At 41.1% G+C, this 144,179-nt stretch overlaps 1 protein-coding gene across 7 annotated transcripts; it reads right to left on the reverse strand.

Moving 5' to 3' along the window:
* Positions 1–15,454: 15,454 nt before the first annotated feature.
* qkia (QKI, KH domain containing, RNA binding a) lies at positions 15,455–111,612 on the reverse strand. Of its 7 annotated transcripts, none has more exons than XM_047345825.1 (8): positions 111,199–111,608; positions 78,716–78,858; positions 67,535–67,651; positions 57,466–57,609; positions 30,366–30,453; positions 27,546–27,986; positions 24,471–24,545; positions 15,455–22,281 (listed from the first exon to the last, which is right to left on the reverse strand). In XM_047345825.1, exons 1-8 carry the CDS (start codon positions 111,341–111,343, stop codon positions 22,265–22,267), a joined length of 1,170 nt encoding a protein of 389 aa, XP_047201781.1. In that variant the 5' UTR covers positions 111,344–111,608; the 3' UTR covers positions 15,455–22,264. The 7 variants fall into 7 exon arrangements, with proteins under 7 accessions (XP_047201781.1, XP_047201785.1, XP_047201783.1 ...); XM_047345829.1 differs by having other exon boundaries at positions 27,687–27,986; positions 111,199–111,600; XM_047345827.1 differs by lacking the exon at positions 15,455–22,281 and having other exon boundaries at positions 22,724–24,545; positions 27,546–27,956; positions 111,199–111,612.
* Between the last annotated feature and the right edge of the window lie 32,567 nt (positions 111,613–144,179).

Genomic DNA, 144,179 nt, shown 5'->3' on the forward strand with positions numbered 1-144,179 from the left:
TACATTTTATCTGCACAAAACTCAGCTATGGAGCATGTATAGCTTCCCCTTAAATCTTCAACACCAGGCACATAACCTTTTAAGCGAGTATTATTACACCCAAAATTCATCATACACCTGGCAGATTTTGTTTTTAAGTAATTTTTTTTTATCTTTACCAACATGTTTCTGCTGACTGAAAGCAAGATTAATGTTTTGCAGTGGTCCAGCCAGTGTCCCGACTTGAGTCTGATAGACAGTCTGTGGAGGGAGTAAAAGATTAGGCTACTGGCAAGCAGGCCTTACAACATCAAGAAGGGTTAATTTCTGTAAAGCCAATGAAATTTTACAAGTGATTTTTGGAAAGGACAATTTTATCTTACCATCTTAGAGATGCCAGCTTCATGTCCAATCAAAAACAAAATGTTCTGTTCTCCTTTTGGATGTGGGATCACCAGCTTTTCAATCGGCTGAGCGGTGACAGTGGAGCTGAGCTAGCAGGTGTTTCTCCCTGGGTTGTCGTTACAGTGGCGTTGATGTGATGTGTGTGTGTGGTTGCGGGGGCATGGTGGGGACCACCATTCCGGGTAAACGTTTTCAGTTCGAGTTTGGCATCAAGGGCCCATTCTCATCGCTCCATGCCCGTGCTGTTCAGCATGTCATGGAGGCATGAGCTCATCTCTCTCCATTGAACATGTCTTCTGCATGTCAGGAAGTGGCATGTTTGACCTCGGAGCCCAAGGGTGTTGTAGGGCCTACAGAGAACCAAGCGAAACTGGCGGCAGCAGAAGACAGGCAAGAGCAGGCCATAAATTGCAGCTGCAGATTTTGCAAATCATGAGGGCATGTTTGATATATTTTTCAGAGTGTGAGAGAATGTTTCATCATTTTTAAGATCTTTACCTCTTTAAAAGAGTTCATATTTTCCTCAGAAATTTGCTGTATCTAATAAATATGCTGTTACATATATTTTACAATTTCTTTATTAAAAATGCAAAATGCGTGGACAAAAGATCCTTTTGTGTGTGGTAATTACAAAAAACCTGAAAAAAGTTTTTTTCTTTAAAAGCATCCAAAAAACTGTTTTTTCTGACAAAAATATCTTGTATCATGGGTGAAATGGTCTTGACTCCTTTTTAGCGTTTTCTCTTTTTTATCTCCTAAACATTTGAATCACTGTCATCAGTGTGTCTGTATGTTACTGTTTCCCTTTACAGTGTGTCTTGTAAACACAGACAGCAGCTCTTAATAAAAGCCAGGCTTGCTTTTAAAATCTCCAAACCCCACGGCTTCTTTTTGCTGTTGGCTCCTGGGCTTCATCTTTCTCTGAGGGCATGCATTAAAATGCTGCTGATGAGGGTCTGATCCTAATTCTGGTCTGATAATGTGAAAAATAAATGGGCAGGTTTTTAAATTAAATTAAAACTCTCTCCTGCTCCCGTTTTCATTTTAAACTAAGATCACAATGTAAAAATAAACAATGTTATGTTAGTTTCTCACTTTTAAAGCAGCTTCTCTTATTTAAACACTTAATGACATATAAAGTTCATGTATGCATTAGTATTGTAATAATATTATAGATAAACAATAATGTCCTTTTTAGCCACATTATTAACCATGTTGCTCAACAAGTATTTTGTACATACTGCAGTATTTGCAGCACTTTTATTTACAACTCCAACTTTCCCTTAGAAAGATCATTCAAAATATGCAGAGTAAGAGCAGCTCACTTCAAGTTCATTGGTTAAAAAGAGCTTAATTCAGTTCAAATTCAATGACTAGCAGAGCTGGATTGAACCTGTGTCACAGCGAACATTTCACCTGTCGTGCAAAGACTGTATTCAAATAGAAAATGAGAACAGTGTTGGGCCAAATATTATCACGGCAAAGCTAAGAATTAAAAAGATGATTTTGTTTTTTTTACATATACAGTGAAACTACAAAACCCTGTAAAGGCACATGGAGCTAGATCAAAAAGAAGACAGTTGCTTAATCTATGCATGATGCAATATCTATACACAGAGGTTGCAAGACGGCCCAATAATGGTACTGAAGTTGAAGCTTTCAGTAAAATAATTCCAAAGATTTTTCCTTTTCCATTTTCTTGTTATGCAACCTTTAATAATAAATATAAAAGTGAATCATGTTTGAGGTTTTTCTGAGTTTAGTTATTGAAAGAAAACTGAAAAGCTAATGTTTAAATGCACAAGAACAGTTGAAGGAGAGCCGTAATCAGAGCAAAGAGTTCTATTAGTACTGACCATCTCTGTTAAATCTAATATCCTTACATTATTTTGACGTATAATTGTAGCTAAAAGGCCATGTAGCAATAAAGACAGACTGAGAAACAGTCAGTACAAAGATGAAACACTCCGTCTTTATTTTGTGAGTTAATGGCCTGCGTTCATGAATACCTGCTGGGCCGGAGCTTTGAGAGTTTGTGCTGATCCAGAACTGACGAGACAGATTAATCCCAGATAAAAAAAAAGCCTGCTTAATGTTTACAGCAGCTCCAGGCCTGCATTAATTACACAAATATGCAGGAAGCCCAAATCTAGGGACAAAGCTGTCATTTGTCTTAATGAAAACACAAAAAAAGAACAGACATGCAAGAAAACAGTAAAAACAGTGATATTGTGACATCCCCTCTTCACTTCAATTTATTATATTGGGTTTTCTGCGTAATTACTGACCTTTGAAGGTAATTAGTTGGATAAAATTTTATTTAGGGTTCTCAGTGTGAAAAAGGGAGTGTTTAGGGTCCTTCTCTGTTGCTCGTCTCATTTGCTTCCTATTGCCAAAACAGGCAAAGCCCGGATCCCCCAGGCGCCCCAGGGCCTGCACCAAACCCCGCAATAAGTCCACCCAGCACCAAGAGGGCAAGACCCCCTCAGAGCCCCCAACCCGCTAAGCAGGCACCAATCAACTGCGTCAGTCAGAACTTGGAAGGACCAAGGTGGGGAGGGCACATAACTCCCCACCTGCTGAGCTAGTCCCTGAGAGGTCAAGGGGAAGGTAAGGTAACCAGAGCCAAGCGTAGTCCCATTAGCACAGGGGCGGCTCGACACATCCCCGGGAGCCATAGGTGACCAGACTGGACCCCACCACTCCAGGATGAACAATGCGATGAATGCAGACTTGGAAATGTATATTTGTTTTGGACAATCACATTTTAAAATCCAATAAAATACAATGAAGTTTGTGGTTGTGATGTGACAAAATATTAAAGCATTATAAATGCATTTGCAGACCTCTGTATAGATGTGGTTATGTGAGAGAGGAGGGTCTATGGCAGGAGCCTCATTACCCCTCATTGTGAGGCTACTCGGCACTGAGCTTCTCACCAGGATCTCAACGGCATGCTGGGAGCTCAACCTGAGCGGGAAAATACTCAATATGGATTCACGGCATTTACACAAAAACAAATAACACAAAAGAATCTGAAACAAACAACCCTACGTAGGTCCTACAGTTCATCTACCTGCATTATTACAGCTTTAAAACTATCATTAAACATCACCACAGCTTCAACCTGCAGATGATTACATTCTCACAGGTTCTTTTACATAATTATTAGAGTGGGAATCTGACTCAGAGTCATGCAGCCTGACTCAAGTATCAGCTCTCACCTGCAATTGTACACAGACAGAGCTAAAGACATCTCTGCAGGACTCTGTGATCAGGATGAAGTTTTAGTATTCGATGCTTTTTGTGTCAGAAAATAAACGACTGTGTGTTTGAATCGTCACAGTTTATCTACAGAGCTGAGTCAGAGCAGCAGGATAATGTGGTTTCTAAGAGCTGTGCTCCACTGCAGCTGGGTTAAGGTGTGTATGTTTGTGTGTGTGTGAGATTGAGTGCTGGGCCAGAGTGCAGAGAGACACAGGTGTATTAAATTGGGTCAGCATTTTCATTTCCCAGGGTGAGCACACAAACACACATGCATCCACAGAGAAACACATTAACACCAGTGTGGGGCTTCACTGTGAACCTTGATGTAAACACACCTACACATACTTATACAATCCACAAACACACATCAGCTCACATACTCCGCTGATAAGTCGGATTAGAAGTTATTTTTTGCATCGAGACAAAGATTCCCTCTGACTAAGAGAGAAAACAAAGAAGGGAGGTTGCTCCTCGGCCCTGTTTGTGTCTGTGTTGATGCTAGAGTATGTGTGAGGAAGCTGTGTTTACATGGCTGTCGTGTTCACAGTTCAAACCACCAGAGAGCCAAAGTCAGAGAAAGGTCGCCTCCCATCAAACAGGCTTCAGCTTCCATCAAAAGCGAGCAAGATTTTCAGCCGTGTGCCCCTTTTTATGGTGACCGCCCTTCCTGATGTTTACCTTCGCATGACTGAACTCCATCATGAAAGGCGCTCCATGACGCCAGCAGCAACAATGGAGGAAAGCAGCGGGAATGTACAGTACGGCGAAGATGAACAGAAAGCAAAGCAGACAAAGAAAAATAGGTAAGAGAGAAATAAAGCAGCACAGAATTGGCTGCATGTTGCCAGACAGCCGACAGCCAGGTCTGTGTACACCGACGATGCTTCATCAGCTTACAGTTTGATTCTGTATGAGAGAAATAGCTTTGGAGTCTATTTTGAATAAGAGAAGCAGCACAGAAATGAGAATGAGGATCTAAGAGGACATAGAGCTGCAGCTGCTGACATGCACACAATACAGGCATAATTAGACTATTAGAAACATATAAACAGGGGCTAATTAGCTGAATTTATAATCATAATCTCTGTTTTTTTGTAGTAGATGGTTGCACAAGTATGATTTATGTTTATGCATGTAAAGCAGTCCTTCGAATTCAAATGATACATTTGTCAGTGAATAAAGAAAATGATGACATTTCCCTTTTTATTGCTGTTTTGGTTAGCTGCACAGAATCATAGGTATTCTGAATATGTAATGTAGGAAGGCAACAAATCTGACATTTCAGAAAATTAAATGTCCGACTGATCTCATCAACAACTGCCTTTAGAATACAAACTGATCCAAACGAAGATTGTGCTCTGCATACAAACTGGAAATTATTTGCTGTAAAAAGGAAGGAGTGGGTTTATTTCTTTATTTTTAACTTTTTTACAAAAAATCACCACAGAAAAAAATAAGAACATGATGTAAGAGCAGAATTGGAACTGAAATATGTGGGTACAGAGAAAAAGGCAGTCAGAGCAGAGAGTGTATGGAGGTGGCAGTCATTACAAAGCAAATATTGCAGCATTTCAGAGCTGTGAGAGTTACTGATGAAGAAAGGATGCGCTGAGACAAGAAACGGCAAAATAATAAACAGCTCGTTGTATAAGTTTTTTACTATTTAATAAAGAATGTGAGTATCGAGAGTTCACGCAGTCCGAAACCAGTTTGAATGTTCAGTTGGGATCAGTGTTTCTACAATCCAGTTAAAGGTTATCCAAAACTCTGCCAGGAGGCCCTGGAATGATTTTGTGTGACCCTCAACCACATTTCAAGAACGCACAGCGTCAGGCAGTGATGCATGTGGACACTTTTCAAATGTCTTTTAGGTCCAGATTTCAACTGACGAAGGAAAATCTTTTTAAAATAGATGGAAATGTTTGGTACAACATTTGTCTTTTATTTAGCGCTTTCCCAGTCATGCCAACCACTGAAAGCGCTGTACAGTAGAGCCACATTCACCTTATCGCACTAACACATTCATACACCAATACGGACATCGGTAGGCAACTTGAGGTTAAGTGTCTTGATGCATGATGCTACCAACACCATCCTTGACAGCAGGTACAGTATTCTCATTTCACTTTGGCCAAACAGCTCAACCCATGTCTTGTTGGACTTTAAAACTTTTCTCCAGGCAGATGTAGTGTAGATTTTCCAAATGGAAAGAAATTGGTAAGGTTCGATAGTAACAACCAAGGTTACCAAGTTATATGTATTGAAGTGGAAGATGCTCTTTCACCAGTGTTACTCACCACAGTTAAGCCAGGAAATGGTCAAATGAGACAAAGATTGAGCTGTTTGGCCACAATTAAAAGAAGTATGTTTGGAGGAGGCTTTCAGCTGCAACTGTACATGGTACGGATCGCTTCCTGTTGCAGTTGAGTACCATAACAATCATAGATCATTATAACAAGGCAGCTCAAAAAGTAACGTGATTTGTATGCGACAAACCTCCATCTGGCTCCCTCTGAATTTTTCTCATCAGCCATGAGGCACAAAAATGTCTGCACCTTGTCATTGGACCACTGTGTGGATTTCAGTGTTGCCATTTTCCTTAAAGTTCAGAAGACACTCAGTTGCTGTTGACAGTTTTTAAAATAGCGGTTTTGATCCTTAGAGTCACTCGCATGACTCAACCAGTGATGCCAGCCAATCAGTGACCGGCAGTCTTCTACCGTTGCACTTTTAGATCAATTCAGCCCTGTTGGAATCCCATCCTAGTAAACACTAGAAAAAGAGCCGTTAATGAATACCAGTACCAAACGGTAAACCCTAAAAACTGAGTCGAGTATGAACTGCTTGAAAAGTGGCTTTTGCTTAACAATTTGAATTGACTTTCCACCTCTCAACTGCCAAGAAGAGTGACCAAATATCCACCCAGAAGTCTGCCAAGGTATGTGGCTTCTGTGCTATTTGGGAAGGAATATTTGTGCTAATATTAACGTATGCGTGTTCAATAGTTATATGTATATGTTTGAGCCTGTTTGGACGAGAGAAAATTATACACCCATGTTTTATTTTTTATTAATTTTAGTCTCAGGTCTCTTGCAGACTCCAACAGGTTTTCTTCCAGAATGGTCCTGTATTTGGCCCCATCCATCTTCCCATCTATTTTGACCATCTTCCCTGTCCCTGCTGATGAAAAGCAGGCCCAAACCATAATGCTGCCACCACTATGTTTGACAGTGGGGATGGTGTGTTCAGGGTGATGAGCAGTGTTGCTTTTACGCCAAACTTATCGTTTGCATTGTGGCCAAACAGTTTGATTTTGGTCTCATCTGACCAGAGCACCTTCTTCCACATGTTTGGTGTGTCTCCCAGGTGGCTTGTGGCAAACTTTAAATTAGACTTTTTATGGATATCTTTGAGAAATGGCTTTCTTCTTGCCACTCTTCCATAAAGGCCAGATTTGTGCAGTGTACGACTGATTGTTGTCCTATGGACAGACTCTCCCACCTCAGCTGTAGATCTCTGCAGTTCATCCAGAGTGATCATGGGCCTCTTGGCTGCATCTCTGATCAGTCTTCTCCTTGTTCGAGATGAAAGTTTAGAAGGACGGCCGGGTCTTGGTAGATTTGCAGTTCAATAGGCTTGCTTGCACAGTGCTCCTTGGGATGTTTAAAGCTTGGAAAATCTTTTTGTATCCAAATCCAGCTTTAAACTTCTCCACAACAGTATCTCGGACCTGCCTGGTGTGTTCCTTGGTCTTCATGATGCTCTCTGTGCTTTGAACAGAACCCTGAGACTATCACAGAGCAGGTGCATTTATACGCAGACTTGATTACACACAGGTGGATTCTATTTATCTTCATCAGTCATTTGGGACAACATTGGATCATTCAGAGATCCTCACTGAACTTCTGGAGTGAGTTTGCTGCACTGAAAGTAAAGGGGTTGAATAATATTACACGCCCCACTTTTCAGTTTTTTATTTGTTAAAAACGTTTGACACATCCAATAAATTTCATTCCACTTCACGATTGTGTCCCACTTGTTGTTGATTCTTCACAAAAAATCTGAATTTTATATCTTTATGTTTGAAATCTGAAACGTGGCAAAAGGTTGAAAAGTATACACATCCTTCAGTGCTGCTATAGAGCCACTGGCAATTAGAGAGATCAACTGATCCTTTTGTTTTGGCTGTTGGAGGAAATAGTGAGAACACACATGCATGGGGAGAATATGCAACCTCCATGCAGAAAGAGCTCAGATTGGGATTCAAAACCAGAACCTTGTTGCTGCAAGACATCCAACTGTTCCACCGTGCAGCTCAATGAGAAAAACAGCAAAAATCAGCAAAAATCTGAGATCCATTTCTCAAAATGAGGTTTCTAATCTGTTTTTACCTCTAACACGTCATACGTACGTTGTTCATCCACTTATCTACAGCGGGGTCGCTTCATCCCGTTTGTTCTTTCTGGTTTGACATCAAATCTTCCTATTAGAGTAAATGTAACTCAACATGGAAGCAAAATGCTGTGCAGTTGTTGATGGGGAGGATGGGGGAGGGTGTAAACTCAGCAGCAACAGAGAGGCAGACCTGACACACACACACACACACACACACACACACACACACACACACACACACACAAACACACACACACACACACACACCTGTTAGATATTGTCTGTCCGCATTCGGTGACAGTGCAGGGATGCAGTATTCACACCTGTCTGGATCACTCAACACAGAAGCAGAGCAGAAGCTGCACTGGTGAGCAGGACTCATCATTTGACTAAACAGTTCAGCATTTGGCCTCAGTCTGTCTATATGGGAACTGTCAGCTGAGCAGTATGGGATTTTCTTCCTCCTCCACATTTGAGCCTGGAGATCCTGTGACACATCCGCCACCAACTCCTGTGTTTTCCAAGTTTTTCTTGTAAAGACAGGAAACAGTTACCTGTGCTCTTTGGTTTCACAAAGTGTCAGAAATGACTCCTACTGATTCCTAAAGCAGACACTCTCTCACCTGACTCCAAGTGAATAAAAGTCACAGGGTTTTTGTGCAATTGCAGTTTCTTGCTGCATATCCTAAAATAGAAAATCTAACAGCTTTGCTGTCACTTTCCACAGGTGTCAAAAAAATATAGAGATCCATTCATCAATGTGAGCCTGAGACCTGCAACAACTGTGCCCTCTGAAACACTTTTAACTCACACAGAGTGAGAGACAGAGAGAAACAGCTGCACGCTTATGAATGAATGAATTCTTTCCACAGGAAGCAGGTTCATCTGTCACTACTGATGCAACCCCTCCAGTCTCGCCATTCAAAACGCACACAGGCACCAACTCCTCTTCTCTTTCCACAATTATACTCCCAGCTGGTCTCTGCAACAAATGCTCCTTTGATGCATCTTCCCGGGGGCCAAAGCCAGCATCAGCGCCCTCCTCCTCCTCTGCCGCCTTTCCACTTCTCTGCTCTTTTTCACTATCCACTTCCTGCATGACATTAAAGTCACTTCCAGCAGCCCCTTCATAAACTGTTGCTCCCCACTGACCTTTTCAGAGGCAGCTCCATCCTCCAGCAATGAGAGGGGAAGATATCCTGTCGTTCCTGCAGATGAGCCAATGTGAGCCGGAATGAGACATCTATTTCAATCCCTTTTGTATTTTTGTCTTTACTAAATACAGACCCATTTAGGGGATATGCAAATATCTGCATCTCAAAAGAGACGAATACAGCAGTGGCAGTGCTTCATATGCATTTCATGGCTTTCTAAATGGGCGACAATGTCTACTGGGTGCCACAGAAGGAAATAAATTGTTATTTTAAAAGAAGGTTGACCTCAGCTGCCCCTTTAATGAGCTTGTGGTTGCTTATGTGCATGTTCAGTCAATGGGAATGACAATGCAGTACTGTGAGAATATATTGCTGTACACCCCAGGAAAGAACTCTATGACAGCTTGTGTCTTCTTATGCCACGTTAAGGCTGATTAATAATCAACATCAATTTAGGAACACTGGAAAAATTCAAGTAAATATAAATGAACAATAAGAACTGAAGAACATTCATTTTTAAGTAAGATGTCATTTGAAAGACTATTTGTGGTAAGGAGTAAATAAGGACAGTCAAAATGTCTAAAATCACACAAGGGCAGTTCATATCAGGTGCACATGTTGGTGCTCCTGACTGCTGAGGTGAGAATGAATAAAATGACCAATAAAAGAAAAGTGTTTTTAATACAAAAAACGTCAACCTTCAAATAATCATGTACAGTTATGCACTCAATACTTGGTCGGGAATCCTTTTGCAGAAATGACTGCTTCAATGCGGCGTGGCATGGAGGCAACCAGCCTGTGGCACTGCTGAGGTCTTATGGAGGCCCAGGATGCTTCGATAGCGGCCTTTAGCTCATCCAGAGTGTTGGGTCTTGAGTCTCTCAACGTTCTCTTCACAACATCCCACAGATTCTCTATGGGGTTCAGGTCAGGAGAGTTGGCAGGCCAATTGAGCACAGTGATACCATGGTCAGTAAACCATTTACCAGTGGTTTTGGCACTGTGAGCAGGTGCCAGGTCGTGGTGAAAAATGAAATCTTCATCTCCATAAAGCTTTTCAGCAGATGGAAGCATGAAGTGCTCCAAAATCTCCTGATAGCTAGCTGCATTGACCCTGCCCTTGATAAAACACAGTGGACCAACACCAGCAGCTGACACGGCACCCCAGACCATCACTGACTGTGGGTACTTGACACTGGACTTCTGGCATTTTGGCATTTCCTTCTCCCCAGTCTTCCTCCAGACTCTGGCACCTTGATTTCCGAATGACATGCAGAATTTGCTTTCATCCGAAAAAAGTACTTTGGACCACTGAGCAACAGTCCAGTGCTGCTTCTCTGTAGCCCAGGTCAGGCGCTTCTGCCGCTGTTTCTGGTTCAAAAGTGGCTTGACCTGGGGAATGCGGCACCTGTAGCCCATTTCCTGCACGGTGGCTCTGGATGTTTCTACTCCAGACTCAGTCCACTGCTTCCGTAGGTCCCCCAAGGTCTGGAATCGGCCCTTCTCCACAATCTTCCTCAGGGTCCGGTCACCTCTTCTCGTTGTGCAGCGTTTTCTGCCACACTTTTTCCTTCCCACAGACTTCCCACTGAGGTGCCTTGATACAGCACTCTGGGAACAGCCTATTCGTTCAGAAATTTCTTTCTGTGTCTTACCCTCTTGCTTGAGGGTGTCAATAGTGGCCTTCTGGACAGCAGTCAGGTCGGCAGTCTTACCCATGATTGGGGTTTTGAGTGATGAACCAGGCTGGGAGTTTTAAAGGCCTCAGGAATCTTTTGCAGGTGTTTAGAGTTAACTCGTTGATTCAGATGATTAGGTTCATAGCTCGTTTAGAGACCCTTTTAATGATATGCTAATTTTGTGAGATAGGAATTTTGGGTTTTCATGAGCTGTATGCCAAAATCATCCGTATTAAGACAATAAAAGACCTGAAATATTTCAGTTAGTGTGCAATGAATCTAAAATATATGAATGTTAAATTTTCATCATGACATTATGGAAAATAATGAACTTTATCACAATATGCTAATATTTTGAGAAGGACCTGTAAAAATTAAAACTGAAGTAGAACTGGACCCTGTAACAGGACAATGACCCAAAACATACAAGAAAATCCACCAAGCAAATTTAAGGAATGGGTCTTTTCAAAAGCCCTTAGAGAAAGACATAGGTAAAAAATGTCTGAATAAATTCACATGAAAATCAATATTTGCAGTTCTTTATGTTTCAAATATGTTACACAGTTAAAACTTGTTTTGCTGTGAATTTTGGTGATGGGGGTGTTTTACTATATGAGCAAGTGACTGTGTGTGTGTGTATTGGCAGTGGCAGAAAGTGGGTCTCGCCCAGGGTGCCATTTCTACAAGAACCACCACTGGGATCCGGCATCCAGCCTCTGATTAGCTTACATTCCTTTAACTTTGCACTAAATTCATCGTTTAGGATCTGTGCGAGTGAAGTGAAATTTAAAACTACCCCAAAAAAAATTTAGATGCACCAAATCTCATTAACCCATGGTGAAGATTATGTGTGTTTATCTGGGTAAATAAAATGTGTTTTATTTTTTGCTGACTCTACACAGAAACAGCTCCTTACATCCAGCTGGCGGATCCACAGGATGGAAATCCAGAGCCCAAATTAGGGGGTACATACATACCTGTACTCATATCCCAATGATAGGATTAAGCTTCTGTTTTCAGTCTTTAGTCCTCACATGTTATTTGGACAGCGGCAGCATCTGAGATTTTCAGGTTTACACGTCTGTTCTTACCATTCTCAAAGATAAGAGGCTTCTCCTGCATCTGACAGGATGCTATTTGGTACCAAACCATGAAATTTGGTCTTAATTGTGGATGTCAAATATTTGCTATTGACTGCCACCTTCCTTTGTAATTGTTTGGGTGCCACATACAGAAATGATTATATTAACATCTTCCGCCTTGTTTCTTTGGTGTTGACCTTTCCAGGCCTGACCAAGTGAACTCAAGCACAGAAGAAGTGTTTGATGAACAGGACAGCACAGATATGAGCTTCAAGAATCTTTATTTTAAACAAAGAGGCACTTTATTAGAGGAACAAGGCAAGGAGAGTAAATGATGGGATAGATCATCAAAACATAATTGAGAGGAATTTGAGTTTGTTTAAAATTTGATCAAGTGACAAACATTTGTATCTTTATGGTGATAGAGGATGCAAACCCCCCCAATGTGACAGTTTGTGTTAGTGCTGGTAATTTATTTAATTTCTGATGCTTGTGTATGCAGAGCCTTGCAAAAGTATTCTTGGGCTCTTGAACTTTTCCAAAAATGTGTCACTTTACATCCACAAACCTAAACTGATTTTATGTGAAATTGCAACACAAAGTATTTCATAATTGTAAAATAGAAGAAAGATGTTGCAATTTTTCCTGATTTGAAGTGTTGAATGCATTTGTATTTAATCCCACCGTAAGTCAATAGGTCAATAGGTGTAGAACCACCCTCCTCTGTAGTTTCAGCTTCAAGTCTATTCAAACCCCGGTTTGGCTGCGGCAAATGGCTGCTCACACTGAGCCAGGGTCTGCAGGTTTTCCTTTCCACTGTCACCACATGCATGCTCACTATAAGGGATTGCTGTAAAGGTAATGACTTGATGCAATCAGATGTCCACTGTTGCTATATACTTGTTCAGGGGAAAGAAATGCTGCATTGTTAGTTACTTGATGCAATCAGCTGAGTTACCTTAGACAGAAATCTATTTACCATTTGGCATACTAAACTGAACATGACTCCATTGCTTTGTAACTGGAATCGAATTGCAATAAATGTAATTGACTTTCAATCTGTCAATTTGATTGGAGTGACTATTTATGTATATAAACTAGGGTTGCACAATAAATCTCAAATGTAACGTTATTGCTGTATCCCTACACAAAACATGCGTATCGCGAAGAACTGCAATAAGTGTTCATATTTTAAGTACCATGCGTTCAGACTCTGTACCTGTAATATATTTTGTGAAACTTGCAATAAAAACATTTTAAGAAGGTAAAGAGATAGCCAGAAGCAACTTTTTCAATAAAACCTTTTTCATTGAGATGAAAATAATCTAGTTTTAGTTTTTTGTAGCTGAATAGACGACTCATAATCAGGGATCTATGTTTGCTATAAACTCAAAACACTTAATTATTTTTTCAAGTCATAATGTTATTGCAATACTCAACAATATTATCATATGTGTAGCCTAATGTGAACTGGATCTGTTTGTTTTGTAAAGTGCCTTCCGATGACATTTGCCTTGAATCAGTTTAAAATAAATAGACTGAATTAAACTGAAGCCTTGTTTGCCTGTCATTCTTTGCAGAATAGCATTTGTGTCAGGACTTTGACTGGACCATTCCTCCACATGAATATGATTAGATCTAAATCATTCCAGTGTAGCTCTGGCTGAATATTTAAGGTCGTCTTCCTCTTTGAAGGTGAAAGGTCTCAAGACCTTTGCAGCCTCTAACAAGTTTTCCTCCAGCATTGTTTGTGTTTAACTCTTCCCATCAACTCTGACGAGTTTCCCTACTCCTGTTGAAGAAAAGCATTCCCACAGCATGATGCTCGCACCTCCATGTTTCATCCTGGAGAATATTGTTTTGCATTTAGGCCCAAAAATGTTTTCATTTTTATTTTGGTTACATCTAGCCACAGTAATGTCTTCTGCATGTTTGTTGTGTCCCCTTCATGGCTTGTGGTAAATGGCAAACATAACTTCTTAAGAGTTGTTTTGTCTAGTCTTCCATAAATGACAGCTTTGTGGAGAGCACAACTCGCAGCTGTCAACATATTCTCCCACCCAAGCTGTGAATTTCTGTAGCTCCTCCAGAGTTACCAAAAGCCTCTCGGCTGCTTCTCTAAGCCAGCTAGCTTTTCTATTCCGAGAGCTCAAAATATAAAATTTGCATATAGCAACTTGAATTTAATAGATACCTTAAATACACTTTATTTAAAAAACTGCTAAAGTTAAACAACCAAGGTGAGTTTTATTTATATCTTTAGAGTTTAGATTGAACAAAAATACCAAACTTCTACAAGGGGAAAAAATGCAGAATGAGGCCAGTTGAGAGAGTTTCTTCCATATTCATGATCATGAAAGGAAGTTGGCTTTGAAAAAACAGTACAGTTTGAAGCAAATTGAAATGTGATGAAAAAAAAAAAAACTTTTATGTGATTAGTGTCATGCTATGACAACCTCTCTGCAGATATTGCTTAAAACATGCAGTAGAACAGCAATTGGCTGTTGCCTTCATAATTAAAAACATTGCTTATATAGATTATTATTAAAATTAAAAGCCAAACCGGACAGGCAAAAAGGCTACACACGGCTCTAGAGCTCCAGGTTGCTGAATGTAAGTTTGCAGTTAGTCCATCATCTTTCCATGTTCAGATGATAGGTTGAACAGAGTTTTGGGAATATCTCTACAACCTCCTCCCTGACCTGTCTGATGTGTTCCTTGGTCTTCATGATGCGATTTGTTCACTAAGGTTCTCCAACAAACCTCTGAGGCAAGAGACCGAACAGCTGCATTTATATTTAGGTTAGATTACAGTGAGGTGGACTCCATTTACTCATTGACTTCTTAAGAAGATTGGTTGCACTTGATTTTATTCAGGGATAAGAGAAAATTGTGCTGAATACAAATGCATGAATCCCTTTCCTTTATAAACAGATTTTTTTATCATATTTTTTTTACTATATTGCATTACTTTGAATTTGCTTATCACATAAAATCCCAATTTAAAACAGTAAAGTTTGTGGTTTTAACATGACAAAATGTGGAAAAGTCTGGATATGAACATGAATGCAAGTCGCTGCATAAACAGCTTTCAGCTCATTCAGTTTGACATGCAGCTGTTAGGGAGTGCTTGACCTCTGCAATGACGACATCTTTGTCTCTTCAGCCTCACTTAAGCTGATCTGGCGGAGGTCCATTAACTTTAAACCTGTTATGACGGCTAATGGTGCAAAACCAAAAAACTAGGAAACAGCAAAGTGAGCATCAGTCGTTTAGAGAAAAATAAAAATCATTATTAAGGCAAAAGAGGCTCAATTTAATGTAGACTCTTAAGGTCAGTTTTTTATATTGCTGAAAAGTTTTCCCTTTGTCTTGAAAAAGGCATTTTATTCCCTGCTAACGTGTTGCACCTACCTGAAACCTCACAGCGAATTCAAAGACAGGATGTCACCGATAAAGAAGCAATCATCAGTCCAGGTAGAGCAGTCAGAGGGAAGCTTGAAAATATGGTTTTTATTGCACACTTCAGTTTTTTTTGTATTTTATGGGGGAGGGCAACAAAAAGTGGTATTACAGGTTCAACAACCTCTGAATTTGTAACCTTCAATAACAACAAAGAACACACACGCAAAAATAAAAGCTACTTCACATCAAAACTTACAACTCCACAAACAAAAGTCCCAGATATTAGTGCACCACTATATGAATATGGAACTAGCAGTTTACAGTCATGCTAGTATAGGGTTTTAAAAACGTTTAATACTTTTAACTGCGTATTCTTCACAGTCATAAAAACAAGAAGAAAAAGTCAGTGGGGATAAACTTGTTTCCATTTTGAATCTTGTTAGCTTTTATTGTTTAACCACTCAAACAGGCTAACCTGCAGTCGGCCTCAACAGAGGAATGTTTGTTGAACAGAAGGAAAAATCAGCCATTGTTGGTAGATGACCACATTTAAATGCCCCATGAAGCACTGAGAACTGTGCCAGAGATGGCAGCAGTGCGCAAACAGCCGTATCCCGCACTGTGGTCCAGTCAGACAAGACAAAAAAACTCGTTCTCAGTGGTGCAAACAAAACAACAGGAACCATTAAACCAAAGTTTAATGGACGAAAACCCTTCCAGTTTAAAATATATTTACACATTACCCTGAAGCATTTTTGTGAGATAAAGGGAAAGACATAATGGGCTCCTAAATAATAAAAGGTACAAAAATATATAATTTCCGAATCTCAGAGAAAAAGGCACTTCTACAGTATAACTAAAACAGTTTAGGCAGTGATTTTAATATACAGGTCCACCTGAGGAAATTAAAACATGACCGAAAGGACGATTTATTTTAGTAATTCCATTCAAAGAGTGAAATTCATATACGTTATTATACAGATTAGACACAGAGTTATATACTTCAGCCATTTACTTTCATGAATTTTGATGACTATGTCTTACAGCAAAATGAAATCAAAGGTGGGATCACATAAGACCAATAAAAAAAAAGTATTTTTAATACAGAGATGTTATATTATGGCCTACACAAGCATGGAGAAGAATGCTGACTTGACAGCTGTTCAACAGAGCTCACTACTAAAGAAGGTGGTTGCTCACTGAATCCAAGCATAGTTTTGGAACATTTAGTGGAAGGAAAAAGTGTGGTATAACACCTTTCACAGGCAACAGGAATAACTGCAGCATGAGCTACAAAAGGCCATTGCCAAAGAAGTTGGCTGTGCACAGAGTGCATCCAAGCACACTGATAGAAAGTTTAGAGGAAAGAAAAACTGCATCTCTTGCTTGTGCAAGATGGATGTATTTTTCAATAGGCCCACATTTTGGTACTGAAATGATTCAGCTGGTGTAATGTAATATTCAAACTTTCTGAGAAACCAGATTTTGGGTTTTCACATTAACACAATGGTTGGAATACATCATTCTATGTTTAATCTATTTAAAATATGAATTTCCCTTTTATAATTTAATTTAATCAACTGAGATGTATCTGAATGTGCTTCACAAAATCGGAAATCCTCTCTGATCTGTACAAAACAAGAGAGCATAGATAAATTCACTGCAAATGGACGGATTTGAGCTGAAGTCTGTTGTTGTACAGTAGAGAAAAACACTAAAAACCAAATTGGAGATGAATAAAAAAAAAAAAAAAAAAAAACGCCTGACAACTTTACATTCACAAAGTAAAAAAAGCCTACTTTTTCTGCCTGTAATGACATCTCTGCCTCTGCTTGCACATTTTAAAGCAGCTGTTTAAGAAAAGAAAAATATCCATCTTCAGATGAAAGCCACGAGCTGAATGTTAATTTCAGAGAAGAGATGTTAGCTCCACTGTTGTGTTTTGTTCTCGCTGAGACATAAAAGGAATCACAGCATTTAATGCCAAGGTTTTCACTGCAGTGAAGTCAGGAAAAAATAAAAGGGTGTAAAATAACTGGTGCCACTTGTTGTGTTAAGGAATCAGGATTAATAAAAGTTAATCTTTTGGTTGAGTCAGTGTCAATACCCCAAATTAGTAGAAAGAGGAGGAAAGCTGAGTGAACCCACGGAGGAGAAATGAACGAGGCGTGATGGAAAACACGAAGTGGCGGTCAGCTGAAAGCCAAACACGCATTTTACACAGAAAGACTGAAACACTGCGGTTGTTTTGATCCCAGTACTTCATATTGGCAAGGTGCACTGTTGTGTGTCTAAGCAGTATAGATGCTCCCAAATGGCCCAGTGTTAGTTGTTCCATCAATAAGCTGAACGGGGAGAAGTGATCGTGGAACAGACAACAGCTGGAGATAGCTGTAAATGCTGCCTCCATGGGAAAAACAAAAAATGGTCGGCTTTAGACCGTCTTCTACAAATCTGCCCAGTGTCAGCTGTAAATAACTCCCTTTTTATAATGTGCGCTGATGAGATTTTCTGCTCTACACGTTCACAGTAACATTAATCCCTTTGAGATGACTAATGTGAAATATTTTTGCCCAGATTGTGATGAGTGCTGCGGTAACTAATGGCAGGAGAAAGCTTTATCTTCAGGGATTATTAGTGGCTCTCAAAAGCCGACGCATTCCAGTTAGAAAGCCAGTTTTTATAATGCAAAAAATAAGAGCCAGTTTAATACATTTTTTTTTTTTACTTTTTCCTTTAATGAGATGTTTCAGTTTTACTGAAAACAAAAACGCTGTCAAAGCACATTTCAATTTAAAAGTAGCATTCAGCCTTCTTTGGTGGGAGGCACAAAATATATTTAGAGTGTTTTTGTTCAGGACTGGGTGTTTTCTTTAGGAGAAAAGTTGTTGAAAGATCGCTGACAATGTAACCAGTGCTTGTTCTGCAGCTTCCTCAGTGGTCCCTACAGGTTATCGGTCACATTAAAAGGTGGAAAATTAGACATCATGATCTTTTTCTAAGTCATAAAAACCTGACAGGGCTGCGAACATTTCTTAGATCTACATTACCCCGGCTCACAGGCAAATCTTTTACCCTGTTGCGTGTGGCTTGTTTCGGACAGAACTGCCGACCCAGAAGTACACGCCGTGCCCTTAAGTGGTTTATACCCCCTAACCCCCTTCCCTCCCTGCAGTCTCACGGGGTTCAGTGACTCAGAAAGGCAGGAGGTCTAACAGAGTTGTCTATAAAAGAGACGACTGGACGCAGCAGCAGTGTTGGAACTGAGCAGAGACGGTGAGAGCAGCAGTGAGGGAGCGCCCCTGTGTGTGTGTGTGTGTGTGTGTGTGTGTGTGGTGGGTTCCCGCGTGTAGGTGAGTAAAAGTTGTGGCCATTCGCTGGTTTTAATTGTGTTAGTCCGTGAACCAGACCAGGGTAATAACATTCATGAAACAGGTTAAAAACACAAGACAAAATATCAGCAAGTTAGTAAAATTCTTACTAAGAATGTTTTATTAAAATAAATGCCAAGAGGTTAATAAGAAAAATAACAGCATACACCATGAAAACTAAATGCAAGCATGTAAAAATACTTATGACAAGGAAACTAATAAAGTAACTAATGAGTTAAACAAGCTGGGAGTTGGCAAGAAAACAAAATCTAACAGAGAGAAGGCAACACTCCGCACAGGAGGCAGGTCAAGATGGAGAAGAGGTGGAGGGGGGGGGGGGGGGGGGGGTGCTGTGGGTTTTATAAACATTAAGAAAAAAAAAACAAAACACTTAAACATGATTAATATACATATAAAATGAGATTAGAAAAATACATTATAAACCTGTAACAATGGCTATTAATTACATTATCATACATGTAGTAGGCAGGCCAGAGAGAATACGTAGGTATAGAGTCAACCTTTCACCTGATGGACTTATCCAGCCGTTTACAATGACATAGCAAGTTGGAACATTGCAGAGGGAATTTTCTTAATACTGTCAAATGCTGAATTGCCATCTTGCTCCACTTTAATATTGCATTTCAATTTAAAATAATAACACTGAAGTAGAAAAAAAAAAATCATTGACCTTTTGGTGTAACAGCACGGTGAGAGAGAAAAAACAGACTGCCGACGGCTCTGTTGGATCCAAGAATTTGTCAATTTCATTTCATTTCACCTTTCAGCAATAAGCTGTCAGTTGTATCAATAACTGGAAACTGTCTGACTGTGAAGCAGGTGCTTGTTTCATTACCCAGCGCTTCCTTTGTCCATTAGAAATCTCATTACTGTACTGATAGTTTGTTGTCAAATTGACGCGGAGATATGTGGACTGGATGCAGCTGTTAAAACAAACACGTTCCTATTCATTTCCCTGAATGGTGCCTATTCTTCTCAGCTCATCGTCTGGCAGACTACTTGGTTGCTAATGGCAGTTCAATTTGTTCAAGGAAGTTAAGATACAATGAAAAACAAATAGACAATAATTCATATCTTCAATAAAATCTAAATAAAAAGACAAGATCTGCTCATACAGCAGAGTAAAGGGCCATCAAGTGAAGGAAAAGAAAAACTTAAAATCATTTCAGGAAGACAAAAACCATGGCACATATTTTAGCTGGTCAAATCGACTGCTATTCTTTTTGCATAGAGTAACATGGGCAGCGCCACGATACGGTGGGCGCTGCCCAGCTCGTCTTTTCCGAGCGTGTAACACTTGCCGTTCCTCTCTGCGCCATCTTGGTGGGTGCTGGATTTCTTTTTAAACACAACTGGAATACTAAAAAACAGAAACCACTGTTGATAAGGCACTTGGATTAGATCCCTTCAGGCGTCTGTCTCGCTCTGACCTCGCCAGCTCTCCGATGGTTCTGACCGTTTTGGGCTTCCTTTTCCAATTATATTTCAGGCAACAGCACTTTTCCTCACCCACTCACGTTCGGAAACATTTTTTGTTAATTTTTTTTAATATTATTTTATAACTGCAAGTATCAAAAGCTAAAATTGCCAAAAATAGATTTTTGATTTTTTTTTTCTTATCTCCAGCACCCTGTAAAATTATCAATGTTTTGTTCTCATCTGTATTTTTATATGCATTGAAAGATATCTACATTTTTATATATTTATATATATTTATAGATATATATATAAGACGTATGTATAAAGCAATTTGAACAGGCAGGCATGGCTTTCACATCCTATTTTTTCTTGAGATTTAAACAAAGGATTCTGGGTTCAGAAGCTGGACTACCATCAGAGGGAGGTGTGACACATTGTGGATGCACTTTTGGATGGTTTGGCATATGTTAGGTGTCATTAGTAAAATAAGTAAAATAATAATATGCAGAAAGGTCAGGATTATGTCGACCTCATGCTGTAACTTACACACAAACACAACAGAGGACAAAAATTAAAACTAAAGAGAAAAACTAAAAGAAAAAAAATCCTCCACTGCAGTAGGGATAAATCGGCAAAGATCGGCCAAAAATGTTAATGAAAATAAAAAATAAAAATAAGCCTTTTGCTTGTCATGACTCTGTTTTGCCCTAGCACTTTATGAGCACTACTGTTATGGAGTAGCGTGTAACTTTAGTGTTAATTGCCTGTTTACACCTCAGGAAAATAGGAAAAAATAAAACTGAGTGGTAAGGGGTCAGACATCTAACTGACTGGCTGTCTGTTCCAGTCGAAGACAGGCACCCAAACTCTAAAAACCACAAAGAGTCCTCAGCGACACAGATGCATAACTGCAGATATATTATTCACTGAAAACGCTTTGGCTAAAAATATGCACACAATAGTTTGTTTCTTAATCTTTGTGATCACAGCTCAGCTAACGAGATATTCTTCTACATACATCAGGCACTGGATAGTGGATGTAGTGTGGATGGGACCCGCGTCCCTGAAGCATCAGCACACCCCACTTTCACTGTAGCATTAATCAAAACACACACTCAAACACACACACACACCCATCAACCCAAACACTAACCCTCCCGTCACGCCTTTCATTTTCAGCCTCAAACACTAAACTCTGTTCTGACTTTCAGAGATAACCACCTGCTTTGTTTCAGTGACTGAAGCTAATTAGTCCAATCTGAACTGAAATATTAAAAACAATAAAGTATAAAGCATTAAATCAAGACAGGGAAAAAAAAAAAACCACAAATCATAAAAAAGCTCTTTTTGCAATCATTTTAGCCATGCTTTAAAAAAAATAAAAAACAGATAGAAAGCCATTTAGAGGGGCACACCCAGAATGTGTCAACTCATAATTACAAGCTCAACAACTGAAATACATGTTGGGAAAAAAAATGACAGAAATTAAACACGTTAATGCAAATGAGCGTTCCCGTTCCTTCGGTTTCTTTCTCCACTGCAGCAGATGGGGGTCTGAACAGGGTGAGGGTGGGTTTTCACAGGAGGGCTTGGGGGAAATTTGTGGGTCATCGTGTTATCAGTCAAACCAAAACGGTTTGCATCTCAGACTGGAGATGGAGAACGAATGAGGTCACCTAATCAGAGCAATTACAGTCGGGCTGGCGGGTGTTCAGGCGGGTGGGTCGTGGGTTCTTTATTGCTTTATAATTCAGTGCAGATTCATGAGTAACACCACCAACAGATCCACCCGGTGCATGATTCATGAAGAAAAAGAAAGAGAACGAATGGGAACCGAACTAATGAACAGAGGAAAAAAAATGAATAATCCACAGCTGTGTTGGGTTTTGTTGTGTTTCAGTGAAGATTCTGCGTTGGTTTCTATCTTTTGTCAGAATGTGTTAGGGTAACTGTACGGGCAGGCGCCTCTCTCTCTGCCGCTTGCGTCCGAGAGGCTAGCAAAAGGCAATTACCAGTTAACTGATCAGCAGGCAGGCTTGGGGCGGCTCGTCATTGGGTGAAGAGTTCAGAGGTCAGAAGGTCATGTGTTAGTTGCCGGTGGCGGCTAGGTGGTTAGAAACAAAAACAAAAACAAACAGAAACAAAAAAAGATAGAAAGGATATTAGTGTCAGCAAGAAGAGACTGGAATGACATCATTTTAACAATAAAATGAATGCAATCTCACATGTCGCCCCCTGCCGCTATGAGGTGAACCCAGCTAATCTGAAAATGGCGGCACTCTCCCATCATGATCCCAAAACTGCTAAGCCCCACACCCTGAATCTGGTAGCTAGGCGGTTGGTTTTATTGAAGCGCACACTGCCCCCGAAACCACAAAACAGAAGCAAAGAAAAGCCGAACAAAAAAATAGACAGAGATGAACAAAAATCTAGTGTTTTAGTGTCTTTCACAAACAGTGTGATTAGTGGTAAGCTGATAAAAAAAACAACCTAAAGTTACGGCGTGAAATAACTGCTCAATGTGCAATAAATCGATGAATCAATGCTTTCTGATTCTCTCTCTTTATTTCGCAGTATATTTTTATATAATATAAATATACACAAAACCATAAATACATTTGATATAAAATGTTCCAAATATAAAATGACAGTACCTTGTGTACAACTGAAATATCAAAAAATGTATTTAGCTTTATTTCAATATATTTGCAATACACTGCAGAGAACGCAAGCTAGCTCATCTAATGTCTGTGCGCATCTATCTTTTCTAGAAAAATAATAATCCCAAAGAAATTTGAAACGACGCGGTGAAATGGTGCTGGTAGCAGTGCAGCTACTCGTCTCTCAGACAAAGTATAGAAAAATGTTCTCCTTTGTCTTTGCTCTTTATGAGCAGAGGAGATAAATCATGGATGGGAGCACGCTTGCTCCATTTTTTGGCTCTAATTTCACATCAGAGGAATGTCATCCTACACCTTAAACACTGCCTGCAAACTATTCATCCCTTTTAGCTTCACAGTTGCATGAACCAAGTCTCTTAGGATCGCTTTAGCCTGAGCTTCGACTGAAACACAGTCCACACAAACTGTCACTGTTAGGTACTACATGTAAACAAAATGTGCATACCACACTCAACCATTTAGCAGGTGGTGGATATACAGGTGTATCTCATCTTCGTTTATTTCAGCGATTCAATTCAAAAACTGAAATTCATTAAACAGTGATAAATTTCAGATGTTTATTTCTATCCATTTTGCGCTTACAGCTGTTTAAAACCCAAAATCTGCTTTTCTGGGTAAGTCATTATAGCTTTTTGGTATTGAAGCTGACAATATCCAAACATTTTATTGGAAAATTGAGTGGAAGGAAAAAGTTTGGCTGACTAGAAAGGCAAACTGCAGTTTCTCCGAAAACTAGAATATTTTACAAGACCAATTTGCCAAGCAGGTAGTCATTTACTTATTTGAGTGTAAGCCACAAAAGGCCATTGCTAGACAAAAAAAAGCAAACTATTGGCACAATGCTGTATCCAAGCACAATAATAAAAAGCTGAATGGAAGGAAAAAGTGAGTAAGAAAAACCTGAAAACAGGGATAACCACAGTCTTAAGGCTGGACTTTTGCTCAGTATTCCCAAAGTCCTATTTTCATAAGCATTTTGTGTTTCGTTAAAAAAAATCAAGGCTCCTGTTGACACTTCCAAGTACTTTAATAACCATTTCATCTCTGTGCTTGATTGGCCAGCAAACTGGTCTGACCCGAGCCCCAGAGAGAACCTATGGAGTATTGTCAAGAGGAAAGTGAGACACCAGAATCAACAATACAGACGAGCTTAAGGCTGCCATTAAAGCAAGCTGGGCTTCCTGATGGCTGATTACCACCATGTGACGGTGCATTGATGCAGTAGTTCATGCAAAAGGAGCCCAGACCTGTACAGTGCTATTTAAAATCATTGACCTAATGTAAAATAAAATTTTCTGTGAAACTGCGTTGGGTTTTTATTAGCTGTAAGCCATAATCATCAACATTACCAGAAATAAATACTTGAAATGTATCACTGTGTGTGTAATGGAGCTACATAATAAAAAATGTAACTTTTTGAATTACTAAAATAAATGAACTTTATAAGGATATTCTTATTTACTGAGATTCTCCTGTATAGGGCAGGTAGGGTGGGAGAGGAAAACAAAAAATAAAATACAGACAATGTACAAGTTTCTGACTAAGGCAGTGAGGCATAATCATCATAAATGCATCAGTCAATAGCAAAGAGTAGCTAAGAGACTAAACTGACCTCTGTCAGCGGTCACAATCCTTTGGTAAGGATGGACCCGCGTGTCATGCCGTCTCACTTTAGTAGCCATTGCACCTAGATTGTAACAGGTCCACAAGGTTAGAAACCGTTCACTTTGAGGAAGGAAAAACAGTCATCTTTACAGTAATAACATTCACATTCCAACCGTTAGGATTTATAATGCTTGGATTACATAATACACTGAACATAATACAGATTATGGTACATATACACAACACATATATCTTTTTCTTTACAAGTAGAAAAACTTGGTAGAAAAAAAATAATACATCTTTTTGGAGATTTGCTTTAAAAATTGTATAACTTAAGTACTAAATTTCCACAGTGCTCAGAGATATATGGGGGTGGTAAAGGGTAGGGGGTGCTGGGCTGTCTACAGGAATAATGTGAATCTCCCTGTGGGATCCAGAGGGGAACCGAGAGAAATTTGTCTTTTTATTTTGAAAGGTGGGGAAATCCAATACAGCTCTAATGGTAATTGAATCGTGGCAGACACCACCTGCCTCTCCTCCTCTCCTTCATTTTCTCCTTCCAGCTTTCACCGTTTCTCTCCTGGTCAATCTGCTCACTGATGGCAGAGCCCGTCATTTTCCACCTATATCTGTCACAACTGATTTTCCCCTGCTGCAGAGGTTGACACGGCTTCATATGCACCACGCAAACTGTTTGCGAGTCACTGGATGTTCAAGAGTTATTAAAAAAGTGAAGTGTGCAGGGATTAAAACAAAAACAAATAAATTCTCCCAGAAGAAGCGCGGCCGTTTGAGGTCTAAATTCAACAGGAAATTGTTGTGTTGCAGCAAGTTGTGGTTGATGTTCATGCAACTATTTACAGGGAATCTAATAGTTCTACACATCCCTGGTAGAGGGTCAGGCTGTTATGTAGAAAATGACACCATAACAAATCATTTCTTAACCTTTTCCATCTTGAATGTGGCCTATAAGTCAAATAATGTGGTTGTTTAAACCTTATCCTCTTATAACAGGAGTCAGTTATTATTTAGAGCATCTGATTAACATCAAATAAAGTTCAGCTAGATGAGCCTAGATGACTTCCTGAAGATTTCTCAGTCACATCTTACAGCAAGATCCATTGTCCACAGGGACCTTCAAACATATCACAGGGTTTCCATGGCAGGAGAAAGGACCACACTTCCAAGACAACCGATCTACCCTCCAGTGAGTTCTGGGTTTTTTCCAGAGCTTTCATTAAGTGGGAAAAATATCTGTCAAAGTGATACTATGCAAAACTGGAAGCCAAGAGCCCTACAGGAACATTAAATGAGCGGCAGGACTCTCGGGTAAATACTGGCTGTGTGCATGGGGACGACAAATACATAAATATATACAAATGTAGATATATGTCAATAAAACCCACTGTTGGAACTTTTTAGGTCTAATACCAAAAGGTATGTTTGATACCAAAACTCCAGTTCACATAATCCAAAGAACCTCATAACCACAGTCAAGCATGGTGTTGGCAGCATCATGCTGTGGGACTGGTTTTCTTCACCTGGAAATGAGACTTGCTAAAGGTGGAGGGAATTATGAATATTTTCAAATAACAGTGAGTGTTGGGATAAAGGAATTTCATCTTACAGCACAACAAGACCAGAAGCATGCATCCAAATCAACAAAAGACCAGCTTCAACATAGGAGGATTCAAGTCTTGGGGTAGCCAAGCTGTGAAAGGAGATACCTTCTCAATTTGACAGATTTGGAGCATTTCTGCAAAGACGGTGAGCAAACGCAGTCAAGACAAGACCGAATCCCAAAAAGACCGAGCGCAGTAATAAAAACAAACGCTCCAACACAGCATTAGTCTAAGCTATTTTTCAGGCCTAAAGGATTTCAGTTTACTTCTCACTGAGGTTGTAGGTCATGTTAAAGCAAAAACGTCTGAAATGATTTATCTTGGTCCCATTTTACCAGGGGTGTGTAGACTTTTTATATTCACTGAGCACAGCTCTGAAGAAGCAGATGACCTGGCAGTGCCCGGATACAGCAGTGCATGCAGCAGAACCAAGTCTCTGAGAGTGTGAGTGTGAGAGGTGTGTTGCCGAAGGCACCAATCGATAGTGTGAGTAAATAAAATACACTAAGCTGGTGTAACCCTGCAAGTTAAAGAGAGAAAAGCCAGTCAGCTGTCCCTGTCTGTTCTACACGTTTCCCAGCAGCACCTATGATGCACAGATCAGCTAAAAAAAAAAAAAATTTGCTGTCACATGTTCTTAGAGACAACATTAGAGGAGTTTGTGTTAAACAATGATTCACACAAACTCAACATGTCTCAACATGGGAACCAGGTTAACTTTCCTTAGCACAACATATGCTGCACATGTCAGAATATTCAACAGATGCCTCTTTGGTAGCAGATGTGTTGAGCTTTAAGCACCATTAAGAATAAGAATAATATGTGAAGCTAAATATGTCACTGTCCCTCCTGACAGAAACTAAGGGGGATGTCAGGTAAAAGCATGGAAAGCTCAAGTTTAAGAAGGGTGAAGCTAAGACAATGCGATGAAGGGAGGAGGAGAAAAAAAGGACATACTGGAGGAATTTAATGGACATCCCCAGTGGGAGCGAGAGAGGGACTATCTCTAGGCATCAAGGGCTGCCTGCAGAGAACAGCGCACAGAAATGATTTCAAAAGCGGCAGAAATCCGAGGGGATCTGACGCCAGGCTGAATATGCCTTAAGGCCAGTGCATGAAAAGGTTAGAGTGCAGGCTGCATGTATGAAAGTGTGTTTCTGTCAGTGTGCCTCGCTTCACACTGAGGCAGATTCTGCTATAAACCTTACAGAGAAGAGGCGATGTAAACCTGAGAGCGCATTTGTTTGGCCATAATGGAACGAAAACAGTGAAATAACCTCACTTGACAGTATAAAGAGACTTTAACAGCCCAGCGTTCACACTGTAACGTTTGTCCCCCTTTCAGTATACTGTGTCCATATGAGCCACACTGCTGGTCATCCCATCACCAAGAGCTATACCAGCACATCCACCCTGTGAGTTTATCTGTTTTGATCTTCAGGTGGACACAACATATTTACCTTTCAACAAGTCCTGACTGTGGCTCAAGGAAGCTGCGTCCAGCACCCCAATTCCGGGGTAAAAAAAGCTGCCCTCCTGTCCAGGCTGGCTAAAGTTGGCCGTAGTACCTGCTGCACCCATGCTCGCCCAGGCTCTCTTACCTAGAACCCCACTGTGCTCGATGGGGTACTCCAGCAATGAGGTGGGTGCCAAGGCGTAGGGGTAGTCGTAAGGGGTGGTGTAGATTAGTCCGCCGTCCGGTGTGGAAGGCATCAAAGTGGGGGTGCCGTTGGACAGCATGGCAGCCATCTGAGTGGGCCGGATGAGGTTCATGATGGGGGCCCCGCCCGGCGTTGGTGGTCTGAGTGCCTGTGGAGGCAACACCTGACCTGCGGAGGCTGTTATGAGGCGAGGGCCCTGAGCGGCCGCTGCTGCCGCTGCAAGAGAGAACGCAAGGGGGGCTGCCATAAGAAAGAGAGCAAAGGATAGGTGCAGAAAGAAAGAAGGAAGACAAAGTGTAGTGTGGTCGGTCATAATCACAGATGGACAGAAAAGGGTGGAAACAGAGGAGGAAAAGAAAGGTGAATGGGAGGAGGGGGAGGACAAAAAGAGGAGAGGAGCAAAAAGGAAAATTAGTCCATGCAATGATCATGGTGGTGAACCATAAAAGCGACAGTCTGTTGCAAAAAAAAAAGCGTAATCAATACAACAAAATCAACACAGACAAAAACAAAAGAATTAAAAACCCTCACACCAGAAGAGAAAAAGCACAAAATACAGCCGTCATATCGATGCACTGGATGCACACCCATCACCACAGCAGCTACAGTCTTATAATGGGAACAACACAGTGAAGGAAAGACACACAACCCAACAGAGGTTGACTGAACGCATCAGCAGAGGAATAATAAAAACACCCACAACATTAAAGACAAAGGCTGTTATTGGGTCATACTGTTGATCAATTACATTTATATGGATTGTCTGCTTGGTCAGCAGTCAACTTTTGCTAGATGTGAAAAACATTTCTGAGCAGGTTATTAATAGGGGGCGCTAGAGGCCTCCTAGCTGGGCTGTGAGGCAGACTTTTCAAAATAAACCAAGTGCTGCTGTAACTGTAGTTAGTGGCTTAGACTATGGACATTTACCCAAATGTTAAAAAAAAAATAGAATTATCACCCAAACTGTAATTTCACACAAATATGGAGGATATTCAACTTTAAAATAATCAAAACATGCACTGGGTGGTTTGAAGTGAAATGTTAATGTGACCTGGTGACTGACATGCAGAATCAAACCGATGGAAGCAAGTGATGGAAACGATGTAAAGCTGCATCTCAAAACTTCAGAATATCATTAAAAAATGTATTTATTTCAGTAATTCAGTTCAAAAAGTGAAACTCAGGTTTTATATTGATCCATTAAACAGAGCGATACAGTTCGGGTGCTAATTTCAAAAATTTATGTTTAGAGGTAATGGAAAATGAAATATTCATCTCCATAAAGCTTGTGAGCAGAGGGAAGCAGGAAGTCCTCTAGACTTTCCTGGTAGACGGCTGCACTGACTTTGGACTTGATAAAACACAGTGGACCAACATCGACTTCCCAAATCATCACAGACAAGGAAAACTTCACACTGGACCTTGATTTCCAATTGAAATGCAAATTTCATCTGCAAGTTTCATCTGAAAAGAGGACTTTAGACAACCGAGCCACAGCCCAGTGTCTTTTCCCCTTCGCCCAGGTAAGACGTCTCTGGTGCAGGAGTGGCTTAGCACGAGGACTGCAGCAGTTTTAGTCCAGGTTCTGAATACGTTTTGTGTGGTTGGTCTTGGCGCTCTCACTCCAGCTACAATCCACGTTTGTGTATCTCCCCCAATGTGCTTTACTTTAAAATCCCCTCCAGGCTGCAGTTATCACTGTTGCTTGTGAACCCTTTGCTGGTATAAGAAAAGATTGGCACAGAGTAAAGCTCCCACATCATTGCTGTGTTATATGCAGCGTTTTGGGTGCCTGGAGACTAATAAGGTGTATACATTGAGCCACCATCTTTAACTACCCAGGTGACCCAGGCAACACATGTCACTATATACATGTGCACACCAAATCTACAGGAAGGAAAGAATCATAAATATACATACAGTGTCAAGATGTATCTAAACAAGATTTATCATGACTTAAATGTTTTATGTATTTCAAAATGCATATAAAAATATATTCAAAAACTCACCTTTAATATTTAGCATTGAGCTGGAGAATTATGTTTGGTGCCCGAAATGTTACTTAGCGTACAGTATCGATGTGGGAGGTTTACTTGGCATGTGGATCTAATTTTGCGTTTTCCACGTGTGAACTTTTTTCTACCACAGTTTGTCTTTCCACTTAACTTTCTATTAATATCGGCTACAGCATTGTATACAGCCAGCTTATTTAGCAATGACCTTCTATCACATAATACACGCTTGAAATCCATATTTGTCAGTGTAGTGTTTCACTTTTTGAAATGAATTACTGAAATAAATCTGGTTTTTGACAATGTCGAATTTATTGAGATGTGCCTGTATATGGATAGCAAGGGACAGGATGAATGAATACTCGTTGAGGAGGAAAGAAACATCAGAAGTAGTCTTGGACATAATGCCAGAAAGAATCGAACTGTTCGTTAGAAACCTGCTTTGGTCTCAGTTAATGTGACAAAATCTGGTTTCAAAGACACCTGCTGTTAGTTCTCAAGTAAAAGAAATGCTTGGTCTGGTTAAATATGTCGCATGTTATGAAAGTATTAGCCATGTATGCTGCCAAATAGACCACGTCAGTCTTCAGTCGGTCACTTGACTTACGTGTTTTGACGTTGTTGTCTCTGTATGTCCCGTTGAGTATAGCCAGCTCCATCAGCTGCATCTTCTTCAAATTGTCTTCACCCTCAGCCTGAGAAAAAGAATTATACATATTTCAGCAACAGACACCAGAAGCTAAACTCAACAAGCGAAGGAACCTACATGTCAGCCAGTTCACCTGCTCCTCTGGAGCCGCCGAATCATTTGAACATGACAAGTTAATGTTCTCTACAAGTACTGGCCAGACTGGGCTTCGTCTGACATGGATGGGGAGAAGCTAAAGTGCCGTTGTCATTCCAGAGTGGCTTGTTGCTGCTAAAATGCTGACAGAGACATTAAGTGTGAGAATGCATATTCATAATCCATATCAGAATGATAATTACTGTAATTTTCTTTGCTCCCTTGTGCGCAATCAAACTCGCAATAACCGCCCTAGCTAATGTCAGTCCTGTCAATTAATGTTTGGATAAATAAATACAAAAGTAGCAGCCACCATCATTATCGCCAAATTAGGGGACTGAAATTATTCACGGAAAGCAATTAAGATAACACCCCCACCCTCCTCCTAACACCCATCCATTCCTCCCCCCCTTCCTCCTCCAACACCTTGAAACTCCATTTCCCCCGGAGCTAACAGACACTCAATAACCATGACAACACAAAAGCCCTTGTGATTTTCCAGGTAGTACATCATATTTAAGCTGGGCTGGTAGGTGAATCATTTTCCAAAGTGAAGAGAACAAAGGTGGTGTGGCAAGTTTTACTGACCTCAGCCCCACTTTGAGCAGCTATTGATTTCAAACCTTTTTTGCTAAATGTTTTAGTTCTAAAACACGGACCGGTTGCTCCAATGTGCACACATTGCACCTTCATGTGAATGCAGCAGGAATAAATGAAAGGCCCCAGACACTGAGCCTCCTCTGTTCCTCCATTCAATCTCTAAGCGGAGAACCTCTTCGACAAATTCGCAGTTCAACAACGGCATGTCGTATTCAGAGGATGATAAGGAAAGAATGGATGTGGAGGGAGGAAGAAAAAGAAAAGGACTCAGAGTTAAGCCCTCCCCTGAGACCCCTCATCAACACAGCCACAGTGAGAGAGAGAGAGTGACAGAGGCTGGTCTCCCCTGACTAAACATGAGGCAGAGCCTGCAGAGCAGTTGCTTTATTCAGCTGTGTACGGGTTTCATCTGCAGTTTAGTCTAACACTGGACTTCTACTTAATGAAATAACTCATTCTTCATTTCCTGTGTAGAGATCTGCCGGTTTTCTTTTAAAAGGAGAGCTTTGAATCACACCTGGCATCTAATTTCACCCTACCCATACCATGAACACACAGAATAATCAAAGAAGGATCAAGGCAAATTAAATAAATGCTCGCGAAAATAACAAACTGCATTGTTTTGTATTAAAAACAGATGATTAAGTCAGAGAGCTACTGTGAGTTCCAACAGCTTGGTCCTGCATCTTAAAGGAAGCAAAATGGATCTGCAACTTAATTTATTGACTTTACATTAGTTTACAATTATGAATGACGAAGATACAAGTCCAACTGCAAGCCCAGAGATCTCAATCTGTGGTACAAGTACCGTCGGTCGTCTGTGGGCTGCTTTAGTGGGCCACAACAAAGGGAAATATTAGCAAGGTAAAAACTGAACAAATTAACCACCACATATGGTTACTTGGCACCAAGGTTTGTTGAATGTGTCATTCTAATAATGAAGTGATACCAATTCTTTTTTTCTGTGCTTTTGTAACCAAACAGCAACCTGATTAAAGTTCAGGTCCTACTGCACAGCTCTAACTCAGAGCTTCTCACAAGAGTCTGGACCAGTTTATAGAGAAAGTGTTTTCCTTTGTTCTTTATGGAAGATTTCTAAAGCACTAAATCAATTCAGGCAAACTAATCAGACATTCTGAGCTGGAAATGTAATCTAACTATCTAACCATCAGGGACCCCGTGTACAAAAGCGTGTTTAGCTTTCATACTAAAAGTTGGCGGTAGGGAGAAATTCTGAAATTTGCGGCGCATGAAAAAAATTCAGATGTACGAACTGTGCGTAGACATGTCACCGCACATATAGCCTTTATAGATCCCAGTTTGCGGTGAATTTGGCTCAGCTGTACGTGGCACTTGGACCGCCCGTTCCCCACCTCTAAATACATATGCAAAGCAGTATAAATAGCCGGCCATCGCGCATAGAGTCTGCCTCAGGTTTGTTCCCAACACTTATAACAATTATTATAGTATAAAGGAATCATGAGCTGAGGAGGCCAACGTGCCATTGCATTAGTGAGACACATTAGCGCATCATAAATAGATAGCACATATACTGAATGAAATGCTTTCTATTCATAAATTCATATTCACTTACAGATGGGGCCCTTACAGCAGTATGGGTGCAGTCCATAGCTCTGATTACATTCAGAAGTCGGCTCATCGCTGCAAATGAGTCACAGGTTAGGGGAACTTTTTATAGGTGAGCAACATATGGATGAGGCCAACCCATATGGCTGGCACGGCCCGGCTCAGGGATGACTGTTAAATACCCGACCTGTCAGTCAGCTCTCTCTGAAGAACTCCGGTTTAAAGGACCGCAGCTTAGTGAGAACTTGAACTGGCACCAGAGAGGTACGGTTCCTCCTGGTTTCTCTCTGTAACACTGAGGCAGCTCCATGCAGAACTCCGAAAAAACTGTCCTGGGAAATCTAAACCAGCTATGAAGCCATGCATCATCATGTGCCGGCAGGTCAGTACGATCTCTGAATAAAACGCTCCCTCAAACTTCTTCCTGTGGTAATGTCCTCCAGCTGTGCCATAGTTCCACAATTACAGAGAATTTCTTAACTCACCTCTGTTTCAGTTTGTTCATGATGACCTGGGATGCTGCATCTGCCTGTTTATTTGCTTGAGTAACTCCATTTCAAGACTCATAAATTATCCATCTGCAAACTTATTGTGCACTTAAGCTCTGTAGCTAAGCCAGCTTGGTTTACTGTGGAGTATGTTTGCATCTCTTTTGCTCGATAGAGACCAAGTATTCAGGAATATGAAATAAACTAGGCATCAAATCTGATGTTTGCCTGGAGGATCTTTTAAAAATCCAATCAATCAAGGAATTGGTTCAGCTATAAAAAGGGTGTCAACATTTTATCACCACATTTTATGGTACTTCTTGGGATAGCTATAAAAGTAGCAATAAAAATGTATTTTCTTTTTGAATACTGCTCTAAAACTAATACTTCCCTATTATTAGGCTGAAGACAATAAGTGGTACAGTAAGCGCCTGTCCTTATTTACTGAAGTGCTTTTTATACAAAGTTTGAGGAGCTTTAAGCTGTTTTATCTATTAGATTCTTAATTTATGGTCAGGTCAAATAAAACAAAACACCAGAAAAATTCCTAAAATTACAAAAACAGTAGCATAAAAGTCAGATTACATGAAGATCAGCATCGCAGATAAGCTTTATTTAATGAGCCAAAGAATAAACTAGATTTAGGTCAATTGTAGACATGGAAAACAGGAGTTTATAAGCATCTTCCACAGGGAGACGAAGAGCATATGTAAACCAGCTGTATACATCACTGCTACATGAGATAACTGAATCCAATTATCCCATTCAGTTTCTTTGCCATGTTGTTATCTATTCATGAAGACGTTGAGAACAAATTGACCACACCACGTTTTGTTGTGTGTTTTGTCTCTGAAGAGAGTCAGCAGTGAAAGTAGGCTAGGCCAACTGAGAACAGAAAGTCATCATACAAATTCCCAACTATATATTTATCACTTTCAAAAGTTGATTTTTTTTGCCTGGATTTATCTTCGCCATGGTGTTGTATTAAAGACTGCGCAAATCAGCTTATGGCAGAGAATCTGTTTTGCTCTGGGTGTCCCCAATCACTAACCTGCTGTCCGGAAACTTTGAAGAAGAGCAAACAAGACGAATAAAATCGGGTAAAGTTTAGGTGGTCTTTGTAAGCCAGATGCACCAACGCAGTAAGGGCAAAGAACCACATATTTTAGCTGTAAACATCACAACAATGTTTTCATATTTGAAGGGTTGTTGGAGAAGAGAATCAGTCTGAAAAAAAAATTCTGCTCAGCAGCAGATCAGGACGGCCAAACAGGATGTTATCCTTATAAATGTTAGAGCAGTTTGTGTGCATCTATGTGCACTTTATTGTGACAGATGTGCAGGTCTGTGGGGGCTAAACGGGGACACGCAAAGAGACCACAATCCATCCCACTCTGCATAGGCGGCAAGCTGCCTGCTGAGAGTAGAGAGAGATTAAACAGAAGGCAGAAAGACCGGAGGAGCAGCCAGGATGAGAGGTGTACTGCTCTGTGGAAACCCTCCGGCAGATGATCCAGCTTCACTTTCACTAACAGTGTGTTAGTAAAGCCAGCCAGTGCTGATAGATCACTGATCTTTTACATATGAAACAAGCGAATTTTCGGTATGAAATAACTATGCCCAGAGTTCCCTCATATTTTAAGCCAAAATCCATAATATGTCAAAAATGTTGCCCATTTTTTGAGTTCAGTAAAAAAAGGTTTACTGTTGACATACTGCAGATGTTTCTACAGAGCTCAGCAACACCAGACTGGACAGAGTCTGATGGATGGATGGCTGCTCAATAAATAGGCGGATAGATAGATTAATGGACAAATGGAGGTTGAATAAATGACTTTAGAGATGGATAAATTGATGAACTGACATACAGTCAAACAAATAGATTAGGGGTGTCAAACTGCGCGGGGGTCTTTGTTATGCAACTTTTAGATGTCTCCTTGGTCCAAAACACCTGAATCAAATGGTTGAATTATCCCCTCAGTTAGATTCAGGGCCTGTTGAAGAAGAGACACACCGAAAAGCTGCAAGATACCGGCCCTCGAGGACTGGAGTTTAACACAGATGCTTATGATTAAATAGATGGATGGACGGATGAATGATCAGACAGATGGAAGGACGGTTGGACACATAAATGAATTTAAAACAATGGAACTGGTGATAAATTCTGGAAATACAGTTTTCCATTCCAGTTTTCTTTTTCTACTCTTATCCAGACTTGGATGAGAATAAAATGAAATGAAATCAAACTCCATACATTTCCAGACCGCGAAGGAATCTTGTAAATCATTCCAACCTTTCCAATTTAATACTCTGGAAAGGTCTTTTGGAAATTAGGGATGTGAGCGCAGATCCAGCACCCCGCCTAAGCTACAGATGAAAGATGACAGATTCAAAGGAAATGCAGACAGGATCATAAAGCAAACGATGACGCTGCTGACTCTGCTTTCGAGAAGCTGGGTTGACTTTCATCATGCTGCCTCGGGTATGCTGGGCCTTCCTCTTTCCACGGATGATAAAAAACCCCAGGAGGAGCAGTTAACTGTTTATTGCTAACTTGCTCAGGATGTCGTCACAATTAACACACTCCTCACTCAGCATGAAGAACCCATAGAACGCCGATCACTCAGAGGATGCCATTTGTGCGATCGGGAGAATGAGCATCCGGCAAGAGTTAGTAATGCTCCAACAGCAGAATACCTCAGAGAGGGAGGGATGGCGGATTAGAAAATGAGGGGAACGAGGGGCGGACGTTTTTGCTTTTCCCTGCCGTTTACACATGCATGCATGTGACAAACATTTATGCCCTCATGTTGCTGTCCATCAGTGGAAAAGCCACTCAATAAAGCTGCTCTATCCACAAGAATCAGATTCAATCAATGAGGCCTATTTGTGAAATCAGCAGAGCGGTAAAAGCTATCAGGGACACGCGAGACAGAGGGATGAGGGGAGCGAGGGAAATATAGGAAAGGAAGAGGAGGGAGATGGGAGTGTGATGAGCCAAAGTAGGAGAGCCATGTCTTACCCGACAGGCCTGCGATGAGGTCAGCTGACAGAAACTACATCTTCGTCATGCTTCTTTCTTTAGAGCACCAGCCTCCAAATGCCGGCCCGCGGACCAGATCTGGACCTAAATGAGGTCTATCTTGATTGGGTGAGATATTTTTAAACTGCATCTTTTCCATAAATAATTTTAAATGTGTATGGTTTGTCTAGAAAGTTCTGCCCCTATGCAACTACTCGGCAGAGGAGAAGGTTAATGAAGACCCTCTGCTAAGCAGTCTCTCAACAAGAGGAATGGAGAGAAGAAAGAACTGGACCGACTCCTGAATGCTTGCTTTCTTCGCAGAGTTTCAAACCTGTTTAATACATTCAGACATTCATCAGAACATACCTGAGTAATCATCCCAACATAAATCTAAAATACCAACAGAAAACTATATAAGACCCCAGTTTGACAGAGCTACCAGTATATCAGCATCATCCACCTCAGCAGCTATTAAAGAGCACAGAACTGCAACATGTATATTTGGTGAGATTATTGAAATATAAAAATTAAAAGAAAAGCGAGACAAACAACACATTTGTGGTATTTTCTTCTCGCTCAGACACTTACATATTATTTCTAAAGCTTCTCAATAACCTTTAATTTTGAGCTAATTTCATCTACTGATGAAAAAATTATTAAGGTTTTTATTGTTTGACATTATTAACCTGATCAATCTTGGCAGAAATGATATTTTTACAGGGCAAAAAAAGTTCTGTAGTGGTTGTAGTAGAGTAATAGAAAACCAACAGACTCAACACCCATGCTGATTGTGAGTACCTGGAAAATTAGTTGAAAGGACATGTTAAAAAAATAATAGAGTGATCATTGATCCTGTAAAAAACAAACAAGAATTATAGATTTCCAGGACATTTCATTGTCAAAAATGTGGTTGAGCAAATCTCCATGAAATACTGAGGCTCGCTACCCCGATGTGTCAATATGTATACATATACCAACTGTAGCTAAAGCCAGATTCTGTTTATTGCTTTGTTCTGTATGAGTGTTTGAAATACAAAAAGAACCAGATGACTGAGTGTCTGTCTACACCCATACTCCCCTTCTGAGGCTCCACTTTCAGGCCCTCTCCTTGCCAAACCAACTGTTGTAAACAGCCACTTGGGCTGGGTCGGCTGAATTCACTCATGTTCAAAGCTGCAGCTGAGGGGGAGATTTTGGCTCATATCTGGCAAGAGTCACTGTGAATGCAGCTCAGCTAATAGCTGGGCTCAGAAAAGATGAGCAAAAAAGATAGACAAAAAAGAAGAGAACAAAAGTCTAGGAGAAGAAAAAGCCCCTTAGAGCACGTACAGAAAGTAGTCCGAAAGATCATCTTTGAGTAAGTGAGGAGATGGAGAAATATAAAGAGAAAGGAAAGAGACTGCTGGAGAATATGAGAAAAGGAAAGACAGAAAAAGAAGTGAAAGCTAATTTGTCTGCTTCCCAGAGGCCTGACACTGGCTAAGGCCTGCTTTCTTTTCCTGGCCTTGCCGTCATCACAAACAGGCGTACGCACACGTGGTGTGCATGTCCAACTTCACACCACACACACACACACACACACACACATACACACATAGCTGGGGCCTCAGCAGGGCCAGGGTCAGACTCTCTCCAAACTACTCCAATTACCTCAGCAGTAAACACAGCCTGCCCTAGCTGCCACCTGGGAAACACAGAGGCTGTGTGTGGAGAGCTGAGAACGAGAAAGGGAGGGGAACGTTTCTGTGGAGTGGTGTGGAGGAAGTGATGCTGGGAGCCTTGAAGGTGGAGCGGCTGACTTCATGTACAGGGGTGGAACTGGTACGGCCACAACGTCTTCCCCTCTCTGTTCCCCTCCCTTTCATCGCTCCCTATTGGTTCCTTCCCAAACTCTAACATCTGGAGGGAAATGATTACTCCCGCCAAGCTGCCAAGAAGACTTATCAACAATACCACACTCTCCACAAGCAGAGGGTGACAGAAGAGGAAGGAATGAGTACTTGCAGCAAGCTTCAAAACATTTCCACACAAAATAAATTACTGACAAGAAGTTTAATCGATTCAAGTCAGCTGAAGCAAACTTGGAATATGGATCACAAACAGATCTAAAAACACATGCAGCAAACTTTATTCTGGTGTTTTTTCATAGGCAGGGCTATAAATCCAACAACTGCTCAGGCAAATGTCAGTAAATAAAGTCAGAACATGCTGTTTCTGTAGGAATTACAGAGGAAGTAAAACAAATCAATCCACGAAAAAACTTTTACTATTCATTGATGGGATACTCTATCATTCTTGGGGAAAAAATACTAAATGTGTTCAACATTTTTTCTGTTCCCTTTAATAAACAGAACATTAAATGTCTGTGCTGGAGTAAGTACATTATGTTAGCTCTCAAAACTCACTACTGTACTTTCAAAGGCAATTTTCTTTTCTCTGCCATGCTCCTTAGCTTTTGTGATCATATCTGCCAGGGGAATTAGGCCTTAACTGGATTTTCTTTTCCACCAATGACTAACAATGCAATCTCCTTCGACTCTCCTCTCTGGCTTTCTTATACCTTCAGAGCTCTCATGCAAAGCCCCTTTTCTCCTTTGCTTGCTGCTTTACTTTGCACACAGCTCTGTTAGCAGTGTGTGCCATTAGCCATGCTAAACCTACAACACACCAGCTCATTAGCATAGAAGAGAACCTGACTGCGGTGAGATTATTACAAACGTATCATGGCTGCTCCGCCCCATTACTGTCAATCCTGTAGCTTACTGAGGTACAGAACAGAGTGGCAGATTACAAAGCGAGGTAGGAAACCAGAACTAACCTCACAAGAGCAGACGCCTCAAACTGGAAAAACATTGCTCTCTCCTGTCAGAACAGAAGTGTTTTCTTCTTCCTGCCTCACGGCTGCTGCTCTACTGTGAATCTCCCTGCTCCTCCATGTATTTACCAGCTTTCTGCAATATTGTCCATATTTTATAGTTCACGTTTTCTTTTAATATAAAATGTCTGTACTTCTCTGGTTTATGTTTGGTCAGATAGTCCACAGCCAGACCTAACCACCTTACAAATGAACAAAGGTCACATGTGGGATTGCTCAAGGCTTTATTCTCGGATCACTTTTGAAGAACATCTATATGCTCTCTTGCTAAGATTATAAAGTACTGCAGCATCTCACCATAAAGACTCAACCGTATATATCTATGTCAACACATGACCTTAATCAGTCACATTGTTTTTGGTCCCAAAAATGCAAGGCTGGAGATCTAGACTCACCTTGGCTGAAGATCACAAAGCATGCAAGAAACCCTAGTGTCGTTACAGACTTGGATCTAAATTTTAACATCAGCATATAGTCTATTACCAGATCAGCCCCATACTATCTTAGATATTTTGTCAGAATAAAGCCTTTCATGTCATAACAGAAGACAGAAGAACTTGCGAGTGCTTTTATTTTCAATCGTCAGACTGATGTAATGGTAACTTTAATGGTCTATCAAAAACAAACCATTCAGGCAGCTGCAGCTAACCCAAAATGCTGCACCCAGAATTCCGAGCAACAGCAGGGAATGGATCATATTGCAGCATTCCTTAAATATCTGCAGTGGCTCCCTGTTTGGAAAAGACAGAGTTTAAAATTTTATAATTGGTCTGTAAGGCACTACATGGTCTCGGCCTGGAAAAACTTTGGTTGCTGGTTGGGTATCAGCCATGTAGACTGCTTTGGGTCATCAGTGCTCTTTTCACTGGACCCGAACTAAGCAAGAAGAAGCAGCATTTAGTTCCTATGTGCTCTGGAAACAACTCCCTGAAGATCTAACGTGCAGAAAATTTTGGTCTTGGCTTTTTATTTGTTTTAGACATGTTTGTTTTTATGTGGTGCTTATGTTTTTCTATTCTTCTTTTACTATTTTTGGTCTTAAATAGAATTTTTTTCACCCATGGTTCATTATTTTCCTACAAAACACTTTATTGCCTTGTGTATGAATGGTGCTATACAAATAAACCTACCTTGGCTAGGATAACACTGGTGGAAGCTTAGCATGTAAGGCAGTATGTTGGAGAAAAGCAGTAATTTAATCGGTAAAACGTAGTTCACTCCAACAGTTACTCAGGGGTCAAGAAAAACGGGCAACGTATGGGCAGGCGCAGTCTGTGCCCCAGACCTGGCAATAGTTCCTAGATCTATGGAGCTTATTACAGCCTTTTATTGGACTGCAGGAGAGTGAAGTGGGCTGCCCTGGTGCTGTGTGCTAACCCCATCAATATCTGCTGACAGACTTATACATAGACTCAGTGCCACCAACACTAGAACAGAGAAGAAGAAAAACAGTGGGACAGAAGAGAAATTGTTCTTCAACCAGTTACCAGCACATTTAAAGACTCACAGAGAGAAACCGTTGATTTTCTCTCATGTGAAAAACTTTGGATGTAGAAAATTCTGATTTTTATTTGACCCATTTAAAATGCGCTGGAATTTCATGTGTTAATCATTATGAGCAGATCAGAGTTCACTAATACCCTAGAAAATTAAACACAGATTTTACCTCACAATTTAGATGAATTACTAAAGGTTATCCATCTGCGTTGGCTTTGATGAACATTTGATGCCAAGTATGTCTCGCGATATCCCCATTTTCTACAGCCCAACAAACAGCTGTTCGTTTATCCGCTCCACTCTTTTAATCATCAACATTTTCCTTCATAAAAATAAAAATCTCCATCTTCCCACTTTGCATCCCCCCAACAATCTCAATCTTGCTCCTGCAACCTTTAGTGTAACCATCCGCTTTGTTCCATTTCTCTTTCTTCTCACTCCCCACCCCTGCCTTTGTACCTCATTCTGCCACACCGGCAGACGGTGTATTGTTCTGTCGCTGCGATCCTTTAATGCCATCCAATCGAGCAGGGAATATCTTGAAAGGATTTGGCCAGGGATGATTTGGGAAGTTTAAATGCTGCACGGGGATTTGCATCAGATCCAGAGATCCTGACTCAGAGCAGATCACTGAAGCCTTCTTTTAAAACTGTGATTTGAGATGCTCATGTAAGGTATTAAGGCAAACTTTTTCCTGTATTTGCACCTCAGCACACACATGAAAATACCCCTTAGCTTGTGTGTCTCAATGCGACCTGATTCATTAAGTCTAGGGCTGCCTCTAACAACAAGCAAATTCATTCGGGTTTATGGTGTTAACCAATCAAATTAGACCTTTTCTTGAATATTAGAAAAATGTTAATAATGACACCTTCAAGGATAAAATGGCCTAAAGATATAAAATATCTCCCCAGTAAATTAAACATGTTTGTTCACAATTAAAACCAAATTTTTACACCGTATAAAAAGACAACAGTGTTTTCCCTTCACTGTCTGATGTTAAACCGGACTTAACACACATTTCCGTAGCTATTTGGCCCATTTTTCCTGACAGAACTAGTGTAACCGAGCCAGGTTTGTACAAAGCCCTGCTTACACACACCTTGTCAGCTCTTTCAACAAATATTCTGTAGGACTGACCTCAGGGTTTTGTTATGGTCAGTACAAAACATTGACATTGTTGTCTGTAAGTCAATTTATGACTAATTTGCCGGTATGCTTAGTTTAAGCTTAATTTGGATGCTTTAACTTCCTGGATGATGTTCGAGATGATCCATTTTGTACAGTGCATCAGGCAACCATCCAACACATCATGAGACTGCCACTGTCATACTTCACAATTGAGATGGTGCTCCAACACTTCCAAATGTCCATACTTGTCCTACAAATGTACCAATGGTCATTATGGTCATTCACTTAAATTAAAATTTTATTAGACACAAGAAATGTCTAGATCTGTACTATAATCAGTTTTTTAAAATCCCTCATAGAGAGAAAAAGCTTTTTCTCCGAGTAGTATTTCTCTATGAATGTCACCTGCTTGCCAGTTTCAGACAGCATAATCACAAGGTTATTATGCTTTTGTTCTGAGGTTGACGATCACATCTTCAGGATACAGACCCCGTCTCCGTCCTCAACAGTATAATGGCTGGACGCTCCCATGATGTTAATCCTTCATGTAATTTTTTGAGGTGACACAAGGAATCAGCCTGTTAAAGGTGTTGCCTTAAAATAACTCCACAGGTACCTCTAAATAACTCAAACAGTTTTTAATCAGAATATCAGAAGCTTACAAAGCCATGACATCATCATTTGGACATTACCAGAATGTTTAATCATTAAACTCCTGACTTTAAAGAAAGCAAAAAAATAAAAAATAAAACGTTTTTTTTTAAATAAAATCTCTCATTATTCCGGCATTTGGGAATACTTTTGGTAATTCTAACTGATGTAAATCGGGAAAAGTTGTGTCATTTTAGTTAGTGTAGGTAAATATCTCGATTAAAAAGTATGAGTTTTAAAAAATGGTTAATATTAAGAATGACTTTTATGTCAAACGTGCTAAAACTGAACTGGAAATAAGCAGAAAATATGACTAACTTCAGTCATGAGTGCAATCCCACAAGAAAAATTATCTATTAATGTTAGATAACATCACAAAAACATTTTTCTTTTGATTTCTTAGAAAAACTACAAAATATCTGCTTCAGGACCAAAATTATTTCAAGGGTTTCAAGGGAAGCATTGAATATTTCGAGTCTTGTCACAGTGTAAAATAACCTAATTCCTCAGTCAGAACTATAATAAATAAAAACAAATGCCAATACTGTGTTGCTCTAGAAAATACATTTTCTAGAGCAACATAAACCAAAAAAATGCCAAGAGAAGAAGCAGTAAATGAATGTTGCCAGCCATTTAAGATATAACTAAATGTGATTTAGGAGCCATTACAGAACATCTGCATATTCAAGACTTTTTATTGCCTGAAATTGACTTTTGAAGAGTTTTATGCCTTTTTAAAAGGACATTCAGACACCTTATAGGCTGGTTTTGTTTTTTCTTTCGCCGATGGCTCATTATTAGTACTCTGAAACTTTAGACCTCCTCAGTCTTCCAACATTTTTTTTAACCGAGCAAGATTAGGTAAAGAAAAAAACATTTTTGTTGTAAATTAAACTGATAAAAACAATGACAAAAAAATAGTCATGCCGAGGAATTACAGGTCCTTCTCAAAATATTAGCATATTGTGATAAAGTTAATTATTTTTCATAATGTCATGATGAAAATTTAACATTCATATATTTTAGATTCATTGCACACTAACTGAAATATTTCAGGTCTTTTATTGTCTTAATACGGATAATTTTGGCATACAGCTCATGAAAACCCAAAATTCCTATCTCACAAAATTAGCATATTTCATCCGACCAATAAAAGAAAAGTGTTTTTAATACAAAAAACGTCAACCTTCAAATAATCATGTACAGTTATGCACTCAATACTTGGTCGGGAATCCTTTTGCAGAAATGACTGCTTCAATGCGGCGTGGCATGGAGGCAATCAGCCTGTGGCACTGCTGAGGTCTTATGGAGGCCCAGGATGCTTCGATAGCGGCCTTTAGCTCATCCAGAGTGTTGGGTCTTGAGTCTCTCAACGTTCTCTTCACAATATCCCACAGATTCTCTATGGGGTTCAGGTCAGGAGAGTTGGCAGGCCAATTGAGCACAGTGATACCATGGTCAGTAAACCATTTACCAGTGGTTTTGGCACTGTGAGCAGGTGCCAGGTCGTGCTGAAAAATGAAATCTTCATCTCCATAAAGCTTTTCAGCAGATGGAAGCATGAAGTGCTCCAAAATCTCCTGATAGCTAGCTGCATTGACCCTGTCCTTGATAAAACACAGTGGACCAACACCAGCAGCTGACACGGCACCCCAGACCATCACTGACTGTGGGTACTTGACACTGGACTTCTGGCATTTTGGCATTTCCTTCTCCCCAGTCTTCCTCCAGACTCTGGCACCTTGATTTCTGAATGACATGCAGAATTTGCTTTCATCCGAAAAAAGTACTTTGGACCACTGAGCAACAGTCCAGTGCTGCTTCTCTGTAGCCCAGGTCAGGCGCTTCTGCTGTTGTTTCTGTTTCAAAAGTGGCTTGACCTGGGGAATGCGGCACCTGTAGTCCATTTCCTGCACACACCTGTGCACGGTGGCTCTGGATGTTTCTACTCCAGACTCAGTCCACTGCTTCCGCAGGTCCCCCAAGGTCTGGAATCGGCCCTTCTCCACAATCTTCCTCAGGGTCCGGTCACCTCTTCTCGTTGTGCAGCGTTTTCTGCCACACTTTTTCCTTCCCACAGACTTCCCACTGAGGTGCCTTGATACAGCACTCTGGGAACAGCCTATTCGTTCAGAAATTTCTTTCTGTGTCTTACCCTCTTGCTTGAGGGTGTCAATAGTGGCCTTCTGGACAGCAGTCAGGTCGGCAGTCTTACCCATGATTGGGGTTTTGAGTGATGAACCAGGCTGGGAGTTTTAAAGGCCTCAGGAATCTTTTGCAGGTGTTTAGAGTTAACTCGTTGATTCAGATGATTAGGTTCATAGCTCGTTTAGAGACCCTTTTAATGATATGCTATTTTTGTGAGATAGGAATTTTGGGTTTTCATGAGCTGTATGCCAAAATCATCCGTATTAAGACAATAAAAGACCTGAAATATTTCAGTTAGTGTGCAATGAATCTAAAATATATGAATGTTAAATTTTCATCATGACATTATGGAAAATAATGAACTTTATCACAATATGCTAATATTTTGAGAAGGACCTGTATATCTAATGTCACTGATTAAGTTGACTAGACACACAATCCCTGTTTATATCATAAAATCTCCCATATTTAAAATTTGTTAAAAGCAGATTTGGGAACTTCATCTCATTCACAGACCATTCAATTTAGTTTGCCCCATGGGTAGAACTGAACTATCTTGTGCAATCACCAAGTGAGGAAACCATGGAGAAGGCAAAGAAAGCCAATGGTGGGGCTGAATGTTTGAAACAGTTTGCGCCATGGTCAGTGGAATGAAGCGTTGCAAGCTGTGAAAGAAGCTGAATTTGATGGGCAGCCTTTAGGCGCTCTAAATGCCGAGCTCTGCACAATCCTATTTTCCTGCCTCCAACGCCGGGGCACATTGTCACCGGAGGAGGAGACATGAAAGCAATGTGTGTGCATGCGGGTGTGTGTTCTGACTTCAAATGTTGAACCTTGGCCACAGTTCGCTTCCACCATAAGTTCAGAAATGACTGTGGGAGGATCTGTATATGTAAGACAAAAAGAAAGATGCAGAGAGACGCTGAGGTTAGGTCAGCAGTTAGTCTTTAGAGTCCTGACTGTGACTTACTTGAAATCAACCCACAGGAGTATGCACACTTCTGCATTTCCATGCCTCTCTGTAAAGGGATTAAGGGAACCTTCAAAGAGAGGCAAAAAGTGGCCGGGGGCTTGCTGGGTCCCTCTCCTTGCCACAGGAGGACAAGGGCAGATTAAAACTGTCCGGGCCTCTTAGCCAGCCTTGTTAGTGGGCCTCTTTTGCTGTGTAGTGCATTAGGGCTCTCCAATCCCCCCCTGAAGGAGCTGAGCACAACCAGGTAGATTAGGTAGGTGGTTATTGCACAATGATGTGAGGGATCTGGGTGTTTGGGGACTAAAAGGCACGTGAACGTGTGTGCAAACTGAAATTAACAGGACAGCAAATGTAGTCAAGGCAATTTTAGACATGCTGCAAGGGGCCTGCTTACACAGAATGTACCTTCACAGGGGACCGAGGCCAATTTAAAAACCTAAATAACTAACTGGACCAGTTGACCTCAGATGAACAGAATGCATAAGATGATTAGAAATAGGATGAACTCTAGGGAATATGTTAAAGACCAGTTCTATAAATAATGAGGCTGAACCCATTTACTTTTGCCTGTTCGGTGGTGAAGCCAGAATGAGACAAAACATGGTTTTACCCCAACGACACCACTGGGGGAGAAGGATCAAACATGCTGATCGGGACTAATGTTACTGCACTCAGAATCACCTCTCTGCCCTGGAGGTTCACCACTAGATCCATGAGGAAAGTGATGATTAGGCAGAAAACAGGGACAGCTGAATTCACAGAAATCACACCTCTGTGTTTCTGGTTGTTGTTTTCTCAAGCACCTGATAGCTGCTTTCTATACATAAACCCCTGGGTAGGTAAACATATAAATGTTTCATTTGGCTGATACAGATTTATGGTTCTCGTTGACCTTTGACCTGCAGATAGAGAGGATTTTTTTCCTAAGGGCTACAACACAAAGAAGAAATGTGTAGCAGCTTCTACTCCACCTCTTGCCCCTTTGAACACAAGAGAAGTATTTTTAGTTTTCTCAAGCTAGATGGAGCAGTGGTGCTACGTACTGCAGGACAGCTGGCTTAAAGAAGCCTCTCCAGTTAGATTCAGCAATTAAATTAAGTTTGATTTTGTTTAAAATATCTGTGTTATTGCCACTATTTTTCAAGGTTATCACACAATGAGAATCTTATAGAGTACATGCCTAGTCCCTAGCCCTCATCTGGTTTTTTTTGACACTGGTGTCTCCCCACCAATTTGGCAAAGAATCTGAAACTGTTTGAGAGCATGTTCTGTTTTATTCCAAACAGATTTAGTTAAGCATTTACACACAATCTGCCTTTACAGCCATTAAAATCTTTTAAAGACATGTGTTGGCTTCTACTTTCCAAGCTAGCAATTGGAGAGCAGGGGTAAAAGCACATGGAAGGTGGTGAAGATCAGGCAGGTTGTTCCCTACGGGATTACAGTTTTTTCTAAGGTCAGGAACACCTGTCTGCCCCACAAAGCTGAAGATGAGGACGGACGGCCAGATGGAGGGGTAAAGAGGAAGGATAGCAGGGGAGGAGCTCTTTGTTGCGAGAGCAGAGCAGGTCAGGTCTCCTGGCATACAAGAAAGAAGCTCACTAGTTACAGAATGTAATAATAGAATAAAAAAAACTAGACTAAAGGGGGCTTTAGGTTAGCTTCTGCTTTGCAAGTCACTCACATACCTTTTTGTGTGCTTCTTTTGTGTGTGACTGGTGCAGCAGAATCAGACATCTCAAGCCTCTTCAGTGCCTTGTAAGATGTGTGTTATTAACGGGATGAGGTCGCCTAAAGGCCACCGCAGATGGAGTAATACAACAGAGCAGTGAATGTCTTGTCCTTGCAGTTACCCGCAGAGAGAAAGAACAGCTAACTGCAGGAGAGCGAGGAAAAAATAAAAAGCAATAAGAATTTAACAAGAAAAAAAAAGAAAAAAACACACAGAGACCAGGATGAAAGATGAAGAAAGATGCTGAGAGAGAGAGCAATGAAAAACAAGGAAATACTAAGTGGTAAAACTTTTTCCAGTAAAGCTCAAGCCCTAGGTCAAGACTATAAATAATCTAGCTAATTGGTAAGTTTTCACCTTTGGCAGGTGTAAAACGGTGTTGAAGATGCAATCCCTATTCAAGCTATACAATGACTGATGGAGTTATGACAGATATTTATACTTTAATTAACACAATAACAAGCTCCAAGTAGAATTTTCTCCCCTTGATGCCACTACTTCGCAACTTCTCGTCGGGGTACTGAACACAGGAACGAGGCCACCTTTCCCAGAAGATGACAATGTTGACAGTGAGGTGAATTTTTCCCTCAATAATCTTATGTGTCTAATATCTAGTGTAAACAGGATGCATACAGGCCATAAAGGCATGTTTGATGTGATTAGTAGAAAACGTCTGAAGAAAACAGAGTTGAGGCTCAGTAAAAAAGTAGTATAAATATCAATGTACCTGCTTGAGAATAACAACAGTTCTCAATTACTTCTCACAAAGCAACACTATAAAAATACATGCAGAATTGATTATTATTGGTAAAACTAAGTAAAATCCATTTCCTGTAGTAAAACACCTCAAATATCCATTCAAATTATTCTCTTACCACATCTGCAACATTATTCGGAGGTATTTGTGCTTCTTTTTTTAAGATCCAGATGAGTAGGAGTAGATGAAGAAACTGCCTCAAACACAGGACCTTGCAAGAGTAATCATTCGCCTATATATGTGACACAACACAAAGTAGTGTTTAGATGTGGAGTGGAGGAAAATTACATTGTTTCCTTCGGTGTTTACAATCAAAAGTGCAATGTGTGGTGTGTACTTATATTTAGGCCCCCTGAGTAAACACTGAGCGTGTTCACCAGCTTTACACGAGACTGTAATTTACGGCCATTCTTATTTCTTTTTCTTTGCCAAGTGGCCCAAGCTCAGTCAGACTGGATGGATAGTGTTTGTGGACATCTGTTCTCAAGTCATGCCACAGTTCCTTAATTTGATCTAGGTCTGGACTTTGACTGGACCCTTCTAAGACATCAATGCCTTGATCTAAACCATTCCAGCTCTGGCTGTGTTTAGGGTCGTTCTCCTGAAACAACCTCTACCTCATTAAATCTTTTGCAGCTTTCAACAGGTTTTCTTCCAGGGTTGACCTGTATTTTGCTTCCATCCCGTGACCAGCTTCAAGAAAAGCATTGCCAAACCATGAAGCTGCTAACATGTTTTAAAAATCAAGACTGTGTGTTTAGGAGTGATGTGCAAAAAACTCCATTTGGGTCTCATCTGACCAGAGCACCTTCTTCCAGATATTTTAAGTGTTTCTTACATGGCTTATGATAAACTGCAACCAGGAATAGCTTTCTGGGGTGCACATCTAATAGCTGTCCTATAGAGAGATTCTTCCATTTGAGCTGCAGCTCCTCCAGAGTTACCATGAGCCTCTTGGTGGTTTCTCTGATTGAAGCTCTCTTTTCCTGGCCTGTCAGTTTAGGTGGATGGCCTTGCCTTGGTAGGTTTGATAATGGATTGAACAGAGCTCTGTGAAATGTTGGCTTATTGATTCAGAACCTATCTCTGCTTTAAGCTTCTCCACAGTTTACACAATTACACAGAGCTGGGCTCTATTTACAAATTACATGACTTTTAAAATGTTATTTTAGGGTATGAAACTAAAGCAAAACAAAGTTTCTGATTTTAATAAATTTTTTTTGTTCACTTCACAATTATGCACTACTTTGTGTTGGTCTGTTACATTAAATTCCCCCAAAAAATGTATTTAAGTCGCTAATATGTGACAAAATGTGGAGAATCTAAAAAAATTTGAATAATAATCTTACTGTTTATTGGTTTGCTAAAGGAATTTGCTCTGAAACGATTTAAGGGAGTAATGAGGAAGACTGAGCAAAGGGGAAGACAACAGCTTGAAAAATATCATAAAATCCTCAGTGAACCATTTGCAAAATAGATGATACACACAGCAAAGCAAAACAATAGAATAAGAGCTCTGCAGGAGGAGCCCAGTGACGAAGTCTCGCTGTATCAAGCAGAGGTCACAGAGTCAATTAAAAAGATGATTAACATCCATGTGGGAGGTGTGGTGTGTTCGTGCAGGTGGCATGGGCTGAACATTGTCTCTTTACACACATGCTCATACATATATTTAGATACATAATGGGAGCAGCGAATAGTACAGTCCAGACTGTTGTAACGGGTGTCCAGGGAGGTGGAGATCAGAAGGTTAATATGATCCAGCCCAACTCCTTCATTAGCCTGATGAAGGTAATAAGAGCCTGCAGGGAGAGGAAGGCGGTCAGGTGGACTAAAACCAACAACCAGACTGCATGGTTGTACTTGGTTACTACAACAGCTGTTATTAATACTCCAGTTTTTACTAAACGGAACAAAAATAGATATTTTCAGAGATGTTTGAGTCACATTTACATGAAAAATGTCCTGTAAGAATTAACCCTCTGTTTACAATGACTGAAAGTATGAACTTTTTATAGTTTAAAGAAAAAAAACATGGATTACTGAGCCAATCAGTGAACTCAACGATACATGCGAGCTTCTGATCATGAATACAGGTTGATCTGATGCATGAATGAGAACACAGGGAGGGGAAGTAGATTAAGAGCAAATAAGATGGGAATGGTAGTGATAGGTAGGCCTAATAGACAATAAACATCATTAATTGGTGAAGCACACATGGATGGGTGCAGCCAGATGGTGTTTTGTACTCATTTGTCATACACTGCTGACGGAGAGGGAAAGAAGGCGAGAGCAGGAGCTCGAAAAAGAAGAACAAAAAGAAGCGTTTACAATTCCAAAGTCAGAACACAGTAGCCTCAAACAGACTTCACTGTTTAAATCAAGTTCTGCATCATCCTCCCCGCCTGCCTCCCCAGACGGAGCGGTTCTGATGGCGCTGCCATGGTACACTCTGCCAAGCCGGATGCATACTGGTGAGTACAGAAACAACACCCCATAGATAGCCAGGCTTGGCATCCATTAAGGTCCATCTGTCTGCTTTAGACAAAAAACACTATCTACTTTATCATCGAGAGCAAGGGACAAGGAGGGAGAAACTTAAGGATTCAAAGCTCAGCTAACGTATTTTTTATGATCACATTAAAACAATGGAATAAGTATACCGTCTGAGCAAATAGTACCTACACTAAAACCCCTTAGGAAAAGTTTAAAAATAGACCTTAAGAAAACTGTGACAGGAAAATGGATTGAAATGTGTGTGGAGTGAGGGGAGGGGGGGGGGGTGCAAAAATGGGATCAGTATGCTGGGCTCAGGGGGCAGGACTGGGTTTCCACAAATGGAGATTAGTGCTCCAGGCCACTGTCTGGCCAGGCTGCTAGCACCCTCACTTTGTTCTCGGCAATGACAGTTTCATTCGGGGGGTGGACGTCTTCCATGTTCACAGTGCCTGTAAGTTTCTGTGGGCTTTCTTCATCCCAGATCTTTCTTATGCTTGGTTCATATACAGTACAGACCAAACGTTTGGACACACATTCTCATTCAAAGAGTTGTCTTTATTTTCATGACTATGAATATTGTAGCTTCACACTGAAGGCATTAAAACTATGAATTAACACATGTGGAATTATATACTGAACAAAAAAGTGTGAAACAACTGAAAATATGTCTTATATTCTAGGTTCTTCAAAGTAGCCACCTTTTGCTTTGATTACTGCTCCACACACTCTTGGTATTCTGTTGATGAGCTTCAAGAGGTAGTCACCTGAAATGGTTTTCACTTCACAGGTGTGCCCTGTCAGGTTTAATAAGTGGGATTTCAAGCCTTATAAATGGGGTTGGGACCATCAGTTGTGTTGTGCAGGAGGTGGATACAGTACACTGTTGATAGCCCTACTGTATACATTGTTAGAATTTGTATTAAGGCAAGAAAAAAGCAGCTAAGTAAATAAAAACGAGTGGCCATCATTACTTTAAGAAATAAAGGTCAGTCAGTCCGAACAATTGGGAAAACTTTGAAAGTGTCCCCAAGTGCCGTCGCAAAAACCATCAAGCGCTACAAAGAAACTGGCTCACATGAGGACCGCCCCAGGAAAGGAAGACCAAGAGTCACCTCTGCTGCGGACGATAAGTTCATCCAAGTCACCAGCCTCAGAAGTCGCAGGTTAACAGCAGCTCAGATTAGAGAACAGGTCAATGCCACACAGAGTTCTAGCAGCAGACACATCTCTAGAACAACTGTTAAGAGGAGACTGTGTGAATCAGGCCTTCATGGTAAAATAACTGCTAGCAAACCACTGCTGAGGACAGGCAACAAGCAGAAGAGACTTGTTTGGGCTAAAGAACACAAGGAATGGACATTAGACCAGTGGAAATCTGTGCTTTGGTCTGATGAGTCCAAGTTTGAGATCTTTGGTTCCAACCACCGTGTTTTTGTGCGGCGCAGAAGAGGTGAACGGATGGACTCTAGATGCCTGGTTCCCACCGTGAAGCATGGAGGAGGAGGTGTGATGGTGTGGGGGTGCTTTGCTGATGACACAGTTGGGGATTTATTCAAAATTGAAGGCATACTGAACCAGCATGTCTACCACAGCATCTTGCAGCGGCATGCTATTCCATCCGGTTTGCATTTAGTTGGACCATCATTTATTTTTCAACAGGACAATGACCCCAAACACACCTCCAGGCTGTGTAAGGGCTATTTGACCAAGAAGGAGAGTGATGGGGTGCTGCGCCAGATGACCTGGCCTCCACAGTCACCGGACCTAAACCCAATCGAGATGGTTTGGGGTGAGCTGGACCGCAGAGTGAAGGCAAAAGGGCCAACAAGTGCTAAGCATCTCTGGGAACTCCTACAAGACTGTTGGAAAACCATTTCAGGTGACTACCTCTTGAAGCTCATCAACAGAATGCCAAGAGTGTGTGGAGCAGTAATCCAAGCAAAAGGTGGCTACTTTGAAGAACATAGAATATAAGACATATTTTCAGTTGTTTCACACTTTTTTGTTCAGTATATAATTCCACATGTGTTAATTCATAGTTTTGATGCCTTCAGTGTGAAGCTACAATATTCATAGTCATGAAAATAAAGAAAACTCTTTGAATGAGAAGGTGTGTCCAAACGTTTGGTCTGTACTGTATGTGGGGCCGTGCTCAAAGATCAAGATTGGCCAAGTCCTTGTCAGTTTGGCTGTGTTCAGCTTGGGGTCATATTTTAGGCACAGATGGGACCGGATGTTTAGAGAAAAGCAACAAACTGACACTTAACATGGGCATAAACTCTTTAAGCAGCTGACTTTTCACTCTACAGCAACAACGTGATCTCTCAGAAGACACGAGGTGCAGTAGTGAGGGCTTGTTTTCAACGGTAACACTACATTTACATATAGGATTTAGGATTAAGTCTTCTTAGGATTTTCAGCATCAATCAAGATGGGAAGCAGTAAAATTCTTGTCATCTTTAGCGGATTTGAAGGACTGTGCCTCCAGATGTTTGGTTTAGGAAGACAGCACAAAATAACAACAAAGGCAATTTAAATGTTTGTCAGTATGACCTTCATAGGCAGGTACCGGTTTCTGGTCTCCGGTTTACTGCGGTTTCCAAACCAGAACATTTTCTCCATCATATCGCTTCTTTGGCACAAAGTGCTTTAAAGAAATGCCACAGAGAGTTTCCAGACAGAAGTGACCAGACTTCTCGCTGTTTGCATAGATCATAGACTAGCACTTGTTCACTGCTGGTTAGCTGGCTGAAAATAACCAAAACAAGAAAGGCTCAAACCTTTCCATTGCTTGCAAGAAAGGCCCATTCAGCTGCTTGGAAATATTTCTGGCCATGAACAATAAAGAAACTCAAGGTGTAAAAACTAAAGGGAGCAACACATGTAACTCTGTTGTAAAACTACTGTCGTCAACCTAAAATGACTGAGAAAAAACTGCTCTAACGTCTTTTGAGGGCAACTCTGTTCATGACTTTTCACGAAATGTTTGACCTCGTTAAGATCAGAAGGGGAAATACTGGCTGCCTTGTAACCTACAGTGTTTCAGTGCACAGCCAGGACCTTCAATGAGGGCTACGGTTAAAGTTCTGAAGCCAAATGCTAGTTTTACATTTCATGAGTCATCAGTGTTTGTGGCAATCTTCACTGTTGACAAGCAAATATTTATCATTCAGCAGAAGAATTTCAGTGTTTGCCATCTGGATGTTATTTGACATGGGTAACACAACGTAGCAGAAGATCACTGATGGCATATGGAGATAATTCAGATGGAGTTGGACTTGAGCGACTGCATGTTTACCCCAGACTTTTCAGAACTTTGGAAATAGAAGATTTCTTTCATTGGCCAGTGTTTTTCTGTCCATCATGGGGCACCGGCTACCCAGAGGCCAAATATTATTTTACTCTTTAGCACTTCCAGGGGCAGAGAGGCAAAGTGGAATGGGCTGTTCAGGATTTATGCATATGCTGTTGCTCTCTGAGTGGAGGTTACCTAAAGTGCAGCGCGGCTTCGCTGCAGGCTCGGTTTGAGGGCCTTAACGAGAGACTCAAGCGATGAGCGGAGCATTTTAGTGCTGTGCATAGACGCACACGTAAATCCTTTTCTCTTTTTCTTACTGAGAATGTGTGTGTGTGTGTACGCAGTAGGCTGGGATCAGTTAAATAAATCCACACTTGAAAGAGGAGCTCAATCAAGCTCTCACCCATCTCCCTCCTTTCTGCTTCTCTCACCTCAGCGATGCTTCGCTGCTCACAGTTCATTTAGAGTTGAGGAGTTCAGGGAACTAAAGGGCAAAGGAACAAAACCAGGGGCAAAAGAGAGCAAGTCGGGGTATTTATACGTTCACATCAATACTTTTATCTGGATCTCCACTGACATCCAGTAGACCTCTAAAGTGAACACCCTCCAGATGCAATGAGAGATTTTTACAAGTAAAAACTGACACTGAGGATAATTTTCAAAACTTTTGAACCCATTATTGTGATATATATGGTGTATGATTCAACTAAACACAAACAAACCTGTTAATGGGCAAATAAATACAAGCACATTTTTATTTAACTGCATCATTCAGTCTTCTTAAATATTGCCACGCGTTGGTTGATTGAGCAATATTTGCTTGCTCAAATCTCTCAGATGGCGAGGAACCGACAACTACTTTGTCCCCCACCACAGATTTCCTGTAAGATTTAGTTTTGGATTCAGGCTAGGACTTTTGTCATTTTGGATATAAGCTTGAAGTCACTGTAATGTGAAAAACTGAAGCCTATCTTCACCATTTAGCAAACACCGTAATGCTTTGGGTCAAAACGGACTGGCGCGGTGCTGATGGTGTAGGGGCGAAAGCGCGCGACCATGTGCAGAGGCTATAGTCCTCGAAGCGGCTGTTCGAGTCCCGGACCTGGCGACATTTGCCGAATGTCTCCCCCTCTCTCTACCCCTCTTTCCTGTCTGCCTACTGTCAAAAAGAAAAATACAAAATAAAGGCCACTAGTGCTAAAAACATATCTTCAAAAAAAAAAAAAACTGACTAAAAATATCCCCCATTAAAAAACACACACAACATGATGCCTCCACCAAGATGTTTCCTGAGGGTATGGTGTTCTTGTGGGCAAAGCAGTGTCTCATTTGTTTGTACCCTTTGGAAATGTGGCCAACACTCTCCTACAAGGTTTTGGTAGATTTTAGCCAGGCTGGATTATTTTATGTAAATTAGTAATCATTGGTTTAAGCGCATACAAGTTTATGTACCCGGTTGCTTGTTCACTAGTCCACCTGGCATTTTAAGAGGGGTGTAGAAACTTCTAAACCACGATGTTCAGAGCATGTTTTCTGCATTACTTAGTTGTCAGGATGATCTTGTCTTGTTTCTGATGGCGAAGCAATGACTCATTCTGCTTTTATCAAAGCCATATAGCTTATTTTTTCCAATAAAAATAAACTGTTAAAAGCCACAAATACAAAACTGCACAAAACGTTACGACTGCCTTGTTTTCTGGGGTTCAACTGGTTTGTTAAAAAGAAAGCCTGGCTTGGAGAAACTCCGATATGATTATTTAAGCAGCAGGTCACAGTTTGTGGCAATATTGTACATTTTATAATTAAAACTGTGGTATTGAATTTTTTTCAAATGGGTAATATCGGTATTTTTAACCATTCTCTTTGACTTTGAATCCAGACTGGAAGTAAGCAAACTGATGAGTATGCTTAAAAAAGACCCCGAAACAAGTTCCCTAAAGTTAGTAGAAAAATTTGAGAAAAAGGGTTTCATTAGTGTCAGGTTTCTCGCAAAAAGCCTTGAAGCTGCTTCCCCACGTTGGAGAAATAAAAAGAGCTTCTTTTTTAACCCACCCAGAGGTTCAGGTAATGACTCACAGCCATCTTTGATGTTCTCGTTAGGACGCAAAATGCACACACAGTAGATTCCTCAGAGTGAAGATGCTATTTTTATGGCACTTGATTACATGAGTTTCATATTCAAAGAGCTGTCAGTGGTGTAAAAGTGTTGCTGTGAATGTATCATAGATGATTCATTTAAGACATGGTTTCATTGTGTGCTCACATGGGCAAACACACAATAATGAAAACTTTCCTCAAGCACAAAGAGGCTGTGGATATGTTAAATATTCTGGGTCTGAAATCCTTAATAGCATTAAATAGATTCATTACACAGAGCGATGCCTTTCAAGGGCTCACTGTGGTTAATTTGGATGATTTTGGTTTACTATTAAAGAAAACCCAGAATTCAGTTTCTTGGAAAAAAGTACAATATTACAATAAAAACTATGCTGAAAAAGACAAATGTTACATTATAGCACTACTAGGACCTGCACCATCACAGAGAAGCATGCTTAGTCATGGATAAAGAAGCCACTTGTCCAAGAGGGCTGTTTCTAAGCATATTAAAAGGAAGGTTGAGTGGCAGGAAAAAATAAAGTAGACGAAGGTGCAAAAGCAACTGGAATAACCGCAGCCATGAGATGATTCTGAAGCAGAAGCTATTCATGAATTCGGGGAGGATTATTACCTGTATGCCATAATCATTAAAATTTACAGAAAAAGAAGTATAAAATGCTAGTTGCACTTTTAGAAGAGATTCACTGAAACTAAATAACTTTTGAATGACTTAATTTGCTTATATGCATCAGTAAATCTATTTGCCCAAATGAGCTGAGCAAAAAACTAAAACAGTTCTAGATGAGGCCATTTTAGGAGGTAAAACTAAACCATTAGCCACTAATATAGCATTTCAGTGCGAAATATAACAAGCACTGGGAAACATGAACAAATGAGATCGTTGGCTGGTCAGAGAAAACACAAAAAAACATTGCATGCTGGAAGAAAAATTCCTCTTTTAGGTTTCGTTTGATTTATCAAAGTTAAAAAGCACATGTAATCAAAACATTATTAAAAGGCAGCAAAGTAATAATGTTGCAGATCAAGTAATGCAGCATATTTCCTTTAACCTTGCATGCTTGGCCAGGTCCATCCCAGCTCTGTCCGTTGCCACCTGGAGGCAAACCGGAACCCTCAGCTGCTCCGTCCACCTGTTCCTCACAGCTAAAGCACAAACACCAACTCCATGCCAACAAAACTACTAGCAGCCATCACCAGGAGCACAGTGTTCAGGAAGTCTGGCCAGAGGGGAAGCGGAGATGAAATGTGGCCGGCACCGGAGGTGTGTGCAGCTAGCAATCACTTTCCACTCAACTGGAGGAACCACCAACCTGTTCCCCTCGACTATATATGGAAGTAAACAGGATACTAACAGTGGGGTTGAATTATTGGGCCATATGCAGCGGCATTATTCTGTTATGAAAATATGGGACACTTTCCCTGCACATATTAAAGTCCTTCATCTTTCTGTGACATCCAAATGATGGAGGACAACAGGGCAAAGGCAGCTGGGAGTTCATCAACAGTGTAAAGTATGTAGAAGCTTCAGTATAAAATGTACTCACAGCAGGTACAAGGAGCTTCTTGACTTCCTCTACTGCTCTTCTCATCTTGGTCTCAGCTCTGTTCTGTGTGTCTTCAACTGTGATTAGGACGTGAAGGTCTTCATTTAGGTGTTCCCAGTTTGGCTTCCCTCTGTTCTGCTCCTCCTGGACAGAAACACAGAGCGAGAGAGACAGTGAGTGAATGTGACAGCGCGGGTGTGCTGGAGCACCAGTGCAGTAACGCTGCATTATCACAGAGAGCAGGAAAGAGACGGGTGTACACAGAGGATGAAGGACTGCTGCGAGAAAAAGCAGGATGACAGGACCGGCCCGTTAGTCAGCTATTTAACTGTAACTTTGAAAGGACACCCTTCTTTAATAGATCCCATGCTTCACAGAGACAAAGATGACAGCAAGCCCTGCAGCAATTAATATCAGTAGAGATGAATGGATGCAGGGATCAGTGAGATGTATCTGGATTTCAACCTACATTAATGCAACTTGTTGGAAAGGATTTATGATACAAGCAGTTCAAAGTTCTGCGTGGATTATAATCAGAATATTAAAGTTTCTCTCACATATAGTCAGAAAGTATTACGGAGAATTCTCTCTTTATGAAACTGGACAAACATAAAAACAGATGTACAGAAAAAGCAGCAGTGCAAACAAACCTATCAATAAAACCACTGTCTGGATAGGTTGCAAACCCTTGGTAGGAAAATTCTGTAGTAATTCTAATTAGCAGCTTATCTTTCCTGTCAGTCAGATGGTATTAGTCACTGCTGCAGTCTGTGGTTTACCTTCACACCACGCATGCAGCTGCTTTTGTCTGCTTACATAATGCAGTACTGACCCTCCCCCACCTGTTGCTACACCCCAACCATCAGCTGGCTACTGTGTTATTACTGCGTTATTACTGTTATACTTGGCTTGTGTTGTAAGGAGAACAGTCAGTCATGGTGTGGGACAGGGCTGCACAGTATATCACGCATATGCCCTCAAGGCAGTGTCAGTGTGGGCGATATAGGACTGGGACTGAAGACAAAGAACTACTTGGGATGCAATATTTGTAATCCAAGAGTCATTTTGGTTTTGGAGGCTGATGTAATATTTAGCCTGTCGAATGGAGTCTCGCTGCAGCAGATGCCCACAGATGACAAACCCCAAAATCCTAAACATGACAGAGATTGAGAAGCACAGATGAAAAAGCGGAGAGAGGAAAATGGGGATTTTTCACAACAGATATCATCATCGCAATATTTAACAATAAGATCACATCACATGATTTTCTAATGTTGTGCAGCCATGGCGTGGAAACTGAAGGCGTGCTGCCCATCACTTATATAAAAGCAAAAGTGGTTCAAAACTACGGCTGGTGAGCTATGAGCAGCATGTCTGTAGAGCAGCTGACTGCAGGCTCTACCTGAACGGAGAACCTTAGCAATTAATCAGCTAATATCATCTTGTTTTAACTGTGTTTATTTTGTGAGGCCAAAACAGCAACAATGTTCAATATCTGTGGAGTAAGTTATTTTATATTTTTCCAGGGCTTTAATAATCCTAAAATTGAATTAATTGCACAGCAGCAGGAGTAAATGTTGTCGGGCCCATGCCTAGTAGAGGGAAACGTTTCATATTTACAGGGTTTTAAATAAAACTTGCCACTTATGTCATGCCATAAGGCACATAACAGGGCTGTATGGCATGACATTTTACAACAAAATGACTCATTTTGGAGCTGAGGTTTATTTTAACTTAAAAAGCATCAAAACAAATGTTGAAATGCCAATTATTGATTAAATGAGGACAAAAGTTAAATTAAATATTTATTTTCCACAAAAAAAATCCTGAACTCAGTTTTCTGTTTCAACTGGGTCAGAATCTCAGGAAGACAAGTGCTTACCCCCCTGTTGGTGGTGCCGATTTGTAGAGAGACTAGTGCTGAAAGTCGGGCTGTTTACCTCAATCCACGTAAACTTCAGATCACAGCTTATTTGAGAGTAGTGAGTTACTGTGAGGGTGTCTAATAATTAACAATACATGGCGGTGCTCTGCAGGCGTCCCGCCGACATCATTTCTATACGCTCAGCAACAACTGCAAAGTAAAAGAGAGCAGGCACGCACGCACACACACAGCTACAGTCTGAGCTGAGTGCCACCCACCTGCTTTATACTCCACAGAGAGCTGTTGCCATGGCACTGCTCTTTACAACACAGACACACACACAAGTTAGTTCAATATTCTGCTCTCGTTTACCCCTTTTCTGCATGTGGGTGGGGCAGCGGCGGGAGCAATGGGGGCCAGTTTAGGAAGCAGAGCCACTATTTTATTCTGCTGTATGGCCTGTTAGGGGGAAAAGGCCACTGGAAGGTTGATCAGCATTTCAGACAGGCGGGGCTCATGTCTACAGGAGAATTATGACAATAAATAAATACATCTGTGCATTCAGTTACAGACTGTTGAGCCCCGAGTATTTAATTTGAGCTCAGTCAAGCAGTAGCTCAGTTTGGACTGTAGTCAATTAGAGTTGCAGAAGGTGTCCTAATATGCTAGCAAACCTTCTCAAAACGCAAATGCACCCGACTCGCCATGACAAGGTCACTGCGCACCCTCTGAAAGAAAGTGACAGCATGACAAACAGGATGAGGGCCAGAGAGGGAGGCAGGTTAGAAAGGTGAGAACAGAGATGAGAGGAAAGACGAGAGCCGGGAGGAATACTCTGAAGTGTCCAGGCTGGGCAAAAACAAATGCCCTGACAAGAACGGCATAAAGGGCGGCAGACTTTGGGAAAATATGTAGCATGACTACACGGCACGGAGAGAGCACTGCGTTTAGAAACAGAACAAGATCGAGGAGTGGATGCTTGTTGGGTACGGTGCCCAGCTCTGTGTAAGTGCACCTTTAATTAGAACATTTATTTATTTCAATTCAATTCAAAAAGTACACACAGGGTGTTTATGTTTGTTATTTTACAGCTAACAGAAACTAAATTTTCATTCAGTTTTTCCAATACAAAACGAGTTGTAAAAATGAAATTCAGCCTTCTGAAAAGTATCTCCATGTACTCCGCAATGCTGAGGTGTTCTGGAAACAGGTTATTTTAATAGCAGTGTTCAGCTAGTCTCCCAACAATACTCCATAGATTATCTGTGTGGTTTTGGTCAGGCCAGTTTGCTGACCAATCACACATAGTGATACTAAGATCATTAAAACAGGCATTGGTACTTCTGGCCGTGTATGCAAGTACCAAGTCCTGCTAGAAAAAGAAATCAGCATCTCCATAACGTTTTTCACCAGAAGGAAGCAGGAAGTGATCTGAAACATCCTGGTAGACCTTGGACTTGATAACACAGTGGTCCAGCACCAGCTGATGGCTTGTCTCCCAAAATCGCCCCCTATTGAAAACTTCACACTGTACCTGGATCTCCAAATGAAACTGAAGTAACTTGGATTGTTTCTGTCAATGTCAGCCTTTTTCCTTTCACTGAACTTTCCAATGATACACTATACTGCCAAAAGTATTGGGTCTCACCACCAAACACCAAATCAATGAATTCTGGTGTTCCAATCACTTCCACAGCAGCAGGTGTGGAGAAACCTGACGGGCCTGCAGAGTCCTGACCTCAACCTTCTTGAAGATCTCTGGATGAATTGGAGCAGAGGCTGCAGTTCTGCTTTTCTCATCAACAATGAACACACTCATAAACCTTATTTACAGAATAGTTCAAGTTGCTATTGCTGGGAAGGGGGATCCATCAACAAATTGAACCATAAAGGTTAAGAATAGGATGTCACCAAAAACCTGTACATGTAAAAGTAGACAAATACTTTTGGCAGTATAGTGTATGACTGGATGTAGCGAGCCTCTTTAGCAATAAGCTGGTTTACCATGTTCTCATTACCTATTAATGCAGCGGATATGTTCTGAAGTACATGGATACACTTTCCAGCAGGACAACAGTTTTGTGTTAAAATATATTTTTGGTCGTATGTGAGCTATTTTCCTGAGAAACTAAATGTCGGTTTTTCATCGGCTGTAAGCCGTAACCATTAAAATGACCAGAAATAAACACTTGAAATGTATCATTCTGTGTGTAATATATCTATATAATGATTGAGTTTCACTTTTTCAAATAAATTACAAAAAAAAACAACCTTTTGATGATGGGGTAATTTATTGAGATGTATTTGTGTGTAGCGGAGTTTCCTGCTGAACTTTCCAACCTTCAACTTGAGCCCAGTAAACCTTCGGACCTCATTTTTCACATCATGGCTGGAGCCACAAGCAAAGAAAAGGTTATAAAGCACAGCAGATTAGTTTTTCCACCAAACTGCCTTCTTTTCTTAAATCAGCTTTTATAAAAAGTCAAAAAAAAAAAAAAAAAAAAAGTCCTCTTTTTCTACGTTGCTCACATCTTCCACCTTTATTCACCTTTATGGCAGAGGGTAATTTCACAGTCAAGCCTTCATCTTTGGCATGATATATGTGGGAATACTTTAACCACTGTGCACAACGCTGTTAAGGCCAATTAAGACAACACAGATAATTAAACAACACTAGCAGAATAAAACTGAATAAATGTTCATAAGTAAAGAAATAGAGTTTGATTTCATTAACAATATGGGAATAAAAATATACAAAGTAAATCGCTAAAATTTAAAAGGTTGAAGAGGATAAAAAGAATAAGAAGCTGCACTGAACAGGTTCAATTAAATGTCATGACTTTTAGTTCTGCCTGGAAGGAAAAAACAGCAGCACATCTTAGCAGGGAGCATTTCATAAAAATATTCCAGTAAGGCGCACGTTCAGTGGTAGCTAGACCTTCTGTTTGTCACCAATGTGTCCTGAATCATCGCATCGGCATCTCTTCATTTGCAGACAGTAAGTGGAAATGTATCAACAGTGATATTTGCAGAGGACGTTCTCAGAACCAGGCTTTCAGGTGAAAATGGTCGAGGAGCAGAAATACACAACAAAAATGAAATAAACTGATTTACTTTAGTGCAAAGAGGCTAATAAAATGTAACATACAGGCTGCGAGTGTCATGGTAGTTGGCTGGAAATGAAATGTACGAGCTGCGCTGTATCAACATCTAGTGGCTGGCAGCAGCTGAAGACCAATTCTGTTCTGTCAGAGATCGTGCTGATACAACAGTTTTAGTTGTTATGTGTTGGCAAAAACCAGCAAAAAAAATAAGAGGAAAGAAATAAAAATTCATTTGATGGAGAGCGTTTCTTAAACTGCAAGCCTGGAAGGATTTCAGATTGGCTCTAAATAAAACAGATGTCTGCACCACTAACAGTAATCGCACTGTGAAGGAGACAAAATAGAATTAGGGAATTGCTTCGGCAAAGGGGAATCCCCACTCTGCATGTGCTGTGGTCGATAGAACAAATCTGTAATTTAATTGATGTTGTTCTCGCTGTTGTTCTGCATTATCCGGGAGTGCAATGAATAAAAAGAGACCAACGCTGTAACAACATATGGCACTTTGATAGGAATATGGCTTCTGAGAGTCATTTCTGCCTGTTAGTAGTAATGATTATAGAAATGAAAAATGAGTCAGAGAAAGACACTACTTTAGAATCCTTTCTCCAGAGAGGTGCTAACTGTGAGATATGTGCCATGAGTTTGAAGAGCAGCCCCCCGACTCCGAGCATACCAGCAAATAAAATGTTATGATATACAGCTGCTAGTAGCCTACATTTTCCAGAACTATTCTCTTATTTTCCTATTATTTTATTGTTTATAGTTCGTCTGTAAAAAATACTGAGATAAGAATTAGTCTTCCTGTGATAACTAAAGTGGTTCCAGTGCTTAACCAGGGCTGGCTCTGTAAAAGAACCAGTTTGCTTTTCCACCACCTGAGAGCCAGGTCCGATCCTCCCCGTGTTTGTATTGTATTGTGTTCGTCACTGTGATTGTGTTACTGTGGAAGCGTTGTGTTTCTACTGTTTTTATGTTTCAGCCATCAGAAACAAAACTAAACATGGTAATTACAACGTTTTAATTGGCTGCTGTTCCTCCTTAGATGGAGCAATTAGCCACTGATTAAAGCAGCCCTTTCCTCTGGTCCAGCAGCGAACTGGTGCTGTGTTGTTTCCATTTAGGTGTGGACAGGTATGAGATTTTCACCATTTCACAGCATTTACACTACAATACAAATACAAAAATGAACAGCAGGAGTTAGTTGCTCTTATTTTGCTCTATGTTTTTCAGATCTTGGGATATTTTGATACCAGTAACCAGTCTGCACCTGGTTCTGTAAGATGATACTGTGATGGCGTTCCCAATTGTAACTGAGTACAATCACTGTATACCGATAATGTGTACACGGCTGCACCTCTGAATGCAGTTGTTGTCATCAAGTTATTTTTCTCATAAGGAGTAAGTTTTATTATGTGAGCAGAGAAAGCTTTTGTCAACATCTGACTAAATGTAGTCATAGGTTCATAGAAAAAAACAAAACTTGTCATGAATTTTTAAACATCATCTTTTAGTTTCAACACAGCATATCCTGATAAACTGTTAGGTCTGTATTTCACCTCCACCACTCAGCATCTTAGTCATTAAAGTCTGTTGCAGGTGTGGGAATCATGGTGAGGGAAGGTCCATTCACATTTCCAGATATATCCCACTACACCTGCATGCAAGACAGACTACATGAATCTACATAATACTGCACACAAGCAGGTCTTTGTGACAGCAGTGTTACATTTATTAACAGTGATTCAATATATTGTGCAGCTCTTATAAAAAAGTTGATATTATTCCGCATTTTTTCATAAAAAGTACCATAATTGTTATTAAAAATCCAAATAGACTTTGATTTGCTATAACGGCAACTCCAAGCACAGCATCGCAGAGTTGAACAGTAAATTCTCATTATTTTTTATAAAATAGATAAATGAGGTGAACCATTAGTGCTTGGTGAATACAGACCTGAACAGTATCTGCGATTAAAACTGAATGATTGCAGCCAAAAAACAAATAAATACAAGAATTTTAAAATAAATCACAAACTAATTTTAACAGGACTCCTCCAGAAGATGTAGGTTGTACAAACTGTGATTTCATGTGTAATAAGACACTAAATAATAATATGTAATCATCTCTGCAAGTTTTCAACATTTAAAATCTCTGGCCTGGTCAAGGTGAGAAAAGTGATTCATACAGTTCAATTATTTCTCATATTTTTCTTTTTTATTTGCATCCCCGTTTTGACTATTGTGCTTTATGTAACACAGCTTCTTCATTTCCCCCTGCTTGCCTGACTCTCCCACTGCAGAGCTCCAGTGGGCCGGCTCCCTGTCAGGCAGTGCGGCCCAAGGGGGAGTAACCCGCTGAATTATTGAAGGCATAAAAATGCTGCCACTAATGGATCCTGAATAAACACATGGGCTTAGCTGCTGCCGTGGCATCCTCCGCTGCCACAGGGCATCAGGCTGAATCTACTGAGGTTGAGGATGCAGTGACTGGAAGCTACTTCTGCGGCTTTGATTGTGGCTGAGCCACAGCTATGACACAGACACACGTGGTCCATCCAGAGCTGTTGGGGCCCTGCAAGCAAATCTTTTAAGCTATTATTCTGAGTTATGGATGTAAATGCAGGGGGACAACAGAGGTCCTTTCCATATGAACTTTTCTAACAGCTTAAAGGCACTTTAATGCTACAAAGCTCTATTTTATGGAATATTCTGAGGGATGGAAGAAGGAAGCAAGGCAATGATTTCATAAGGATAAAAAAAAACGGAGATGTACCAATTAGCCAGAGATCAGAATCAACCTCTGATTGGCTCTAAATGCAGATTTTCAAGCCAGGAAAACTTTATTTTCTAGTCATCAAATACCTCAAAACTAAGAACTCCCACTTTTTTGTCTATCTTTAAACCCATCCTTTAGCTGCATGTACTTCAGCCAAAAAAAAAGGGTATGAGTTGATGTATTAGTGTAGATTATCTTCAATTTCTGTAGGAACTACTACTTCTATAAAAGAACCATCATGACATTGTTTTTCTGTTGAAAGTCTGAATGAGTGAAAATCAGAATCAGCAGGTCAGACCTTAAAGAAAACTGGGAATCAGGAAGGAAGAACCTGATTAGTGCATCACTTGTGAAACAGTAAGAGGTGCAGATTATAATAGAAATTTATAAATTGTACTAAAACTGCAAAAAAAAAACAACAATATTCAAGAGGATAAAATAGTTAAGATTTTCATCCTCTGATTTTATTATATTTCACTAAGAAAACTGCCTTTTGAGTGTTTCTCTTTGTTAACCGTTTCAATATATTGTCCTTTCTGTCAGCAGAATACATGAAAAGCCTGCAGCAGTTGCAACTGTAGCATCAGACACACAAAAATACATAAACTGGCATGCATCATTAACCTTTAGAAGAGAGGGAGATTAGGAACAAAATCATAGATTTTTTGCAATGAACTAAGACTAATGTCTGAAAAATGTGTCTGAGGATGTGTCTGGTTCCCCATCTCATTTAACCATTTCTGGATCAATTTCAAGAGGAAGAAAAAAAAAAAATAAACATTGCAGGGTGTCTTTGTCCCGTTCTGCTATAAAACACACATTACGAAGGGAAGGAAAGAAGGGAGGAATAAACATCCAAATGGAAGAAGCAGAAAGAAGAAAAGGGATGAAAATGCTGTCCCTGCAGCACGGTGGCATTTCTAAGATTATGTTAAGATTACTCAACTGAAAATCTGTGTCGCTCTGTGTGTTCATCTGTTTGGGCACTGTCAAGTTTTCATGATGCATCATACACTCTGTGGGGGAGGGCGCGTGCAGAAAAGGTGCCTGGCAGTCCAAAAAGTGCTCTAAAAAATTTGAATGAACTGTGATATAGCACCCCTGTCTGGCAAAGCAGAGCAACTAGGGGGTGTGGCAACAGGAAATCAAGCATGATGAAGACTCAGTCTACAGGTGCATCTCTATAAGTCCATAAAATAATCATTTATTTTAGTAAGTCAGTTCAAAAAGTTCAATTAAAATATTATATCCATTCATTAGACATGGAGTAATACATTTATCTTCTTTTTTAGATGTTTATCCATTACAGCTACTGAAATCCTGAAACTCAGAATATAACATAAGACCAATAAAAAATGTAGAGAATACAGAAACGTTATGTTGTGGTCAACAGCATCAGGGGAACGCTGCTGTTGTCCAGCAGACATCTGTTGAAACCCTGTTGAGAGACCAAGCCAAAAAATATCACTGCTAAGGCGGCTGGCTGTTCACAGAGTGATGTATCCAAGCATCTTAATAGAAGGTTTAGTGGAAGAAAAAAGTGTGGTAGAAAAAGGAGGGTAGCTCTCCCTCATTTACTATTCATTTTTTATTCAGAACTGACTTTTGGGTTTTCATTAGCTGTAAGCTATTAAAATGAATGGAAATAAACACTTGAAAGATATATCACTGTGTGTAATGGATCTACATTACACATGAGTATGAGAGTCACAGAGAACTGAATTACTAAAATAAAGGACCTTTTTGATTATATTCCGAATTACTGAGATGTACCTGTACAGAACTCCCATAAGAATCTGCTTGTAGGTACTAATAATCTGAACACTGCAAAGGTTCACATGATTGTAGTGTGATACAGTAACATAACATGGTCTGATTTCAATTTTTCCAATGGTCTTAATTTTATTAAGCACTTGGTTTTCCTAGAATGAGGAAAAGGGGCTTTGCAGATCCTCACACATTTTTATGTGTTTACACGGCATAAGGTTATTTTTATGTTTCCAATCCCAGCGCAGAGGCTCTAGATATAGACTGCCCCTGGCAGCAGCCATTACTACTGCCTCCTGCACTTTCCACTGCACAGCGTTTTGCAAACAGCGCTATCAGATGTCAGAAAGCCGCCAGCAGGCATTAACGGAGCGTGTGCCTGCCTCGTGTTTCTGGAAGCCCGGTGGGAAGTTCTTGTGTGACCAGCACACCACAAAACGTCATAATGTCATGTTACATTCCCAAAGAGATAATAAATCATAAGTCGAGTTCCAGTCTGTATTAAAAGCAAAACTAATTTTGGTATTAATTGTGTAGAAGAGGAATCTCAACTTACCTTCTTCTTGTCTCTCATGGAGCTCTTTCCTCGCACCATGATTTTGCATCCCGTCTCTGCTTCCAACTGTTTGGCAGTGAGTCCCCGGGGACCAAGGATTCTTCCCACAAAGTTATACTGTGAATACAGACAAAGAAATAAACTAGTGAATCTTCTAGAAACATACAAGGTGTGAAACCATGACTTACACCCATTTCTAAGTTTCTTTACTGCTAAACAGATCATAACATGATTCACATGAAAGTGTTTTTTTAAGTTAAAAATAAAATAACGTTTTATGTTACGTGTTTTTAGCAAAAATATTAACAGAAAACAGAAAATGATAATGATCCTGACAGCTTTTGTCACTCGGGAGAGCAACCATATTCCCAATGTTTTGTTCCAATCTTCTTCTAATTTAAAACTCCTCTACAGTTTATATTGTAGTTAACTTTAAACTATGCAACAGGAACAATTTGTATTTCTGTTTGCAAACAACAAACCCAGCCACTCGTGATGAATATCAGTGTTTTATGGTGCTTGGCTTCAAACACATCCATAAAATCACCAAACCTTAGCAGAGATATTAATTGAATTAATCAAATGCAGCATCTGTGGGGGTGGAGAGAGCAACACTCATCAAAACCATTTTTAGGGATCCTAAACAAGTTCTGGGTAGGGTTTTATAAACGTGCCTTAAATAAACTTACAGTTCTTTATAGACGGATTGGAGATTTTATCATTTTCCGACGCAGTTTGAACAAATACAAGTGAGGAGAATCAAAAACTCTGGGCTGTTGTTGTTCTTGTCCCTTTTTGCCTGCATCCCTGGCCAGCCTCCATCAGGGAGGACACACCCTGTGGCTAGAAAGATGCTGGTCGCCCTGCAGATAGTCCAAGTATGTGGACACTCGGGCTTTAAGCTTGTGTCTTTGTCACAAGGCAACTGTCTGTTTGATTAACTCTAATCAGAGAACGAGTGCAGAGGGTACATACTGCAGTGTGTGCCAACAGAGGGATGTGAGAACACCCGTCCTCGGAGGTCAGTACATGAGTCTGCTTCTGGCTTGTAGGTAAACACAAGCCCATCCTCAGAAAGCACAGAACCCAGCTGTCTGTCTGCACCACAGAACCCAGGCAAACCCAGGGGAGCCCCTCGCTCAGAGCTTCACAGTGGTTCTCCAACACAACAAACAGCTTCTAACCTGGAAACTCCAGCTGACAGTGACAGTACCACGGCTGCTGTTAACTCCCTGCACCGCTAGTCACTTTTCCTGTTTTCTTCCAAATGACCTGTTATAGAAAGGATTTTTAAAAATAATCTATAGCTTTATTTTTTGTGTGCAAACATGACAACATTTCCCACAACCCCAACGGCTGCAGAAATCTTCCTTCAGCTAAATCCCATAATATTCACAACAGTGAATACACTAAATAAATACTATGAATCACAAATGAAGCTCTGCACATCAAACAGACTGGGGGAGAAGGCCGATCGTTTTCAAATGAAAGTCGGACGACCGGGCTGGCTGTAAAAATCCTACAACGCTGCAGAGCACGTTCAGTGTCCTGCTCGTCACACAGCTCACAGTCACTAATATCTCCAAACAAGTGAAGGCAGAAAGTGTTCACAGGGACATAAATGTTGATGAGGATTGTACATGACAGACAGCAGCGGCCTGATGGAGGGAGGAAGAGAGACAAGGCCGGGTGAGTTGACCCTCTCCTGCTGAGGACAGGAGCTAAATATCTGAGGGCCAACACTGGCACCACGTTCTCGGTCTACAGGGTCTGCATGGAGAACGGTTGAGCTCCGTCTGTGTGGATCAAAGCGGCTGTGTGTGTGGAGTAAAGAGAGCAGGTGTTGGGCCTGGCAGAGCCATCCATTAGGAACATATGATTTCAACAGGCGCATTTTAGGACAATGTTTCAGCTTCAAGTATCCCGCCACAATGTGGAGATATATTAAACAGCACTGACTCAAATGTACGCTGATCAGGCATAACAGCTGATGTTTTAGATGCAGGAAAACTGGCAGAGAGATTCAAGAAAATCTGACGAGCGCCAAAATGTGATGGCTAGATGACTGGGTCAGAGCATCTCCAAAAACTGCAGCTCTTGTGGAGTGTTCAGGGTGAGCATCTGTTAAAACTGGTTAGAGTAAAGCACAGTGGTGAACCGGTGACAAGGCTCATTGATCCATGTTGGGAGTGAAAGACTGGCCTGTGTGGTCCGATCCGGAGGAAGCTTAAATTCTGAAGTAGTTAATGTTGGCTTAGATAGAAAGGTGTCAGAATACACAGTGCAACAGTTTGCTGCATGTGAACCTGCATAGGTGCTGACAAGTCACAGGGAAAACAGTGTTCCCTGATGGCTGTGGTCTCGTTCAGCCGGAAAACCGGGCCCTACCACAAACTAAAAATGTGTTATAAATGGTTTGAGGTGTTGATTTGGCCTCCAAATTCCCAAGTATCAGCTCATCTATACTAGCCTGAAACACTAAGATTAAAAACTACATATATTCTGAAGGCTTTGGATAATTAAAATAATACTCTTCATATTATTGAAAAGCTTAAATCTGAGCTAAATTATGACTTTTTGAATTTCTAAATTCTTTCTCGATGTTTTTTCAATTCCATTTATGGACAGAACCAGAACATTTGATTCACCTGGAACTTTGCTGGAGAAATTGTTCATCCCGCCTTTTTTATTTTGATCTCATTTTATACATTTTCTTAAGGTTTTCAACACGTTCTCATGATGTATATACACAAAACGTATGTGCTAACACACACACACACACACACACACACACACACACACACACACACACACACACCTGTATACAGGCAAAGCCCCCTTCAAAACAACCACTCAGTCTGACAACAAAGAGCCTTTGTATGGCCATAGTTATTACTACTCCACAGGCCGGTTATGTTGTGAGCGTGTGTGTGTGTGTGTGTGTATATGAAAGTACAGAATGAACTCTTTCAGACACCCTCGACACCCAGATTGGACGGTCGTAGAAGTTTCTGTGCAAAGATTTTAGGCTTGGCGTTTTTCTTTGGTGGATGTGAGTGAACAACGGAGAGACAGCAGCAGTTCCATGAACAATGGCCGCAGATGCAGAACAATTGTGTCTTTGAAGGCGTTTGTTTGTGGTGGTGGGGAGACAGGAAATGAGATCATTGAGGGCTCTGGCTGTGCACGCGGAAGGCTTATCGAAGAGCGGTGCGAGGCTGGCACCAGAATACCAATCAAGTATTAGCCAGTCAGGCTTATGGAAATAAGCCAGAGTTTATTCAGTGAGGCGCATCAAAGCAAAGCAAGGTGGAACCGTGTTACACCAGGTATCATCATCCTGCTCAATCTCTCAATTTCTCAACATCTTCTCTTACACTGAACTTATGATACCAATCATTTAACAGGGCACAGCTCTACAGTTCCTCGGGCTTTAGCCAAGTTTTAGGTGTTTAAAGTGGAAGAACAAACACTTTCTGAAATAACTTGCATAACCTACACACACATCCTCCTTTCTATATCCATACATAGCTCTTGGCGACTGCACCGGCTTCCCTTTCCTCTTTCACTTAGAGAACAGGATCTTGCCTTTCCTGATGCGCTTATCTCTCATCCACATGTAGTGTGTTGCTTTCTAACTGCACAAATCAATCTTTCTTTTACCACACACAACCCCTCTGGCCACCAACTACAGGGGTTGGACAATGAAACTGAAACATCTGGTTTTAGACCACAATAATTTATTAGTATGGTGTAGGGCCTCCTTTTGCGGCCAATACAGCGTCAATTCATCTTGGGAATGACATATACAAGTCCTGCACAGTGGTCAGAGGGATTTTAAGCCATTCTTCTTGCAGGATAGTGGCCAGGTCACTACGTGATACTGGTGGAGGAAAACGTTTCCTGACTCGCTCCTCCAAAACACCCCAAAATGGTTAAATAATATTTAGATCTGGTGACTGTGCAGGCCATGGGAGATGTTCAACTTCACTTTCATGTTCATCAAACCAATCTTTCACCAGTCTTGCTGTGTGTATTGGTGCATTGTCATCCTGATACACGGCACCGCCTTCAGGATACAATGTTTGAACCATTGGATGCACATGGTCCTCAAGAATGGTTCGGTAGTCCTTGGCAGTGACACGCCCATCTAGCACAAGAATTGGGCCAAGGGAATGCCATGATATGGCAGCCCAAACCATCACTGATCCACCCCCATGCTTCACTCTGGACATGCAACAGTCTGGGTGGTATGTTTCTTTGGGGCTTCTCCACACCGTAACTCTCCCGGATGTGGGGAAAACAGTAAAGGTGGACTCATCAGAGAACAATACATGTTTCACATTGTTCACAGCTCAAGATTTGCACTCCTTGCACCATTGAAACCAACGTTTGGCATTGGCATGAGTGACCAAAGGTTTGGCTATAGCAGCCCAGCCGTGTATATTGACCCTGTGGAGCTCCCGACGGACAGTTCTGGTGGAAACAGGAGAGTTGAGGTGCATATTTAATTCTGCCGTGATTTGGGCAGCCGTGGTTTTATGTTTTTTGGATACAATCCGGGTTAGCACCCAAACATCCCTTTCAGACAGCTTCCTCTTGCGTCCACAGTTAATCCTGTTGGATGTGGTTCATCCTTCTTGGTGGTATGCTGACATTACCCTGGATACCGTGGCTCTTGATACATCACAAAGACTTGCTGTCTTGGTCACAGATGCGCCAGCAAGACGTGCACCAACAATTCGTCCTCTTTTGAACTCTGGTATGTCACCCATAATGTTGTGTGCATTTCAATATTTTGAGCAAAACTGTGCTCTTACCCTGCTAATTGAACCTTCACACTCTGCTCTTACTGGTGCAATGTGCAATCAATGAAGACTGGCTACCAGGCCACACAGGAAACCTCCCCACACTAAAATAACAGGTGTTTCAGTTTCATTGTCCAACCCCTGTAGCTTCATCCCTTTAAATAACTCATCGTCAGGCTAAAATATTTACTTTCAGTTTGTTTACAGCTTCCCACAACCACAATCCTTTCTACTAGAAATGCAGGAAAGTCAGCTGGTGACCAGATTTAGTTGATTTTCATCTCAATCAAGCTGGATTGGTGATCAGCTGGATGAAAACTACAAATACAGAACTTTTTCAAAGAAAACTCAACGTTCTCAATTTTCAGCATCAGCGAAAACTTCAAAAATGAAGTCAGAGGAAGCACAAAAGGTGAAAAATAGCCATACAGGAAACTGTATTGTTGGCTGTTCATTCAGGCTGCTGCAGGGAGGTAGACCTTAGCAGCGACAGGAGGTCTTAAGCATAAGCATATTTAAGGGTAGCGTCTAATTCATCTACAGGGAGTACAGAGGTGTTGCAGTTAAAAATGTCAATTGTGCTAATCATGCAAAAAATAAAACTAAGATGTTAAAGACAGTTGAAGATGTCACCTTTGTTTTGTACATTACTGAAACCCTATTTAACTGCAGAGCTGCACTCTCTCTCTCACACACACAGTGTGATGTCACCTCTGACCAATCTAAACAACTGATAGATCACGGAAGGAAAAAATGAAGGCTCCTGAATAGTTACAATAACTAAAGGAATGATTTTCAGAAATGATTTACAGTAAATCAGGGCTGTTTCCCCTAGTATTGTATTCTTTAGGCAGTTTGAGAAATCATATTTTTATTCTGCTTTAAAAGTTTATAACAGTTATATTTTCCAATCTAGATATACATTCAGATCCAGATAGTTTAAAAAAGGTTTCTTTTTGTTATTTGTAGCCATTATAGAGAAATCTAAATTAGCTACAAATGTGTTTTAGTAGCAGTCAAAGCGAGGCAAACACACAAAAAACAGCAGCCATTTTACTTTAGATGTCTCATAAGGAACTGGAGTGATAAGGAAGTGAAAATTAAAGATTCAAGTAGTGACATATTCACCTCAAAGCCCTGTAGGTGTTTAATCTCTCCCCATTCAGCATACCTGCTGTGCTGCGGCTAATCTTTAGCTCTATTTGTGAATTCTGTTGGAGTCTATTTTAGGGTTACAGGCAGGGTGGAAACGTAAAAGACTGAGAATAAAGGGACTCATGCTCAGTTGAATTATTGTTTACTGAGAAAGGTAGAAAATCTGAAGAAAAAAAATAAATCTCATATTTATAATAGTAATAATTAAAACCCCTCGTTTTAATTAAAACACAAACTTTATTTTTATTACGCCTCCCTCCCTCCATCCTTACCCCAGTTGTTAGTCACATTACCATTAACCAAAAGGAATAAATCCTTGCCAATCATTTCCTTCCTTTAATTATTCAGAAGTGCCACTGTTGTATTGGTCTCAGGAATCCTCTATCAGTGGGATCTGGGATTATGAATGCTGTATCCGATACTGCAGATAAAAGCTGACACTGTGTCCCCAGTGACACTTCTGATCCCTGTGTGGTCGACCTGTTTCCTTCGTCCTTCCTCCTCGTTTTCCACATCTCTGCCTCTCGGCTTAATGATGCACAGACAGGCAGGGTGAGGAAGAACTGCTCCCTTACAGTATCAAAGCTCCGGTATGCCAGCTGTTGTTAGACGGGTACCCATTACTGCTCTGAAAGCTCGTACTATTGTCATTTATCAAGTTAACTGAACTAAAAAACGAAATTTTCCTTGTTTAAGTTATTATTTTAATTACTTATCGAATAGGCAACAAGAAAGCCATCAGTTCATTAAATATGGTCCGCATCCATAATTGCTGGATAGCTGCAGTTATTAAAATGCTTGAGCCTAGCACTCTGAGGTGAGCGGAAGTGTGTGTGTGTGTGTGTGTGTGTGTGTGTGTGTGTTGTGTCGGCCCGTTGCCAGCGCTGGTAATGACTTAAGGGGGTCAGGAAGATATCAGAAGCTGGCATGATAAGTGATGACACCCTCATGGGAACAACTTTAATGACTTTCCTTGTCCAGGGAAAATGGACAAAGAAGATCTGGACAGTTTTACTGCAGAGAAACGGAGTCAAGCTCTTTGCTGTGCAAACTATTAAGAGTTCTTTCTTTCTTATTTATTTTGAATTCTCAAACGTTTGTCTTGCAGTGAAACCCGGCCGAAAACTCCCTCAAAGTTCTAGACAACAACCTTCTCACACCTTAGGCTTTCATCTGTTCTGATGACCTAATGTTAGAGATGCACAGAGAGATTGGCTGGAATCCAGAATCAATTGTCTGCTCTCAGAAACGTCAAATCTGATCAAATCCCAACCGGCAAATGCACCATACTAACAGCTTCCACTCATAGCACTCTTTGCGGTGGATGCTGGGTTTAGACATGCAAGAAGCATAAATAACTGGAGATAAGCCACAAATGTTGGATTGCTATGGCTCATCCAATCTTTCCTTACAGTTAATTCACTCATTTCCTGTTTAACTGCCAATCTCTAAATGTGCAAGGTTCATGCTTAAAACCAAACAGGTTGAAGCAAATCTTTATTCAAGCTGTGAGAGTCTAATTAACAACAGATACCAATCTTTTATAACAAAGCACATCGTCTCCAAACTGACAGACACAGTGTCTGCTTTTTAATGAACAAAAGTGATTTATAATCCAACACTGAATGTTGTCCCAAGGTAATAACAAGCCAATTATGAAAATCTGCACATTTCCTTGAGGCTATTTAGTTAAGAGATGACGGTTGGGACACAAGAGGGGAGACTGGGGCTTTAAGGGGGTTCATTAGTAAGGTAAACAAGCTAAAGTGACACAACTCCCTGACTGTGTGAAAAAAACAGCAATAGCAGAACTTCATCCACTGGTATGTTTACAGCTGTGTCTGTGAGAATCAACTACTTCTCTGCTCACAAGCTGGAAGACATTACAGAGTTCAGACAGTCCTGTTGACCGCTGCTCAACAGCTAACTGAGTCCTGTTTCACAGGCTCAGCACAGCAGAGGTGACTTCTAACATCACGTGTGTTTGCAGCCAGCAGCTGACCAGTCCCCTACTCACCACAGCGTTCTGCCTCAACAAATACAAATACCACGCAGGGGCTAGAGCAGAAACGGACACGCGTCTAAAAGACCTGCGACACATCCGATCAGATGCCTGAAGGTCAGCGGAAATGGCATGCAGAGCTGCCAGTCAGCTGCCTACAGATGTGCATGTGCTCGCTCGGAGAGGAGCGGAGCCATAGATACCGTTTAATTGAAGGCTGAAGTTATCAGATAGCATGCGACTCAGCTGTCAGTCAAGATGCAGTCACCGCGGTGACGCTTGACAGTGTTCTGCACCACTGACGACATCAGGAAATGGCTGACTTTCAAGAATGGTGAGGGGGCGCTTAGACAGACACACGGGCAGACAGAATGATGGTGATAAAGTCGCACACACACACACACATTAGACTGATATGGGGGGGGGGGGGGGGGGGGGGGGGGCACAGATTAGAGGAGGGACATACTGAAGGGAATTAGAGCAGAGGTGGGCAGGCAAGGACAGTTATTCTGGTAGAACCAACATACTGCACTGGAACCAGGCACCAAGACAATCTAATTATCTACAGAGAAACCTGGACCTGGCCCATGCAGCCCATTTGACAAGAAACTGGGGAGTGGGTGGGACCTTAGCCTAAAGAGATTGCAAGTCAGTGTGCGAGCTGTGTTTTTAAATCTGAAGAAAAAGTGAGCAGAAGAAATGTAGATTGCAAGTGCTCCAAAAGATGGGGAAAAAAGCTTCAATGCTGCCAGATCTTCTCTAGCAGATGACTTGATGCCAGATCACAGAACATTATTACCCGCTTTCATAGGAGAACCTGGAGAATAGTCAGCAAGACGTGTACCTCTGGATATTTTATATTTTGTGATATCGGATATTAACTTGAAAGTGTGAGTCCTCAGCAGGGTTTCTTCTCCTTTAGAAGCAGACACAAAGTGACACATTTCCCTTCCTGCCTTATTCATTTAGCTTCTCTACCTTTTTGCATCCTCCACTCCCTTACCTTGCATCTAATTAGCTACGCTCTTTATCCTTCCTAAAAATATAAACTGGATATAAAGACATCGTGACTCACTTTATTAAGACTTTTTAAATCACAGAGCATGACAACCTCAGCTCTGGAGGAAGTCAGTCATTTTTCCGGTGGTTGTCCTCAACACAAATGTCCAAACACAGTTTTTTACTCTAGCTACAGTTAGAAGAAGCAGTGGTTATATTTACACAGCCGCAACTTATTAGGAAAACATGCATATGCAATACTTTGGTTGAATATTACAAAGACTTTATTGGTTTGCAATAACACAGATTTTTCTCACTACAGCATCTTTTGCACTAAAATCTGTATCTTTATGGGATCAACTGGTCATATATATTTTTGGGGTGCAGACCATGAATGCATTACACAATATTAGCCATGAGACAGTTAGGGATTGAGATGAAGACATGGACTAATTATTACTCGAATAACTAACACTGAAACTCTTTAAGTTAATCTATGACCTAATTTTGGGAAACTCAGAAGGTGGGATTTGGAACATGCTCCAAATGAGAGCGGTGAGCGAGAGTCAAACGGGTCTAAATATAAATGAGCTGTGTAAGAATGTAGCATAGAAACAGCATGAAGGATTTGGTTTTAGTCACAGATAAAATGATCTTGGAGTCATCGCAATTTGGGTCAGCTTTTATATAGTTTGGAATGTCCACAACCTTTCTCTCCAGAGCCGGTGGTATTTTATGTAGTCTATGCCTGCATTTTTTTCTCCGAGATATTTCATCTGAGCGTATGGGTAAGGGAGAAGGGTTGTTTGCGAATGAGAGGGTGTCGTGTCATCTGTGAATCCAACAAGCTAAACATTCCTGACTCTTGGAATATATTCCAGTCAGTCCTGTGTGATTTTGCACACACTGATATTGTGATGACTAGATATTTGCAATATATTGTGCAGCTCAACTTGCATTACAGCATTCTATTAATATAATAATTATATATGCCCCTTAATAACTATTCTTTTTCCCACCAATGACACCTAGTTTCAATGGAAGTAGGATTTATTTCATTCAGTTCGGCTGCTGGCAGCTCCTTCCTGGCATTTACAGTTTTCCCTCTCTACTTAACGATCTCACATGGTGGGTGGGTATATGTAGATGCAGGAGTACTAAGACAGGAATGAGAAATGGGTGTTCCTTTGCTGTGTCATTTTCAGGCTCCTGCAAGAATGTCTGAGGCTCCAGAAGTCATCATGGCCAACATGGGGAAACCTAATTAATTTAGCAGCTTTTTGACAGCTTGTAAACACAACACAGAGTTACCGGCCCAATTCTGCAAGACACACAGCATGCAGGGGGAGCACGAGGGTCATAAAGGGATGCTGCATTTCACACGATGTATGTGGGAGTGATTTAGTTAATGATGCAGGTGGCTTTTATTGTTACAATTAACCAATCCTTTGTCGGGTTTCTGAAAAGCTTGTGAGACACACATAGAAACACAATCCACACCATGCTGGGACTGACCTGCTCCACCTACACTGTCCCTTATCCTCAACAAGGACATCTAAATATATCCTATTCTTAAATACATCTGGGCTTTTTAGAAGAAACATGGCTACACAGAACTAAAACACGTTATTTATCCCTAAATATGGCTGACTGTCTACACCTAGACATCAAGACTGCACGGTAAAGAAATGATGTAGTTGCGATACTACTGCTGAAAATTGCGATGATATAAATTATAATTAATTTAAATGTTTCTGAGTGTCTTGTTTCTTTGCCATTAGTATCTCAGCCACTAAATACATACAGGAAATCAGGTTTTCGTATTAAGACCATAGATAGAGTCTAACTGGCAAAAAGGCCACTGAGAAGCAAAGAATGAATGCATAACATTTGAAATGTAATATTCTACTAAACATTGTGTAGTCTTTTGAGAATACAATATTGCACAAAACCACTGGTTCTATTTACTGTGCAGCTCTAGTAAACACGCAGTCTAGTTACAGGCGAGCATTTTTCCAACCTACAGAAACAATGCGTCGTATTGTCTGCTGTTTAAAGGCTTTTTAATGAGATGCTCTAAACAGGCTCTACTCTAGCTGGTGGACCAGCTAATAATAAATAAATGTTATTGATTACATATTCTTATATAAAAGCACTTAGATCATCGTTACCATACTATGAGAGGAGCTGGAAAAGGTTTAGAAAGGATCTGCTTACATCTGGGTACTCTTTGACAGGCACAAACAGTTTCTCCTGCAGGTGAACGATGGGCCCGATCGGTTCGGGCAGCTCCAGCGGGTGTCTGTCCACAAGGCCATTCACTGTGTCGCTGTACATATCTTTACGCACTCTGTTGATCTCTGAAACACAATTAAAAGGAATAAAAGATTAGCAAAAGGGGAAATTACACAGTTTATCTACATGAAATAAAATGCTGACATGTTAATTTTGACTTATGTGCAAAAACCTAATGTAATATATAAACCTAATGTAAATGCACTGGCTGTATTAGGATTTGTTGGCCCTCAGCTGTATAAATGCCAAGAACTAAGATCCCACAGATAAGGACAGCACAACATTAATACAACATGAGCGATTGCAGTATTGTTGAACATTAGAAGCGATGAACTGACATTTCGCCCAATCTTTTCTTTTTTATTAAAGATGCTCCAATCAGATTTTTATGAATAACTGCATTTCCTGCTATCAATGAGGTCATATCAGCTGAATTTTAAACACACACAACTGATTCTTTGACAGAGATGATGCTGAAAATGAAGGAATAACAAGATTATCTGTTAACCTTCATCTTATCTGTGCATCAAAACTATGCATTTGGATGACTAAAACTGGTGGGAGTTGTAGTTCTGAAGAATTTCATTAGGAGGGAAAAACCTCTAATATACCTTCTGCTCACCAACCACTGATCTGGGTCTCCAAATTCTAGATGTTTGCCTTAAAAAAAGGAGTCAAGGGCAGGGAAAGTCTATCAGCTGCTCAAACAAATTACACTTGAAATATAACAGCCTAACAAATATTGCATCCAATCAGTCATTTGTGATTCCAATACTGCATATATACTGATTCATATTTGATATATTGTGCATCTCTACCACAGATGTATGTTACAGCTACTCTAAGGGGTTAAGGCCACTGTTTCCTTCCACCTCCCTCAGCAGAGGCTTTAGTCTGGCTCCTCCATCTGAGTAAGATGGAAAAAATAAGACTGGACAAAGAATCAGGTTCTGTATATCCCACCTTCAGTTCTGATCCAACCAATGGGCCTTTTTTGACTGAAATACTGCCACCAGAGACCTCAAACTGTTCCACACATTCACATGCTCATGTCAAAACCTTATTTTCAGCTGATTGTAAGACTAACAGCCTCCCACAACAGAAGAAAAGAGTCAGGACAAAGAAAAGCAGCTATTCAGAAACATCCATAATGTGTGAAAATGTCAGACGATTGACAGCTGCAGTTATGACATACATTAGAAGACAAAAGACTCGGGTTGCACTGTAACATGCCGAGTTGCCATGACTGTACAATTATACTGTCACCAAGACAAAAGGGCCAGAGAAACAGGATCAACAGGCAGAGATCAGCGAAGACGGGTTCGAGTGAGAAAAGGTTGCATAACAAAACTTCAGAAAGAACATATGGATGTTGGGTCGGGTACGTGGCAGGTATCAGGCTCCATTTCCAACATCCTGACACGTTTCCCCTGTAGGAACATCCAAATTAAACTGCAGCTAACTATAGATGCCCTGAGTAAAGCATCCCTGACCACCGAAGCTCTGACGTAAAATCTAAAAGGCAGGTCAGGTTTTAGTATCGCTCTGCAGCATGTTCTGGGTTTAAAGTTACACAGGGTTCCTTTGAGATCAAACATCCATACTTTTCCAGACTCACATCTTCCAATGAATGGACAGATAACATTCAAACAATGGATAGGGGAATTAAAACAACTTTCAGTACTCTTGCTAAACTTGCTAAACAACAAACTGCTAAAATTGCTAAACATCCCCACAGTATTACACTGTATAAAGAATTATATGTTTTGTCTCTTCAAATGAACATTTCTAGACAGGCCAAAGCTCTGCACACATGCTGCATTGTTGGAAAAGTGCAGAAGAGTCGGCAATGACGAGACAAGCTAATATTGTCCAGCTTGGAGCATTACTGCCTTCTAAAACCAAAATTAGTTAAAAGGAAAACAGTGCTGGTCCAATGCATCTAAGACACATGTGTGTCCTGGATAAAAAGATGAGAAAATGCCTTATTTATACTCGACAATGCAACCCAACAAGCACTAGCAGCAATACCACCACCTCCAAATTGTTACTTCCTCTTGCTGAAATGCCACATTAACATAAGGGGGCTGAGCTGGGCCATCAACGGAGACGTGCGGCATTTGACAACCACTAATTTTAGCGCTGCAACTCTCTTTGGAAGCTCTGCATTCACTTAAAAATTACCCCCTGCCTTACACGGCCGAAGAAAATCATTTATCCATTCGTCCGCCCCGGCCGGCGGGAAGGCTCATAAGCATGGACTCGTGGGTTTTAAGTGTGTATCGCTCACTTGAATGTGATGGAAGGTGTGAAAGGAGAAAGCCATAAACAAAAGAAGAAAATAAATGGACTATTGGAAGAGAACTTTTCTTTAACCCATCTCCATTTTCATTTTCAGAACATGACCTCTGTTCTGTTTGGTCATCAATGATGATGTCGAGTATTTAAAAAAAATCATCAACGTGAATTTGATAGTAAAAAACAAAGTGACTTTACTACTCTAACGCACTACGGCAGGCTGTGGGGACAGTATCGTCTCCACAGCAAGCTGAATGCAGACTGTGCTAAGCAGCGGTACATTTTCTGCAGCACGTGGAGTCGTGGGCTACTCTGGACGGGTCAGCAGGTTAAAACAAACCCAGACCACCACGGTGTGGTGGATCATTTTCTAATTCTTCTTGTCATTAACACACATTGGACACGTTGTGTTGAAGTGTGCCCAGACAGAAAAGATCAATGCACTTCAACTGTGGGTATTTTTTTTAGCTGGAATTAGTGGTCAGCACCTTCGAACCTTCGGTGCAGGTGGTCATAATTTACCAGTACTCAAAACAGAAAATGAAAAGAACAAATGTTGACTAATGGTGAAAAGATTAGTCTACCAAAATAACCATTTCCTGTAGTGTTAGTAAATACATCCAAGGAAGGAAGTTGAAGGCACCTTGTGGAGCCCCCAGACATCCCCAACCCTTCTGTGTACCTGGACACTATTCTATTAACTTTGTGTTGATACAAATAGCATAAAATATGACCAGGTTGGGGTTTTTAAAGTGAATCAAAAGTTTTCAGGGCGTTTTTTTTGTTGTTGTTGTAGCGTTTCATATGGCTTTTTGAAACCAAATAGAGCAATTTGTGTCACGTCTTTTTATTTTATCTTATTTTTCATTCTTCTGGGCTGAAATTTGGTCATTTCACGTTAACATTGTTTTCAACTTGGTGAAGAGATTTCCATGTATTGTAAATCTATCGATGTGAGAATATATGGAATATACAAAAATCAACTTTCAACTTTGTGAATTTTTCTAAAATAAAAAGAGAGTAAAATAAAACTGCCATTTAAGGAGGAAAGAAATGCAGAAATGTAACGAATATCTGGTATCAACTTTTTGCTCCAGTTTTTTTCTCCAGATAAGACAGATATTTCTTTGGCAATCTTTAAAAGAGTATTTCTTGCGTCAAAAGGACACTGGTGGAGCACAAAATGAAAAGACCCCTTGGGCTACAAAGGAAATAAGACACAAAAGACAGGACATTAACCTTTAGCGTTGTTAGAGGGTGTGTAGAAGGTCGATTAGCTCACAAAAGGACGGAGAAGAAGTAAAAGTAAACCCAGAGTGAAACGAGTTGGGAGTAGATGTATGCCTCCAGACTCTTACTAATCTTTTCTGCCTCAAAGTTAAAACATCTCTCTCTTTATCCATCTGCCTTTTGTTTCACTCCGTTTCAGTAGTTGTGAAAATCTAAAGTAAAAGGGAACATGTTACAGACAGTGCTTGCATGTCTATCTGTTCTTTGTTAGAAAAAGAAATGTTTCTGTTATCCTGGCCTTAAGGAGGGATGTGTTCCCAGAGGGAGAGAAAAGGATGACAGGTGGAGAGGTCCGAGGTCCGGCCTTAGGGATATTTTAAGGGAAAACTTTATTCACAACCTCAAAGAACTCAAGAGTTCTATTAAAAACAACAGACATGCCCAGAAGGAGGCGCTGTAATCAGGTTAAAGACAGGTGAACATCACACAATGAGACCTGCTCCATAGAACGGGAACAGGTCCATTAAGAAGCCAAAAATAGACTCGTTCTGTCCTCTGCGTGTGGGCTCAAAGCCAACCGTCCTCTGACCAAGCAGCGCACCTCTCTCCACGTGCAAAGGAGAGAAAAGGGGAGCAGAGCACCAGAGCAGGAGAGCGAACAAGTGTAATAGCCAAGTAATCAATGTGGTCAGCTCTGCAAGAGAAAAGCTGCTTTGGGTGCCTTGTGATGCCTGGTATTAGGCTGATAAAAATCTGGCACCTGAAACAGATCGAGTCCAACACCAATTAATCTTCAAGCCAAAATGATCAAATGTTTAAACTCTGCAGATGGTCTGAATGAGTCTTTGCTGGGTCAGATGATTTAACATCAAAAACATGTAGCGTTCAGAAGCCACTCATCTTTATCTGTTGGCACATGCTGCTTTGCTCAATGCATGATTTCAACTAGAAAACAGAGGTTCTACAGAGCTGGGGTAAAGATCGAAGTAATGAGATTCCCTCCAAAAGAAACCACAGCAATCATATATGCACCTAAATGTGCCGGTGCTGAGTAAAACAACTCGGGAGAAACACGCTTTTTCACTTTAAAGCTGAGCACAAAGCCTGGTTACCCTTTGCAGAGGGGAAAGGATTTGGGTGTTTAATGCATTCCTGGCCTTTATTCACAGCAGAGACAACTTTATCCAAGTTGACCCTAGACCTCAGCCGTTTAGGGGTCTGACAGGCCAATCATGTGGGAGAGGGTGTACTTTTAAAGCAGAAGTGTACTGTGCATATTGGGAAGGACACAAGGAAAGACGTCTCTGCATTTCTAGGTTTTATCAGCAACTCATAGCTCGTCTTTCCGCTCTCTCTGTCTGTGAGGTAAAAAAAACAAAACAAAAACGTTTCTTTAAGGTTCGATCCTTTTCTTGGTTCCCGATCTTTGATGTAGAAGCTGACTGCAGCTGCACAATCCTTTGATATTCATACAATAACTATTCCTGTTCCTTTAATGACTTTGCTTTGCTCGCAACATAGTTAAGCACAGTTCGCCCTTCATTCCTAAAATCAAAATTAAGTATGTTTAGTTTAGTTATGTGCTGCTGACAGAGACATTTACCTGTTTTATAATCCTGAAGAGTCCAATCCTGGTCTAGGTGCATTAGGAAATGTTGAGAATCTTTAGAAAATCTCATGGGTCAGGTAATCGTGTGCTAACTTGACATGAAACACAGATGGACAAAGAATGCTGCTTTAAAATGTCGCCTCTAATCATTTTTGTCTGTTTGGAAATATGAAATCCTGTTATACAGCAGAGCTGTGGAACACAGACTGTTCTCTCTGACACACACTGCAACACAACAGAAACAATCAATGATCCACCATAGCAGAAAAAGCTCTTTATGTCTAATTTATAACCCAAATACATGACAGGAAATCGGCTTTTTTCTCTCAAAAATGAAGCTGTTCCCACCTGTTTTCTGTTTTAAATGGATGTTGTTGGGGAAAAAAATGTATATCTTGCAATCTCCATTTTCAGGTATATCAGTAAACGGTAGTGCAGTATAATGGGTCCGGTAAAGGAGTAAAGGAGATATGTTGTCATTGTTTTTAGTTTTATTTGTACAGATTTCTCTGTAGGAATTGGCTCTATTGAAAGATGTCCGGTAATGTAGAAAGAGACGGCTATGTAACTTTAGGCTGTTTTTGTGAAAACATTGTTGTATGTTCCGATATAAATGTCATTATTAACGCTTCGTTTTATCCAGATAGTACAAAAAAGCGAATTGTTGTCACATTTAGTTCACAAATGGCCATTATCTGCCACAGCAGGACAGAGCTTTACAAATCTACCATCACTACATCTATATTAGTAACCTAACCTTTAACCTGTGGCTGCACCAGTATTTTACCTCCCACTGTTAACCGGACCATTACCAAATGATTCTGTCAATATGTCACTTTATACAGAACACATTACTAAACCACAGTAAACAACATCTGTAAATCACCAGCTTCTAGCCTAATTAAGGATATAATGTAGCTCAGGAGATTGCTAAATTAAACATAAAAATTTTTTTAAAAAGCATAATCCAACAAATCATCACAGACTGAGCTTAGAGCCTCAGCATTACAGTAACAGCTGTGGTCAAGCTTTAAAATGAAATATAAACTCATTTTAACAGTTCCTAACTGGGGAACCTTGCTTTTGTCTGTTCCCCAAAATTTTAATTAATGTAGACCCATCCTAAGAATAAAAAAAGCAGGTTGTGATCGAGCTGGAATATGTTGCAGTTTTAAAATGATGTTATTTTCCTCTTTCCTTTCGGTACAGCGTGGAATTCACACTCTTAATTATATTCGATCACAATGTGCTCGGGTTGTATTTCACAGCCTGTGCTTGTACTTATTTATTTCACAGCCTGCGCTTGTACTTATTTACCTTTATAACCAGCAGAAACATGATCCAACCTGTATACCTCAAACAAATACATCCAACAACAGCTGACGTGACTCAACATGCAGTTAATCCAAGAGTATCAAATATCAGGGCTAAGAAAATCACTTCATAGATTTAAACATCAAAGTTTAGAGGTTTGCTTTTTTTCCAGGTTAGTAGTGATTTATGTGCCAGTACGAGATATGAAGATCATATATCCAATGGCTTTTGTTGGCAATTTCATAGTTTTCTGATATTAGTAAATTGTGCCATATATTATTGGTAAGCAAGGAGATATTCGTAGCAATAAATCCATATTTTTTTCCACTGCTCTTTTTTTTTTTTTATTATCAGTTCTTCCAACATTTTCTGTGACCTTTACCACGTTGGCCGCTGTAATCAGCGCTGAATGCGAGTTCCTACAGCAGTAAGACTCCTTCCAACAGGCTGCATCTTACAACACTTAGGAAACATGACTATGCTGCTTTCCAAACAATATTAATAACATTAAGCTATTAATGATGCACTCACTGATATTACAATGGAAATATTTGGAGTGAGGCTTAAGTGGAGGAATATCAAGGCTGTAGATACCGATCGGTTCAGAATGGCTTTCTGTCCTCACATTTTCATTTTAAAGCCCTTTTGATTTTGTCCTAAATAAGACGCCAGAGAAAATGACAGAGTTTTTTTCCCAGGCCGTATGGAGCATCAAGTCATTATTCATATTGATCAGTGCCTGGTTGCAATATATTGTGAAGTACTAGACGACAAAGCCGCATTAAGTAAATTTTAAACCTGCTCTTTAAAATCCTTAATAAGGTTATCCCCTTTTGTTTTTATTTTATTTTTTTCTTTCTGGGGGGAGTGGTGGCCTAGTGGTTAGAGAGCAGAGCATTTGTGTCCTGGAAAGGCTACAAGTACCCTGGTTCGAGTGCCACTCTGGGTCCATAAGCAAGACCTACACAATGGCAGCCCACTGCTCCCTAAGGGGTGGGTTAAATGAAGAGGATAATTTCTCCATTTATTGTGAGATCAATAAAGTCAAAATTATTATTATAAATATGTCTCATTCTAAAGTTTATTTTAAAAAGTTACAGATCAGGTCTATATAGCAGCTTAAGCCAGACATTATTCAGATATATGCACAGACCTTCACAAACTGAGGACTCTCCCATGGCTTCAGCAGGAAGAAGAGCCGTTTTTAGCCCAAGGGGAAGATTGTGTCTCAGATTTCTTTTATAAAGCAGGTAAAGTGAAAGGCTTCAGGATCACGCTTCTAAGCAGACAGGCTGCTGTGTACAGAACTGACATAAGAAGGTTTCTGGACTCCTCTGACTGAGCCAGGTAAAACACACGTACACACAAACACACACACACACCAGAACATGGGTAAACAGCAAGCCAACAGAGCAGCTTTTCTTCCATCCAAATTGCAGACTGGCATTACTTTCTACAACAGGGAAAAACCTGCTTACACACAGTAACAGAAACAATGTTTCTGACGCAAAGACTGTGGTTAAAATGCTGGGTTTAAATGCACACATGAACATATACAACTCAGCCAACTCCATCCTTGAAAGCAGCACGTTCTGCTCTCTGATCCTCAATAATGAGCTGCAGCTGCTGTAAATAACAACACAGACTATATAACAACTACAGCCAACTACATGCTGGACAGAGTCCCCACAAAAACTTCAAGTATACACGCAAGACATAAAAACAAACAGCCAACTCCTAACTAAACATTAAAACACCCACACACACGAGCTAATGAGCCTGTGTGCGTTTGTAGGCAGGGCTCCCCCGAGAGCATGAACCCACAGAAATAACGCTCCGCACGGAGGGAGGAGGAAAACCGCCTCGGAGAAAAATCTGCTGAACAAATACAGCAGGAAGCTCCGCTAACTCGCCTTAGTAGCCACTGGTTCATGCTCAGTCTACAGATGGGGAGATTAAAAGCAGAATCCTACAGCTGCTCTGAGACAAAAGGGCAGACAGGGAGAGTAAAAGAGCTCCAATAATCCGGATTACTATAAACCAGAATGTAATGACACAGAGGCAAAACATATTGTTAAACTGTACGCACTGCTCAGAATAAACGGTACTAAGATTTAATAAAGCTTGATCAGCGGCGGTATGTTTTACAGGGTTCACATATGCAATTATTTTTCTAACATTCTGGATTTTCAGGCAGAAATACTGACCTTTAACTGCCTGTAGATTATAATAAACTAAGGTTAAACCACCACACAGCCTAGGCAGTGAATGAATACCATTTGACTGATATTCTCAGCATACCAAGGATCCTACTGGAAGCCATTTGCTGCCATCTAGTGTTCAGAAATATGTCCATGTGGCTTAATTTCACTTATCTGCATACTAAATAGTGGTGTATTTGTTTTCTTTGCGCTGTATTGATGGTAATATCTAACTAAAAGACAACCTATTTAATATTTCCTGTAGTTCTAAACAAATTCAGGCAGTAATGGGGTTAAATGGTCATTTAGATCCATAAATCAGGAGACAAAGCAATGCTCCATTTCTAAATCTATAAATCTTGGGCTTCCATGGACTGGAGTCTCGCACCCTGAATGCAGCTTCTATAAAGCACATTTCTGGATCGTTTGCATCTTAATTCTGTTTAAATTTGTTTTAAATAATAATCATAAATAGCATTAGGTGCTTTTTTGTGTTTTAGAACTTGGTCAATCTGACAAAAAAGTTTTCTAAAGAGCAGAAAAAGTAGTAAAATTGTTCCTTTTTTTAATTCTTGAACAAGCATGCAATCAGTCAAAAACCAAAACAGTGATGGATAAGATGTTAAATGAACTAATGATGTGGCAAAGACATCATTTAAATAAGAAACAAATAAGAATGACTGCATTTAATAAGCATTTATAAGACTTCTATTAAAAAGTCAGAAAACAAACATCTTTGCACACTCACTTTTACGTTCTCCAAACTTTAAGACTGTGAAGGTAAACCGGTTTTATTCTAAATCTTTTAGACAATCAAATCTTCCCAAAGTCAGGAAGCAATAATACATCCCACAAAAGGCGTACCAATCAACTGACCAGAGACTGGAATCAGACCATTTTTTTCAGTTTAAGTACTGAAGAAGCCAAAATATATGTCTCATTTATCAAATGCAATGAAACTGGAAATTCCTGCCATTTTCTTTCAATGAACACATCAACAAACAGCAGGTACTTCAATGCTTTTTAAAAAAAAACTTTTTTTAAATCAGATGATGGTTAGGGGCACATGCCTTGATGTAAAAAAGGCGTAAACTCGTAACTCCCTGTAATTCCTCTCTATTGAAGACCCTGCAGTACTTAACTGGTCAAAATCAGAATCTGAAACACGTCAAGAAATCGGTGTCAGAAAAGGCCTTATTGATGCATCTCCAATCGTTACTTCTTCAGGTTGGTCAGAAACAGGAAGAAGTGTACTTCTTCTTCTATTGTGCCTGAAGCCCTGACAATATGTATTCTAAAATAAATGTGAACATGTAGGTGTGGGGATGGCCAAGAACAGCAATCAGCAAAGCCATTTATCATAATCGGTGGCAAGTGTAATGTTTTCTGGAGCTGTCAGCGTGACTGTATGCAGGAAGGGAAAAAAGGTGCCAGGCTGAATGGGGCTTTCTGTGACTTCTGGCAGTAATGGGGACAGCGTGCTATAAAAAAGTGTCAGAGCATGTTAGTTTAGCGATTAAACAAAGCAAACAGATGATGCAGACAAGGAGAGGACAGGCAGAGCTAAACGGAGGCAGAAACAGAGACAACAGAAACACACTGTTGCAAACTATCGAATCTCAGGAGATGTTCTGATTCTTATCCACATAATGCAATCATGTACACGCCTGATTAGACTCAAATTAATTCTGCAGGATGACCACAATCTTAATCCTACAATGAAGCCAAACTATCCTCCATGACAGGAAAAGGTAAATCTCTCTCGGAGCCATTAACAGGTTAGAAGGACCCTGGGTAGAGATCTCCAAATGGCTTTAAAGATGTTTGGAACTGATGCTTTGATGCTTGAATGGAGATACTTTTGTTTTTCCTTTAGGTTCGGTTGGATTCCAAATAACTACAGTCATTAACGAACCTACGGCACAATTCTTTCAACTGAAATCTACTGGCCAGCAAAGCCGGAACGGTGCAGATACACCAGCTCTGATCGGTGATCAGCAAATTAAATATTAAAGATACATAAATAAATAAAGAATCTGTGTAATTTCCTGTTCAATATTAAAAATTAGATCTGCTTTGATTAATAAATAGGAATTGTCTTGGTCTTAAAGATCAAACCTCAAAGAAAAGTGGAATTGGCCACAAAAAGCCTGATCAGTGCATCGAGGATTATTAGCACTAAAAGAAACAGTATAGGAACTAGAAACAGGAGAAGTTCAACGTAGTCTCAGAGATATTTGGAGGACAACTCATTTAATCTACTAGATGTCCATCAAACTAGTGAGTCTGCTGGAGATAGAAATGAAGAGGATGGATGATTGTAGTCTTGAAGTAAGAATTAAGGATTTGAAGGTAATGAAACACTGTTTGCAGTTTCTGCAAATAGATTAAATAGTAAAAATATTAGACCATTATAATTTAGGCAAGAACAAAAATGATATCCAGGCGGTCTAGAAGGATAATTAGAGCTGTGAGAATTTCCCCCTCTCCCATTCACAACCATACCGTCAGAGTCCCCAGCTTAAAAGCAAAAAAGCTTCCGCTGGTATCTGGAGAGCTATTAGGACCTCAGTCTAAAATTAGAAAATGGGATCATCTCCATCTTTGATGATGTGGAACTGCTTTATGGGGCTGTCTGTTAGTGGGGGGCAGGCTGGCAGCTCAATGAGCCGTGGCCGTTCTGTGCACTTATTGGGGTCTGCCACAAGAGCATGGTGGTACTGCTAGGGAGGGTTAACTTGATACAGGACCATAATGGTTCACTTTTAATGGCTGCTAAGCTGTGTTGCTCTCAGCAGGAACGTCTCCAGATACAGTCACATATGTATATTAGAGGGAGTTACCCAAAGGTGGGAGCTGGATCAACAATTATTTCTTTCACACTTACGGTTTTCTTTCAAGAAGCACAAAGAAGTGTGATGGGAAAAGAAAGCCAGGAGCTATTTCTCAGAGGTTTAACATTATTAGTCATTTTTAGGAAGATCTCTGCTGCTGCGCCCTTTCTTCTTGCTTCACTATGTAAAGCAACCCAATATGCTACCTCAGCTGAATCAGCCAACCTAATGTGCACAATTGCAGACTCAGACTCCTTCAAAAAATATCAAGCAAAAGCAGACTACTTTAGCGCAGTTTCCTCCATCTGAAGGGGAGCCGTATGTAGCGTTAAATTGGAAGCCAAAGAAATTGTCATTTAACAGCCTGGCTTCATGAGCTTAAAAAGGTTTCACAAATTTCAGAGAGTACATACTGTCAAAACGGAAGAAAAGAAAAGGACCGTCTCAATTAGGCATCAGGGAGCATAGGTTTCAGGAAGAAGAACTTCTATATGTTGAGAGGAGCAGCACAAACACAAAGGAGCAGAAAGTATGAGAAGAACAGCTTACTGATGAGTAAATTCTTCTTTATGTGTCTGAACCCGGGATCTCCAACCTTTACAGTCAGTTTCCCTTCACCTACACCCATTATATACAACCTCAATGCTGAGGCATGACTCTTTCCTGTATTTAGGTGTTGGAACAAAGAAAAATAGTTAAACTTTTACAAAGAGAATGAATCCATTTCCTTGAAAGGAAACCTCTATATGAGGTTTTTGGCCTAATAAGAAATGGGATTCGTTGTACCATTAACGTCATTCTGAGCAGATTCTGCCTGAAAATACACCAACAAAAATGCGGATAATTTCAGCTGATAATCTGACGGCAAAGTTGGGCTGTGAGGAGTTGTACATTTTTATTTATATGCGTGAGATTGTTCTCATTTTACAGGACATAAAAAGGGGTCCAATGAGCTGATAAAACAGATGAATAATCCAGAGAGGTCCGATGTGAAGACAGCAGGGGCGCCAGAATCCCCACACAGAAGTCGACCTTCAGAGGTGGGTCGATGTTTAGGCTGTCATACTCCAGTCAAAGAGATGGATCTATTTATTTTTCCAGCTGTGTATTTGGGGTAATATTTAATAATAATAAAATAACTGAGAAATTGTTTAAGGCTTCATAACATTGACTATTGGGTCTTATGTCACATGCGCTGGATTTGGAAATCTGGCTAAACAAAACTCTGCTGCAGCAGTCTGGATAACTTCAAACTGTTCGTTTTAAACTATTTCTGACAAGTCTATAAATATATATGGTTTTATCAGAAAAATTTGTGTAGTTACACTATATTTCAATTCAATGTTTAGATGTGTAAACTAAATTAACCTTTTCAAGTTCCCAAATTATTTATTTGGGATGATTGTGGTTTTTAATTGCAATAAACCGCACAATTGTTCAGTTTGGATTTAAAGATTTTTGTGCACTTGGGGGGCCAATATGTAAAAAAAATTAATTCAAGTAAAATGATAGATATCAGATCATATAATAGGTGAAAATGCTGGAAGAAAAGGGGATCAGACCCTGCTCGGGGGCGTTCTAAGTGAGGTACAGGATGTGTGCAACTAGATGTGAGAATAGATGATAAGGAAGGTGAAGAATAACAGGATGCAGAGTCAGGAAGCGTGCTCATGCCGTGTTATGTCTGTGTATGAACTGTGGATCCAAGCGGTCCCTGGTCCTGGAGTTGTCTGGGAATTTTGCTGCTGTGAGCAGGCTACCATTGTTTTTCTGCCTACGCAGGGAAACAAGCAGCAATTCTTGACCAACTTGTCTCAGAATAAAACATTAATTCTAATTCAGTAATGAAGTAATCAGAGTTACTTAGAGTAATTACGAGTTTAAATAAGGTAGTTCTAAAAATGATCATCATTGTCCTCTTTATGTATGTAAACACATGGCTGCCACACAACAATAACAGGAAAGGTCCAGCTGTCCAAAGAGGAAAAGGATGAGGAGAAATGCTCCGAGTGTCAACATGATAAGACGCACTGTGCTTCCTGTTCCCAACCTGGTCGGCTGGACGACCACTGTTCACACAACCTCCAGCAGGAAGAGACAATACGGACATTTATCATGCTAGATTCTGACCGTCTGAATGATATGCTCTTCAAGTGGTCCAGCTGCCCTGATCAGAGTTCTCCCGGTCAATTACCGCCTGTTTTCTTTCAGGTCTACCCTGCCAACTCAGATTTTGACTCTGACTTTCTTTCTTCGGGACTGTAACATAAAAAAGAAACTATTTTGATAGCAGACGTAGTTTTTAATCAAACAGAACATGAAAGAATTGCAAGATCACTCTTTAATGCATCAAAGCCTCGATCTTTAACCTTGATCTGATTTTATTTTTAAACTCTGAGTTTCAAAGTGCCTGCCGTTGGCTGATGCCCTTACAGACCGAAACTGTTGTTTTCAGTTTCGAAGCTTTTAATAAAAAAGGGGAAAAACTGTATTTGACCAGCCATGATGTATCCCTTATCACAAATAAAAACCAAATGGCTCATATAAGGGTTACCTTCAAATGATTATTTACATATCAGACAAAAATTAGAGACATGTTCTTCCTGTAAACGTTGGTGGATTCCTTGCATGACTGCGACTGCTTACTTTAGGTGAAGAACAGATGGGAGCAGCAGCAACCTACCTGCAGTGCCGCAGCAACAGCGTCACAGATTTAAAAATATATGTATACAGTACGTGTGGTAGGCGTGAGAGAGACAGAGTGCGACACAATCACATCTTTATTAGGGAATCAGGTCACAAGATTACAACAAGAGGGCACTGATGGCACACAAAAATCAGTGCGCAGGTCTGTTAACTCCTAGTCCCCCTAACCTGCCTGGAGAGCAGAGTTAAAACTCAATCACCAACAGCAAGAAAAGCAAAATATTAGAACAGTTTTCATCTGCTTACTAAAGCCCGACATCACTTCAAATGATGGCTCTGGTCTAAATGTCTTCTAACAAGAATATTCACTGACACCATCACATAAAACTACAATTTTAATATATTTCATATGATTAATTACAACAAACAAGAAGAGGAACGAACTCTGACCAAATATATTCAACTTCATATTTTTAGGCACCTATTTTCTGTCTTGTAAAAGTATTACTTGTATTGTAGAAGTATACCACTTCACCATTTTGTGATGATATAACTCCCAACTTCAAAGTATTTTACTGGAATTTTATGTAAAAGAACAACACAAGGTGGTGGATAATTGTGACGGACAAGGATGCATAGTTTTTTTTATATATATATAAAAATCAGAAAAGTGTGCCATGCACTTGATTTCAGCCCACTTCTCTGATATCCCCAAATAAAATCCAGTGTAACCAACTGCCTTCACACGTCTCCTAAATAGTAAATAGATTCCACCCGTGTGTAACTCAATCTCTGTATTAAATCCAGCTGTTCTGTGAAGGCCTCAGAGGTTCCATAGAGAACATTAGTCAACATGAAGAACACAGCAGACAGGTCACCAAGAACGTGGTGGAGAAGGCTAAAGCTGGGTTACGCTCTAAAACATCCCGAGCTTTGAACATCTCATGCAGCACAAAGAATGGAAAGGGTATGGCATATGGCTGTCCACCTAAACTGGCATGCAGGGCAAAGCAGCTGAGAACGTTTTGGCTAACATGCAAAACCCGGTGGGTGGAGGAACACAAACACTGATAATCACCCCGAAGACACCATCCTCACCAGGAAACAGGGTGGTGGCAGGATTATGCTATGGGACAGCCTTTTTTCAGCAGAGAAACGGATAAGAGCTGATGGGAAAATGGACTGTGGCAAATAACAGGCCAATCCTGGAAGAAAAACATTTAGAAGCTACAGAAGCCTTGAGACTGGGGTTGAGGCACCACAATTTTGCATACAGTAAAATATAAAAAAGTTCAAGGGGTGTAAAAACTTTTTTCAAGTATCTCCACTATGATCATGATGTTTGTTGGCAATAAAGTTGAAGTATGCATTTAGATCTCCCACTACTTCACAGAAAAAAACTCTGGAGACAACTAAAGGGAAGACAAACCTGTTACACAACAAAGTGCCTGAGTTCATCTTGAGACACAGCCAAGGCAGGCTGGAACCTGTAACTACAATCTGAAGTTCCCATCGAACCAGCAGTTGCCATCCCAGGCATTTGATCACAGCTGTTGTTGTGTCTTAATGCTTGCTGTTTTCACAGCCTGGTTGGCCATTTCTCCAGAAGCCTAAACATTAGAGCCTTCTCTTGTGGGAAAAACTGGACATTAGAAAAATGTTGACAGGATGGATTGTACAAGTGTTTGGCTGTCACATACCCCTGCTACCAAACAGAGACAGTGAGAAACTATGTCTGATGCACACTAAAGGAAGAGAGGTCTACCCCGACCTACTCGCATCTCTATGCAGATCATAACAGAACCCATTCATTGGGCATCTGTTTTGATCTATTAAAAATTACCTCCATCGTCTGTTTAGTCTGCCAAGAAAGGATGAATGCAATTTTTAAAGTTAAAAAGGAAGGAAGAGTCATACCTCCTGGGTCAGAATGTAGGAATGGGAGGGAAGGAGAGGGATAAAAGAAAAGGCAAGAACCCTTCTCGCTGACTCAACTGTCATTAACCATGCTTTCACTAAGCTTAAGCTTTTAAACATTGATCTGCCTCAAAGCACTTGGGTGTGTGGGTTTAACAAATCTGCAAGCGCATATGCATGTACACAATTGCAGCCAGCGGGTAGAGGCACGTTGTCTCCACTAACTGATGTTTGAGACTGGCAATGAGTGAATGCAGAGCTGAGCAGATGCTACGATCCCCGAGCATAGTTACTGAGAGCTGGGCTGATGCAAACCGACGGACCACGTTGCAGGCCTTTAATGTCACCACTGGTCCTCACATGAAAGAGGCAATGTAGCCCCAAGGCTGAATTTTTGCCACACAGTCACACATGCACAAAAAGAAGCTGCAAAGGGAAAAACAATTGGAAGGAAAAAAATACGAAGAAGCAGCAGACGAGAAAAGAAAACGGCAAGACGGAAAGGACAAGAGGGTGATGGGAGCAGTGGAGGCACTCTGCTAAAATAAATAGTGAAGATATAGATAAAGCCAGGAAAAATGAGTCATTCCCTCGGGAGAATCCATACTGATCTCATCTGTTGGAAACACCACAACAAATTAAATAGTATCGACTGCTGCATTATAAATAAGGAAGGAAAAACATGTGAGGCATTCAGAAAAGAAAAGGCAAAAGAAATGAAAAGAAAAGGCAAAAGAAAGGAAAAGAAAAGGCAAAAGAAATGAAAAGAAAAGGCAAAGAAGGAAGCAAACTATGCGTGTCTGTCGGAGGTAAACAGCCCAGGATTTTACAGGGTGATGAGGAAGGAGGGGCATCGATAAAACCAGGGCCCGGTTCATCAACAGTGTCAGTTACTCAATAAAAATAAGGTTGCAGGAAGAACACCCACAACAACAGGCTAAACTTGTACCACAGGAGGGAAGCAGAGGAAGAGAAGACTCAGGAGAAAGATTAAAGGGGACAGAATGAGAGTCCATCTCCTAGCAGACTATTCTTCACCTTAAGGTGTCAACAGCAGCTGGCACCTTCATCATGCCCACACCTGTCCCACCTGCTGCTGTCGATCTTCAGCTGCAGTCAATCTTCCCTTCCCGAAAGGGTCATTCATATTTAAAGAAAATTATTCTATTTATAAACTCTATGCAACCATCAAGATCAAATTTAATTTTATACATTTGTAACACTCAATTCCCCTCCCAAAATAACAAAAAAAAGATCACAGTGCTCATCACGAGTGACTTTAATAAAGTGTGTTTTAAGAAAATAACAGATTTCATACAGACAAAGGGGGTCTCAATAGGCTAAATTCCTGAGCCAGAAAAAGGAGGCTGTTAAAGCCCTGTATAAAGAACCAGCATCTTCAACAGATGTTATGGTAACTTGGTCTTATTTGGATTAAATGGGGTTTTAAGGTTTAGCTGAAGACCTTTCAGTGAAGACATCATCTCTCCAGGGAAGGATCAGTGGTCAGCAAGTTTAGTGACAGTTTCTGGAAAACTGCAAGATTTGTAATTTTTCAGACCAATTTCTTTTTGATAGATCAACTATCAAATGTTATATTCAGGGGAAAAAAATTGCCCTACGTTTAGCTTTAGAGTGAAGCATTCAGGTAGCAGTTGCTTAATTAGGATTAGTCTCCAACCGGCATCAGGTCTCAGAGATCAATCATTCAAGATGTTATCAAACATTTTCATGCAACAGAAACCGGAAGAACCGTCATGTTTAAAAGTAGGTCAAAAATGGGTGTAAAAACTGGTAATCATCCACTAAGGTGATCTGCTCAAAGTTTTTACTTACATGTATGCGTTTCTGAGTGGGGACTGGCGAGCAGTAGGAGAGCTTACTCACAGCCTCTGAGGGGGACAAATAATACATAGCAAAAATCTTTCCTCGTAAGGCGAACACACACACACACACACTGAAGCCGTGTATGGGACACATGTTCTTAATCCACGTGCTGAACTCTCAGATTTGGTGGGTTGATGAAACCTGATGTTGAAAAGGTGTGATTACATTTGACTGGAGCACATGCTGATAGTGAACATCTTAATCAAAACATGTAGTTTGAATAAAAAATGACTGAATATGAATGAATAACTGATCATTTTTGCAAAGTAAGAGCACTTAGTTTTATGCACTGAGGTTTACACAATCAGATATGTGTGGGTTCCAATCAGTGTCATCTGTTGCGTGAAGCATGTGTAGTCTCTTCAAATTAGCATAAGGCTGTGTAAGAACACAGAAAGGAGATCACATGGAAAGGAAATCTAAATGTAAATGTACTCTTATTGAAAAAGAAGAACATTTCACTCTTTTGAATTACAGTGTATCGTTTAAAAGTGAGAGCTGGAAAAAGACAATGCTGAGCAAAGTGAAACATTTCCACCACTACAGCTGCAGAAGAAAAGTAGCTAGTGATTCAATCCACTTACTACAGCCTAACACCTAGCACATGCTTTACGTGGAAGAAAACAACAAAAACGTTATCCGAGGTAAAAAATGAGAATGACAAAAAAAAACATAACTGTCGAACAAAACACCACCATCAGCCTAAAACCTTGGCAAACAGATGCCTTTAACTGAAATATTACAGGCAATGTTGGCCGACCTTTAGTCCATCCTTTCTCTATCTGCCACACACATCCACCATTTCTACAGAGCAGGAAAAGTCACATTATATCCAGTCAGAATGATCAAATAAATAGGGTCACAGTCTTATCACCTTTACTATTATGCAGACTAACTATTCTCACTGTGCTATGCTAAATCATGCACCCCACAGTCCTATTGTGACCAAAGAAAACCTCCCTGTAAGCAGCATAACTAAAAGCAAGTTAAAACAATGTATTAGTCACTGCAGTGATCCTAGGCTGAAATCCAGGATTCAAGCCACAGGATTTAAGAGCACGGTAGGGTCAGGAGGGGAGAAGCATCAATGAGGTAAAGCTCTAAAGCGTCAAGATGAACTAGCAGCAACAGCAGGGCACCCTATTATGCCTCCTTGCATTGCCAGCATCTGGAACAGACTGCACAGATGACATCCAACACCCAGTAAGAATGTAGAACATGTGCCTGTAAGAGGACATAACTGTGCAACACAGAGCAGAGAGACACGCTATGCATAACTCAGAAACACTGTGTGGGATAAAGCAATGCTGGGGGAGTTTTGGAGCGGCTAACAGAGCTGATAATGTAATTAGGCTGAAAACCTGTTGCACTTTAAACCAACACATCATATGGATTGTTATGTGATTATTAAGCTTCACGCATCGAAAAGCAGTAGAGTTAATTGCACATTAAGTTACAACAGAGTTCATTCACAATACTAAACAGGCAAACAGAGATCGCACTTCCAGACCGACCCGATACAGACTCAATATGTTGATTTGGCTGAAAAATAAAAGCATTAATGGGGTCAGCTGGAGCTAACGGTGCTTTACACAGTGAAAACACTAGAGACACAGATGCACACATTGATTCAGACATTTCTGATGGCCAGTTGTTAGTGTGGTCTATGACGTCTGGAAAGTAATGTTGCTTTTCCTGGCCAACACTGGTTTCTGGTTTTCTTTGAGGTGTGACCTGCTGGTTCAGGTTTTAACCGATGCATAAAAAAAAAATGTTTGACCAGCTGATCAAAGGTTAAAGCTTTGGCCAATCCCAATCTCTGATCATTTTATCGGACGCAAAATGATTATTATTGTTTTTATTATTCAAGACAAAACAAACACAGACACAAATGATGGCGCTAACAAGACCTTAAAACAAAAGACAACAGAAAGAAAAACAAGACACAAAATACATTGAGGAAAAAGGTTATAGAGAATTACATTCATTTTATAAAGTATTTGATGCTATTGATGGATGCATCCCAGCTGCATTGTTGTGATTCTAGTCAGGTTGTTTTTTTCAATAATGGACGATCCAAAAGTCAGTCAGTCAGTCATTTTCTACCGCTTATTCCATAGTGGGTCACGGGGGAGCTGGTGCCTATCTCCAGCAGTCTATGGGCGAGAGGCGGGGTACACCCTGGACAGGTCGCCAGTCCATCGCAGGGCAACGATCCAAAAGTATAATCATTCAATGTATTACGTTTAGGGGCAACAGTGCTGTAGATCAATAAGAATTAACTATAAATCCAAGCAACCTGTAGTTTAAAATGTATGGTATGTTTGAAGTTGGATGCATGTTGCAGCCAAGACAAATATTCCAGTGATGAATGCAGAGGGTAACAAATAAAATGCATTGTTGTGGTACTCTGACACAGAAGAATGCCTGTGTGCATACTTCTATGTGAACTTGCTGGAATGCTACAGTGTTAGTGTCTGGCCCATTAAAGCACAAAAAGCCATTGTGTAACATTTGCCGAGAGGACACAGAGGGCCGGCCTTCGGAGCTGAGGAGGGGGTCAGTGGCCCTGTTCATATCTAACCAGATGACCTCATTCACTGAACACAGAAATCCTGTCTCGCCCCGCTGTTGTGCATCACACAAGCCGAGGTCCCCTGAGCAACCTTGGTTGCCATTTTTTTGCTCGCCGTCGACATAATCGATCAGCAGAGCAGTGGTGAGGGTCACACACACTAACCCTGTAGTCAACACATTCTTTCCTGCTAGTTATCTGGAAAACTGTGATGTCAGTCTTTCCTGTTGCACTCTGTGCTACAGAGGCCATTTGTCTGACTAATCAAAGCCTAATCACACAACACCAACTATTGTCTCTAATCTCCAAACCAGTTGCAGTGATCAGGACAGACAGAAGTGTTACTACAAGCATGACAGTCTTTAGCAATAACTGAAAAGACACGAACTGGTTTGCTGGCTGTTGCACAACCCTGACTTCATTCATGTGTTGCGGCAGCTGCAGCTGGGTGTGTTGCATATGGGCATAAATTATGTTAAACAAACCATGTTTTACAATAGAGCACAAGAGTGTGAGGCAGAAAGCCAGAATAAAACACAAATGTGCAACAGATGTAATGAGAGTGGGCTAGACAGCCACCACTGTCTGCCTGCAACTTGCAACATTGCAGAAAACACGAGGAACATGTATGATGAGAATTTTAACCTTTAGACGTAGGAAAAACAACCGGCTGTAAATAAAAAAAAAATGTTCAAGAAGTCTTATAATCATAGAAAAGGTTTTTTTAATAATAGGAATCAGTGCAGATGAAATGTGAACATGCTTTACCAATATCTGGCAGACATCTTGACTGGTTAACAAAGAGCACAGAATTTTAACAGGCCCAGTATTGTGACAAATTTCATAAAGCACGGAAACACTCTGGACCAACAGATATAAGTCTGAGACAGACAACAAAAAAACCAAGTGGCCTACTCAGCAACAACGTGTACCAGACACGACCTTCCAATACTTTTTAGTTTTTCATTCAACATTCAAAAATGTATGAAGGGTTTTAAAGAAAGTACTCCTGGTTTCATCCATCAGTGATATGCTACAAAGAAATCTGTGGAACTTGGAGCACCTCACTTTTTTTGGCCATAAGGAAGGCTTTAAGAGCATCACCAGCAAAGCCACAAAGAAATAACTCAAGCTGATGTCATTCATATTTTATTCCTCAACCAGCTTGTTATCACAAACAAAAACAAAACAAGAAAAATCACAAATAAACTTGTTGACTGGGTGGATTAAGAGGCTGTGTTAGTTTCATCTAACCCACAAAATGCTGTTTCATATAATCATCAGAAGTGACTTGGGACTACACTGTACAGAATCCACCAAAACTACAAGTCCCACAATGCAGTGGAGTGGAACTGCTAGCACCAGCAGTCCAGCTCCCTACCTTTGCTTCCCGTTGAAACCGAGAATTAAAGTCAAAGCTGACAGGAAGAAGTTGAATCAAACTCCAAAGCTCCGGCACACTGCAGCTGAAGTGTGAGGGGTCAATATGCTGACCTGCAGGCCCTTTATCGAGCTGGTTCTGGCGTTACCATAAAGGGTGATACCTTTACCGCTGCCACTTCTAGAACACCAAACTCCATGTAGTTCTCCTTTTAAAACAGCAGGAGTCACTACAGAGAAAATCTTCCTGTACCCCAAAAGCTGCTGCAGAAGAAGAATCCAGAGGACGTACACGCCTGATAAACAGCAACTCTAACTACACCGTTTGATTTTACTTTCAGCAGGTTTCTGAAGTGTTTGTGGCATCCTGCAATAAACATTCCTTCTGTGGTGACGATCTGCTGATAAAAGATGCTTTCAGATTATCCTTCTGCTCTTCCTGTTTGTAACAACCTTACAACGACAGAGATGTGGCCAACGGGCCAGAACCTGCCCGCTCCGAACAGGGTCTGACCCAAGGATTACCAGAAATTACTGTGTTTTTAAACGTTATCTGGAAAGAGATATTGGGATGAGAGTTTTAATTATAATTTAGTGTTAATTAACACTAATTGTTGGTGTTCACAAACCCCAGAAACAGAATAATGTTGGGAATCTCACTTTAATAAATATAATTATATTTAAAATATATGAATTATTGCATTAATTACTAGCCATTTAGCAATACAAATGCACTACTAGATATAACTGGTGCAAACAAATAGCCTTATTGATAGTGGCGAAGTAATTCAAGACATTTGTGTTTGTGGAGCTGACTGTACATTTACCGCCAAAAATATTTTGCCACGTATCATTTTGTTATAAATACTATTAAATATTGAGAGAACATTATTATTCTTCTCTTGAGACGCAGCTAGTGAGGACAAAACAATTTCTTCCCTGACGGATCTCCAGCTCTACTCTGCATTTAGTAACATTTATAGATTTCTATGTAATAAAAAATATGAAAATAGCACATTATCGTCTCACCGATGCACACCTTCAGTCCTGAGAATTTTCACAACTCAAAGCAGAGTCGAAACTCAGATAAACTTCTAGCCCAGTAAAGAGGTCAGCGAGCTACACTGAGTTTGCTCTAAATTTATCCAGAATTCATCATTTTATTCCCAAATAAGGTGGAGTAGGGATGGGTACCGAATTCGGTACGACCAAATTCCATCGGTACTACAGAGTACCTATTCACATAAAATTAAACAATACCATGTTTCGGTACCTCAAAGCATCATTGTGACACTGAGGGAGTGGAAGAGTGGGCGATTTTCCATGCCGGACATGAACACAGCATTGCACGCACTAGAGCGTAATGACGTCAGTAGCCGCTGGTACAGTGAAGAAAACGTGGCTGACAGAAAGCGCTCGAAAGTATGGCTCCACTTTTCAAAATCCGATGCAGATTACACACGCTGCAAAATTTGTGACGCAAAGTGCAAGGCCAGCGGCGGGAATACTTCTGATCTGAGGAAGCACCTGGTGAGGCACAAGACTTTTATCACCGCTGAAGAGGGCACAGTTTTCATCAGCCTCCGATCAACTACAACACCTGCATTCGGCACCGTTACCACGCCTGCATCCGCCTCCAGGCGGCACCATGGGAGAAGAAATGTTTGAAACAACTGAGATGTTACAACACAAACAGCTGGATGTTGTTTTGATATATTCATTAAAGTTTATATATTGAGAAATAAATATTTTAAATTGAAATATTTTGAGATTTTATTGTTTAAAATGAATTTACATTTATTACCACATTAACACACACAAAAGTCAGAGAATTGGTACCATTGAGAACCGATACCGGTTCCCGGGTATCGGTTCAAATGTGAAAGATACCCAATCCCTAAAGTGGAGCATTAATATCTTTATGTTTGGGTGGCTGGTCTTTGATAAAATGTTTCATTCTAAACAACTTTACTTAACTAGTAAAATCAGTTTACACTTAGAAATATGTCTTTAGAGAATTAAAGTTTGTATTTCTGCATGAATATTTTTACATTAGTCAATTTTTCAAAAAACATTAACCAACATAGACTGACCTCTGGACTTTGCCTCAAGTGAAACTGAGTATTCCGTCCTTTAGTCGGTCAGAAAAGGTGAGAAACATAATTAAAGCTGAGTGAAATCGAAACCTATAACAGGACTTTTATTTTTACCTTCTTCCCTAAGTGGAATGGTGATTCATGTTTTCAGCCATGAAGCAAGCCAACTTAAGGAGAAATTATTTTCAGATGCTGAAACCAAAGCAGAAGTTGAAATACTTCACTGTGGCACTCATGTTAAGCTGAGCTGAAATGCACTATGAGAGTGTTTATGGGGTAAACACACATCAGGCTGGAGGTTAAGTGTTCTGACTGCACTCCCAGTGAAATTCCTGAGCTGGCTGCCAATGCTTGCTTGCCATTCCTCTTCTGAACGGAGAGAGAAAATTAATGCAGACTGGTGGGCGTGAAGGAGAGGAACAGAGTGAGCATTCAACATTTTTTAGCACTCGTGACAAACAGGGAAAATTCCAGGAAATGCTGATAAATACTGCAGATATTATTCCTGTGAAAACTATTGTCAGAAACTTGCAAACTACACTGAGAGAAAGAGAGGGAATGGGGGGAATACTGTGTGAATGTGAGTGGGAGGGCTATCTGAAGCACTCAAAGAATGCAAAAGGGTGGGGTGGGCACTTCTAACAGAGAAATACTGTTTAACACAAATGTGTTAATGGAGGTATGTGATGAGAGATAATTCATGATGCGATCTACATAACTCAATTGAAATCTCAAACAGATCCATCTCCACAGAGCAGATCTAGAGGAGAGGAGCTTCTGTTGTCACCTCAGTAAGAAAAGAGCTCCCCTCCCTCTATGTCTGTCAGACAGAAAAACAAACCACCAACTCGTCTTCTCCACAGATGTTTCCAGCCTGAAATTGCCGGAACTTCTTGTACGTGCTGTTGTTATTGGAGAAAAAAAAAAATCCAAATAAAACAGTCAAAAAACAGAAGTTTTGTGTTGGGTGGAGCACCATGTTCAAAAAAAAAAAAAAAAAAAAGGAAAAGTAAGCCAATTTAAAGTCTGAGTCAGGGGGCTGTTGTAATAGAATGATTGCAACATCCTCTTCAACATCTTCCTCTTTAACCTTGTTTGTCATCACGTAGTAAACACTCGGAGCTATGACTCTCACAGCAAAATACCATCAGGAATAATCCCCATGCACCCGGGTTACCTTATCCTCATCCTCTGTTAGTTTTGATGCAGCCGCTCTGCTTTAAATGCTTCGGGGGAGGAATAAGGAGAGATAAACGTGCTTCTGCAATGTGCCGTCTAACAGGCAGCAGTATTCAGGGGACGACTAAGTGTTGGTAAAAGTCAGATAGTCCGCTAGGCAAGCGGTTGGGGCAGGGCAGAAGACAGAGGGCCAGGCAGAGGCAGCAGTGATAAGGAGGCCCAGCACTCACGGGATTGAGGCCTAAGATAAGAGCCCGGAGCTGTCGTTGGATGACTTTATCATACAGCATCCAAGATAGGAGTGGCTACAGCTGAGCAAACAGAGTGAGGAAGTTCAGAAGGTTGTGTTGAACAGAGACCAGAGCTCATGTTGAAACTGTTGTGGGGCTGCTGGACACAAGAACCACCAGGCATTAAATGGGCAAGTAAGGAAATGCCGCATGCTGCTGCAAAATTGCCAACCTCACCCTGTCAGACTTGTTGTTCTTTTGACTTGCCACGGAGGTTGGAGCTCAGCCAGTTGCTGTGCTGCATTTAATTTGACTCAGAAGTTAGAGCTGGCAATGACGTCCCACCTGACTTCAGAGCATTCTAGCTCCAAGTCGGAAAAATGTGTTTTGATGACATTCAATACATTTTACTGACCCACTGCAGGTTGACCTCATGGCCTCATGAAAACCCTCAGCCCCCCTTCTGAGAGACAAAACAGCCCCACAGCTGTATTAAAGTAGACTGGAAAACTACTGAAAAGCTGATGTTAACAAAGGAAATGACGAGACGTTGGGCTCATAAGTAAAAACTAGGGAGCGTTGGTTAATATGTTGTCAGCACGTTGCATAGTTTATGTCAGAAACATTCAGCCTGTTGGCTGGCGTCTCGCTACAGTAGATGCAATGTCATGGTTACTAAAGCTAAAGGAGGGAGTTGTGCTGAGAGGGGTGTGGGGAATGTGAATTTTTACATCAGTATCGAAGTATTTTTTAAAAAGGTTACGATTGCGTTAATTTCTAAAAAACCATGCAGCTTTAGTACACACTCAGTGAAGCTGGTATAGAGCTTCAGAGACCACAGTGACTCATAAAACTGTGTGACCTGCCCAATCACGACCGCGTATCTCTACGCTTCTTACAACAGGGATAATTTTATTTGCAGTGTAAGAACTTCCTTGTTTCAGTTTTTAACTTGAAGACTAAGGCCTACAGAACATCAGTAGCATACATCACTCCACATCGGTTTGCACCATTACCGTCTACCCCCCTCGTCTGATCAGTGAGCTCTTCTAAACAGCATCTATTCATAGGGTTGATGTATACAGTTCCAATAAAATAACCCAAATCAACTGGGACAACTCACTCATAGGTTTATCTGTGAAAGCCCATCTAAGTGCTTAAATATATTATTGGCAAATAGAGCTAGAATGCAAGGTGCCTGAAATGTTATATTAAATCCAAGTAGGTTTTTGTAATAATGCACACTTTGATAGTGCAATTTGAGATCATGTGCAGCTGTACTCTACAGTTTAACTTGCCCAGGTTTCCAGATTCAGTAGGCTTCAATGACGGTGGATAGAGTACTGAAATGTCTGTACACAAAACCTTTGTTGGTTTGCGGACCACAGCTTTAAGGATTTACTCAGGTTTGAATATAAAGCCATCAACATGAAACAGTTAATTTATCCTGATATATCTTTAAAATAAGCGTTGCTTTCTACATTCCCATTTTTGTTTCACGGTCCTCTATCCGGATGTCTGCCCACCACTGAAGTGTGCATTTGCGGATATTTGGAGCGCACGCATTAACATGCAATGGGTTTATATACACGGCAGCCAAGTTGGATACTGAACTGGGGGCTGCTCTCGTTGGCAAGTTTGACTTGAAACTTGGAGAAGCCAAGTTTCGAGCACAAACAGATCGCAGCATTATACCCAACCTAATTCATCCCCACAGAGGAGAAACTAAGAGGGGCCACATGAGGAGAAGGGAAGAAAACACAAAGCTTCCAATTTTGCCTTCACGCTGGTGGCTGCACCTCACTAAAACATCTCAGAGAATGGCTCTTAGTTAATTAAATTCCAGCTTCTAAGTGGCGCTCTGGGAGAGGGTGTGAGGAGAAGAGAAGGGGTTGGAGTTTAACAGGTTTCCCTCTGCAACAACAATCCTGGCCAAACTCAGATCTCCCATTCTTTCTGTCTTTATCTGTGTTCTTTCAGCTTTAAGCAGTATCTCACTCTGAGATGCGCTCACTCTTGTTAGCTGCTAAATTGACTAGAAGTCAAAGGTTACTAGATGTGCCCCACCCATATGAAGGAGCACATTGGGTCAGCCTAGCACACGAGTGCAATGACAGACTTGTATAAAAACAATAAAAAGAGGATAATTCTAAAAAAAAATTTTAAAAACACATTCAGAATAAAGCAACGGCTGACAGTTTGCCCTCCAAATGGAGACAGTTCTCCCAGGAACGTCCCACTAAAATCCTGACGCAGAGACACGACCAGCAGATTCACAAACACAGGGAAGGTTTTCCACAGTAGCCATGTTGTGTTGTGGTTCCATGATGCTCGGACACACAATGTGTCATTCAGTCTGCTGAACAAAACTCATAGGCAGGCCTCTGTGTATGAACACAATTTGCAGAATCTTTCAAACCTGATCATGATTAAATATACTAAAATCATGCTTTCTGAAGTTAATGAGATAAACTTATATTGATTATTGTTTGTTTGCATACTAGAACTATTAAAAGAAAAACATAGGCATACTTTTTGTGTGCCTGAGTGAAAGTGATCTGGAAGTTTCCATCTGAACCATGTAGCTTCTGTTACAGTGCCAAACAGCTGGGCTGATCAGCCACTTCTCATCCAAACAAAATATTCCCAAATTCTGTGCAGATTGCTAGTTTTCCTACTGGGACATTTCCTAAAACTAAAGCATCAACAGATGTCCAGATTAATGTGATTATATTCATCCTAGCCAACTGAAAGCCCCATCATTCTCGTGTGGTTAAGAGGAAAACTCACAGGATCATTTCCAAATAAATTACAATATCTTAAAATGGTAAAATAATCTGATTTCGTATTTCCGTCTCTTCCTGAAGTGCTCTGCTGCTTCAGGACAGCAATCTTCACCGGCAGGCTGCACTTCTAGATGGTATATGAGCTGTCCACGTCTGCCAGGAAAAAATGTAGCAATTTGAAGCAGCTTGTTGGCAGGCAGCTCGTAAAGAAAAATAAAACATAAAAAAAAAAAACCTCCGCAGCAGGTGTCACCTCAAGGAGATGAACAACTGCAGCGCAATGGGATTTCTAAAGAGTTCTGTCAATCGGTCAGAGTGACCTTCAGGGACCACCAGACTCAATGGGAAAGTAAGGAGGCCACGCACACATGCTACCAGAACAGGGTGGGAGCAGCCGTCGCGCTCAAGGGTGGTGTCGGCTTTCTTCCGTTATGGAAACAGCTGTGCAGACATGCCTGAAATGTTGAGTGGGTGAGGGAGATCTGCAGCTGTCGTGAGATGGACACAATCTGGGGGAAAGTTAGAAGTGCTACAAGACACCGAAGATCTATTAACTCAAAGGTTGGATGGTTACGTTCAAATATGCAAATGATGTGTTCGTTTTACTGACCCTGGACAGCAAGCTTTGAGAATGACCAGAAGGGTGAAAGCTTGTTGCAAGAATATGTCTTAGTTTCCAGTGGCTGACCTAATTTCAACAGCCTTTTAAATAGCTGCTGCATTATTTGTTGTCCTGACAAGGCAGCTGGTTTCACTGAGATAAAACAGTCTGCGAAGCAGATATACAACAAACAGATAAATGTACAACAAATATGACTAAAGATAATAATAAGCTAAACTTTCCAGAGACAACTGCGGCAAAATGCTAACAACTACTGTTTCTCTCCTCTTTTGAGTACAATAAACTGGACTGGATTGGCCTAGACACGCTGTCATCTGTTTACATGTGAAGGGGACAGGAAGGGTGAGGAGCCTGACCCCAAAAATCCCCGTCCATAAGGAAAACAAGTCCAAGAACAAAACACACCAGTCAAACTGCACTGCACTGGGGTGGCCTTCATCTCACACACAAGTGATTTTTGGCAGTAGGGTAAAGTTTGTACCGGTGCTGTGGACATGCTTGGAAACCTCACAGGTGTGGGTTTAGACGAGGGAAACTGAGGCTGAAAGTTGCATGTGTTGCGCCAATTCTTTTCATTTTCTACATAAAAAGATTGACTTCTAAACGCTCCCCAGCCCAGCTCAAAGGAAGCAAAATGTAATCTGTTGAGTTACATTTTCTGGTCATATTTTTATATTAGCCATCCATGAGCTTATCGGTGGCCTTCCTGACTGCAGAACACTTTTAATAAGCGTTTTGAAAGAACAACCAGGGAAGTGAAAACATATTTTATGTTTGCATAAATAAAAATCTCCTAACCACTCTTGAGCCATAGAGCAGTTTCTTGTTTTCGGGAGGTTAGCTTGCGGTCTGCAACGAGCAGCACTTCTGACATGTTAACGTAAAAATGCTTCCTAAACATCCCTTGAATTAAACCACAAATACACCCAACATTAGAATAAGGTAGAACAAATAACAGTTCAATTTAGTGCATTGAGTGCGTGGACAGAACTAAGATTTTATCACAAAATGCAAAACTGCCAAAATATCCAGTAGAGTTGATTAATCGACGGCTTCATTCTGAACATATACAGCCTATATACACACACTAAAAGGCTTTTACACCCATTAATCACAAACAGGTCCGAAAAGCAATATAAAGAAGCATACATTTATTTAATCCAGCCTTTCTCTCAAAATCAAACATGCAAACAGGCAAAAATACACTCTCATGCTGTTTAACGCATGCATGCGTACATACATCTATAATCTCTGCAAACATAAATATGAATATGAAGTGCCATTTATCCCAATATGATCATTTTTAAAAACAACTCAAACCTAACCTACTTTGGTTCTCTTCTACTTGTATTGCTTTTTTCTGCACTAAGAGGAAGACGTGTCTGTTTCTGTCTTGTTTATCAGACATCAAGACTGGCAGAAAAATCTTTTCAGACCGGTTTAGCAACTACATACTACAACGTGCAACCGAAACCGCAAAGTATGCGCTGCTCTTCACCTCTACTGCTGCCTGGAGTAATTCCCGCTCATCCAGCAGCTTTTAAATACTATATCATTACACATTATGCTTATTTACTGTGAGGTCCAGGTCAACGTTGCACACAATGCGGGGACAGTGGCGCTCTCTAGTGTCATCTGCTTCCTTACATAAACCATAGGTCCAACATACCGCTTCGACCAGCTTATGTTATTGATCCCATCAACAGAGAAGACTGAAAAGCCACATTTATTGTGCTGAATTCTGACTGGCTGGGTGGAAACCAAATGTAGCACTGCAGAGGAAAGGGAGACCCATCGAGAAAAAGGACAATCTTGGCTGACGATTCATGTAAAAAAAAAAAAAAAAAGAAAACGAAAAAAATAACGAGTGCAGGAGAAAGAAGGAAATTTATAACAGCTGGTGGGACAAACGTTAAAGCAGCTGAGCGAACAGAGGAGAAACTACGAGGCGCCACGTTTAGTTAAAAAGTTGGGAGGGCTGAGATAATCCCGGTGAAGCCCCCCTCCCAGCGGCGGCACCTCGGTGCCCATTGTTCGGGCAACAAGCTGCACATTCCGCCGCGCTGGTAGGATTGCGGTCAGGCTCCGCCGCTGGGGGACACCTAAACTAAGCCCGCACTAAATAAATACAACCAGCAAATACCTCACCCAGACATAAATAACGCTGAAAAAAGCCATGACTGAGTTTTAAAGAGGTGCGTAGCTGAGTGGACGACGCTGAAGTTAGTGTCCGATTCGAAGCATGACTAAAGGGCCAAACTGCATTCAGAATCTGGTCAAACTTGAACAGGAAAAGGGCCATTTTAGGGCTTGTTGGCCTCTTCACCTCCTAGTTTCAAGATGGACACCCATCTACCATATACCAGCGAAGAAGCAATGTAAACCTTATAGTTGGCGGGGGGGGGGGGAGTCAAAAATAGAATAAAGTTTGAATGAATAAACTTTTACATACTGTAATCTGTCTTTAATGTACAATAATTACTTCAAGGCTTAACCTGTCTTGGTAAAGAAGCCAAAAAATGCCATAAAATAAATGTCTCCTTTTTGTTTTACATACAAAACTGAGGTTCTACAAATCACAAATCATATTTTAGAGTTCTGATTAGTGTTGAATTATTCTGTCCAGGTCTGACCTTTTTAGTTACTGTGGTACTGTGTCCCATCTAAAAGGGCGAACAAGTAAAAAAAAAAAAATACCAAAATTGTCTTTTATAAGTTTTACATAAATTGCATTTTAGGAAAGCTGTGATTGTTGGGAAATATTTCTGTCCAGATCTGACGTCAATATGGTTGCAGTTTTCAGGCTGGACTTTGTCTAAGTTGGCAAACACAGAAACAGAAAGTATTTTTTATAGAACCTGTCATTAGTATAACATTATTCTGTTCAGGTGCGACCTTTTTAGGTATTTTAGTTTTCAATCTGAACCCCTAAGGCCAAAAAAGCCCCAAAATTTTATTTTTTTAAGTTTTTACACACATTCTAGAAAGACATTTGTAAAAAATATTCCAATTCAAATTCGACCAGTAGACGTATTTTAGGGTTGAAACTATTCCAGACTAAAGGTCGTTCAAACTGGTTTAAAGCAGTCAAACAGCCCTTTAGTCTCGAATCTAAGAAGAAGAATCGAATCGGATACCAACTTCAGCGGCGTGCTGAGAGTTCAGAGGAACGAGGGAGTCTTCAGCTAGCTTCGGATGTGGCTAACTCAAGCTAAACTGCTGTGAAACCTGTGAAAAGGATCTCTGTCGATAACAAACTAAGACTTCCTAACACCAATTTGCGCTTTACAAACACGTTTTAGGGTACTTTTGATGAGGATCAAGTAGTTTTGCTTTCTTTAAGTGAGTCTAGCAAAGTTTTCCCCTCGTCAAACTCCGTTTGCTCCAGAACTAAACTCCCTCGCTGTGATCTAAAACAGGGCAGAACTTGCTTTCTTTTTATTCGGGAGGTTTTTTTTTCTGAAGTTTAGTATCCCTGACACAGCAGCCAGTATGGGAGCGCCCGTTCCGCAGCGGGGACACCCGGAGACGAGGTACCGACATCGGGCTACACCGTGGTCACGCTCCCACTTCTCCTACGCCTTCTCCCAACGCAGCTTACCTTCATCCAGAAGCCGCTCCAGGTGCGTGAAGATTCCGCAGAGATTTGGCAAACTGGTCATAAGCTTCTTTTCGTTTAACAATTGCATCAAATAGTCGGGACTCGGCCTCGGTCGCTCCTTCACTTCGACCTCTCCGACCATCATCTTTGCAGCGAGAGCGAAGAGCGAACCACCGTGAAAACACAAAATCCTCTTTTAAGAAAAAGAGAAAAAAGGAAAAAATAACTTGCTACTCCAATCCCTCGCTTCCCTCCTCCTTTAGAGCAGAAGAAGATTGTGTAAGCCCCTCTAAAATTCAGATTTTTGTTGGCTCTTGTTGTCTCAGTGGAGAGGGGGCCGAAAAGAAAACCGTTATGTCCCTTCCACAGACTCTCCTTTACGCCGTGTGCGCTCGGGGACGTTCGATTCCACCACTGTCGAAAGGAACCCTCCCCCTCAACGTTGATTGGTCAGCTCGTTTTTCAAGGGAGTAATTTGTAAACCAATCAACGCGCGCGTTCATGCCAAGAGGGCGGAGCTACATTGTTGAAACGTATGATGGCCAGGGATTTCAACCAATAGCGTGCAGCATACAGTAAGGCGCATAATACCACTAAAATGTTGTCAACACAGAATGGCAAAAAATATTTATTTCTCCTTTAAGTCGTTTACGGTTGTTGGCAGACTTCTCAACGTGTCAATTCGCCGAAGTTGAAGCAAAAGGAGACGGAAGGCCGCTCACCTTAAACTGTAAGCATAAGTCAAAGAAAAAGACACAAAGGCTCCCGTAGGGGGTAAGGACAAGGGGATCTGTGAAGGAATGTACTCCCAAAGAGGGGCGAAATTGCAAGAAAATCCTATAAGGCAAGCAAAAAGAGTCAAAGATTTTTATTTGGTAGAGCACTAAATAGAAAATTAAACACTGCACATCATATCCAAAACACCATCTCCACAGTAATACGATGGCAGCCTAATGCTGAGGGTATGTCTTTCTTCAGTAGGGACAGGAACGCTGCTCTGAGTTGATTAGAAGGTGGGATAAGCTAAATAAACAAGGTAATCCTGGAAAACAAATCCGAACTTGGGCGGAAGTTCACCCTCCAGCAGGACAATACCCCCAAACATACAGTCGAAGCAACAATCAAATGGTTTCGATCAAAGCACCTTAATGTGTTAAAATCGCTCCAGATATGAATATAATGGGAAATTTGTAGCAAGACTTTATGTTTGGTCTCCAGATGCGCAACGCTGGTAGAAACATACCCCAAAAGACTGGACTGGAAGAGTGTTCTACTATGAACTTGGGGGCAGAATGCAAACTCACACCTATTCTTTTGTTTTTATATATGTACAAATTTTGAATGCCATATATTATTCACTTACCACAGTTATGCACTGCTTTTTGTTAGTCTATAATTTAAATTAATAAAAAACGAATTTAAGTTTGAGGATGCCGCAAGATAAAATGTGTAACAGTTCAAGATGTATTATTGCTTTTACCGGATTTTCCCAAAAAAGGTTATAAAGCAATGAAGTATGTAAAGCAAGCAAAAAAAGATTACTTCTACTAATTAATTGGTGCCATACTTACAGCTCATTAAGTTTCAATAGTTAGGTTTAATCTATAAAGTTATTGGAAGCACGATTCTTTGTTGATGAAAAGAAACAAAAAATATTAGTTGTAATAATTTCTTAAATGTTTATTTTTATTAAATGTTGCACAAGACATTCATAATCTTTGTTGCCAAGCACCTAATTATACAGCATTCCAAATGTTTTTTTTCCCCAGAAATTCCCTGGTTTGGTGTAAATTTAAGGTTTTTGAAATGACTTGTACAGGTCTCCTAATCTGGTGTAGTGAGCTGGTATGAATACTCATGCGTGGGTTGAATGTATGTTCAGTCTTTTTCTTCATACACAGGATTTGTGACATACTGTTGCTCCTCACTAGCCAAGACCAGCCCACGAGTAGGAACATAAAATCGTTTATGGGTGAGATTCTTTTTAGGTTGCTTAAACATGAATAAAACAAAAAGCGTTCACTCCATTTCCTGACAAGAAGCCTATCATAACTCAAGACATCTTGTTATCCATCTAGGGACTGACTGATTGATCCTCCAGTGATCAGTGTAGCCTTTTCATTGCCCTGTCCTTGGAAGCACCTTTCCACATACGCTCCAGAGATTATCATACTTGATCAATGCAACACACAAAGCCTTTCAGATATTCACATTCTGCTATGATGAACCACATGTGTTACATTCTGAATGTAACACCTGTTGGTCGAGAGGCACCCGGCTAAATCTGAGCCCTGACCTTGGCCGCCATTCAATTTGTCCGCTGACCTAGTGAAGTGTTTGGAAGTGCTGTGGCTACATGGGCGCATGAATGCTGAAACAGCTGCCCCAGAACCGTGTAGCTGTAGTCTGTCTCACATGTGTTAGTGAAAATAGCTCAATTCTTATGGTCAAATACCATTTCTGTCACATTGTGCAAATCTCTCTATCTGCCAGCTGTCTATTTACACGGTAGACCGGAAAAAGGTCTACCTTTAGTGACGAGCGTCTGTTTTACTATCTTAGCACATATATTGTTCTTTGCATGTGTAAGATGGACAAACTGAAGATTAAAAGACAGATTTACAGACCATGTGATTGCCATTCCAAACAAATTGGAGGTTATGCGATGGCAAAAAATTATGTAAAAAAGAAATATGATGCCATAGTGAGACCTTTTGAATTGCTCAGCTTAGATCCATCTGTCCTGTTAATGTAACTGCTTATTTGTGCCAGATTGCTGGTGCCCATCGCAATTCTGACCTACAAAACAAACAGCCATGCACATACACATTTATTTTAAAACGGTAATTCGGAGAGACTAATTAACCTAACATGCATAATTTTGGATAAAGAAGGAGATGGAGTACCCAGAGAGAATCTACTCTGAGCAAAAACGCAAACCACATGCAGAAAGACCCCAGGTGGGATTTAAACCCAATCCCTTGCTGCAATCCAACAGGCTTACAACTGCCTTGTTGTGCAGCCCCTATTTTTTGGAGAGCAAAAACATATCCTGGACTTAATAATGAAATTATCTCTTTGTTATTTTAATAAAAAAGAACAACAGTGTCCATAGAAAACATGACAGACATCCTTGTATATAATGTAAGAGTGAATTTATATCTTTTTGGTTTTTTTGTTTATTTTATATTCTTTTGAAATGTCTTATTTGTTCATTAATATATTTTGTCTTATTTTCAAACAGTCTTTCATTTTTATTTAAATGTTTCTATAATTTTCCTCCATAAACGTTTTTTGTCTATCTTTTTTTTGTGTTGTCTAATCAGTATTGAGTTTGCTGATTGGTGGTGGGTTGTTTGTTTAAAAAGCTTGTTAAGGTGAAACAGAACAGGAGTGAATGCCACAGCGGACAATGACCCTGATGAATACCAAGCAATTATTTTATTTGAATTACCAAGTAAAATAAAGGCTCGTACTCGTCGTCTTCCGCTTTATCCGGGGCCGGGTCGCAGGGGCAGCAGACTCAGCAGAGACGCCCAGAAGTCCCTCTCCCCAGACACCTCCTCCAGCTCCTCCGGGTGGAGCCCAAGGCGTTCCCAGGCCAGCCGAGAAACATAGTCCCTCCAGCATGTCCTGGGCTGTCCCCTGGGCCTCCTCCCGGTGGGACGTGCCTGGAACACCTCCCGAGGAAGGCATCCAGGAGGCATCCGGTATAGATGCCCGAGCCACCTCAACTGGCTCCTCTCGATGTGGAGGAGTAGTGGCTCTACTCCGAGCCCCTCCCGGATGGCCGAGCTCCTCACCCTATCTCTAAGGGAGTGCCCGGCCACCCTACGGAGGAAGCTCATTTCAGCCGCTTGTATCCGGGATCTCGTTCTTTCGGTCATGACCCAAAGTTCATGGCCATAGGTGAGGGTAGGAACGTAGACCGACCGGTAAATCGAGAGCTTCGCTTTTCGGCTCAGCTCTCTCTTCACCACAACGGACCGGCACAGCGACCCCATTACTGTGGCAGCTGCACCGATCCGTCTGTCCATCTTCCGCTCCATTCTTCTCTCACTTGTGAACAAGACCCCGAGATACTTAAACTCCTCCACTTGAGGTAGGAACTCCCCTCCAACCTGAAGAGGACAAGCCACCCTTTTCCAGTCGAGAACCATGGCCTCGGACTTGGAGGAGCTGATCTTCATCCCAGCCGCTTCACACGGCTGGGTTCGCAGCGCGAACTGCCCCAGTGCATGCTGTAGGTCTTGGCTAGAGCGGGCCAGCAGGACCACGTCATCTGCAAAAAGAAGAGACGAAATCCTCTGGTCCCCAAACCAGACCCCCTCCAGCCCTTGGCTGCATCTAGAAATCCTGTCCATAAAAGTTATGAACAGGACCGGTGACAAAGGGCAGCCCTGCCGGAGTCCAACATGCACCGGGAATATGTCCGACTTAGTGCCGGCAATGCGAACCAAACTCCTGCTCCGCTTGTACAGAGATTGGATGGCCCCTAGTAAAGGGCCCCAGATTCCATACTCCTGGAGCACCCCCCACAGGGCATCACAAGGGACACAGTCGAATGCTTTCTCCAGGTCCACAAAACACATGTGGACCGGTTGGGCAAACTCCCAGGCATTCCCAGGCCAGCCGAGGGACGAAAACCACACTGCTCCTCCTGAAGCCGGGGTTCGACTATCGGCCGGACTCTCCTCTCCAATACCCTGGTGCAGGCCTTACCAGGGAGGCTGAGGAGTGTGATCCCCCTGTAGTTGGAACACACCCTCCAGTCACCCTTCTTATGTAGGGGGACCACCACCCCAGTCTGCCAATCCAAAGGCACTGTCCCCGTCCGCCACGCAATGTTGAAGAGGCGTGTCAACCATGACAGCCCCACAACATCCAAAGACTTGAGGTACTCAGGGCGGATCTCATCCAACCCCGAAGCCCTGCCACCGCGGAGCTTTTTAACCACCTCAGTGACTTCAGCCTGGGTGATGAAAAAGTCCAACCCTGAGTCCCCAGCCTCTGTTTCCACCAGGGAATGCGTGATGGCAGGATTGAGGAGATCCTCGAAGTACTCCCTCCACCGGCCAATAATGTTCCCAGTCGAGGTCAGCAGCTCCCCACCCCCACTGTAAACAGTGTTGGCGAAGCACTGCTGCCCCCTCCTGAGGCGCCGGACGGTTTGCCAGAATCGCTTCGGGGCCAACCGGTAGTCCTTCTCCATGGCATTTTAAATATTTTTCACCTACTCCTAGTGCAGCTTTGATCACGTTTATGGTCACTAGTTCTTTGCATTTCTGATCCTTAAAGCTGCAAGCCACACTTCTTGGTAAAATCCCTTAAAGTCACTTCATATACAGGTCCTTCTCAAAATATTAGCATATTGTGATAAAGTTCATTATTTTCCATAATGTCACGATGAAAATTTAACATTCATATATTTTAGATTCATTGCACACTAACTGAAATATTTCAGGTCTTTTATTGTCTTAATACGGATGATTTTGGCATACAGCTCATGAAAACCCAAAATTCCTATCTCACAAAATTAGCATATCATTAAAAGGGTCTCTAAACGAGCTATGAACCTAATCATCTGAATCAACGAGTTAACTCTAACACCTGCAAAAGATTCCTGAGGCCTTTAAAACTCCCAGCCTGGTTCATCACTCAAAACCCCAATCATGGGTAAGACTGCCGACCTGACTGCTGTCCAGAAGGCCACTATTGACACCCTCAAGCAAGAGGGTAAGACACAGAAAGAAATTTCTGAACGAATAGGCTGTTCCCAGAGTGCTGTATCAAAGCACCTCAGTGGGAAGTCTGTGGGAAGGAAAAAGTGTGGCAGAAAACGCTGCACAACGAGAAGAGGTGACCGGACCCTGAGGAAGATTGTGGAGAAGGGCCGATTCCAGACCTTGGGGGACCTGCGGAAGCAGTGGACTGAGTCTGGAGTAGAAACATTCAGAGCCACGGTGCACAGGCGTGTGCAGGAAATGGGCTACAGGTGCCGCATTCCCCAGGTCAAGCCACTTTTGAACCAGAAACAGTGGCAGAAGCGCCTGACATGGGCTACAGAGAAGCAGCACTGGACTGTTGCTCAGTGGTCCAAAGTACTTTTTCAGATGAAAGCAAATTCTGCATGTCATTCGGAAATCAAGGTGCCAGAGTCTGGAGGAAGACTGGGGAGAAGGAAATGCCAAAATGCCAGAAGTCCAGTGTCAAGTACCCACAGTCAGTGATGGTCTGGGGTGCCGTGTCAGCTGCTGGTGTTGGTCCACTGTGTTTTATCAAGGGCAGGGTCAATGCAGCTAGCTATCAGGAGATTTTGGAGCACTTCATGCTTCCATCTGCTGAAAAGCTTTATGGAGATGAAGATTTCATTTTTCAGCACGACCTGGCACCTGCTCACAGTGCCAAAACCACTGGTAAATGGTTTACTGACCATGGTATCACTGTGCTCAATTGACCTGCCAACTCTCCTGACCTGAACCCCATAGAGAATCTGTGGGATATTGTGAAGAGAACGTTGAGAGACTCAAGACCCAACACTCTGGATGAGCTAAAGGCCGCTATCGAAGCATCCTGGGCCTCCATAAGACCTCAGCAGTGGTCTTCATGGGTTTTCATGAGCTGTATGCCAAAATCATCCGTATTAAGACAATAAAAGACCTGAAATATTTCAGTTAGTGCGCAATGAATCTAAAATATATGAATGTTAAATTTTCATCATTACATTATGGAAAATAATGAACTTTATCACAATATGCTAATACTTTGAGAAGGACATGTATATTTTGTCACCAGAGCAAGGACATACTCATAGCCACGTTTGTAAGTTTGCTGCAAATTATAATTTTGTTGTGCAAAACAAACATCATCACTTTAAATGCTGCAGCAAAGGTAGAGGGAAGCTGAATTTTTCCAAACTAAGCTAACAGTTAATTAAAAGGGAGTTGCTGGCTTTTTATCTACACAAACACGGAATCTCATTCTCTGACAGAGCATCAAAGGAGTCACAGTGCAGTGTGTGTGTGTGTGTGTGTGTGTGTGTGTGTGTGTGTGTGTTTTTTTCTCAGTTACACAGTGATGACCTCTAGCACTAGTCACAAGTACAGTTTTGATCAAGTGGATTCCGTTTTTCTCTGCAGAATAAATGCGTTGCCACTCCTATAGTGAGTGTCTGTCTTCCTATTGTAACAGAAACACAAGGCCAGGCCTACATGACCTTTTGATAATTTTCACCTACATTGCCTTTGCAAGAATATTGATACCTTTTGAACTTTTTCACATTTTGTCACCATTACTTAAAAGTATTTTATTGGGTTTTTATGGGATAGACCAGCACAAAGTAGCAAAGAGTTATGGAGTATTAAAAAAAAAACATGATTTTCCTTTTTTAACAAATAAATATCTGAAAAGCGTGGCATGCCTTTGTATTCATGTGCATTGCATTCATGTATTTGTATATTTCTCAACCAATTTTACACATCCAGGTACTGAAATGTCAGCCCAAACATGAAACATGTTTTGTTACAAATCCTGAAGTTGATATACACATAAACATAAATATGCTGTTATCTAACCCACTTCTTTGCAGTTCTTGCTTAATCTTCAATATTGTTGTCCTACTAGAAGGTGAACCTCCATCCCAGTCTCAAGTCTTTTGCCGTCTTTATCAGGTTTTCTTCAAGGATTGCCCTGTATTTATCACCATCCATCTTCCTAACAATCTGACCAGCTTTTCTGTCCCTGCTGAAGAAAAGTACCCCCACAGCATGATGCTGCCACCACCATGTTTGACAGTGCTGATGATGTGTTCAGGGTGATGTTCACAGAGCGTTTTGTATGTAGTCGAAACATTATTACTATTTATTCCTTTGGTATCCTCTAAAGAGGACCGGCTGAATTAGATATTAATAAAATCTAAAAATATGGAACAGTCCAATAAAGTGATCAAACAGCATTACACATTTCCAGCAGAAAAAGTGCAGCAGGTCACTGGAGGACAACAACCGGTACCTTCATAACTTCTGCAGGTCATTTGGATGCTGGTGTTTGGACACATCAAGCTCAGAAAAGACAAAATCTTTCAAATTAAAGCTGCTAATGAACTCCGAATAAAAATAACCATCACTGAATGACTTGGCAGGAGTCAGTTCTTCTTTTCAGCTCAGTCATATTTGTTGTTACTTTGATTAGTTACAATTAAAAAGCCAGTACTCAAAATGTCAAGAATTTACTATCTGGCTTAAAACCAACAATGTCAATAGGAAAGGACAGACAACCGAATTTATCAAATTATCATTTACAACACCACCAATTACTCAGGCCACATGAAATGGGTCCCATCATCCAGTGGGTCTGCAGTATCAGCGCTATCTTAAAGCAAGGATGATAAAGCATCCCTTAAAGTCAAACACTGATAAGTGATTTTGGCGGATAAGACTTTGCAGATAGACCATGGGAATAAGAAACCAAGTTTAACATGTGGCTTGCAGATAGCTAAATTGTTCACGGTTTTGGTTTTACATTTCTCTTTCTTCCATCCCTCCTCTTTGACTTTAAGCACCGGAAAAGTCACAGTCCTTCAGCATCAAAAAGAATCTGGCATTTATTTTGAGCTTTGAAAATGGGCTTAGTTCTTATCACTGACGGTGTTCATGGTAATTTGCACCTTGCCTCACGCTTATTCTTCTGAGGTGGGTCACATGCAGTTTTGTGTGTGTTTATGTCTGTGTGTGTGTGTGTGTGTGTGTGTGTACTTTAACATTTGTGTCAAATGACGATAGGGAGTTAGAGTGACGGCAATGCCTGTGTGTGTGTGTGTGTGTGCGGCATCCGCTTCTGTGTTCTGGAGCCTGAGAGTAAACAGAAACAATATTAATCCCCCCTTTTGCTCCCCCTGCCCTTGTGTTTTCGTCATTTTTAATAACACGGTTTCCATTCAACAATTAATCCAATTAACAAGGATCCAGATAATTAATGAACATGCGTTTAGCCCCTTTTGAAGAGAGGCTGTTAGCGCAGTCACAATGAGCTCAGAGAGAGCGCCCTGGGTTTTCGACTCAAATTCTGCTGATGGAGACAATAGGGCCCCTCGGTAAGGGCCCTAAAGCTTGTTGCGGCTCGCCTCGGGGCCCGCAGCCTGCAGGTAGTGAGCAGGAGCTGGTGACTGATGAGGTGGGGTTGGGTCCTGATAAAGCCTGTGGTTGTGAAGACGGCGAACAGCCTCTGATATACAAACAAGAACAACATTGCTCCATCTTTCTTCTGACTTGTGGGTTTTGGGGACTGCGGGGAAAACGACAGAATCTTGGTCATTTACATCTTGAGGAAGGTGGCAGTAGAGCACAACAGGAATAAATGCCTCTCCAGAAATTAAAACATACACAGAGAATACAGAAAAAATACACGCCTGTCTTTCATTATGATCTCGCTGGCCAGTTTATTAGATACAGCTTACTAGTATTTAATAAACAGGTTGAACATCCTTTTACTTTAAGAACTTGCTTAATTCTTGTTGGTATAGATTCTTCACAAATTCTGGTGCAAATTAACAGGATGACTTCATGCAGCCGCTGCAGATTTACTGGCTGCACATCCATGATTCAGATCCTCTGTTCCACCAAATCCCAAAGATGTGTTGAGATCCCTGGACGTTACATTTTGTTTTTCATCCTGGTTTTTAGCTTTGTGCATCTGCTTATTGTGTATTTCATCTGTGTGCATTAATCCTTCTTCCTCAGCTACCCTTGTTCATGTCCACACTCAGCTCTCATGCATTTACAGTAATTGGACTCACCTTGTCTCAGTAATCATCCTCCTCCGCTTAAATACTCCTTTCTTCAGTCCATTCCTTGCCAGATCCGTCAATTGTTTAACTGCTCGGTCCCATGGCTGTTCTACTTTTTCCTGACCTGTTTTGATTACTCCTTCATGTTTTCCAACCGTGCTTGAGTTATCTTTATTTTCCTTAATAAATCATCTAAAATGTGATCCTGCCGCTCTCTTTGCTTAAACTAGGTTTTCTTAAACTAAGAAAGCTGACAAGGTGTTCTATTGCATTAGGATCTAGAGACATTCGAGGCCATTTTAGTAACAGCAAACTCATTGTCAGGTCCAAAAAACCAGTTTGAGATGATTTGAGCTTTGTGAGATGATGCAATGTCTTGCTGAAAGAAGCCATCAGAAGATGGGTACACTGTGGTCATAAAGGATGGATGGGGTCAGCCACAATACTCAGGTAGGTTATGGTGGTGAAATGATGCTCAGTTGTTACGAAGGCACCCAGAATGTGCCAAGAAAATATCCCCCAGACCCTTTTACCACCACTCAATCTTTGATAGATGTGTACTCATGCTAAATTCTGACCCTACCATCTAAATCCTGCAGCTAAAATCAAGACTCATCAAAACACGCAATGCTTTTCTGGACTCTTATCGTCCAATTTTGTGTCCAGCTGTAGCTTCTGTTTCCTGTTGTTAGCTGACAGAAGAGGCACTTGATTAGGTCTCCTGCTGTAGCTCATCAGCTTCAAGATTTGACATGTGCGTCTGTGTTCAGAGTTTTTATTCTGCATAATATGATTGTAGCAAGTTGTTCGTTGAACTATTTGACTTTCTATCATCTGCTGCTTACTGGATATTTTCTGTTTTCCGGTCCATTTTCAGTTAACCTGGGTAATGGCTGTGCCTGAGAATCCCAGTAGATCAGCAGTTAATGAAATTGTCAGGGCAGCTTGTCCTGCACCAACAACCATGCACCATGCACTGAGTAGTTGTGATAAGCTGATTCACTATTTTGTGTGAGCAAGCGATTAACCGAGTGTACCTAAAAATATGGCCAGTGAGTGTTGCAGTTCCTGCAAGTGCTCATGTGTATTTGAGACGGATCTTTGTACTGAACAACATTCCTTTCTAATGTTCAAAACTAATGGAAAAAAAACAGAAGCAAAGGTAGCTCATGCTGGGCAAAGTTAGCTATCCCCAGAGGGTTTACTTTGTGGTCTGGAAAGATAAATTCAATAAGAACTTTTAACTTGCTTTTTGCACGCCTCGTTTTTGATGCTGTTATTGAGGAAACAATACAAATGTTTCAGCCATTAAGACAGGATACAACATATGTGCCTGACTGTGCCAAGACGCTGCCGCGTATATGGACTATTCTTAGTCTGAGATTATTTAACTGAGCATTAAATGCAAGAGCAGGCAGATAGTTAAATGGCATGCTCATACATACTCTATTTGTTTATATGAAAACAGTGATAATAACCTTTAGGAAACAAATCTTTATGCTGAGTTCATAAAGATTTAATCAGCAGGCGCCAGATTTAGTGTTTCACATGACTCTGGGCGACAGAAATCTGTTGGCAGTACTGATGAACATATCAGCCATCTGTCAGAGATTTTAAGAAGCCCAAATCGCTCTGTTCCGACTTCATTTTACCTCTCATTTTATTAAGATTACAGAAACACAAACTGTGGTAATAACTAATGCTTTTAGCTTTAGGGCTTGAAGCAATTAAACACATGCAGGTTCACAGGAAAATCAAACAATTACTCTTAATTTATTCCTTTTATTGATATTTGTTATGTAGTAGATCAACTCAACATACACAGTGCATAATTGTGACGTGTAAGGAAAATGAGCTCAGTCAGACAGGACAAAGAGCAGTAATGTTCTCTAATGTTCTCTAAGAAACCTCTGAGACCTTCACATGGATTCTGTGACTTCTAAATGCATCTGGTTGCTTTGGATTTTATTTAGGGTAATCAGAGTAGAGGGGCTGAATACAAATGTACGTCTCACTTTTCAAATTTTTATTTTTAAAAACATTTGGAAACCATATAATATTTTCCTTTACTTCACAATTGTACACTTCTTTCTGTAGGTTATCATATAAAATACCATTATAATACATGGAAGCTTTGGTTGTAATTTGAAAAAGTTCAAGGGGTATGTATACTTTTGCAATGTTTAGTGTCTAAACACAGTTTTTTTTTTTTTATTCTGTTCAAACTGGTAAAGACTTTTGATAGTTTTATGAAACTGAGCCTCTTCTTATTTATTCTTTTTTTGCAGGCATATACTTGAAGTAGAAATGTTGTACCTGAGAACATAAATGAATTTATTCAGTTTCACAAAAAATGAAGCCAGGCAGTAGTCCTGGTACATAGGTAAAAAACTGAATATGAATCTTTTTTTTGCCTGTTGTTTTGGTTTTTCATAAATGAGGCTATGCTGCAGAAAAAGGTTATGCTTTCTGTTGGAGTATTTCTGAACAATGAAAGCTGGCATGAGGAAAAACAATATCAATCACAATTCATTCTGGTGGTACAACATTCCAGCTCTGCAGTGTTTCCAATGACCCCCTTCTCTCTCCGCTGTACACCGTTCCCTATTTTGTTAAAGGTCACCTTGGGTGCTGTAGAGTGGACGATCCAGTTGTTTGGCAATCTGCTGATGGAAATACCTGTTGGCGCACCTGAGACATGGTGAGGAGGACAGCTGGAGTTACCTATGACAGCGGCTGTGATGGGAAAACCTCCCATCTGGACACCTACCTTTAACCTGCACAACACACACAAAAATCACCCATCACTGTGTAACAGTAAGAGACATTTAAAAGCATCCAGAGATAAACAAGTTCCACACGTATCTCCTTCCTCATTCTCCTCCTTATGGTTAGCTCACTGGTGTCATTACAGCTCACAGCAGTCCAGCCGACGCTGCATCTGTCTCGAATTGTTAGCAGCAAGGATCCACCTCTGCTCCCACTGAAGACACCTGCATTTGTTTACCTGCCTGTTTGGGAGTGCCGCTAACCCATATCAAAAAAGGAAAGAAATGAGAGTTTTTAGAGATTAGAGCTAAAACAGAGAGGAAGAGGAGAATGACAGGCAGCAGAAAAACAAGAAAGCACTGAGAAGGAAGAGTTGCAAAAGAGAAAGAGGTGGATGATTCTCATTGATCACATCTGCTCAGAGAGGCATTGATCCTGTGGTGGGGTCTGAAGTTTCAGAGAAAGAATCAAAACAACATTCAAAAACAGTAAAGGATATATCCGTATGATGTTTGTACCCTTACAGATTTATTCTGTTTTTATTTTTTTGTCACACTTAAATCATTAAACATATTTGAATAACAAAGAGGACCAGAGTAAATACAACGATTTCATTTGAAGCTTAAGAGTTATCCAAACCAATCTGGCTCCATGTGAAAGTAATTTAACTGTGATTAACCAAATTAGTTGGAGAGCTGAGTTCAAATTCACAAGCCACACCTATTTCTGATAACTGCCAGATCTGAATCAAGAAATCACTTAAATAAAACCTGACAACATGACAGCAGGCCACAAGATCTTTAAAAACAACAAACATGCCCTGATCTAAAGGACCACACTTGTAAGGAGTTCTGTTCGTCCCTCAGTGGCAGTTCTGGTGTGGGGAGCTGATTGAGGAAGGTGGTCCTCATCCTTTTTTTTCGACTTCGTAGAGAGGAATGTTTTAGCCTTTTTTGGAATTGGCTTTTGTTTTTCCTTAATTAAATTATCAGAGAGACCTTAATGTGATGAAAATTAAAACTAAGTGGTTTTCCTCATGATTTGTTTAAGTGCAATTATTTTTGATTCAAAATAAAGAAATAAATATTAAAATGAGAATTTCTCAGGATCTTTTTGCTTATTTTAATGTGTGATGGAATTTATTTAACTGGAAGGTAAATAATTATTGCTTCAGACAGATTTTTGATATGAGACTGATTGCTTTATGCTCAGTAAAATAGTTTAACTTAACTCATTACCACCACATAGGTAAATCTCTATTGTGCCATCCTGTCGAGCACATGCTCAGTTGCTCCCCAGATGGAGCCTACTAGGCAGACATGAAAAAGAGCAATCGTTCCCTGGGGGAGCATTTATTTCTGTTGCACAGCACAATCCCCTCCTTGTGGGTTCTAACAATCTGCCTTTTGAGACTGTACCACCAAAATAAGAGCGACAGGAGGAGAAGGAGCGGGCGACAAAATGAAAAGAGGAAGTGAGTGATAAAGAGGAAGATGGATGAAGACTTCCTGAATGCTTAATAAATCCGTCAGTGGTTGGAGCTAAAATGTGTAACGCACAATCCAGCTTTGATCAAGTGTGACCCTCATGGATGAATTATGGGATTTTCAACACTGGGAGAAATTACACGCACACTAGGGCATTCCCATTCAGCTTATTTTTTCAGATAAGGGAGAGTGTTGACATTGTTAGGTGACAACTGTCAACTCTATTCTCTTCTTTTTCATTTGTGAAGAAGGAAAATAAGCCAAGAATGGTGTTTTGTCTTTGGTTTTGTATTCCACTCTTTGTAGCTAACAGACCCTAAATCTCAGCTCTTGCTTGATGCAGTATTCAACATCCCACTTCCCTCCGTCCATCCATCTCGATGTACCGCACACAGCCTGTCCTTCTTTTCATTTCTCTCCATGCTAAATTCATCTTAGACTGCCAGCCTGTCGCTTTTCTCAGGTGCAACTAATTGCCATGTCTTTCCCTTTATTCAGCATATTCTCCTCAAACACAAACCAAAAACAGCATCATGCTGCCTTTCCTCTGCTATAATTGTCTTTCTCTTCAATCCTCAGTCTTGGCCTTTTCTCTGCTTTCCACGGCCTCTTTTTTCCCTTGTCAACACAAAGCTATCGTCATGTTTGGGTAGCTTTTGTTGTGCTGCTCAGTGCAGTATAAAAGCCTTTGTTGGCCTGCCATTAAAGTGATGTGCTGAGACGGAGATGCACAAGGACAAACCTGAGCTCCATGAAGCCCATTTTGAGAAAATCACAGCTCATTTCGACTGCAGCGCCTCAACCTGAAGGCAGGAGAAACAAGCCAGACGTCCCTCTGCTTATCTGAGCCGCGTTGAGCTGCGTGGCAGTGTGAATTCTCTACATTGGGGCAATGCTTGTGGTGCTTTCCACAGAGAGATGCCTTGAATTTGTGCCTCAGTGGGAGCTATCGCTGGCTGTAGGGCAGCAGCAGCTGTTGTGAGAGGCGGAGCTAACTCAGCTAATAATAGTCCTAGAGCAGAGTAAGTGCCAATAGGCCCCCATCATCTAGGGTTGACGAACGGGTTCCAGCTGCAATGAAGAGTGGCAACCAGGTCAGATTCTTGATTAGAGCTCATAACTGCACACTTGTAAGCATGAAGGCAGGTGTGTCAAAATGTTACTCACTCTCTGGTCAGTGTTGGGGTTGTAACAATTCAGCGACCCATGGAAAACATTTAAAGTTATTGTGTGACACATAAATTGTGTCTGGCTGTCATATACACAGCCAAGAATCTATTTATTGTAGATAAATAGTAAGATGTTATGATCAATTTTGTGCTGCAACAGACAAAATTTCTAACAAATTCATAAATAGCTCAATAACTATATATAGTTTAAAGGGCAAATTTGATCATATTTTAGAGAAAAGAAACTACAAATCTTTAAAATATGAGACATCAATAAATCACAATCAGGCCTTCTAATGTTTTTCAAACCATAAAAGTAAGTTTAAAATGTGATTTTCTTCCACATAAAGAGCTTTAGAGAAGTGGCATCCAAACCTTTTGTGCTGTTCCATTTAAGAAGATTTGCTGTAAATTTGTCAGTGAAATTCTTATCCTGAACTATTACAAAATTGTCCATCTGGATCAGGTAATTTGCTGGAGGGCCAAATTTGTACCATTTATGAATGGGGGCCACCCAAACTTATTCCAACTGGCCTCCAGGCTACACATTAAAAACCCCTTCTTTAGACCTGTGCCCTTAAAAACCAGAAATCTGCTACCCTGAATGAATGATGACATGTCATCTGGAACCTCAGGGCGTTGTGGTCTGTTGTGACCAGGAAACGGATTGATTTCTTAGAAAAAAACGCTGTGTAGTGGGAGTATGGTTGCTTTCTGGCAATACAAAAAAGGATGACGTGAGCAATTTTTCTTTCCCTGAAGATCCTACTAAATGTAAAACCTTGGTGATTCATGTAAGTAAATAGGTAAAAAAGGCAGATTTTTCCTTGACCTCCAATAACAGGCCCTCCATTTTGAACACATATTGCCCCAAATTATGAAAAAATTTGAATTTTGGTTTCAAGAATAGGAACAACTTGAATTTGAGAAATGATAATACAACACAGTCCATGCCACTGTTACTACTGATTGGTATAACAGAGTCAGCAGCCAGACCATAAAGGTCACCACGTGTATTTGTGAGCATACATTTTCTCAGAAGAGAAAATGTGTTGTTTTCCATGGTTTATTACTTTGTACATGTTTTCGGTCAGTGCAAAACATGTGCTGAAACAATTTATCAAACAAATGAATAACTGCTCTTACCAAACTATCTTTGTGCATGTTTACCCATGATATTTAAATGCAGCTATGACTTGTTTTTTTCTCAGTGTCTGAGCCAAAGGAATAAGGGAGTGCTGGATACTTTATATATCTATTTTAACTCACTTTCCATTTGCTACATGTGTAGTATTGGCTTGAAGTGATGCTTTTTTATTAATTATTGTGAGAAAACAGTGGACAGACTTAAAGAGGCATGACAGATGCTGTTCTCAGAATAAAAGTTTGACAGTTGCATCACTATAGAGCAGTTAAACCCTCATCAGTAAAACACTGATAATGTGTAGAAGGTGATACTTTCAGCTGCTTCCATTCACTGCAGGTATGAGCTATAGAATAACTGTTAAAACATATAATATTGTTATGATTTGAAGGTATTTGAGTTTTGTTTTGGGGTTTTTCTCTGACCATGATTATGTTTTCCAGGTGACGCTTTAGATAATTCCTCAGGTTTAGTTCATTCTATTCATGATGCCTTTTATTTTATGTTAAATGTAAGAGCTTCCTTTGGTTAGATTATTTTCTTGCATCTCTGTTTAGCTTATTCCTTTTTTGTTACTACTCCCTTCCACAGTCAGCTTGTAATTAGTTTCACCTTCACCATGCCAGTCAGTCTCCCTGTTTCACCTACACCATGCTGTATTTATACGCTTCTGTTCTGTTTACTCCTCGCTGCTTTATACTACCCATGCCTGTGTGTCATGACAAGCCTGCCCATGTTCATGCCTGCATCTGTTTTCACCTGCCTGTTGTGAATTGTTCTTTTAGGAATTAAATATATTTTCTTACCACGCTGCCACTACCTGCCTGTCTGCGTTTGGATCCAACTCCGAAAGCCACCACCTTCTCTGACAAGCATATACAGATTAATAATGCTTTAGAACCAGACCAGATATTTCGGTGTCTTCTTGAATGCTGCCAAAAGCTTAGTTTCTATTTATTTACGGTCTTCATCACATTCAATCATTTATCACATTGCTGAACTACAGACAGATTGGGTTCACTACAGAACACTCCTCCTCCTCCTCAACAGGGTGCCAGTTTGTTAGGTGTCCATTCTACATCCCTCAGACAACATTTCTCCTGACTTTCCATATAACTTAACATCTTGTGAATGCACAGTGCTGTCATCTTGTGTGGATGTGTCATCCAAGATTTGTGTTCCACTAGTAGCATCTCTACTCCTCGTTAACCTTTGGCAGCGTTCCTGGCTGCCTTGGACTTGGACGTTCTTTTATGTATTTCATGACCTCAGACATTAAAGTGAGGATAACTACAGGGCCCTGCAAGGCTAAACACAATGAAAGAGGACAAGTAAAGTTCTAAATATTTAGTAATTAGTTTTTTCAAAACAATCCCAAGAATATGCATCTCATTATTGCTTACTACCAACCGAATGAAGCCAACTCTAAAAGCGTGGAGAGATAAGTTCAAATCGTTAAAGTCATACAATACCATCAACTCAGTATGCCATCTGAGATATCTTTTAATAAGAATGAACAAACAAAATTTAAAAAAAAAGAACAAAGGGATCTGGAAATCCTTTCGGCTGAAAATAATAATGTGCCTTTATCTGTGACAGATAATATCTGGTGTTGGGAAGCACAGGATGTTATAGCCTGTGCTCTATGACTGTAGGAAATACACTGAATGCACTGCAATTTATTTCCTCCTGTATGCCGGGGCACCTGCAGTCACAGAATGATCAATAGCTCATCATGAGTAAGGGGAAAAGGTCAGAATATTATGATTAGAATCATTTAAACTCTGCTTTAAATGTGTTGTTGAAGCTTTTTCTCTTGTGTGAGAACATGGTGAGATAAGGGAGAAATTCAAGCAATGCCACGCTCAGTGTTTCTGGCCTGCAGGTCTGATGCAGTCATGCGGCCATGCTGTTGATAGACCAAATAAACTTGATGTTTGCCTCCATATCTGTTCATTCCCCAGCTCATTTTGTTAGGTGGTAAGCAATTACAGCTGGTTGTTGTTATTTAGCATTGTTGGCTGTTATTGTGTGTTTATGTATAAATGTAATATTAGGTTATGGGGACATAAATACAATAAGGATGTAGATACTCCATCCTTGAGGAGACTTTCTCTATCCTATCATAAAATCCTTATGTGATATAATATGATTTTTAGGGTAGAATTATTGAAAACTAATTTCATCTTAAGGAAGTAGAACATCATTGTTTTATGTATTTGTGAAGTTAATTTTAGAAAGTGAAACATGTATGTCATATCTCATGTCAACACTACAAACAAAGTAATATTTTTCAATTGTTGATTTCTGTTTACAGTGATTGTTTACAGAAAACATAAATCCAAAATTAATTTTCTCCGAAAATTTGAATATTGAATAAGAACAACAAAAAAGGATTCGTAATACAGAAATGTTACGTTATGGCCTACAAACGCTTGGAGAAGATTGATGATTTTAAGGTTGTCCACCAGACAGTCAATCATATGCTCCACAATAGGGGTAAGCCACAACAGGCCTGCTGTAGCTAAAGAACTATATGTTCACAGAGGGCTGTATCCTAAAATTGTAATGGAACGTTTAGTGGAAGTAAAAAGTATATTAGAACAATATGCACAAGCTGCAGTGGTGATGGTAACCTTCAAAATGTTGTGAAGCAAAGCCCATTTACCAGGTGTGGACTGTGGCTGGAGTCAGAGTTTAAAGAGCAACCACATACAAAAGCATTCAGGTATCACATTCCTTGTGTTAAGCCACTCATGAACTAGAGATGTCTCAAATTGGCCTGACTTGGAGAATCTACAGAGTATTGTCAAAAGGAGGATAGGAGACAACAATGCAGACAAGTTGAAAGACACCACTAATGCGACCAGGTCTTACTTAACATCTCAGTAGAGCCAATGGCATTTTTTCCTTCCACTCAACTTTCAATTCCATTTCCTTTATACTACGGCATCTGTGAACAGCCATCTTCTTTAGGAATAACTCCAGTCAGAAGTCTTACCATGATTGTTTAGGCCATAACATTACATAAATGTATTGAAAATATATCACTCTTTGTGAAATAAATCTATATAATATATAGGTGTCACAAATTTGATTAAATCACTGAAATCATCAACTTTAGAAGATACTCTGATTTACTGTGATGTACCTGTATATCATAGCTTGCATAAGGCAAAAACAAGAGAACAGACGGAGTGTTCCAAAAACAATTAAAAGAAAGCTTTCTGCTAAACAATAATATTCACCATGTTTTACTCTTTTTTCTCATCATCTTTCTGTTTCCAAGCTCTTCTTCTGCTGCTAGCCTGTGGCTCAGTAAAATTGGACAGGTGAAGCGGGACAGTGGGGGGTCATTGATACAGTTCGACAGAACTGCAGGCTATTCAGGGTTCGATCTGCTCATTAACCGAGAACAGAGGTGAAAATGCACCCACGCCCTCTCCCCCATGAAGGTGCTTCACTGACTGTGCTTGTGCTTTATTTGCTTTGCTTTCCATGCTCAGTTATCGAGGTGAAATATGCAGTTTTTTGGTGAAGGGGGACCTCTCTTCACCCTTTTTCGTTTCTCATTGCAGAGATCAAGCAGCAGGCAGAGAGCAGCTCATCTGTGTGGAACAGCTATTCAGTAACATTCTTTTCAGGATGTGTTGAGGTTGAAATATGGGTATTATGAACCTGTCTTCTTGTTGAGAATAGATTCCTCCGCAGGCCTGTAAAGTTGCTTTTGCTGGAGACATGACTTATACTAAGAGACAGTGCAAGTGTCCTTGTGAGTTTCAGAAATCAATTACACTATGTTTCCCCTGTGGACTGCAGGGCTGTATATGTATATGTGTCAGATAGGGAGAAATATAGTTGCTGAGTCTTCCGCTGTGTCTGTGGAAAAGTTTGACTTTAATACATTTGGTGATAAACCAGCTCCAACGGCACAAGATGCTTACATAGTTAGTGACTGGTCTTGGTGAACAAATAACACATCTCTGCTTCATGCCTAAACGCTAACAAATAAGCCCGTATGTGCTCACCAACGATCACTGTGGGGGTATGCTGAGTTCAAAGCATGAAAAAGCAAGCACCAAACACGTGTGTGTGCGTTTGTCTGGAGGAATGCTGTCAGTCGCCATTGCTGAGCTTCTTCCCCTGCGTGTTTCGACAGCCTCTGACTCCTGCTTGGTTTGTGACAGAATGGGTACAGTAGTACAACACTAAACAATGCCACAGTAGCTGCGTCAGCACACTGTTTATTGTTTCTCTCTGAAACAGCATTTTGAAATGATCAAATGATATCTTTGCACCAAAGAGATGAATTTAGGTGTTCCATTAATGCATGCCTCACATCTATACTCACATAGGCTTTACAGAAGTGCAAAATGAGAAGATAAATTGAAACATGAATAAAAAAGCAGCAAAGTCTTGGAAATTTTCTTTTTTCACTCCAGCTGACATAAATCTAAGCTCACATTGGCTTCAATTCCCTCTGACTGAAGTAAAAACAAACACTTTATTCCGGAGTAAAACACCATGGGAGATCAGTGTTTGACACTCAAAGAGCAGATTTGGATTGGAAATGAACAAAATACTCTGAAACTTTGAAACAAAACTCACTGAAAACAAAGAATATTTGTACAACTGTAAGTAAACCAAAAGACAAAAAACACTGAAATGCTACACACTGTTTTCACATGCTGGTATACACCAATAAAGCATAACACTATGACCTCAGAGGGGAAGAGAATAACTGATTATTTCTTCATCATAGCATCTGCCTAAGGTTTTGAGGGGACAACAGGCCAATGATGTACACTGGGTCAGGCCATCTCAAAAACTGGAGCACTTGTGGGGTATTTCTGCAGTGGTTAGTATCTATCACAGGGGCGTCAAACTCATTTTGGTCCGGGGGCCGCATACAGCTTAATTTGATCTCAAGGGGTCAGACCAGTAAAGTTATTGCAAAATTACAGAGAACTAAAAAAGTGGACTTATTGTTGATTTTTATATTAAATGAATTTTCCTTTTATTAAATATATTATGAACAATAATATTTTATTCAACAAAACTCTTCTGTTGTAAATTTGTTACTGAATAGCACTGACTTTAACTGCAATTACTACAGCAAATATTCAAAGGTGTTTATTTTTATAGTTGAAACATTGAAAGCAGTATTCCATAGGATTTAGTTTTACTCAGTATTTGCTCCTGAAACTTGGCATCTTTTAGCCTGCATAAGTACATCAACATCAGGCATCATGTCCAGAGTAGCTGCCAATTTCAGAATCTCATTTAAGTGTTTATGTGTGAGCTTTGAGCGCATCCTTGCTTTATTAACATTCATTAGTGAGAAAATTTGCCCACAAAGGTAGGTAGTCACAAACATGGACAACATTTTGCAGCCAGTGATGTCAATTTAGGATAGTCTGGTAGGAGATACTTGTAAAATGTGCCAAAGCCCAGAGTTGCAAATTTGTCCTTCAATTGTACATCACACTGCAAATCAATGATTTCCAATTGCATATCAACGGGCACATCACAAGCTCTTCTGCAAAAACTAAGAATTCTGTCTCGAGTTCGCTAACCACCTGAAATCGTTTCTCAAACTCCCTCAGCAACCATGAAATCGTGTCTTTGTACCGTTTCACGTCAGGACTAACACTTGCTGCACGCACATCTCTTAGACAGGAAAAATGAGCAGGGTCAACGCTTGCTATCTGCGTCTCCCATAGCGTGAGCTTTAACTTGAATGCACATGCTGTCATAATACTGTTACAATTTTTTTGTGTCCTTGCAACATTTTGTTGAGATTATTCAAGTGCCCTGTAATATCACTTTGCGTTTCAGTTAGCTGTCCTAATCTGCCGATAGTTCCGAAATCCTGTCTGCCACGGTATTCTCATCAAGCTAATATTAGCAAATGCTTGTCGCTTCTCAGGACACACAATTTCGGCAGCCTTCAGTATGCAGTTTTTGACAAACTCGCCCTCACAGTACGGCTTTGATGCTAATGCTATTTGGCTATCAATTAGGTAGCTGGCTTTCACCGCAGCATCACTAGCCTCTCCGGCTCCGGGTGAAAACAGATTGCTGTTTCCTCTGACCCACCAACATTTCATTTATCTTCTGTTTTCTCAGTTCTCCGTGCAAGCTCTTGTATTTTTCACCATGCTGAGTTTCATAGTGGCACCGAATATTGTATTCCTTAAGCACCGAAACTTGCTGCAGGCACAACAGGCACACAGGTTTTCCATTCACCTCCGTGAACATATAAGAAGAAGTAAATTTTTCTTGAAAGATCTGACGTTCTGTCTACTTTTCTCTTTATTGACAAAGACATTTCGTTGATGAGGGTGCCAGGGCCAACAGAAAAGAGGGTAAAGCGATACAACCAAACACTGCTTAGAGAACCTGAAGCTCAGTGCTACCATCTGCTACTAGTTCCAACGCAGTGTTGCATCATGTTGTCTGGTCTGACTACAACACAGCGCCCCTGGTGGAGAGTACAGGAACAGCAGATTTTTGATAAAAGGAAGTTCATTGTACTCGTACTTGTCGTCTTCTGCTTTATCCGGGACCTGGTCGCGGGGGCAGCAGACTCAGCAGAGACACCCAGACGTCCCTCTCCCTAAACACCTCCTCCAGCTCCTCCGGGTGGAGCCCAAGGCGTTCCCAGACCAGCCGAGAGACATAGTCCCTCCAGCTTTTCATGGGCCATCCCGTGGGCCTCCTACATGGTGGGGTGTGCCTGAAACACCTCCCGGGGAAGGTGTCCAGGAGGCATCCGGTATAGATGCCTGAGCCACCTCAGCTGCCTCCTCTCAATGTGGAGGAGCAGCGGCTTTACTCCGAGCTCCTCCCGGATGGCCGAGCTCCGCACCCTATCTCTAAGGGAGTGCCCGGCCACTTATGAACAGGACCGGTGACAAAGGGCAGCCCTGCCGGAGTCCAACCTGCACCGGGAACAGGTCCAACTTAGTGTCGGCAATGCGGACCAAACTCCTGCTCCGCTTGTACAGAGACCAGATGGCCCCTAATAAAGGGCCCCCGATTCCATACTCCTGGAGCACCCCCCAAAGGGCACCACGAGGGACACAGTCAAATGCCTTCTCCAGGTCCACAAAACACATGTGGTCCAGTTGGGCAAACTCCCATGAACCCTGGAGTACCATGTACAGGGTATAGAGCTGATCCAGTGTTCCACGCCCGGGACGAAAACCACACTGCTCCGCCTGAACCCGAGGTTCGACTATTGGCCGTTTTAGGTCAGCAGCCTCCCATCCCCATTCGGGGATTGCCACCACAACAGGCACCGCAGACCTTACGACTGCGGCCATGGGCAGCAGCATCAACAACAGATGTGGAGAACATGGTCCACTTGGACTCTATCTCTCCAACATCCCTCGGAATCTGGTCAAAGCTCTTCCGGAGGTCGGAGTTTAATACATGACTGGTCGAGAGCTCTGCCAAACGTTCCCAGCAGACCCTCACTGTGTGCTTGGGCCTGCCAAGTCTGTCCGAAACGTGCGGTCAAAGGTCTGACAACACAACAACAAAGTCGATCATCGACCTCCTGCCTAGTGTGTCCTGGTGGCAAGTGCTCTGATGGACACCCTTATGCCTGAACATGGTGTTCATTATGTACAATCCATTACTAGCACAGAAGTGCAATAATGAAACACCACTCGGATTCAGATCGGGGAGGCCATTCCTCCCGATTATGCCTCTCCAGGTGTCACTGTCGTTTCCCACGTGGACGTTGAAGTTCCCCAGCAGAATAATGGAGTCCCCGGGAGGTTCACTATCCAGCGCCCCCGCACTACCGCTCGGCCCGTAGGCCAAAATGACAGTCAGAGACCTGTCCCCAACCCAAAGGCGCAGGGATGCGACTATCTCATCCACTAGGGTAAACCCCAACATGAGGCTGCTGAGCTGGGGGGCAACAAGCAAACCCACCCCAGCCCGCTGCTTCTCCCCGTGGGCCACTCCAGAGTAGAATAGAGTCCAGCCCCTCTCGAGGAGATCGCTTCTAGAGCCCACGCTGTGCGTGGAGGCGAGCCCAACAATTTCTAGTCGATATCTCTCGACCTCCCGCACAAGCACAGGCTCCTTCACCCCCAGCGAGGTGACATTTCACGTCCCTAGAGGCAGCCTAAGCATCCGGGGATCGAGCCACCGAGGTCTCCACCTTTGTCTGCTGCCCAATCCTCTTTGCACCGGTCCCTCACGGTTCCCCCTGCAGGTGGTGGGCCCACTGGGGGATGGCTTTGCGTCTCCTGTTTGGGCCACCAGGCGCTGTCCGACGAGTCCCAACCCCAGGCCTTGCTCCAGGGTGTACTGGACGACGTTACGTGCCTTGATATAATGGTCCTCATGAGGGTGTTTTGAACCGCTCTTTGTCTGACCCGTCACCTAGAGCCTGTTTACCATGGGGGACCCTACCAGGGGCATTTAACCGCCAGACAACATAGCTTCTAGGATCATTCGAGCACTCAAACCCCTGCACCACGTTAAGGTGGTGGTTCAAGGATTTCTTTCAATAATCATTATTGAGTAATGATAATGCATTTATCCCCCTGGCCGGACTAAACCCCTTGGTGGGCTGGTTCTAGCCCGCGGGCCGTACATTTCACACTCCACAACATGTCTAAGGAAGGAACAGTGTAGACCTGATGCATGTGAGGACCGAACGCTGGCCCATGTGATCTATTCAACACGCAAGCTGATTCTGAGAGAAAGATGTCAGAGTAGACAGTGCACTGAAATTTATGTCATGGGGCTGCCAATGTGGACCATTGTCCACCACCGAAAGCGCCAAAAACAGGCATGTCCAGCAGCTGCTAACTTTCTATTCAGGACCAGGTGAAAAGTTACAGATGGCTTAAACACATGTCTGAGGTGTGAAAAACAAAGTCTTGCAATGCTTCACTTAAAATTGAAAGTCACAGCATGGCTTGAGGTAAGCATGGTCCAGTACAAGATCCTCACAGTATGGTAGCCTTGATCATAAATAGCACAATGGCAGATTTGTCTGTTTTGTAAGTGCATGGCCTTCTTTTAGGCAGCTGGTTGGTAGCAAAAGGTTGGGGAGGGGGAGCCCAATATTACTCTATTAGTTCCTCACTTCAGCACTTTCTCTGATATTTAGAAGGTCTGAAAGTGTAGGAATGGTATGATGGAAAACCTCACAGCTTATAAAATATAAAGGACCTCCTGATAACATCTTGGTGCCTGGTACCACAGCTAAACTTTAGGTGTCTAATGGACTCCTGCCTCAATGGGTCAGGGCTGGTTTAGAACCACAGACAGACCAACCACAGGCAGACCAGTACACTATGAGGCAGGTGGTAATAATTGTTTGCATGACAGGTTAATTTAGAACATTAGAAAAATTAAGAAAGAACAATTTGGAAGAGTCAGAAGCCTCCAAAGCATCTTCTTGATCTGGTCACCAAATGCCACTCTAGGAGAGAAGAAAATAGAGAAAAACAAATCTAATTCAGCTCAGTCTGGGTCATGCCAGTGTGTGAGGTTGGCGTCAGGGCTCAGAAAGCACCACCTGTGGCCACGCCGCAGATTTGGCAAATGCCATCTTTCCCTCTGACTTCAAACCCAGTGGACAGACCGCATCAAATTTAGTCCTCTGCTGCAGACTGTAGGGACTGAGTGGCAGAAGAGTTTTTAACTGTTCGGCTGGAAGTTTAATGAGGCGGCCCGTGGAGAGGAGGACACGCAAGTTAGTGACGGCTCTGCTGTTGCACGACGCTGAACCGCTGCACACGAGGCATGAGCGATGACCTGGAGTAGTGCTCCACTGGTAGGGGTGCAGAAACATGTTGGTTTGTGCTGCTGTAGTCGAGAATAAAGAAAAACAAACAACTGAACTAATTAGATTTCTGTTCACATTTTCAGAGATAGATTGAGCTTTCAATCACAATTTTAAATCTAAAAGAGTAGCAATACACTTAAATGTAATTGTAACAAGAAAGCTGTAGAATCCTCCTTTTCTGTGGACACCCCCCCCCCCCCCCACACACACACACACACACGCACACGCACACACAAACACACACACCCACACGCACGCACGCACATACAAAGACAACACTGTAAAATTACAGAAGCCTAGTGCGCTGGGGGAACTTGTTATCGAAAACACATTCCTGAGGCTTTCAGCCTCCGCCCCTTCCTTTCTATCAGACACACACACTAACACATATGGTGACTTTATCAGCACACTGCAAACTGCCAATCTCATGCCCCGGCACTGAGGGGCTCAAAATACTTTTCTTGTTTTGTTTTTCCGAGGACCAAGACAGAAACGGACCTACGCACTCACGTCAACCTTTGTTCAGCAAATAATGATCTGCTTGCTAAAATATCCAGGAGACAGAGGAATGATTTTATTTCTCGAGGCGGTAAAACCAAACAAAGAAAGACAAACCAGTGGTTTGATTAAAGAAGTGTTGCAGTAAAACAGATCCGGATCCAGAAGAGAAGAATATGTCATAAATTATAGATGTGAAGTGAAAAATTAAAGGGAGCAGTTACAGGCGGTACCCCCCAACTGCCTCCTTCACCAGTAATTAGACCTGGAGTGAGAAGCTGGTATTAAAACCTCACGACTTCTCTCCAACAGTCCGTCCTTTATTTCTTCTCAATCTTTTCTAATCTCTCATCTTCCCTCACAAAATCACCCAGTCTTACCACGCATCCATGGGCTCCTCATTAAAACACAAAGAGAACCAGTCTCATAAAGTGGGCTGTTAAGCAGGAACATTCCTATGATCTCAGTCTGCTGCACTTACTTTCTGTTTGGAGCTCATTGGACATGAGAGCAGCGGGGGGAACCTCGCTTACATCGACTTATTGCAACTTTTATAGCTTTGGCCTTATTTAACTACTATTTACTGTTTTCTGTTTAGAGAGGCCATTTAAATGAAGGAATGTAGCCCTCAGTGGCTGTTTTGCACATTTGAGAAATCAGGCAGTGTTTTATGCCCCAGCTGCCCACAACACAGAGATCTGCATTCAACTAGTAAGCGAAAATTTACAGCGGTCTGCAATGCACATCACATTACTACCAGAAACTTCACTGTCATTTAGAGGGGTTGTATGTGATAGAGGAATTTGTGAAGTGATAGGAAAACCACACGTAGTTTGCAGCTATGAATTCTTCTTTGCAAAATAGCTCAGCCTCAGTCAGACTGAATGGAGAGGGAACATTGATTGTCATGTTTTGTCATGGTTTCCTAATTGGATTTGCAATTGGCTTTGGCATTAGCTAGTCCTTCTAAAACATGCTTTGATCTAATCCACTCCATAGTAGCTCTGGCTGTACGTTTAGGGTTGTTGTCCTGCTGGATTGTGTCTCAAGTCATTTGTCGCCTCCAAATACAGATTGCCCTGTATTTAGGTCCATCCATTTTCCCGCTCTGACCAGCTTCCCTGTTTCTCCTAAAGAAAAGCATCTCTACAGCATGATGCTGCCATCACCATGTGTCATTGTGGGAATGTGGATCAGGGTGATGTGCAGTGTAAAGAGGAATCCACACCTATGTCTCATTAATTAACGTATGTCAGTTGTTGCCTTTAGCGCACATCAGAAGCATTGAGCTAAACTCTGCTGAGACAGGACAGATTACTAGACCTCACCCATAGATAGTTTCATCAGAAAAAGTGTCCCCTTCATGTTTGGGACAAACAGGACTTCTTATGGAGTTTTCGTGTTGACAGATTGTCCAACCTGAGCTGTGGATCACTGCAGCTCCCCCAGAGTTACCGTGGGTCTCTTGACTCCCTCGCTGATTAATGCTCTCCGCCCCTGGCACGTCAGGCAGTGCCTGGGTATGTTTTCAGTTGTGCCATCCTCTTTCTTTTCTCAGAGGTTGGACTAAACAGAACTCTGTGAGATGTTCAAAGCTTGGGTTATTGTTTAATAATCTAACCCTGTTTATACTTCCTCCCTGACCTGCTGTGGTCCTTAGTCTCCATGATGCAATTTGTTCACTAATGATCTCTAACAAACCTCTGAGGCCTTCACAGAACAGCTGGATTTATACGGAGATTTAGACTTACTGGGTGACTACAGAAGTTAGTTGGTTGCACTATTTTTAGAGGTATAGGAGTAAAGAGGTTGGAGATTAATGCACACCACACTTTTTTCAAATTGTTATTAATATAAAATGCTCAAAACCAATGAATTATTTTTGTTCCACTTCACAATTATGCGCTACATCATGTTAGTGTAAAATAATAGGATTATGACAAAGTACATTAAGGTTTGACTGAAAATGTAAAGACATTAAAGGAATGTGAAAACTTCCGCAGAGCACTGAAAAATAGGAGACAGGACTGAGAACAATATAATTTTATAAATGAAAGGTAAAGATTAATGACTCTGACTGGTGCTCTGTGTTTGTATGTTGGTGCAGTCAATGGAAATTCACCCCCGATTAGAGTAGGAATCAGCACCCAAATCCAGCCCAGAGGGAGAGTTTGGCCTGCAGATGGAGAACATGGAGATCTGGGGAAAAGGTGCAGCTTGTGAACCAACAAACAACAAAGATAAGACCAGTTTATGGAGGCCTAGGGGTGGAGGTTTGAGGGGGTGAGAAGGTCATGCATAGGAGGATTTTTTTGTGTTGCCATATACTGAGCCTTTCAGCTCCTAGTGTACTTCTCCACTGAGTTGTTGGGAGGCCAGCGGCTTCAAAAGGAGGAGGGCAGGGAAACTCACAGTGATTCTCAATATTTAAAGAGCAGAAAAGTGAGAAGTGTGTTTAAGGAGGGATGGAGAGCAAAGGAAGAGAAGTAAAGGATAGGAGGGGTGAGGGTGTTAAAAGCTGCATCTGTGAATTTCCTTCAGCAAAATATCTTCAATTTCAAGTTCTCTTTCCTTTTCTTTCCCCACCATGTCCTTTTCTTTTCCTTCTATGCTTTGTTGAAATGTGTGCTACGTTGGGCAGAAAGAGAAAAAAAATTTTTAAAAACAATCACAATAAAAACTATCGCCCTGCGAGCTGAAGGGGGGCCCTTGCAGGAGTTGGATGTCAGCCTCTCCTGCAGCAAAGGAAGGGTCGATACAGGCCGGAAGATACTCAGCGAAGCGACATTTGCAGAACAAACCGCAGAAAAATCTATGTATCAATCTATGCAGCGATCTGTCTGTTCATCTATCATTTCAATCTGGCAGCAGTGGCTGTGCCGCTCTGACTCTGCTGTGATTCCTGGCAAACCACAGCAGACCACTAAGCTACACAAAACAACAGCTTTACCCCTTTTTCTTCTCTTCTTCCATCCTCTTCCTCCATCCGTTAGTCCCCAAGGTCCTAAACAATCTGTCTTTCCACATCAAGCTCAAGACAAGTCGCCACAGAAGGAAGAAGTTCTCACTGTTTCTCCAAATGTTCAGACCTCAGTGGCACTGTTGGCCTCCTTGTTGCACCACAGCTGTCCTGTCTGTCACCCTATGACTGTGTCTGGACTGTTTTATTTCCATGTTTTGAGAGTGTAATCCCCAGCTTTCTGCAAAGGAGCCAGTGACACACACACACACACACACTGCAGCAGCTTTGGGCAATAAAACTTTGAAAAGCAGAGCTGATCCAACATAACATCAGCCCACCTGGCATTGTTTCTAATCAACTTACCCTGATTGTGGTAGCTCCTCATAAAGACGGCTTATTGAGGAGGCCACTCAGCGCAATAGCTCTTTCATCATGGTAACAGGATCCGTGAAGAGGACATTCAATGAGTGTGAGATGCTGTTTTCTTTCCATTTTTTGTCCAAGAGGTTTGTCCTTGCTGGAAAAGGGAAATGAAGGAATGCAGAGAAAGCTGAAACAGCTTGAGCTCCAGGAGTATTTTATCTACTGTGGAACAATGGAGTGGATGTGTTGCCATTCTTATTTATCACCTCCCTGATAATAGTCCAGGTGCATATTTTCAGAGCTTGTTGGTATTTTAATTCATAACTTACATGCACATACTTCCAGTTTTCTCAACCGAAAAACCTGAATATCTCAGGGAATAAATATAATAAAAAATCAACATGTGCCATCATTTATTATGGCTGAAAAGCACATTGAGGGTTGTTTTCATGCTCCTCTTGCTCAGTTAGATCTTTTGGGTTCCATTTTTGTGGACAATCAAGGAATAGGGGGGGCTCAGCATTGGTGCATGTGTGAGACAGAATGTGTAGCCTGCAGGAAAGAGGTGATGAGGAGTGGATTGGACCACTGGAGTTGGTCTGTGCTTAACAGCAGGGCTCTAATTAAAAGGGCCTTACAGTTGGGCGTCAGGCAGGCTTCTCATAAAGAGATTCGCACTGTGGCAGAAAAGTGGGAGAAACCAGGTGTGCGTATGTGTGTGAGAGAGAAAGTGAGGAAGACAGAAAGAACAGGAGTGTGTTTATGTGCCTATAACTACATGTGTCTACGAGGGAGGAAGACTTGAAAAAAAGACTATACTAACAATGTTTATGTGGGGGTCAGCAGGAAAAAATGTCCACAGAGAGAATAATGCTTAAATATTCTCTGTGACATGCAAAGAAGAAGCTGGAGAACAACAAAAATGTAATTATAAGAAAAAAAACTGTGACATTCAATTCAATTCAGTTTATTTATATAGCGCCAATTCACAACACCTGTTGTCTCAAGGCACTTCACAAAAGTCAGGTACATACATTCCTATTAATCCTAACCATTGAACAGTGCAGTCAGATTCAGTTATTTATTCAAATTGGATAAAAAGTTTTTCTATCTAAGGAAACCCAGCAGATTGCATCCAGTCAGTGACTTGCAGCATTCACTCCTCCTGGATGAGCATGTAGAGACAGTGGACAGTCACTGGCGTTGACTTTGCAGCAATCCCTCATACTGAGCATGCATGTAGCGACAGTGGAGAGGAAAAACTCCCTTTTAACAGGAAGAAACCTCCAGCAGAACCAGAACCAGGCTCAGTGTGAGCGACCATCTGCCACGACCGACTGGGGGTTTAAGAGAACAGAGCAGAGACACAAAACGAACACAGAAGAACTGATCCAGGAGTACTTTCTATGGGAAGGAAAAGTAAATGTTAATGGATGTAGCTCCTTTAGTCGTTTCACCTAGAAAGAAAGAACAGATAAACTCTGAGCCAGTTTTCAAGGTTAGAGTCTGAAAGAGAGCACATAGAGTTAGTTACAGTAAAAGCTCAGTAAGTGGCCATGTCTAGGAGAGAGAAAGGGTTAAACACTGAAAGACAGGGCCGTGTGGATCATCGGTAGAGGGTGAGCATTAAGTTGTTGCCAGCAGAAGCTTGGACGATGCCCCTCTCCAGAAAGGTGTCACAGGTAGACACAGAGCCAGGCCAGGTGTAGCTTCTAGGCAGAGAAAAGAGGGAGAACAAAGTTAACAACTGAAATAACAGCAAATAATGCAGAATTAGAGAGTAGTGTGAGAATGTAGCAAAGAGGGTGAAAGTGGTCATTATGTCCTCCAACAGACTAAGCCTATAGCAGCATAACTACAGAGATAGTTCAGGATAACCTAAGCCACTCTAACTATAAGCTTTATCAAAAAGGAAAGTTTTAAGCCTAGCCTTAAAAGTAGACAGTTTGTCCATCTAGAGCCCACTGATGGCCATTGTTATACTAAAAACCACAACGATTGGGATACCTCTCTCTGTCAGACTGACCATAACCATTGGAAAAGAGAGGGGATCATACAGGTAGAAGAAATGGAGGGTGTGTTTGCACCTCAACCATAACTGAGCCGGTTTAGGCTAAACCTGACTCCCCCTTACTCCAACCAACAGGGAGGGAGGAAGGTGGAGGTAAAAAATAAGGAAGATAGAGTGGCTTAGGTTATCCTGAGCTAACTATAAGCTTTATCAAAAAGGAAAGTTTGAAGCCTACCCTTAAAAGTAGACAGGGTGTCTGCCTCACAGACTAAAACTGGGAGCTGGTTCCACAGGAGAGGATCCTGATAACTAAAGGATCTGCCTCCCATTCTACTTCTAGAGACTCTAGGAACCACCAGTAAACCTGCAGTCTGAGAACAAAGTGCTCTGTTAGGAACATATGGAACAATCAGATCTCTGATGTATGATGGAGCTAGATCATTAAGGGCTTATATGTGAGGAGGAGAATTTTAAATTCTATTCTGGATTTAACAGGGAGCCAATGAAGGGAAGCTAAAATAGGAGAAATATGATCTCTCTTTTTAATTTTCATCAGAACTCTTGCTGCAGCATTTTGAATCAGCTGAAGGCTTTTAACTGCATTTTGTGGACATCCTGATAGTAACGAATTACAGTAGTCCAGCCTTGAAGTAACAAATGCATGGACTAGTTTTTCAGCGTCACTCCTGGACACGATATTTCTACATGTCCTGGTCAAAAATAACAACAAGGTTTTTTACTTTATTATCAGAGGTCAATTTAATGCCATCCAGGTTAAGTGATTGACTAAGCAGTTTCTTTTTTAAAGACTCCGGTCCAAAGATGACTTCTGCCTTGTCTGAATTTAGAAGCAAAAAATTTAAAGTCATCCAAGTTTTTATGTCTTCAAGACATAAGACTGAGATCTAACAGAAACAGTACAGACACAAGTCCATTATCTGAGGCCATAAGAATATCATTAGTGACTTTCAGCA

The sequence above is a fragment of the Girardinichthys multiradiatus genome, chromosome 19, assembly GCF_021462225.1.
Source record: "Girardinichthys multiradiatus isolate DD_20200921_A chromosome 19, DD_fGirMul_XY1, whole genome shotgun sequence".
Lineage (NCBI taxonomy): Eukaryota > Metazoa > Chordata > Actinopteri > Cyprinodontiformes > Goodeidae > Girardinichthys > Girardinichthys multiradiatus.

What these genes read in the sequence shown, in the direction of transcription:
- qkia (XM_047345824.1), bottom strand. Translation starts at nt 111,343, where the DNA reads ATGATGGTCGGAGAGGTCGAAGTGAAGGAGCGACCGAGGCCGAGTCCC. An exon ending in GGAGCGGCTTCTGGATGAAG is followed by an intron (nt 78,859 to 111,198) that starts GTAAGCTGCGTT and finishes ATTGTGTTTCAG; the next exon opens with AGATCAACAGAGTGCGTAAA. An exon ending in CCATGAGAGACAAGAAGAAG is followed by an intron (nt 57,610 to 67,534) that starts GTAAGTTGAGAT and finishes GTTTCTGTCCAG; the next exon opens with GAGGAGCAGAACAGAGGGAA.